General features: G+C 39.9%; 3 protein-coding genes across 7 annotated transcripts in view; 1 reads left to right on the forward strand and 2 right to left on the reverse strand.

The window, feature by feature from the left end:
- Window positions 1-2,238: 2,238 nt before the first annotated feature.
- Window positions 2,239-70,154, forward strand: hspa12a (heat shock protein family A (Hsp70) member 12A). Of its 5 annotated transcripts, none has more exons than XM_088086474.1 (13): window positions 2,239-2,644; window positions 39,954-40,030; window positions 41,424-41,551; window positions 43,527-43,713; window positions 44,769-44,873; window positions 46,749-46,865; window positions 48,497-48,668; window positions 48,884-48,898; window positions 52,744-52,830; window positions 57,067-57,171; window positions 57,269-57,527; window positions 62,563-62,666; window positions 64,066-70,154. In XM_088086474.1, the coding sequence occupies exons 1-13, from the start codon at window positions 2,602-2,604 to the stop codon at window positions 64,695-64,697; spliced, it is 2,031 nt and encodes a 676-aa protein (XP_087942600.1). In that variant the 5' UTR covers window positions 2,239-2,601; the 3' UTR covers window positions 64,698-70,154. The 5 variants fall into 5 exon arrangements, with proteins under 5 accessions (XP_087942600.1, XP_087942601.1, XP_042358025.1 ...); XM_088086475.1 differs by having other exon boundaries at window positions 41,427-41,551; XM_042502091.2 differs by lacking the exon at window positions 48,884-48,898.
- A 20,193-nt stretch (window positions 70,155-90,347) lies between these two features.
- LOC121954536 (inactive pancreatic lipase-related protein 1-like) lies at window positions 90,348-121,392 on the reverse strand. Its single transcript, XM_042502094.2, has 13 exons — window positions 121,348-121,392; window positions 121,224-121,272; window positions 118,680-118,831; window positions 115,992-116,111; window positions 107,239-107,373; window positions 106,267-106,375; window positions 102,780-102,899; window positions 102,190-102,306; window positions 98,497-98,615; window positions 95,567-95,696; window positions 93,688-93,802; window positions 92,177-92,344; window positions 90,348-90,472 (listed from the first exon to the last, which is right to left on the reverse strand). Exons 2-13 carry the CDS (start codon window positions 121,270-121,272, stop codon window positions 90,403-90,405), a joined length of 1,404 nt encoding a protein of 467 aa, XP_042358028.2. The 5' UTR covers window positions 121,348-121,392; the 3' UTR covers window positions 90,348-90,402.
- Window positions 121,393-135,745: 14,353 nt separating this feature from the next.
- The window catches only part of pitx3 (paired-like homeodomain 3), a 31,310-nt gene continuing 22,876 nt past the window's right edge, over window positions 135,746-144,179 (reverse strand). The window contains exon 4 of the mRNA XM_042502353.2: window positions 135,746-139,056. Coding sequence (XP_042358287.1) covers window positions 138,487-139,056 — 570 coding nt within the window. The 3' untranslated portion in view covers window positions 135,746-138,486. The remainder of the gene's footprint in view (window positions 139,057-144,179) is intronic.

Genomic DNA, 144,179 nt, shown 5'->3' on the forward strand with positions numbered 1-144,179 from the left:
TAATTAACAAAAGTGGTAAGTACGACTTAAATATTCTTTTCCCGGTACAAGTATAACATATAGGTACATAAAAGGTAAGTAAAAACTAATTCAAAATGTTTTAACACAGAATTTTCCCCTACAGTATCATCAAGGTAAGTATGACAATACAATTTTCACTTTACAGTTAAACAAAGGTAAGTATGGTAATCTATCATCTAATGTGAACAAATAAGCACTACAGGTCTATAATTAGCTACTATGCATCAAGTAAACAGAGGTATTAGCTGTAATACATTCAACAGACATGTCACAATTAGCCAAAAATGCTCTTCTATACTTAAAAAATCATTAAATAATCACTTGACAACACACCTAAAACACTCCAGTAGTGCAAAACTTACAGATGGTGCCATTTAAAGGAAGGTACACAAAGGGATGGCAGTGAATTGAGCAGGCCTCATGACAGCAACATGTTCGACCTAGAACTAACAAGAGAAAACACACTTCCTGTCTAGCTTCTTCTTCTGTGGATCTTACAGGAAGTATAAAATCTACAGTCTGCACTACTTAAATGCACCACAAGGGGGGCTTAACTTTCCTGCAGTTACAACACAATGAGTAAGATTCAAAATTGCACTGCAGATGTCTTCAGGCCTGGACTCTTATCAAATCTGTGAAATTTTGTAAAGATCTGAACATCTGGAGCGAAGTTACAACAGTTTTTGATGTCATGTCGAAACATCCAAATTGTCCACCCGACTTCAGTAATGCCTTTCAACGAAAACTCTCAATATTCATTTTCAAGCATCATCAACGTCTTTTTTGAGACCATTTTGAGATCAATCAAGTCTACCTGCTTGGAGCTGGACATCTTACTGTAAAACGTTGCCTTTGTTGTGCCAATAGGTGGCGCTCTCATTATCACTTAAAATTGTTATATAAATGTGTTCAGGATGGGACTCCTGTCAAACACGTGAAGTCTGGGTCATATTGGACCATTTACAGCAGAGTTACATACCACTTCCTGTTTACTTCCTGGTTCATGGCAGAACATGCAAATCAGATGCCTCATACAGATCACAGGGTGTGATGAAAACTCATGATTTGAATAACTTTTGCTGTCAAAGGTCTTATGAAGGTAGCCATAATACTTGAAGTCAATCTGATGAAAGCTCTAGGACAAGTTCTCAAGATTACAACCCCTGAAAATGGCCAAAAATACACCAAAATTACAACTTCAAATCAAAATGGCTGACTTCCTGTTGGTTTTACGGTATGGCCCCAAGAGACTTTATTGTAGGTACTGGGGTGTTGCACAGGCCTCCAAAGTTTCAGAGCTTTAGGTAAAATGTACTGCAGGGGCTGTTTCGTTGAAAATCAGTAGGGGGCGCAACTGATCCCAACTGATTTCCTCCCACCCATGCACGAGACCATTAAAATATCATTTTTTTCACCAGACCTGATAAGTCTGCAAAGTTTCATGACTTTTTGAATATGTTAAAGCCCTCAAAAAGGCAAATCATTTGAGAGAAAAATAATAATAATAATTAAAGCTGCAAGGAGCGATGAACGGGTGCTCGCACTTCCACGCATGTCGAGGCTACTGGTGGGACTCTGAGTGACGCAATCATTCATCAGTGAAAGTCAGAAAAAAGTATGCAGAGAGGTTGGACCACAGTGAGTATTAATAATAATAATTATAATAATAATTCCTTCAGTTTCAAGAGGGTCCTTGCAACGTTTGGTGCTCGGGCCTTAATAATTTCAAGGATTCCAAGAGCGTCCTCACACCATTCGGTGCTGGGGCCCTAATAATAATAAGATATGTACAGTATGTACAGAGAACAAACAAACAAAACGCCTAGAAGATTGTGACAGCAGAGCTGAAGGAGTCTGTTGGAGAACGAGCTCTGTGAATAGTGTCATGAAGGGGATGGGATGGATTGTTGGTGACAGACAGCAGTTTGTTCAGTTTTCAGGTAATATTCTTTTAAGTTTTTACTAATTTCTAGCTATTTTTTGGGGCCATATGTTACGTTGCTCATTGCCTTCTTCCCATGTTTTTGAAAAAACTCAAACCAGCTTGCTTAGGTTTCAAAGGTTTAAATCTTGACATCCAACTTGTGCCTATTTATCCATGAAGTTTGTCCTTCAGATCTCAGTGCTGGCCTGACTCAGTGCTGTGTGTGTGTGTGTGTGTGTGTGTGTATGTGGGGGTGGGGGGGTGCAGCATCCCTGTCGGCGGTGCTGAGTAAAGCTGCAGACTGCAGAGCGGCCAGCAGCAGCAACAGCAGAGGGACTCTTGGCCAGGACAGCCGTGAATTTGGAGGGAGGGGCGGACAGAGCAGCAGCAGTCTGGGCTCCAACATCCTCTCAGCGAAGGTTCACCACCCCCCCGCCTAAAAAAATCTTTTCCATGTGCTCTCTGACGCCCTTCTCCCAACACAGGAAGCGGCAGGGCGAAGTGAACTGAAGGAGACATCGAATTAGCGGCGCGGAGGCTGTTTGTGTTGAAGTTTTTGTCGTTTTTCGGCCCGGTGGGTTTCCCAGTCCGGCAGGAAGATTGCTTGGTGTAGCTGCATCGGCGAGAAGGCTCGGGAGGAGGTGAAACTGCGGGATATGATGACTGAGAAAGAGACGGCGGCTGAGAAGATAATATCAGGTTAGTTTTTAGCATTGGCCATCTCTGGCGTGTGTTTCGGTGTGTGTCTGTGGGCCCCCCGGGGGGGGTATTTTGTAATTAAGGTGTTATTCACAAAGACTAGGACAGCGGAACCGCTGTGCAGGCAGGGTGAGCTCTCCAAGGACAGCCGCAGTGGAGCTGCCAGGACCTCGCCTACCGGCCTGCACCGAGCAGGGCTCCCCACAAAAACATGGCGATACCTCAACTTTATGACTCTTACTCGTGTTTTCTCTCTTTCTGGGGGTTTCGTGATCATCACCGGAGCACAGACGCGCCTCAGTTTGCTCCTCCATAACGGTGCAGAGTTTGGTCACATGACCCGTCCCACCGGAGTTGTGACTCAATGCAGCAAAAGTCTGCACCATGTCCTCAGGTATCGCAGTGTGCATCCTCTGCCCAGACTACTGCCTGCTGCCGCTGCTGTCTGCCCGGGGCAGGGCACCGAGCTGCGGCCACAGGCAGTGAGATTCACGCTTAAAGAAGCCCAGTATGTTTAGTCGGCTCAATGGGTAGATGGGAGATTAAAGTTATCACATTCTCCTGCCTACATGCCGTACCGTGATGACATCAGGCGAACTCCAGTGGAATATCTCTCGTTTTTGGTTGCTCGCTTGATCGAAAGCAGGCGCACATAACAAATCCTAATCATGATGCAAGATTCTTTGCCAATACTCCTGCTGGACCACTCGGCATTTACCTGATACACCAGGCAGCGTTTATGCTTTTTAAATCATGTTTCAAATATGCGGTTTCTCCATGATTTGACATAAGTATCCACCGTGGAGGGCGACAGTGAGCACTTTGCGCCATTCCTATCAAGTATTCAATATTAAAGACTGCCAGATGATTCACTTTTATATAACGATACTTTAAGTAGCTTTTACTAATGAGTATGGCATCATAACAGTTAGTAATCTGTACAGGCCTTAAAGAATTAGGCAAAACATGTTCGGAGTTTGTTCCTCCTCAGAGATACCAGGACTAACATTTCAGGGGGCTTGGGAAGGCTCAGTGTTATGTAATGTAACTGAGTGCCATGGAGACTGCACCCCAGGAGCATTTCTAGGATTTGAGATTGAGATTGGGGGCTTGGCCTGGACCTCTGTAGGAAAGAAAAATCTTGCAAAAAAAAAAAAAAAGAAATAATTGCAAGGCATTTGTTGATTTGTTGTCCTTAATACTTTTTGGTGACTTTTTAGTAAATATATAAAAAACTGTTGGCAATTTTGTTTTTCTTTAACACTTTTTTGTGAGTTTTTTTTTCTTTTTTCTTCTTTGAAAATGTTTGCTTTGTTTTTCCTTCAAAAAGTTCAAGAATTTCCTTTTCCCCTTAAAAACAGCATTTATTTCTTTAATCTTTGGGTGTTTTTTTTTGTTTTTTTTTTTAACACTTTCAGACTTTTTCTTTCCATAATTTTTTGTGTGATTCTTTACTCTAAAAATGTTTGCCTTTCTAATTTTTTTTTTAATTTTTGGTAAAGGAAACATGCTAAAATTACAAAAGTTATCATAGCCAGAAACCTTAAAAACATAAATCATGAGTTATAAAATGGTACTGGAGAGATTGCAGATGCCAGTGCTGTGTTGTGTTGTCAGCCAAAGGACAAACTGTTATTGTCACTTAATTGTGAGGGCAGAGCTTCATAAATGGTGCAACATGAGAGATTATCACACTGCACAGGTACCATGTAGGTGTGTGTGATAAATGAAGTTGCATGTGCCACCCATATAGTCTGAAGATATCTGTATGTTGCTCAGTAACTTTTTAGTCTAAACTATAAATGAAGCCTTTTCAGAACATGATGGTTTTTCTCCTGCTTCTTCAGGGCTCTTTGTGTCTTACCCACCTTTTTTTTATGATGCAACACTATATTTGTTTAAGCACAGAAGGAGAGCCAAGGTTGAGAATGAAAATAGTTGACACTCTCTTTTATAGAGAGTCACTGTGCTGACCCCCCATAGTGGCTCATCTTCCCTGCAGGGAAATCAAACTGCATGAAGTTGCAGCAGGGTGTTGCACAATCAGATAAATGACAACACTCACAGTCAGATGTTGTATGCAGCAACACTTGGAGGATAAAAGAGGCACTGAGTTCATGGTTTTCTCACATTGATATGCTGACTTAACTCTAAGTGGGGCCATGTGAGACATTTGGTAAAGCAAGTATGTTCTTAGATAGCTAACATTCAAAGGGTGTTTTTTATTGTATTTGTTATCTCACTGTCCACACGTCGATTAAACAGGATGCCTGCGGCATCCAGATCTTGGTTGCTAGCAGTTCTATGCATTGTGACTGGTCAAGCAGATGTGTCACCACATTAAAATAAAGCATGACTACAACAAAAACATCCGAACAACCCCCATTTCACTCCCCTATCTGTGTAGATCAGGGGAGTGATCTTAAGTTGTCACATATTGCTGATTCAGTGGACTTCTGCATCTAAATATTTTGCTATTCTTCTGTTGACATTCTGTAAGCAAGTGCACATGGTGCGGTTAGGCTGTACGTGGTTATGTTTAGACAACACAAGCACATGGCAACCAACACCTTGACATCAACAAACGCACATGCTGGCATGGATGGTTAGGGTAAGGGAATGGGGCACATGGTAAGGTGTAGAAAAAAAACATCACATTCAAATGGGAAGTGAACACTGGACTCCCACATGGGAGAGAGAGTGTAGGGCTTATTAGATCCATCCGCCGCCCCTCCAGCTAGCCCTATAGGGACCTGTACATGCAGTGTTTCAACCCTACATTGTCCAGGGCAGGGGTAGGCAACGTGAGGCTCTAGAGCCACATGCGGCTCTTTTGCCCCTCTCCAGTGGCTCCTGTGTCTCTGATTAGAAATTATATGGAAATGAATTGCGATTATTTTTTAAAATTTTTCATTCAATTTTTGCAAAAATTGCAAAAATATGTAGCCTGTAAACAAAATATGAAAATGTATTTCATTAACTAAAATATGCATCATATTTCTGTGACCTTGGTGTCTTTTCTGCTAAATTTTTCCAAATTTCAAAAATGGTGGGCGGTCCTGGATCAAAAAGGCCTGACTAGCTATGGATTCCCAATCCAAGATAGGAGAAGTCTCAGAGGAAAATGGAGAAGTTATTATCTTTAACTTTGCAGTGTTGGTGGTAAAAATTAAAACAAAAAATGTAACAAAAAATAATAAATAGTGGTAAAACATATTATGGAATTCTTATGTAGACCCATTAATGATATGGATAGGCTAGTTTGACTATAGACTATATGTGTTGTGTTACCTGCGGCTCCAGACAGATTTTTTTTTTTGTTTTCGGCCAGAAATGGCTCTTTTGATAGTAGGTTGCCGACCCCTGGTCTAGGGCATATCATGCTGCCATGGGAGGTGATGCCCAGCTGGCTGTCAGTATATGATAACACAGCAAATGGTTCAGTCTGGCTGCATTCTTAGCTGATGTTGTCTAGTGGCATATCATGTGCACACAAAAGGTAGCATTTGGTTTCTGGATCTTACGCCAACAAGGCTGCAAAGGTGGTGGTATTTAACGACTTTTGAGTGAGAATGGGCTTAAATATCTTGATGTGCTTTCTTATTCGAGTTATGTTCCAAGAGGAGGCTCAAAGAGCGATAATTTTGAACAGTGAGAGTAGGTGAAGATAGATCTTCTACCTTTACATACAGTCTGTGGTTGCTGGACTCCACTCCCCTCTCTCTGTGCAGGAGAGGTGGGTGTAAGGGACTTAAACTGTCCTATTTCTCTCCCTTCACTGGGCTCTTCTATTCAGAGCAAGTAAAAGACTGCTCTTGTTGTTGTTGGAAACTAAAACTGAACACTTTCTGCAGTGCTCTCTTGATAGAAATGATGTTGATAACTTCAGCAAAATAAAATATTTAGTACTGTAGATTTCAATGTCATGTAGAATTGAGACATTTTGTGTGTAAGGACAGTTGCTTCGTGCTTGTTGCCATAGTAATATAACTTTGACATATACTTGGGTAGTATCAGGGTATTAAGAAATCCAAACCCTCATGAATACAGGTGCTCCTCTTTCTATTAAATGCATTGCTTGTAGCGCACAGCACACACCACCGGAGCTCTGTCTCTGGTCTCTACTGGTGGAACAGGCAGCTAAGCTTAAAGACACAGTGACACCTGCTGGTGGAGAGGGAAGTTACAGGACTGTAAACAGCCGGCAGCCAGCAGGCAGAGAGAGACCATGGGGAATAACAGCACGTTTGGAGCTGGTGATTGTTGGAACAGTGGACATCCTAATACACGATTACTAGCAAGAGTAACCAAGACGGTTTGGGTGAATTTTATTTTGTTTCTGAAAAATTTGAAAAAAGTGTGTTTTATGTTGAGTTAATGTGGCAATAAAGCCTCGTCAGTCTTCCATGACTGAGAGAAAATTGAATTCAAAAGGTGTACAGTTGTATTTCTGTGTTTAATAAGTAAATTGGGGTGTGAGAATTTTCTTGAACATTTTTTTGATTTCTATTGTGTATTTATTATGTGAAAAGCTAAAAGTAAGAAGTTCACTCACAGTTGGGATTCAGGTGGAGGGATGTTAGCGCCACACATTTAAACCATCATATACTGTACAGCCTGGTGAAACTTCATTATCCATTCACATTATTAATAGAAGCTGACAGAAAGAGAAAATATGTATAGATATATAAAATTGTAGAAGCCAATGTTATGATTCTTCCTGAGAGAGAGGTCAGAGTCAGATGTGACTTTGCTGTATCAGGTCTTTGTCTTTCTACAAAATTCAGTAAGGGTGGTGTCATATTGCATCATCTGCTTTTAGACAACTGTCCAGAATGTCCAGTGACTAAGCAAACATTTTGCTTTAGATAACAGCCATCCCAGCCTGGGAAAGCTCCTCATTTCATTAGTTTCCAAAGGTTTCTTATTTCATTTCTGGTCTCAGTTCAATGCAGGGTGTGGCTCTGAGCTAAGAGAGCATTTTCCCTTTAGTCACCAGTCCTGATTATTGATAGGTCTTTGGTGCCCCTGGGGACTGCGGTACCGAGCAGTACAGGGAGTAAACGCAGTACAATGACATCAAGTGGAACATCAATTAGCTGATTACTTCAACCATAAAGAATCTTTCTCAACATGAGAAATAATTAACAGCTAATTTAGCGTTTTATTGCATGTGGTGGTTCAATGTTTCAGGCCAGTCAAAAATTATTACACACACACACACACACACTATAGCAGCTGCACATTGTTAATACTGTTAATACTCTTATTCCAAATGAAGGCAGAAGGCAGACGTCAGCATCAGGCCTGACAGGAACAGCTCACTTCTAGAGGTGATGTCATTGTTGTTTGATTCTGCGTGAAAAAGCAAAGGCGGCTTTACAAAGGGATTTCATAGCAGCCCCAAAGTGCCATCTTTAAGTAAAAATTGCTTCAGCCTGTAGTCTGTTTTACAGAGACTGCGCTATAGATCCCTCTTTAAACCACCTTTGTTTTTTTTGCGAATTGGGATTTAATATTACCAGTTGTCCCACGTTTCAGCAGCTGCTCCATGTCCCAACAGAAAGCAAGTGTCTAACTATCACGCAGCCTTGCTATATTGGGTTTAAATGAATGGAATCGTCCCAAATGCTTAATGAATGAATATTACACACACTGAGAAGCACTGTATTTCATGTCTCCATCTGCTGGTGGGCCATCATGATAAGAGTATGCAGAGTATGATGTTAATTCCACTACAGAGGAGACTTAATGATCAATAAAATTTGGTGGGGGGAAAAGTGCATATATTGGTATCAGCTATCGCTCAAATGAGTTGAGATGAGTCACTATATCAGATATCAGCAAAAAAGCCAGTATCGTGTATCCCTAGTCATGGCACTACTTTTATCACTGAAACTGACTTTCTCAGTTGAAACAATCTTGATTGCTGTCTGCTGCAACTGAAAGAGTTGACGTTCTCAGTGAGTTGGGTAGAAAACCAAAAGGTACTTCATTTCCATGACTGTTGAGTAAATGAGGCTCCTGCATGTTTACATGTGAGTGTGAATTGTTTGGGGGAGGCAGCAGGTGTCAGACGGGTTTGTTTGGTGCTGGGTGTTGAGGGGGTTGGGTGATTTAACACCCTGGCTGTTAATGTCTCAGACATCAGCTCATACCACTTTCACTCACTAACCCTGTGTGGCACTGGGAGCTCAACAGTGCATCTTTTTCACTGTGTCAAGAGGCCAACAAAGAAAAAGCCATCTCTGTACACATGGAGGATTTATCTACAATCTATAACCAAGTCATTTTTATTGAGTCATGAAAGAAAAGTAATGTTTTATAGTAAAAAGTAAGGATTTCCTGATGATTTGTCTAATTGTATAAAAGGTTACTGGTTGGAATGTCCAACAAGCAACTGTCCACAACCACTGACTACCTACAGACTGTATTCACTGAATTCATATGTTAACATGACACCCAAAAATGCATGTTGTCACAAGATCTTAACATCTTTTCATTCCAAAGTAAGGCATCTTAACAGGTCAAGTCTGGCACCTTAAGATGTTATTAATAGGGTGATTAGAAGTACAATAAAGGAAAAAAAAGGTAGCCACTGTATCTTAGGAAAAGTGTTGTTGTGAAGATATTAGAGTTGAAAATAAATGCATTACACACTTTTAATATCACTGAAAATAACCGATTCTGTTTGTTAAGACACAATAAACATAGTGCAAAGACTTAAAGGTCTTGCGTTGTAAAACGTGAAAAATGATACGAACTGGGATGCCCTGCAAGACACCGCACTGTCAACAACATGGTCCTGCAAATATTTCACAATAAAGAGGGAATTCAGTCAACAAAAACGTTGTCATCAGGCTTTTATTTTGAAACAGAGACAGGAAAGGTTGAGTAAAACAGATGAATATGTAACTACATTGAAAATGTAGTGAAAAGAGGTATAAAGTTGGTATGACCCTTAAAACTCCATGTTCACTGTCCATTTTTGCTGAAGACCGTGTGCATCATGCAGTAAAAATTAGCGAGACTTTGTTTTTGTAGATGTGCCGCAGATGAGCGCCTGAGCAGCGCTGCTCACGCAGAGAGTGTGGCTGCTCTAATCTGTTAACACGGGCACCGAAATAAAACACAGGTTCCACGACGTACTCACACTGCTCCTGCAGACAGTGTGGCAAGGGTGGGGACTTTGGATACAGCCACAGATTTGTTTTTTGATGCTGTCCGCCATTTCTTTTTTCTCTGACTTCTTCTTCCACATCTTCCTCTTCTGTTCACCATTACCTTCATTCATTTGTTAAGCGCCCTCAAGCGGAACCATGACATATTGATTTAAAATGATAAAGGGTTAATTTTCAGTCAACCTTTATTTATAAGACGAGGAATCATTGAGGGCAAGTCCTCATTTTTGATGATGTCGAGAGCACAAAAACAAACAACACACAAAGAGTACAGAAAACACAAAAAACAACAGGCCAAACACAATTAAAAATGGTTACTTTTGTAAGCAGAGTAATTGGTAATCAGGGTTTTAAACTGGCCTTTAGTGACCAACGTGTTATGTTTGAATGTATGTTGCAAGATGTTCCAGGTAGATGCTTCAGAAAAACTAAAAGCAGTTTTTCCAAATTCAGCATTTGTCTGGGGCACATTGAGCATTAAGCAGCTGAACATGTAGAATAGTGACTTTGTGACCAGTTATCTATCATGTTACCGATTAAGACTTTATAAATGAAAAGAACCAATGCATATCTCCTCTGACTGATAAAGGTGCCCAGCCCACCTTATCATATAAAATACAAAGATGGGTGGAGTAACTGTTGCGAGTAATGATGTTGAGGCATATCACCACAATCCAGAGCTGATCCAGACTATCTGTTACTACAAAACAAAGGAAAATTTGATTTGTTTCTATTTAGATATCCAGTTTTTTTTTCTTTTAATTTACTTGCAAGCATATGTCAATACGAAATTTAAATTTAAGTTTTTAATCTAACCAGATGCCCAGGTATTTGTACTCTGAAATCCTTTCAATATTGTGTCCTGTTAAAATTGTGATATGTAAACCCTCACCTGCAAAATTTCTTTCTAATGTGGGGGATGTTCAGAGCACCTGTATGTTTTAGTGACAATATGGACATTTGCCGCTAGGGTATCAATAATGTGTTGCATGAGGAGGTCTTGTGATGTATCGCAGTAATATGTCCCATCCCTTCTGTCCAGGTCTGCATCCATTTTTAAGTATATTCAGGTCTTCATAGAGTTGATCGCTTCACCTAAATTACTGCCAAGCCACATATTGCTCACACACAGTGCATTGTGTCAGGAAAATGTGTAATGAGCTATGAAAAGCTTTTGGTAACTTCCTGGGAATAAGCGTAATCTTACATTTACATAAAAAACATACTGATGCTAAAGACCATATGACTGACCTCATCATTGCCTCCATGTGACCTAAACAAACTTTAACAGGATGATAATGTGTCATGGCTCAGAGTGTGAAGGGGAAATGGGAACAGGAGGTTGTTTTTGGTATTGTGTCATGCCTCAGACATGTGGAGGTGGAGGTGGTGATCTGTGGAGCAGTGGGAGTTACAGGGTGGGGGAGGTGCTACTTGCAGGCCATCAGATAGGAGCTGTTAGAGAGGGAGGGAAGGAAGGAGGGAGGAAACGGCACTTATTTGGAAAACCAAAACAATGTAAAAAAGTCTGAACTGTGACACATTTCTACAATTGTGTTTCTGTGGACACATTTAAACATTTTGTTTTACTACAGACTATTTCAGTCTGGATCTTAAATGCTCACCATGAGTACAAAGCAATATGCCACATCTGCAGTGGGAAGGTAAATGGTTTCATATGTTACTGTGGAATTCCAAGTATGTAAATTCATATATATGTGTGTGTGTGTGTGTGTGTGTGTGTGTTTAAACTGCATGTCTTCTCAAGATGTGTCATTTCTTCTGCACTGATTTGGACAGTCTTTAGTTCCTAAAGTCCCATTTAGCATCAGTAAAGTTAGGAACAAAGCAGAGTGCACATACTGGAATTTTGCTTCTATAAAGGTTTAATGAGACTGGGAAAGGCAACATTCTGGCCCTGCTGGGAACCCTGTCTCCTACAAATAATGTACTATATATACAACTCATTGTAAACTGCAAATGCATCTGTAAGGAGCCACATAGGAGTGACTCTGCACTCTATATGCCCACCATCCACCTTAAACTATGATTCTGCTAAACCAGTGCACTACATAAATGTAGTGTTTGATTAGCGCAAAGAAACATTGTCTCTTCACTCCAAGCAGTGATATGTTCACTTCACAACATTTTCATGAAAACAGTTTAGTAACGGGGATTTTGCTTGGTACATATCTTTTGTCCCTGACGCATTCTTATCTAAGAGGATGCAGCAAACAGTATCACTAACAGTATCACAGCATTACCAGTGTATTTAGAAATCCTGTTTCTCTGTGTGTGTGCCGTACACAAATACTACCTTATATACTATACCCCAGGACGCATCCTATCATTACTGCTACAATTTGAACACGTGAGATCACTGTCTCATGTCTCAGAAACCACTGAGAGTGAAACTTGGATGATATCATACTGTCAGTGATATGTCCCTGTTTTTGTTCTTGGGCTGCACACAGATCTGACATCTTCCCACTGTCATCCCGCCTGTCTGAAGCTCTGTGGCAGCAGTGTTGGCGGGCTGGCAGGGACGTCCCACGGACTTAGGGATATTTTTAGGTTCTTAAAATGCATTAGGGTTCACCAATGTGTAGGATACTACCACAGAAATTTCTGCGTTACAATGTAATATGTGCCGTGACTGCAGCCCTATCAGTATGATAACTCTGTAGAACCTGTAGTTGGAATCTGCTGATGAACTGATCACAGCACAGCAAAGAGCAGCAGCCTCTCGATGAGTTATCAGCGAATATGAAGCAAATGAATTTTGGTTAACTGCAAGTCAGTTTGGACAGATTATGTATCTTTAAAATGTGAAGCTGCACTACTAGGCTTGGAATACTTCCTCACTGCTGAATAATTGATAGGCTGGTTAAATATGCACACACCCTGAGAAAAGCATGGCTGCAGAATCAGGTCTGAAATGTGAAGGACTGTGATACAATGAGAGACACTAGACACATAAATACCAGACATAGTGGCCTCAGAAATCACTACTACTATTATGTGTTGATGTGGATGTCAGCACAATAGTCATGTATTTTTCTCTCGTCTGGTTTGAGAGAACTCTCTTCAGTAATCAGGGAGTGTGTGAGCAGAGCTTTTGCTATTATCAGCATCTCCATTTCAGACAGGCAGGAAGGAAAGCCATTGTTCAGCACCAGAGAGTTTTAAAGCATTTCCTTAGTGTGACCAAAACACTCTGCCCTCTTCACGATCTCACTCTGTCTTTCTGTCACATGTCTCTGTTCATTGTTTGATAGAAATGTCTCAGCTCAGATGAATGATGCACTATCTGGGTGAAGCAAATTTGAAGGTAGTTGGTATGAGGAAATGAATGGTCTGGTAGGAACTAGTGGTCTACTATTGGTCTGTCTGAACCAACAAACAATAGATGTAGAAGCCGTTACGTCTGGTTTGTAGACTGATATTTATAAGCCTCGCGTTTGACATTTGGATTGTTGCCATCTCGTTTTTTTGGAGCCAGAGGGTGGAGCTATAGAGGAGCGAGGGCTGGATCTTACTCACAGACTGTAGCCCTAGCAAGACAGCCTGTCACTGAAGTAACTCTTCCCTTGAATATGCAAAACTATAAGCCTTAACAAAATTTAATCAGGTGAGTTATATAAAACTTTACCCCTGGGCAGTTGTCTTGAATGTTGAAACTAGCTATAATTAGCATTCACTAAACAATAGTTTTTGAGAGCCCTACCTGATTCAAGCCTGCTGGAATTTTTTTTAAAGATTTTCTTTTGGGCATTTTAGCCTTTTAGTGGAAAGGACAGATCAGCGTGAAAGGGGGATAGAGAGTGGTGATGACATGCAGCAAAGGGCCTCAAGTGGGAGTTGAAATAATGCTGACCTGCCAGGTTCAGGCCCAATCGGGTTTGGGCAGAGAATCAAAAGTCCCAAACAGTGTCCAAATTTCACTGGCTAAGGTAGCTGGTACATGAAAAAAAATCCACTGGCCATGCTAAAATATGTTACTGTAAACCCCTCTCCACAGCGATGCAGTGCTGAGCTTTGGGGTGACAGTCTGAACTGAACAAGGCCTACTGGACACGGGGGACATCTAAGAAGGGATACTCAAGCTTTTATGGAGGAGGTCTCAATAAAATACTAAGAAAAGTAATATTCTTACAGCTATTTCCCATATTAAGAGAAATAGACCTTTTGAATTTAACTCTCACTTAGTCAAGGTAGACTGACGAGGCTTAATTGCGATAACTCATTATAAAACGCACTTCACTCAAATTCGACAGAAACAAAATCAAACTCTCCCAAACCGTCTTGGTTACTCCTGGTAGTCATCTACTTAATAAAACCACTGTATCAACCATCAAAAGATCCATCAGTAGAGACCAGAGACTGAGCTCTCTTGGTGTGTACTGTGCATTACATACAATGAGTTTATTAGAAAGAGGAGGGCCTTTTTAAATAGCCTGGTATACTGTCACATAGTGATACTGCCCAAGCCTTGTTAACACTACATGTGTTGCAGAGTTGTGACCTCTTCATAACAGGCGTCTGGCCGTAGAAATCATTCAAGGATAGTAATAATTAAAACTGCCCATGCAAGCTCTAAGTAGCTGGTTAGCTATCTGAAACAGTTTCATTAGTATGGCACAGTAGCATCAGTATAGATGTAAAGTATCCCCAGGTGTTTCAGAGGATTTCTCCACCATGACAACAATAAGGAATGATTACTGTGAAAATGATTAAATATAAGGCACTGAGTATCTGCAAGCTCTTAGCAGCTTCATGCTAGAAACATGTTGCCATTCATCCTGGAAAGCCCATATTGTTGCAAATTATAGCGTGTTTGTGCAGATCTGTGTGTAGTTTAGATGTGACACAGTGTGTGTGGATTTGCATGTGTGTGTGAGTGTGTGTAGTGGCTGCAGCTGTTGTCAGGCTGTTTCTCTGCACTGTGTGTCTGGGCTGATGGCCAAGTGGATGCAGTCAGCCGGGGAGAGGGGGGCTGCTGGGGTAGTCTGTCTCTCTCTCTGCGTGGCGTGAATGAATGGGACCTCACATGGGAAGAAGAAAGCACATTCTCTCTCAAAACTCATTTCGCTGTCGCTCTAATGAATGTGGCTCTTTGATAGTCTATTTTTTTGTGTTTGTTCCTCTCAGTTTGCTGCAGTGAATTTAATGAGGCTTCTCTTCTGCTATTGTAGGTAACAGTCAGGGCTTTGCTTTGTATCTGTCAGTGTTTCATTACAATCTTAGACACCACTGCCTTCTCAAACAGGCTCCCTTTGTCCATTAAGATCTCCCACTATTCTCTGTGCCTTCACTAACAGCTTTATGAACATTTCAAAATATGTCAAGTAGATGGATCATAGCAGAACTGCACTTGGTAGCTGTCAGGCCTCAAGGCAAATTAAGGGCAACCTGTAGAATGTCTTTTTGAATAGAGTTTGTGCAACTATTTGACAGCTTATCCACAAAAATGAGTTATACATTCAGACAAAATGCTTAATTAAAAAATCCTAACTGACACACACTTCATGTTGAAGTTAGATTGCTAGCAGCCAAGACTTCCAAGCTTGTATAAAAGGCTGCTGTCATTTGTTCACATCACATTGGTGGATGGCACAGATGGGAAAGATTCCCATGTTTATGACATGTCTTTGGATAACTCTAAATGGTTGTATCATTTCAGAGTTGGTTATGTAGGAGTTAAAAGTTCTGTGAATCACAATGCAGAACTACACTAGGGCAGCCCCTTAAATGTCCATATTTGAAATAATCAATTGTATTTTTTTTTTGTCAGTTGAATGAATCCAGTTTTCATCTTAACTGCATTGCATTGTACACAGTGAATCACAGTATAACAGCATGGTGAGTTGTCACAAACCACTAAATGAACTGTGATGGAAAGAGAGAAGGGTGATGGAAGCAGAGGGCAGTGCAAAGCAGAGCAGCATAACTCTGTTATTTACACTCTGTTGTGTACTGCTCCAGTCTTAGAAATTTAATTTAACAAAATGTAATGACATTTAATTTAATACATTTAATGAAATTAAGGTTAATAATTACAGTGAAACTAAATGAAATTTTGTGGTAAAGGATATGAATCCTCGACACCAGCCTCTCCAGCTGCTACAAACAAACTAGGGCCGCACGAGATCTGATTTTTTGCTGATATCTGATATGCCACATCCCAAGATATAACAATTAATTTTGACGATAGCCAATACTAATATTGATATGTCCACTTTCTTTCCACCCAATTTTAGTGATCATTAAGTCTCTTCTGTTGTAGAATTAACATCATATTATACATATTCTTATGATGGCCTACCAGCAGATGGTGACATCAAATACAGTGTTTTTCACTGTATTTAAAATTTAATCACTGTGAAAATAAGAAAAATACTCAAATATAGGGTTGATGTTTTGTACAGGTTCACTTTATTGATTAAGAAATATATTTATAGACTTCCAGTATGGCGCAGAGGCAAGTGGCAGCATAAACCTCACGCTCCCAAGCGGTCGTATGTCCCCCTCTCCAAGCAGCTGTTTTTAGACACAACTTCTGTTTAATGTAGCATGATGGGGGAATAAACGTGAAAGTAGAAGAAAACTGCAGCGAAACAAGAAGACCAGCCACTGTTTGCTGAGTGAAGGTGGGGAGACTGGCAACGGCGTTAGCAGCCAAGCTGAGCATGAGGACATGGAGGCGATACAAGCTAACATCATTGCATCATTGAAATACAGTCAGTCCACTCCGAGGTGAAAAATTTCTGACCGAAACCATTGGGCAATGAAGAGTGAACTGACCGACTTTATAAGTGAAGTTAATCAGAAGTTAAATGTTGTGGTTAATGACTTAAAAGAGGTAACAGATCGAGTTGAGCAGGCAGAGCAGAGAATAGCTGAAGTAGAAGAGTGGAGCTCTGATGCTAAAGAATTACTCAACCACCTTAGAACTTCATGAAGAATTTAAAGCTAAACTCATGGACCAGGAGGGGCGTTCACGCAGAAACAATTTAAAGATCCACAGAATACCCAAAGAAGCCGAGGGAGGAAACATGCAGGATTTTATTGAAAACTTTCTTAAAAACGAGCTGCAGCTGCTAGACACTCCCTTCCACATTCAATGCTGCCACAGGTCCCTCGGAGTCAAACCCCCACCCAGCGCAAACCCAAGGTTGATCCTCGTCAACTTTATGGAGTATAACACCAAGGAGCTTGCTCTTCATACTGCTTGGAAAAGGTGTGATGTTCGCTACGATGGCAAGTATTATAACAGTATTTTAACGTGTTATAACGAGTACTTTTTGAGCAGGATTACCTGACCGAAATAATGTTGAAGAGAAAGGCTTACTCCTCCATCAAAAAAGCTTTAAAAGAAAAGGCAGCTATCTATAATAGTGCATCAGAGGCAGCAGATGACCTGAAGAAATGAGGACTACTCTCTGATATCACCAGCGATGGACCCCTTGGGAAGAATGTGCCCGCGGGGACACTGAGACAGCCCCTATAGCAAACGGCGCTGACATAGGGACACACGAATACCAAACATTAAAGAAAGACTGAAGGGGTTCCGACGCAACATGAACATCACATGAAATCCTGCCGTGTTAGAAATGACTATTAATCCTTAAAAGACCAGTAAGAATACAGCGAAATGCCAGCAACAACCTTAATTAAACACATGCCAGTAATTATGTTAAACGTAGTTTTCTATATCTTTTAAGAATGACCACTTTGGGAACTGTTGTTTGAGTTTTCTTTTTATGTGCACTGCTCTGAGTTTATTCTTTCAGAGATGTCAGTTTGCACTTGAGTTTAAAGGCTTACCCCCTAAAACAGAAGTTAAAATCATGCTTCACAATAGGAAGTCATCAATGTTAAATGTGTGTGCTTGTTCATTAAGTTTAATGTCGTTTTACCGACAGATGTTCTTTTGTTTAGGTCATTATTGGATGTACAGATACACTGGTAACCTTTCTAATCTTACTGTAACTCAATAGTATGCAACTTGAAGGATATGAAATAGTTACCCTCAATGTTAACGGGTTACATAATCCTATTAAAAGAGGTAAAGCAATAACTTATATGAAAAGAGAAAAGCAAGATATCATTTTTTTTCGCAAGAAACACATCTTTCAAACACTGGACATAAAAAACTGATAAAATCTGGGTTTAAAATCACGTTCTACTCATCTTTTGAAAAAGGAAATTCAAGAGAGGTTGCAATTTTGATATCAAATAGAGTAAACATCCAGCTCTCCTCTCAAATTAATGACATGGAGGGGTGGTATCTACTACTGAAAGGTTTTATTGTCAACAAAGAAGTGACACTCCTGAATATTTACAGACCACTAGGGTATAAAGAATTAATAAATAAGATTTTTAACTTATATCAGTGGAAGCATCAGGTGTGTTCATATGTGGAGGAGACTAATGTTTGTTTGAATCCCTCTTTAGATTCCTTGAACAGAACAAAAAGGATACAGTCAGAAGCACTTTATGTTAAGAAAATGTTAAAAGAAATAGGCAGGATTGATATATGGAGAGATTTACATCATCATGATAAGTGCTTTACTTTTTTTTTTCTCCGCGCAATGTGTATTCAAGAATTGGTCATGTTTTTATGTTCATTATAGATACACACAGGGCTATAAGATGTGAAATAGTTGTAAATGATATTTCTGACCATGCAGAGGTGTATTTGTCACTAAACCTAAATAATAAACCAAAAGCGACAATATGGAGACTCAACACCATCCTTTTAGCCTGGTCAGCTCGGAAGAAAAAGGAAAAAGAGAAACAAATTAGAGATTTAACCGATATGTTAAAATGTCTGGAGAGAAAACATATGAAGAATAATGACACTACAATCCTAACCAAGATCCAAAAAATTAAACAAACTCTGAACAACATCAATGAAAAACAGTTAGAGAAGAAAGCTAAATATGTTAAACAGAGTTTCTATGATAACAGTCCAAAATCTAAGAATTTACTGTCATGGAGAATTCGAAAACAACAGGCTGAAAGTCAAGTCAAGTCAATTTTATTTATAGAGCCCATTATCACAAAACATGGTTTGCCTCAGAGGGCTTTACAGTGTACGACATCCCTCTGCCCTTAGACCCTCACATCACCCAAGGAAAAACTCCCGAAAAAGAACCCCTGTAATGGGGGAAAAATAGGAAGAAACCTCAGGAAGAGCAGCAGAGGATGATGAGGGATCCCTCTTCCAGGACGGACAGACGTGCAAAAGATGTCGTAAATAACAAATGAAATACAATCATGGCAAAAAGGAAAGAGAAAGAGAGAGGGAAGGAGAGGAGGAGAGAGGGGGAGAGAGGGGGAGAGAGGCACGGCAATAATAGAAACAGATGAATGTCATATTACAATAATGGTAGGTGTGAAATTATTAATTGCACTCTACTATGATATTGAGGGTGATGATAACAGTCTCATGCATATGTTGATAGGGAGGTGTCCAAAGGCAAGATCACAGCATCAGCGCAACCAGGAACAGACCACGATCAGGGTCTGGTCTGATAGCAGAAGTTAAGACAAACACAGACACAAATAAATTATGTATTGAATTAGAAGACATAGAAAACTTGTTTGAAAAGTTCTACACAAAATTATTTAGTAAACCCCACGCAGCTGATCCAAAACTTTTAACTTTTTAATAAGTTTGGATCCACCGTCCATTGGGACAGAGCAAAATAAAACGTTAACGTTAAAAGAGATAACAGAAGATAAAATAAATAAAGCAATATCAGGGTTGAAAGCAAACAAAATGCCAGGTACCGATGGCTACCCATTGGAATGGTATAAAACCTTTAGAGTGAGCATTATACCAACACTTAAAAATTGTTTTAAGTATATACTTCGGGTGGAGAGACCCCATTGTCCTGGAGACAAGCAATAATTTATGTAAATCCCAAACCAGGTAAAGATAAGACAGAATGTGATTCTTATAGACCAATATATATATATTAAACCAACATAATACCCAAACACTCACATATAATTATATACCACCAGAAAATGTTTCTAAAATGAGTACATTTAAATGGAAAGGTACTGTTATCAAATACTTAGGATAAATCTACCCGGAGATCTATCAAAGTTATATGATCAAAATTTTTCTCCTAAAACAGCAGAAATGAAAATAGATTGAAACCGCTGGTCATTACTCCCAATGAATATGTATAATTGAATTGATGTTATTTAGATGAATATACTTCTGCTCTTCCTCTTTCAGACCTTACCTGTTGAAATACCCCGGAAACAATTTACTCAGTGGGATAGAATGATTTAAAATTTTATTTGGGAAAAGAAAAGATAGAGGATTAGGTTTCAGACACTACAGCTGCCAAAGGTTAGAGGTGGAAGGGCTCTGTCATGTTTGGAAGATTATTACAGAGCAGTGCAACTGCGCCTGTTGGTTTGTTGATGTGATCCTAACTTTGATGCAAAGTAGGATATTGAGCAAAATTTAATTAACATACCTTTTCAATTTATATTGGGAGACAAAACTCTTCAAAATACATACAAAGACAGGCTTTAAAAATGGAGTGTCGTCCATCTCAACATCAGGCGCAAGAAATGTAAGGATCTGAAATTTTAAAGATCTACAAGAATATTACGCTTGGTATCTTATGACTTTGATTTCACACCAGCAAACTAGACTGCAGATTTAAACTATGGACAAGCAGAGAGATCACCGCATATGGTATCATTTCATCTAAAAATGGTTGAAATACTTTTGAACAACTTACAAGAACATATAATTTGGATAAAGAAGATTTCTTCAGATATCTACAGCTAAGAACCTATTTTGATAAAAGTATTAAAAACACTGAAGAGGGAGAAGATATTCTGACTAACATTATTGTAGATATACTTAAAGCAAAATTTTATAAAAAAATGATTTTGAAAATTTACTCTTCCTTGCAGTCTGAGAGGGGACTTTCTACTCTTTATGACAAATGTAGATGAGAGTAAGATGCCAACATAGAATTAACTCAAGAGTAATAGTTAAATGTAAGACACAGTCCACCACTTCCAGCTCTGATCTATGGAGGGAATTCGCCTAGAAAAACATTTTAAGGTTACTACTAGAATTAAAGAACTGCAGAGTAACAAACCAGAGTTTGGTCAGTGGAGACTGTGTGGTCAAATGTCAGCTGGAGATTTTCATATCTTTTGGGAATGTCTGAATATCTGTTCTTATTGGGTGAATGTTATGACTGCTATCAGATCAATAATTAGCTCAGAACTTGATTTTACCTTCAGTGTTGTCTATTTAGGAAGTGTACCAACTGGGCTTAATAAACAGGATAGATATTTATTGCATATATTATTAGCTGGGAGTAAGAAAGCAATAACACACAAATGGCTGAATAAGGAACCCCCAACAATCATAGAATGGAAGGAAATAGTTCAGGAAATCTATGATATGAAACAAATGACGTTTTCTCTTAGACATGCTACCAAAAATGGGAAAAATATTGGAAAAATATTGGAAAAACATTGGTCCAATGTTAATTGTAAAAAAATCCAAAACTAAATAAGAATAAAGAAATATATATATATATATATATATATATATATATATATATATATATATATATATTGGTTCAGCACATAGGCCGATTCCGATATCTCATTTGACTAGGACGCACACTTTGACTGTGGAGATCTGATCACAGATGATGAATAAAGGCATTAAAGCATGAGTCTCACAGGAAACAGTCTAACTGGAAACCTAGTTAATGGCTGAACTGTGTATGACCAGTGGGCTAAACTGTGGCTGAATTGTTACACAGATACCCTGTGGTAATTGAAACCTACACTATATTACTACCACTTTACATTTGCTGCAAATTTTACCTCTGCTCAGATCACCAACAGCTGTCTGCTCTTGGGGCATGCACCATCACTCTGTGGAACATACACTCACATTACACTACTCATGTGACAACAGCTTCTAACTGTGTCAACACCCAACAAACATAGGATTGAAACACTACATGTTAAAACACAGAGTAGTAAAAGTAAATGATATAGAACAAAATAGTTGCATCAAAAATGCAAATATACAGCCCTAATTTCCAAAAAGTTGGGGTGCTGTATAAAATGTAAGCAAAAACAGAATGCAAAGATTTGCAAGTCTCTTTCGACCTATATTGAGTTGAACAGATAAGATAGTTATTGCGCAAACTAATAAACTTTTTTTTTTGTAAATAAAGACTCATTGTGAATGTGATGCTTGCAAAAAGATCCCAAAAAGTTGGGTCAGGAGCATGTTTATCACTGCGTGACATTACCTTTTCTCAGTATGCATTTGGGAACTGAGGACACTAATTATTTGAGTTTTGAAAGTGGAAATGTTTTCTATTCTTGCTTAATATACGTCTTCAGTTGTTCAACAGTCCAGGGTCTCTGTTGTCATATTGTACTTCATAATGCTCCATACATGTTCATGCTGTTGAAACGTGGAAAATGTCTCATTGTCTTGCTAGAAAATCCAGGGACGTGCCCGAAAAAGCAATTGTCCGGATGGCAGCATACGTTGCTCCTAAACCTGTATGAACCTTTCAGCAGTAATGGTTCCCACCGAGAACCATTACTGCTGGATGGTTCTGGATGATCCTTCTCTTTACCCTGGAGGACACGGTGTCCAAAAACAATTTGTGGACTCGTTAGACCAGAGCACACTTTTTCACTTTGTGTCAGTCAGTCAGATGAGCTTGGATCCAGAGAAGTCTGCGTTGTTTCTGGATGTTGTTGATATCTGGCTTTCACTTTGCATGTTAGAGTCTGAACGTGCATTCGTAGATGCAGAACTGAGCTGTGTTGACTGACAATGGTTTTCCAAAATTTTCCTGGGTCCATGTAGTAATATCCTTTATACAATCGAGTTAGAATTTAATGCAGTGCTGCCTTAGGTCAAAGGTCACAGGCATTCAGCGCTGGTTTTCTGTCTTGCCCTTTATATGCTGAGAATTCTCCAGATTCTCTGATCTTTTGATGATATTATGGATTGTATATGGTGATATCCTAACTTCATTTGGGGTGGTTCTGTGACATTGTAAATGTAATAATATTACCCAAAACTGTGTTGGAAATGTGTTACATGACTACATCACTGTGAAATATGAATAAATTATTGTAATGCCTTATTTGATAAAACATTACCCCAAATGGTGTAACTCACTCACTCAGTGACAGGCTTTTGTGAAGATAGGGTCGGTCTCAGCTGTGGTTCAGCCAAAAAACATCATGTAGCTGTTGTAGCAGTTGAATGTGTTGAAGCTGTAAAGTAAATGGGTGGAGGATTTATACATGTCTCATGAACTTTCTGCCAGTGGCCCAGCACGAGGCTTTTTTGTGAAGCGGTTAAAGGACATGCACTAAATGTATTGCCAAGCTGTAATAGCAGTGCTATTTTCAAATAAAAGTGGATGTACAAAACAAGATATGGACATTGTTTAGCTGAAATATAAACATACAGTAACTATGGTCAGATTGAATGCTGAGAGGTGTATAACTGGCCCTCTGAAATCAGATCTTATTGTGCAATTTTTACCAGACTGCTTTGTGATCTAATGGCGTGACAGCGGCTGTCTGGGTCATGGTTACTGAGGAGTGGTCGGTGACGTATTCTCTTCCTTGAGTGCAGGCTAAAAGCATGTATTGGATTAGCTGCTGTTTTCATCAGGCAGACCCTTGGTGAAAGTGACCTTAGTAGATCAGAGGACACCACAATGCCATCAGAAAATTGAAGACTGACAGTATTGATGTGAGCCTTTTAAACTCCAAGGAAGCTGGTTTCAGTTGTAATTAGACAAATCGATTTTTTAAAGTCAAGCAGAAGCGCCAGATCATTTCACTAGCATGCCTTCATGGCTCTGGCCTCTGAGTAACCATTGTTTGGGGAATAGATGGAAAACGAGGCCAACAGGAAGTCACTGCTCCTGCTGAGAGCAGAGAGTCTTCACATCCTTTTCAGCTGTACAGTCAGTGCTACAATATCAACCTGAGTTCAGCAGACTGTCAGAGGAATACGAAATTACCTCTTTCATTTTACTCATATCTCTCCACTAGACCCTGGGTGCCCTCATCTATGCTGTTATAAATTAGTAAGGTCATACAGTGCTTTTTGCCATTGACTTTAAGTGTCAGACGTTGAGGACAAGACCACTTTAATAAATTTTTACCTTGACTTAATTGTGGGCGGTTGTGGTTCAGAAGGTAGAGGGTGGTTCAATCCAGTCTATTCTCATTCTGAAGTTGTCAAATGCTGCTGCTTTTGCAGTGATTTCAGTGTAAGATCCAAACACCACCTTTTGTGGCTGTATGATGTGCCGTCAGGTGGCATCAGCAGAGAAAGCTGCTGGACAGGTCATGGTGTTATGATATGCCCCCAGACAGCACCTGCTGTGGCAGCATGATACATGGACATGTACCTTTAGTTGATAACAAGGCCAGATCTAACCTGACCCATCCACGTTATACGCTGCTGGATTGTGTAAGGATGAAGAGCTGCATGTAACAACATAATGTGAGGAGCACGAAGGTACCTATAGGGTGGTGGAGCAGATGCCCACTCTCACCCTGGAGAAGCAGGTTACAGTGATGGGAATTGAGGCAGTGGGAATGTGGGGTTGCTAGTGTAGCGGTTCTTATACTCCTCTTGCGTTGTGTAATCAATGGCAAGGCAGACTTTTTCACCGTGGCAGCAGTTTATTCTCACCTGGCATGGAAATTCAACACACAGTCAGTCCAGCTCGCCCCATACATACACATACACGGCCCGGAGGCAGCGAGGTCCGACTGTTGTTACCCCCCGGGGTGCACAACCCCAAACCACAGGGGTGCTGCCTCCACTTACAATTGGAAACCCCAGCTCCCGTGCTCCGCAGTGTGTTCCATATGGCAAGTGGGATCAATTATCGCTTAACTCCGTTACACTAGCAGCTAATTCCTTGTCTCATTTGTTGTAAGCAAATAGTCCTTTCCCATCAAAATAGCATGTGCATGGGGGTTTTTCAAACACAGGTAAGGGGGGAGAGATGCACAGCAATAATGGTAACAATAGCATATCATATAACAATAGTTATAGACATAAAATTACTAAATGCACTCTATGATAGCATGTGATGTTATGTGCAAATATCGTAGGTGTTGATAAGAGTCCCATGTGTATATTAATAGTGGAGCCATGATGCATAATAATGGCAGTAGAAGGTGGCGCCGAGCAGGATCACGACATCTGCGCAACCAGGCCCCATGACACAGGCGCAGCTTCAGACAGGACCACAGCAAGACCACCATCAAGGTGAGCCGGAGGTACAGCATCAATGCAGCCACAGTACGAGCACGACCAAAGGCAGGGTCACAACTGAGCACAGCCATCATGACGATCCAGCCAAGATCAGGGAAAACTCTGAAACAAAGGAGCACGAATGCTCTGGAGAGTCAATCGAGTTAGTGTAATGCAGTAAAATGACAAGAGCATTTGCAGATAGAGGGAGCAAGAGAAGGGAAAAGGAGTTCAGTGTATCATAAAAAGTCTCCTGGCAAACTAAACCTATGTCAGCCTTACTAGGGGCTGATCCAGGTAACCTGAGCCAGCCCTAATTATAGGCTTTATCAAAGAGGAAGGTCTTAAGTCTACCCTTAAAAGTGGAGACAGTGTCTGCCTCCCTGACTGAAACTGGAAGATGGTTCCATAAAAGAGGAGTGTGGTTACTGAAGGCTCTGGCTCCCATCCTACATCTGGAGACTTTGGGAACCACAAGTAACCCTGCGTTTTTCAGAACGCAGTGCTCTATCAGAGGGTTGATAGGGAACTATGAGCTGTGACAGATCCATCCAGATCCATTCAGACCTTTGTAGGTAAGGAGGAGGATTTTAAATTCAGTTCTGGATTTTACAGTGAGCCAGTGCAAAGAAGCTAAAACAGACTTCAGAGACTTGTTGGGACAACCGGATAATAGGGAGTTACTGTAATCAAGCCTAGCAGTAACAAATGCATGCACAAATTTTTCGGCACCTGTTCGAGACAGGATGTGTTTAATTTCTGTTTGTTTTATATGGGAGGCCAAAGATAGCCCTTGATCGAATATAACTCTGAGGTTCCTTATAGTTGTGCTAGAGGCCAAGACAATGCCATCTAAAGAAAGAAATTATATCCTTAGAGTTTCTGAGGTGTTTGTGGTCAAGAACAATAACCTCAGTTTTGTCTGAATTTAACATCAGGAAATTGCAGCTCATCCAGGTTTTTATGTTCTGAAGGCATACTTGTAGTCTAGACAGCTGATCAGTTTTATCTGGCTTCATAGATACATACAGTTGCGTATCGTCAGCATAACAATGGAAATTTACAGAGTGATTTCTAATGATGTTGCCTAGGGGAAGCATATATAAAGTGAAAAGGATTGGTCCAAGCACAGAACCTTGTGGTACTCTGAAGCACCTTAGTATGCATGGAAGATTGATCATTAATATGAACAAACTGGGAACGATCTGATAAGTATGATTTAAACCAGCTTAGTGCCGTTCCTTTAAGGCCAATTAAGTGTTTCAGTCTGTGGAATACGTAATTGATTGATGGTCAGTGGTGCCAAATGCGGCACTGAGATCTAATAGGATTAATACAGAAACCAGTCCTTTATCAGAAGCAATCAATAAGTCATTAGTCATTTTTACTATGGCCGTCTTTGTACTATGATGAACTCTGAATCATAGTCTCGAATAAACTACTATCTTAGAGAAAGTCACAAAACTGATAAGCGACTACTTTCTCAAGGATTTTAGAAATAAAGGGGAGATTAGATATTGGTCTATAGGTCTATCGAGAGTGGGCTTCTTTAGAAACGGTTAAATGACAGCTGCTTTAAAGGAGTGTGGTACATAGCCTGTTAATAGAGACACATTAATTATATCTAACAAAGAGCTGTCAATTAAGGGTAAAACTTCCTTAAGTAGCCTAGCTGGGATGGGGTCTAACAGGCATGTTGGTGGCTTGGATGCGGAAATCAATGAAGAAAACTGGTGAAGGTAAATGGGCGAAAAACAATCTAAATAAATTTCAGGCGATATTGCCATATCCAAATTACCTGCGTCTGAGGTCAGGTCAGTTAAGGGCAAGAGGTGATTGAATTTATCTCAGTCTATATCTATATATCTATAGTTAGAATTTTATCATTAAAGAAACTCATAAAGTCATCCTTACTTGGGGCCAAAGAAATACATGGCTCTATACCAAACAGAAAGTAGTTTTTAAATCTATTGTACATGATCCAAAATGCAAGTGACAGCCCCGCCCTGAGCACATCTATATGACAATTTTCATTGATACTGAGACCGCCACCTATTGACACAGGAAAGACAAAGTTTTACACTAAGAGATCCAGCTCCTAGCAGGTTGACTTGAGTGATCTCAAAATTGTGTCAAAAAATCATTAAGATGTTGGTGATAATGTAAAACGAATATTGTCCGTTTTTGTTGAATGGTGTTCCCGTGACGCTACGGTGAATTTCGATGTTGTGACATGATATCACAAACTGTCATAACTTGACAGATGGTCAGATCTTAACAAAATTTCATACATTTGTTGAGAATCCAGGCCTGAAGACACATGCAGTGCAATTCTGAATCATAGTCATAGTGCCTTCTAGTGGTAACAGAAAGTTACTTTTTTACATATCAATGTTTCCCCTGTAGCAGGTTAACCTGAGCAACATATATTTTATCATAATACTACAAAGACTTTCATGATACAAAGAAAAACAACTTTTGAGTTTTCATCATATGCTGTTGCCATGGTAACAGATTATTCGTCAGAAATCAGAAAGCACTTTGAGGGGCAAGGCATGCACAAAATGCATCAAATATGTCTAGATCCATCAGAAATCTTAAATTGTGATATCTTATTGGATTTTTTTGGAATTCATGTGCAAAAATGGCTCTTGAGAAAATTTCAACAAAGCAGCCCCCGTAGACCATTTAACCTAGAGCTACGAAACATGTTCAAAAGCCGAAGACCTACAAAAAAGCCTATGGAGCCATGCCCTTAACCCAACAGGAAGTGTGCCATTTTAATTTGAATTTTTCATTTTTTTTGTAATTTTAGTGTCTGTTTCGTTAAACACTTAAACACATCGACTTCAAATCTGGACACCAGTATTTCCTAAATTTGGTGATGTTAAATTGCGAGCCGTTTTTGATTTCATCAAATGCTGTTGCCATTCTGCCGCGTTCTTCACCATAAAAATAGGAAGTTGTGTTAATCGGGCTTAGGATACTTAAAAAATTATGAAACGTGGCATACACATCAATAGTCCTATGATGTGTTATTTTTGCTGTGATGTGCCAAAATGTGCTCTGTAGCGCCACCTACTAATTTTCAATGAAGCGGCCCCCGAGAGTCGTTTAACCTAGAGCTACGAAACTTAAGAAACTTGTGTAAAAGCCCAAGACCTACAAAAGAGCTTCTTGGAGCCATGCCCTAAACCCAAGAGAAAGTCCACCATTTTTAATTTGTATTAAATTATTGGGCAATTTTTTTGCCATTTCTGTTAGAGCCCAACTGATTCTTCAAGATACCTATATTATCACCTGTTTCAGCCTTTTACAGACATAATAGAGCAAAATTAGCCTCTGCACATATTTTTTCCCAAATGCACTGATAGGAAAACTCTGTTCACAGACTAGATAAAGCAGTAAATGACAGTGGGGGTTAGAGTTGGGGGGTAGTTTTAAAATGGTTGCATTCTATAGTTTTTCCAGCAGAATGCGCTCTTACTCCATTGTTGACACTACTCTGAGCACTGTAAATCTCATGCACTGCAGAGCAGCACAATAGAGCATGTACAGCCAATTATTATTATTATTATCATTATTATTATTATTATTATTATTATTATTATTATTATTATTATTAGAGCAAATGAATTTAATTTAATATTTTAGTGGTTTCCTGGTTGGGTGTGAAAAAATGACTCAGTAGCGCCACCTATAAAATTTCAACAGAGCAGCCCCTAGACTGTTTCACCTAGAGTTATGAAAATTGGTAGAGTTATGTAGCATCACAAGACACACAAAAAAGTCAGTTGGAGCCATCCTCTAAACCCAACAGGAAATAAGCCATTTTAAATTAAAAAACAATTTGTCAGCAATTTTCTGATGTTTTCCAGATCCAACTAGTCCCACAGTTTTTATTGGATTGACTTCAAAATTTATAAATCATATCTTTAGGAGGGGGCAAGGTTAGTTGCGACCTGTTTTTGATTTTGTATAACAATGTGGAAGTTATGGGGCCCAGAAGTTTATGTCTCACCACCAAACAGGAAGTAGTTTCTTATCTCAGTTGTACATGATCCAATCTGCATCAAACTTCACATGTTTGATGAGAGTCCCGCTCTGAACACATCTATATGACAGCTGTATGCGATTGTGAGACCTATTGGCGCAGGAAAGACAAAGTTTTACACTAAGAGGTCCTGCTCCTAGCAGGTTGACTTGATTGATTTTAAAATGGTGTCAAAAAATCATTAACATGCTAGTGATGATGGAAAATGAATATTTAGCAGTTTTGTTGAATGGCATTTCCGTTCCGCGAATTTTGATGTTGCAACATGACAACAAAAACTGTCATAACTTGACCCCAGATGGTCAGATCTTAACAAAATTTCACACATTTGATGAGAGTCCAGGCCTGAAGACACCTGCAGTGGAATTTTAAATCACAGTCATAGCGCCACCTAGTGGTCACAGGAAGTTGCTTTTTTTACACTTTGATGTTTCCCCTAGACCAGGTTAACCCCAGCGACCTCATATTTTATCATAATACTGCAAAGACTTTCATGATATACTGGAAAAATACTTTTGTGATTTCGTCACATGCTGTTGCCATGGTAACACACTATTTGCCATAAAATAGAAAGCACTTTATGAGGGGCAAGGCATGCACAAAAACGCACCGAATTTTTTTAGATCCATCAGAAATCAGAATCTGAGTCAGCCCGGCCACAGTGTTGAAAAGAAACCTGGGATTGTTTTTATTTTCCTCAATTAATGATGAGTAATAGTTTGCACTGGCATGGCGAAGGGCTCTCTATACATTTTAAGACTGTCCTGCCAGATTAAACAGGGCTCTTCCAGGTTGGTTGAATGCCAATTTCTTTCAAATTTTCGTGATATAAGGGTTTAACCATGGAGCTAATTTTCTCTGTTTCATTATTTCTTCTTAAAAGGTGCAACAGAGTCGAGAGTTGATCGCAGTGAGCCAGTAGCACTATCAACAAGACAATCAATGTGAGAGTGACTTAAATTAGTAAAAGCATTCTCAGTCACATTGAGACATGGTAATGAGTTCAGTGCAGAAGGAATCAATTCCTATGTAGCTACCGCACCATCGGACAGACATCTAGTATGGTAACTCTTGCTGAGAGATGTGTAATCAAGTAGCAACAAATCGAAAGTTATTAATTAATGGTCTGACAGAGCGGGATTCTCAGGGAAGACTATTAAGTCTTCAATTACGATGCTGTATGCAAGGACAAGATCTAGGGTGTTGTTGAAGCATTGGGTGGGTTTACGTACACACTGACTGAAGTCAGCTGAATCCAAAACTGTGGAAAAATGCAACACTGAGACTATTATTATTAATATCCACGTGAATGTTAAAAATTACCAACGATAATAACTTGTCTGATTTAAGCACAAAACTTGACCTAAACTTTGAGAATTCGGATAAAAATTCGGAGTATGGGCCAGGGCTGCAGTAAACTATAACAAATAGAATGGGCTGGAGAGTTTTCCAGAATGGGTGAGAAAGACTAAGAAACTTCCTCCTCGGCTAGTGGCTCGAGCAATGTGAGTATTTACGTATATGACCAGGGGGAGTGGACCCATTCAGGCTAACATAATCATTAGGACACAGCCATGTCTCAGTGAGACAGAATAAATCGATGTGATTATCTGACATTAAATCACTGACTAAACTAGCTTTAGATGGAGGATCTGATGTTCAATAGTCTGCATTTAATTCCAGTAGTGTTATTTTTCAGTAGATTTTCTGGTGCAACTCCCCTCTTGTTTATTTTTGATTTATACAATTTAAGTGGTCGGGGGACAGACACCATTTTTATTACACAATGGGTGTGTGACTGTGCTAGAGAAGGTCCCAGAGAAGCGTGTCAGACTGCAACTCTGCCCCCGGTCCCAACTCTGGATTGTCATGGCTTTGAGCCTCTAATAAACTCAACCAGATTCCTAGAGAGGAAAGCGGCTCCATTCAAAGTGGGATGGATGCCATCCCTCTTTATAATACCAGCTTTTCCCCAGAAAGAATGCCAATTATCTACGAAGCCCACATCAATTTACTGTACACCACCTTGACAGCCAGCGGATGAATGATGACCTGCGGCTAACCATGTCATCATTGCTCAGATTGGGGAGGGGTCCAGAGAATTAGTGTCTGACGTCGTTTTTGCAAACACACACACCGACTCTATGTTCATATTTGTGTAGCTATCTCCGATTGGCGTAGTCGGGTGTCATTACTGCTGACGTGAATAACAATCTTACCAAATCTACGCTTAGCCTTAGCCAGCAGCTTTAAATTTGACTCGAAGTCGCCTGCTCTGGCCACAGGGATGCATTTGACTGTGGGGTCAGTAACTTCACGTTTCAAAAAACAGAGCTACCAAATACCAAAGTTGTGTCCTCAGCGGATGTGTTGCTGAGCGGGGAAGAACTTATTTGAAACATGAAGGGGGGGGGGTGCCTGGTGAACAGTGGGCTTTGGTTGTTACTATGCTTTGCTCTGACAGTCACCCAGCCTATTGACTGCACAGGGGTTGCCGGAGGACGGCTAGCACAGGCTTCGCTATGTTGGTCCGCACTGGCTACAGGGGGCTTGCTAACTACCGCAGCTACAGTGGGTGTTTCACGGTGCGGAGGCGTGCTTCCAGAACGCTAAGCCTCGCCTCCAATGCAGCAAATAAACTACACTTACACAAGTAACATATTGCTAAAGGAGGCAGAGGGGTAATGAAACATCTGACACACCAAGCAGAAGAGAGCAGAGGAGGGAGAAGAGAAGGGAGAAGCCATTGCTAACCAGAGCTAAAGTAGCTAATGAGCTAACAGTGAGTGAATGTCTATGTGATTAAAAAGGAAAAACCCCTGCGAGGAGAAGACAGCGAGTGAGTGTTTGTGTAAAACTTGAGTGAGTTTACCACAGGCAGGTAATAAGCAGCCGGAGTAAGGAGCAAGTTAGAGGATTAGCTGGGAATGATTGGTAACACGTTTACAGCAGTACGTCAGCACATCAGTTGGCCCAGAAACCTGTGTCTACTGCAGAGTCATTTGACCCGGGTGTGAATGCCGAATATACGCATTCTGATTGCATTAACAGGTTAACAGGGTTTTTGTGCAGTGTTAAAGATGCTAAAGAGAGTGGCAAGCAGAGGCTGAGGGAATGTGCTGCATGCAGCTTTACAATTGTTTTGTGTTGGAGTTTGTGATACTCCAAATTCTAAATATTGACAGAAAGATTTTCATTTTTATTGTAAATGAATATCGCTTCCAAAAATTGTTTATCGGTCTCATAAACTACTAATAATCATTATCAGCCCTGAAAAACCAAGTTGTTCGACCCCGAGAAAGCTGTATTGACAGAGATCTATGAAAACTTTACAGTGGTTCCGTCTTTTGCTGTATCTCTCACTAATTCAGTTTCTCTTTCAAACCATGCAGACTCATTTAGATCAGTGTTTTAGTGCTGCTTAGGTGGAGATGGACGTTAATTGGTAGTGTGTCATTGCAATTAAGGAGCTATATGGAGCGTGTTCACCTGGGTATTGTGTATCCATCAATACTGACTGGAGCTGGAAGCGATAAAAACCTGCATCTGCTGCAGACTCATCTGACCTAGGTGTAAATATAGATTTTACACTTTATCATTGCATTAAAAAGCCAGATGTTAGTGGGTGTTCGTGGGTTTCTTGTGCAGTGGAAACAAGAAATTAGTAACAAATGGGTCATGGTTAGGTTAACAAGCTAAGTTTCTCAACCAAAAAAAGCAAGGACTGTCCCTGTACAAATTACAGTAATACAAAGCAGGGTCCACGTATATTTGTTTTTGTGGATTGTTCAAGAATTCAAGGCCTTGACTGTACACACTTTTGATTGGTTTGACTTTATCTCTTATTATGTTTTTATTGAATTAACAGTCATATTGAAGGATTGAAGTTGTAGATAAACAGTTGCCTCTCTACGCACAGCTGCCTGTTTCAAAACTTGCTAATGAAATTCCTTATTGTATGTAGGTAAACAAACTGAGCTACTTCAATAAGAAAGAACGCCTCAGCAACACAGCACTTGAGATAGTATTTACTACAAGAGCAATCACTTTACTTCTCTAATCCTAATTTGATTTGTATAGCAATTGTTGGGAATAAAAACTCAAGGTTCTAAAGGTGGTTTTGGGAGTGGGCTGCTGGGACCGTGGAGAGATGGGCTGGATGGTGCCTGATGGAGTCTAGCCACAGGTGGTCCGTAATTCTGCACCATAATTGCCTGGCAAAGTGTATTATGGGTCTTCAGACCACTCATCCACTCCGTAGGGGTGGACAAGAGAAAAGGCTGAGCGAGGTGGAAAATAGGATGGGTAACATGATGTCCTGCCGTGAGACAATTCTGCCAGACACTTACAGTACGTCAATGGAGTATTATTATTGTGTGCGTTCAAAGAACACTTTCTGCGAAGGCCATTAAGGCAGACTAATGAAAATGATGGTAGCATTTGGAGAGATAATCTCCAATTCAATTGAAATGTCATTGTGTTTTAAAGACAGGTGCAACAGACGTTTGCTGTTTGAATCGTGGCAATATTGTAAAGGTGTGCAGCTCTGCACCAGGAAAGGGGTCATCTTTTCATTCTCGGGCATTTGCAGCCTGAGACTTTCCACACTTGTGCTGCTGACCGACAACTATGTGTGATTTTTTATTTTTTTTTATTTTAAAAATTAAAATGTCAAATATTCACTGGGTTCGTCCCTTGATTAAGATGATTCACTGCTTTCCTTATAATATCTGCTAGTAAATGGAATATTTTGGATGTTTGGATCGTAGAGTAGGATACAAATGTAATCACCCAAGTATCTACTATGGAACAATATTTTATAAGTATCCTCATTCAACAGTCATATGATATTTTACAGAAATGCACATGCAGCGGTATTATCATTTTGTATTGTCAAACAAATTTGCACTCCACCAATGAAGTTACATACATAACAAAACTTAGGCTATGTTTAGGCAAGTGAAGTTACTTCGGTTAGTTTTAAGGAAAAGAAACATGGTAAGGAGGTACCTTAAAATGACTCAAAATTCAACACCTGTCTCCTGGCAGTGTTAATTTTGACAGCTATTTTTAGATTTAGGTCGCATTCACACCTGAGCTGTTTGGTCCGCTTTGAACAGAGCAGAGTTCGTTTCTAAGGATAGTCTGGTTTATTTGGGGTGGTGTGAAAGCTCAATCAAACTTGGTGCGGACAAAACAAGCGAACTCTTTTCCGTTAAACATAGGTCTCTGTCTGCTTCCAAGTGAACCCTGGTGCGGATCATTTGTGGTGTGAATGAAAATTAAGCTACCACAGGACTTTATGATAGGAGAAATGTGATTTTAGTAGGATTTCTACAGCTGAACCAATAATAAATCCACCTGCTGATCATGAAATATTTTTGTCATCAGTGTCACTGCAGGGCTCACTCCATCAGCCCTGTTGTGACCGCTTTCCTCTCTAGGAATCTGGTCGAGTTTCGTCATATGATGATGTGATTTGTCTTCTATAATGTGTGAGCATAACAACGATGCAATTATGATTTCGCACCCAAAGTGGCCCTGATAATGTGATCGATGTGCAGTCTAAAGCCTCATTCCCACTGCACAAAGAACCCACTAACACCTGCTAACATCAGGCTTTTTAATGTAATGGGAATGTGCACAATCTGCATTCACACTTGGTAAAATGACTCTGCAGTAGACACGCGTTTTTATTGCCTCCGGCTCCGATCAGCATTGATGAGCACTCAACACCCAAGTGAACGTGGTCATTTCAAGGGGAACTTAAAAAGTAAGAAATAAATAATGTGAAGAAACCACTGAATACTTTTCAAAGACTTCTGCTTCTGCTGCTGTCTACTGTTTACCTGTTCTCCTGCCTGTTTGTGACGTCACACCAACTCCCCAACAAGACAACCTGCACACGCACACACACACACACACGCCAGCTGACAGAAAGTCCAACTAGCTCTCAAGCGATAAATGTGGCAGTGGGAATACAGACATTCAGCAGGCTTAACCATGTTTAAAAAACCTACGTGCACCCACTAATTGTGGTGGGAATGAGGTATAATAAAGCCGCCTAATAATGCTTGCAGTCAGTTTCATAATTTCTTCAAGAGCTCGCGAAACCAAAGAACATAAATATAAACTCTCTATAAGCATTAAAGTGCTGCATGAACTTCTGTCAATCACAAAAACTGTCTTATCAACAGTCACCTGTCAGTAGAACCCCATGTTTGCTCCTCTCGGTTTATTTGACAAAGTGAAGCCTAAACCAAACCAACTTGAATTGCAACAATGTTTCAGTTTCACCCCCACCAATTGAACCGAGTCCCCAAACTATTATCTATAAAAATGACTTTAGTCTTAGTCTTGAGACAAAAACACAGTTTTAGTCACATTTTAGTAATTTTCATCCTTCATAGCTTTCATCTAGTTGTACTCAACCAAAACTCAAACTTAAATTCACATTCTAGTCAACTTTTAGTCATGACTTTTTATTAAGATGTTTTTTTTCTATTTTTATGAATCCAGTTAGGCTAACACAGGTCCCAGAAATAAGAATTACGGTGACAAGTTGTATACAGCTACAGATATTTTCGACACATTCAGAAACTTGCATGGCACACTTTGTTTTACTTGTTTAAGGGATTATTTATGAGCACTCAAACATTTGAAACTAACTTGAGACATCCGGGATTCACTATAAACTCTGACTCATCTCACTGTTCAGAAGCAGAAAAATGACTTTATTTTAAGTCTAGAAGTATAAACCAAGGCCCTCTAATTGAGTCAGTGATTTAAAACTAACTAAACTTTGAAGAGATCCCTGCTGCTGAAACAAAACTAATTGGAAACAAAGTTAAAAAAAAAAAAAAAAAAGCTGAGTCAGTTCATAAATCTAATCCAACCAAAACAAACCTCATTAAGGTACAAACTGTCAGAGCAGCACTGAATCCTTTTCTAAATGAGAAGGCTGCTAGGTCATTATTTTATCAACAGCAAAGACTGTATGAACATGGGAAAAAACCTAGTAAGTATTTGGCACGCCTACTTAACCAGAAACAAAACTCCAACACCATAGCAGGTGTTAGGGACGCTGAAGGGAAGATACATTTTGTCCCTATATAAATCGGGAAAAAAAAGCACCAAAGAGGAACTTGACAAATTCTTTTCAAAAATTAAATTACCAACATTGACAGTAGATCAGAAGAATACATAAGGGAAACCAGTTCAGGAGAGAGAAATATTAGAGGCAATTGCCTTAATGCACAGTGGGAAAGCTCCGGGCCCAGACGGGTTTCCAGTGGAATGGTTTAAGGCGTTTAAGAATAGGCTCCCCTCTTACCTAGCTAGGACCTTTGATTACAGCTTTAACACTGCCCATAGCTTGCCGGACACAATGTCACTAGCCAACATATGCTTGATTAAAAAAAAAACCAAAAAAACAAGGATACTGAAGACTCTGCGTCTTACAGGCCTGTATCACTCATAAATGAAGATGCAAAAATCTTAGCTGAGGTTTTAACTTTGAGACGTGAACCGCTGATCACAATACTGGTAAAACCTGATCAAACAGGCTTCATTAAGGGAAGAACTCCTTTAACAATATTAGGAGGCTTTTAAACGTAATACAGCAAGCTAGTGATAAAGATATACAGGGCTTGGTAGTATCTCTCAATTAATTAAAAGCCTTTGATAGGGTTGAATGTCCCTTCCTTTTTTACACTATGGAGAGATTTAATGTAGGTGGCGACTTTATTGTTTGGGTGAAATTATTGTGTCGGTCCCTTAAACCAGCCGTCATCACTAACTACTACTACTGCTCAGATTCTTTTCCACTGAAACGTGGAACCCGCCAGGGATGTCCGCTGAGCCCCCTTTTGTTCGCACTGGATATTGAGCCCCTAGCAGAGCTCATCAGAACCAAGGTAGCAATCAGGGGCTTTGACGTTGGAGACACTTTGCATATTTCTCTTTACGCAGACGACATCCTGCTATACTTAGCTGAGATAGATACTTCCATTCCATGTCTACTGGAGTGTTCACAAGAATTTGGAAGTTTCAAGTTTTAAGGTGAACTTATCCAAAACAGAAGCCATGGCCATTGGGGCTATGGCAGGCTTTTCTCTGCCTTGTGGCTTTCCCTTCAACTGCTCACCTAAGAAAATAATATACCTAGGAATAAGAATTGGTCCCTTTCTTAAAAAAATTGTTAGGCTCAATCTCAAGCCAATTGTGACACGCATTAAGGAAGACCTTTATAGGTGGGGAACCATACCTGTCTCCTGGCTAGGGAGGATAAGTGTGCTCAAAATGAATATATTACCTAGGCTGTTGTACCCCCTACAAATGCTGCCAAACTCAATTCCCAACAGTTTTTTTCATGAATCAAGACAAAATGTTTACACAGTTTATTTGGCAGGGTAAAAGGGTTAGAATGAAAATAAGTAAACTGCAGAGAAGTAAAGACCAAGGGGGGCTAGGAGTCCCAAATATGCGGCTTTATTATTGGGCTACCCAAATTCGATACCTATATGAATGGGTGAACCCAGATGTTACAAATACATGGATTGATTCCATATCAATCCATTTATTTGTAACATCTGGGTTCACCCAATAACTGAGGCCTACTGACACTAAAGGAATGTCCCTTTGTAAACTACAAGAAGGTGAAACTGGAGGTTCAAAATAACTTAATTGTTTGGAATACTTTGAATACATGGAGTAAGAATAAGACATGTTTTAAACTGAAAGATCATTTCCTCTCCATTTGGAAAAATCCAGATTTCCCTCCCTCATGCCATGATGCGGTGTTTAGGCTCTGGCAGGAGAGAGGTCTGGATCAGCTTGTTAAACTCTATGAAGGAAGAACAATAGAGTCATTTGAGGGGTTGAGAAATAAATATAATTTACAATAGTCTCAATTTAGGCATTACATACCAAAAAATATACAGAGTCCGAATTTGTCTCATGTTTACAGAACATTTGATTTAAATATGAATTCATCAGATTCCACCCAAAGGCAATGGCAAATTGATATAGAATGTCAGACTGTAGAAAAGACATGGGTGTCAATTATAGAAAACACACTTAGTATCCTGAGCTGTAAAAGTGATAGAGAGACCCACTTTAATATACTACACAGACTTGGTACTTTTTAGGATACTTTCCTTGGAAAGGCTAACCTCTACCCTTCGGGGCAATTTTGAGGGTTTCATTAAAATATGGGAGCAAGACCCCGCTGGACTGGACTTTGCTTGACCTACATGGGAACTCACCACAGCATATTCCAACAATATGAATGTAACCATACCAATTTGGTGGATTTGTGTTTTTTTGTTGGGTTTCTTTTTTTGGTTTTTAATCTACTTTTAATCTACTTGTTTTGTTTTTGTTGTGTTTTGTTTGTCTTATGTGCATGAGATATAACTCCTGCTGTCTTTTGTTTGTGTTCTGTTAAGGTCGTCTAAAGTTCACACATGGGAATGTGAACATGTGCAATTGCTAGCAGAACATCAACATCAATAAATAAAATTATAAAAAAAACGAAAAACTAAATTTTCAGCTATCAGAGAAAAGTTCAGGCTGCTCACATACAGCACTGCTCCTCTCACAGATAACAGAGGCTCCTACATGCCTGTTAAACACCATCAGACCATAAACTTTCTCTACACACAGTCTGAATCAGAGTGTAGTCCTACAGGGAGCAACAGATCAATAATAATAATAATAATAATGATAAGTTAATTTATATAAAAAATGTTATAAAAAAAATACAGCACAGAAGAACATTTAGAATTTGTGGTTGAGACAAAACAGTACAATGCAAGACTCAAAACTTGCATTTTTAAAAAATGTATTTTTATTTGAATTGATGCAGATTGAGCCACTGGTCTTCACATTAGCGGCTCAATCTGCATCAATTATATAATATCATCTTGAAAGCGCTGAGGATGTTAAACTCTTGATCAGCCAACTCATAGGTGATGGTGTAGGGCACGATGACATCTGCCCACAGGGTCATGACAGCATTCCTGTCCTCCTCAGTTAACATTTCATGTGTATTTATATATGTTATACATATGTAACATAATCTTATAGAATAGTTTGATATTGATATTAATATATAGAATATCCTTCAAAAACGCACACACAACATTGCTTATATCATACGAATTAGCATCCCGCTAATGATGTTACATCCTTAATGTACAGTTATTTCTATGGTTAGGGTTAGGAAGAGAAACACAGTTAGGATGTACCATAAATGACTATAAATTCACTCACAGTTCACAGGGTTCTGAACATGTGTCTCCAGGGGAAAGTCTGAATATTTGTGACCCATCCACCACCCCAACCTGCCTCCCGACAAGACCACTCAGGACTGCTTGTGTCATTACTCCCGTCAGCACATTGGTCATGTGACTGCAGCCTGACAAAATATGTGGATTATGTATACATTTAGTATTGCTTTTCACAGAAAAACATATCAACAGTTTGTGAAAACAGCCTGACATATAATAAATATACTATCAGAAACTACTTTTATTATTTTTCATATCTCTGCAGTTATTGTTATACCCGGAGGAACTGCTGTCACACCAATGTGCATTCCGTTCAAAAACAACAAATAATTTTGTGAACAAATAATTGACTAGTCATTGACATAATACACCCTGGACTTTGTCAAACATCATTTCCAGAAAAAGACATTGTCATGCAGAATGAATGAATGCATGAATATGTTTCTGTCTTCCTCTACAGATGCAATGGCTAATCCCTCTCCTGCAAAGAGTATGGGAGACCCTGGAATCACCCCGCTGTCTCCCTCACACACTCAGGTGTGTATAATCTCTGCACATGTGCTCATTTCTCTGAGTATTGTAACTCTGTACCCATTATGCTAACTAATGGACTGTATATTGACTGTACTTGTATAGTGCTTTTCTAGTCTTATTGACTGCTCAAAGCACTTTCACACTAAATTGAAACATTCGCCTGTTCACACACACATTCACACACTGATGGCTGAGGCTAACGTACAAGTTACCACCTGCTACTCAAAAATTCACACCCACTCACACTCCGATGACACGGCATCAGGAACAATTTGGAGTTCAGTATCTTGCCCAAGGATACTTTGACATGTTGTCCAGAGGAGCTGGGGATCAAACCACTGACCTTCCGATTAGAGGACAACCCGCTCTACATCTGAGCCACATACTAGAGTCCGTTATGGATGTAACAGTACACAGACATCACCGTTCGGATAGTACTTTGGTGCAACAGGATAAAAACAATTTAAAAGGGTGTGTTTCTTTTTATTTATTTTGTACAGACAGAGAGACAGTGCAAGCATCAAAGACAGACAAAATCTTCCTGCAGGGGACTGATGTAGCTCTTTGGCAACTTTGGCAAACTGTTTTCATTATTAAATAAATACTCTGGATTACACTGTATATGAATAAGCAGTTTTCCAAAAGGCTGTATAACAGAAAAATGTGGGGTTTTTTTTCTGCTTTGAAATAGAAATCTTTTTTTATTTTTCCCGTCCATGATCTGCACATCAGTGTGGTGCTACTGAATGCACATTAGCAACGGATGCACAATATATGTTGGGACAATAAATTAGCAGAATAGCAAAACAGCAGAAGCACTTGCTTACCTTCTATGCTAGCCCAAAGAAAGTGTATGGCCTGTCTGCTCTTTCCGCTAGCTATTCATTGTTTCCTGTCTTCACTATGTTTCCTGCATAACAATGTTAGAGGAGCACAGCGGGAGGATCAGACTGGGTCACTGCAGCACCACACAGTGACAGGACACAACAAAATGCAGGAGGAACATCCTCTATGACCCAGCCATGCCTCCGCCCCTCTGCAGATCTCTAGATAGGCATGCAGGAAGAAGTTGTACATATTTCAGTGATGTTGTGTGTGTTTATGATACTACTTGCTTTTTTGAAATGATTGATGTTATGATACGATAGGATAGGATAGGATACGGTACGGTACAATACACTTTATTGTTGCCATAGGGGAAATTTATCTTGGATTCAGTGCTGCAAAGATAATGTCTCCAACGATACAACAAAAACCATAGTCACACCATGACATTACATTGGATCCATGTTATCCTCCACTGATGGCTTGTGAATTGTTGCTGTTGATGACTGTTGGACTGTGAATGGATCTCTTACAGCCTAACCCTGTCAAACTGTGTGCTCTCTCTGTACAGCAGAACGACACAGACCAGGTACCGTCAGGGCCGTCCTTCGTAGTTGTGGTTGCTATTGACTTTGGCACCACATCCAGCGGTTATGCTTATGCCTTCACGAAGGAGCCAGAGTGTATTCACACCATGAGGTAGGACAGCACTACAATGTAGGCACTCACAGTTGAGAGGTGTGGGGGTGGGCTGAAGCCACATCAACACGTGTACGTGGCATACCCTCTCTTAAGACAGTTAAAAAAGGCAGTGCAATCAAAATGGCTATGTTTTAATGAATTGGTCAAATCAAAAGACAACAGATTTGTTTTTAAATGGATGAAAATGTGCTTTCACCATCACTGCACAGTGAGGGGTCTGACATGAATATTTTCTTTTCTGCCAAAATTAGAACATCTTTGTTTTTGGGCTTTTTTGTTTAATTTGAGAGGTCTGACATGAACATTTTATTTTCTGCCAAAATTAGAACAGCTTTGTTTTGTTTTGGGTTTTTTTGTGTGTAATTTGAGAGATAACTGTACACTTTCATTTCTCTGTGGGTGGGTCTTGGTTTGGAAAATCTGGTGTCATGCATCTGGGGCTCAATCAAGATGGAGCAACATTTAAATAAAAAACTCAATAAGTTGACATGATGTTAGAAAAAGGTCAAATCATTGTGTTAATTTCTCAAAATGAGACCAAAACACACAGATTATTTGACTGGAAGCTATTATGTCATGTAAACACCTGGATAGTAACTGGACCTGGCGTTCTGCATGTGCTCCTAGTTGCAACACAGGCCTCTCTCCGAGGGGGAAAGTTTTCTACAAAGCAGACAAGCCATTTTCTTTTAAATGTCAGCACTGAGGAGGGACTTGTGTTTGTAATTTTGGCTCAGGTGAGGGACATACAATGAGAGAAGGTGGTATTTTGTATTTATTTTATATTAAAAAGTCACACCCCAGCCAGCCACCTCCTCTGATAAATAAAGTATAAACATATTTATCCACTAAAAAATCATCACTTAAAGTGTACACTATATTTGAACACCTGCTCCTCTTTAGCTTCCACAGCAGCTCATGAAGGCAGCAGAAGAGCAACAGCTTCGCTCTTCAGTGGAGTAAAATGACTGTATTTCTTAGTGGAGTCAGGTGTTTTTAATAGAAAACTTCAAGTCCTGTCTTACAGCAAGGTAAAGCAGGGAAAATATTGTAAATTTAGTGTAGGCTACACTTAAACTGACACAGATTTTTTTTAAATGGCTTAAAACTAACCAATGAAGGCAGATTTTGCTCAGCGCTGTTCGATTATATGTTCATGATGCGGCGGTTTTCTACCCCAAAGTTACTATAAATATACAGTTAAGCCTAATCGAGCTATAACTGTAGCTCCACTAAACTGTGCATGGAAACGCATTGTCTGATGTTAGCTAGTGTCTTTGGTCTCTGTCAAATAAACCTCATCAAACCAAAACTTCACAGTCTTTATGAAGCAGAACTGAATACCATAAACTGTGGTTTAACTTTAATTGTAGCTTTTTTTAGTCATTCATGCTCAATATCAGTATGTTTTTCTTTAGCAGTGACTTCTAGTGAACAGAAATGCCACGGGACAAAACAGGAGCAACAGCAAATAACAATAATTGTTATTTCAGATGTAAGAAATACTCCATCAACCCTTTTTTTCTTATTCTGTTCCGTTTATTTTTTTCAGATCCCTAAATTAGGTCCTCTTCACATCAGGCACTCTTAGTGTCCTCCATAATCCCATCATACATTTCTCCCAAGGAACAGAGATACCGCTAATAATAGCTGACCTCCATTTGTACAGAAATACTGTGGCAGCTTAATTAGCTTGCACGAGAAGTTAATGTGACTTTTCTGACACAATATACTGGCTGATTTAAGCCTGAAATGACTGTTTACAGGTAAATTGTGAATGTTAAAAAAATGATATAGATTGACTCTTCATTATGCATATAGCTCATAATAGACGCCTAAGTGCATGTTCAACTGATGAAAAGTGTGAAAAGTCAACTGTTTCACCTACAAAATGATCCCGATGGGATGCCATAGGTCTATATTGGATGAAATAGTTCTATGGAACATGTACTGATAACTGATGTCCTCCCAGGCGTTGGGAAGGTGGAGACCCTGGTGTGTCCAATCAGAAGACTCCAACCACCATCCTGCTGACTCCAGACAGGAAGTTCCACAGTTTTGGCTACGCGGCACGTGACTTCTACCATGACCTGGACCCCAGCGAGTCCAAACACTGGCTCTATTTAGAAAAATTCAAAATGAAGCTCCACACCACTGCAGTACGTATACAAACAGAGTGTACACACACAGTGAGTGCACGCACAGCAGTTCTCCAGGTTACAGCAACACAAGGACACTCCATCTTCATCACTCAACCTCTCACCTTGCCTGATGTCATGTATTGTGATTGGGCTTGTGCAGCATGTAATATTTCATACCTTCATACCTTCCAGGAATTTCACTGGGGTGTACGGTGTATACTTCGTTAACTCATCGTAAGAAACACTTCATTCAAACTCGACAGAAAGTAAATCAAACTCTTCCAAACCATCTTGGTTACTCTTGTAAGTAATCTAGTTAGTATGTCCACTGTTCCAACAATTACCAGCTCTGGTTTGGTCCTATTAAATCCTTAATTCACCAAGTTAGATGTAAAAAACATGCTGTTATTCCCCACAGTCTCTCTGCCTGCTGGCTGTTTACAGTCCTGTAACTTTTCCCTCCACCACTAGGTGTTGCTGTGTCCTTCAGCTCAGCTGCCTGCTCTACCAGTAGAGACTGCAGAATGAGTTCTGGTGGTTCATGCTGTGCACTGCATACAATAAGTTTAATAGAAACAGGGGTCCCTGTATTTATGAGGGCAGTGAAAACATACCGTCAGGATTTCTAAACACCCTGGTATACCGTAATACTGTGATACCACCCAAGCTTAATTGTGGTGCAGTTTGTTGAGGCTGAGCTGATACTGCAGCACACTGCTGACTGTCTGCTTTCATATGGGAGGCATGTCTGCCAGAGGCTGTTGGCTCAGGTCCTTTACTGCCCATAATTCTCTGCAGGACATGATGTGGAGGATGGTGTTACCATCAGCAGTATCCCTCTCTGTCTGCTGTGGTGTTTTAATACATACAGTAGATTCTTACCTCATATTATCCCCTGGGGAAAATTTGCAAGTCACAGCAGCAATGCAGAAATGAACCAGGTACAAAGACCTGCAGACCTCATATCCCCTGTATTCATGAAAAATGAGTCTATGTGTCCTACTCTTCTTCTGCAGTGTTTTGATTTTATATCCTTCATTCAACTCTAACTTTGACATCTTATCTTTGATCAGAATCTGTCCATCGACACAGACCTCCACGCAGCCAATGGGAAACGAGTGAAAGCTCTGGACATCTTTGCATATGCATTGGCCTTCTTTAAGGAGCAGGCACTGAAGGTAACATCCCCTTTGTCACGGATCTTCTGTTGTATCACACACACAGCGCATGTTTCATTTTGTACATTTTGTATCTACACTGGGTAGAAGTTTGGCTTAATTCCAGCATGAACCCTGAAGCCAAAGTTCAGTTTGTTCCCATGACTTATTTTAAATATACGAGTATTCAGAATTACCTTCTCTGAGTAGTGTAGGTGGAACTTTGGAACATCATTAACAGCTCAGAAAGGATGAAGAGCAACGTAAACGCATCAGGAATAAAACTTTTTTAAAAACTTTAATGTTTATTGTGTTGTAGTTTGTATATAAACCACAAGTTTCATTCATACCAACCCTTTGAAAACCTGGATCGACATCAGTTTCTTCGTTTCTACATTTGGATGCCTTTCACAAAAGTTTAGTCCTTTGACATAAGTTTATTTCATTTGAAAACATGGCGAAAAAGACAATGAGTAACTTTGCAACAAATGTCCTGCAAATTACAAGAAATTAGGACAAGGCAACAAGAAAATGAACCAAGATTTAGTAAAAAAGTGAAAATAAATAAGAGAGAAAGACTGAAAGAGAAAAGTTGATAAATAATGATAAAAATTAACTAATTATAATTATTTGTTTAAAGTTACTTACATTTACATTGCATCACCTTTGTCAAGCCATTTCCCTTTTTAAACGTTTTTTTTCCTTTTTTGTTTGCTAATTTCTAGGTAATTTTCTTGTAACTTTTTACCAATTCATTGCCTCTTTTGGTTAGTTTCTTGTAAAGTTGCTCATTTCCCCCCCACTATATTTTTGAAAGAGATTATATGAATTTGTATAGGTTTCAAAGCATTAACTAATGACTTTCGTTCCACGTTGAGAGAAAGAAAAACGAAACGTACTGTCTTACTGTCTAAAACGTAAACAAGCATAAAAAAGTAAAAGCCCAACAGTCATGGTCACAGATTGTACAGTTTTCAAAGAAAGGTATATATATATGTTTATACATCCAAAAGCCAAAAGTTTTTTCCCCTTTGTCGCACAACATCTGTCTCCTCCGCTTGCTATCAAAAAATTTTTCTCAGTCTAAGCTGAGAGGTCATTTTTTTCATAGTATAAATCTCTCTTAAAATTTCTAACCAGTTTTCTGCAGTAGGGGTTTAGTCTTGTACCAGTTCCTTCTTTTGATCAAGAACATCTTGGTCAAATATCTATCATAGTCCATAACACATTCTTTCATCCATAATCGCTTGACCAGGGGTACACCCTGGACAGGTCGCCAGACTGACACATATAGACAGACAACCAGTCACACTTGGCGTTAGAGTCACCAATTAACTTGACATGCATGTCTTTGGACTGTGGGAGGAAGCTGGAGACCCCGGAGAGAACCCTTGAAGACACAGAACGGCACCTCAAGGTCCGAACTTTGCCCCAACCTGGATTGGAACTGGGGACCCTCTTGCTGCGTGGCGTCAGTGCAACCACTACACCACCGAGCTGCCCGTCCATAACACAGTCATTTATATTTACAAAGTACACACCTCTGCATTCCATAGGTATTGCTTATACAGAATGTCTTTAATTGTAGCATTCACACCTTCCCAGAACTGGTGTAACTGATTGTTATGAACCAGTTTGTTCACTTTTTATTTGAAGTGTTATGAAGTAGCGGTTAAGTCTGTCAATTCAGTCTACCTACATGTCTTTTAACTTGCATCACAGTTCCTTAGATTCTAGTAAAGAACTGAAATAACCTTGAATCTTGTCCTGCTGTATGTCTGCATCATTACATCAATCAGTCCATTTACGGGTTTTGAATTCTGTATTTCCTTCACAAAAGAATCCTGCAACGGTAGAAATCTGACAGTTGGTTGTGTTTGACTTATCCTGGTGCAGGAGCTGAGTGATCAGACAGGTGGTGAGTTCGACAACAATGATGTGAGATGGGTGATCACTGTCCCTGCCATCTGGAAAATGCCTGCTAAGCAGTTCATGAGAGAGGCTGCTTATAAGGTAGGCTGAGAGGCTCCACTGACATTTGTTTCCAGTCTTGCATCTCTAGTCAGAACACAATCGGTTTGCAAATCTTGAAGGAATCTGTAACCACATACTGACACTGCTCTTTATGACACATTCATGGCTCATGAGTTATGTCATAGCTTTTAAACTAAACAACTATACCACTATACAGTCTTCCTACTGACTTTTACATGAATGAACATGTTAATAAGATGTCATCAGTACTGCATGTGAGTTACCACATTAAATTCTGTAGTTACAATATAATATAATAATCAAAGATATGAGACTTATTCCAGGTAATATTATATGTGACAGTAGGGTCAGACACTCATGCTGTATTGAGTTTATATGCATGGATGTATTATAGGGAAGTCTGGATACAGCCATGGGGACGGGGCCTTGTTCATTTCTATGAGAGCTGCTCATGGTGCATGAAGCACTCAAATCTCTTTTGTGTAAAATACCCGGATCTATTGGCCCATATAGCATTTGTATAGATAAACGGCAGCTAAACATGGCCAAATGTGCCTGAGCGGGTAACTTCTGCTGGCAGAGCAACCAACTTCCAGATTACCACCTTGCTAGCTTGAATGGCATTCCAGAAAAAGGAAACTTTGCAGCTTTTTAGACTTTCTAAATGTTGTCGAACAGATTGGTTTACATCTAGATAGTGGTAGGAGTTGTTTTGCTGGGCTTTTGACACTCACAAAAAATTATTTGCTGATTTACAGATGTCTCTTTCTCGATGTAGACAATGGGGAAAAGTCTTTCTGTGCCACTGACAGTGTCACTGAGGGCTGGGCCATATGGCTAAAAATGTTAACACAATAAAACGTTTGATATATTTTGCTCCTGAGTAAAAGCTGAAGAAACCAGATGATTTATTGGGATTCAGATATCTTGAGGTCAGAGGTCAAGGAACTCCTATTAAATGGCCATGTCATTTTTCCATCGCCAAAATTTAGGGTAACTTTGGAGCCCCCTTCCTGAGAGGCTAGCGTGGTACCATTGGATTCCTCTTGTTTCATAGCATACCATAAGGCATCACTGTAGCTTAAAAAATCAGCCTGGTACAGCCTCTTAAATAACAGGAATGTCAGCAGGTGATTAACACATTTTAAAAAACACATTATGTATGGAACTAAATCTCATCGCGATTCATACACTGACAGCCCTAGTATTCATGCTTTACAGGAGTGGAAACAGTGTGTATCAGCTGTTAGAAGGCTGTGTCTGCAGGACTTCAGTAGCTTACCCAGTAGAATCAGCACAACAGACACATGTCCTACTGTCTTCTTCAAAGTCCATCAGTCTTAATACCACACAACTCTGAAAGTAATGTCCCAAAAAACAGGAACATATTTCACAAGTAAACAGATGACCTGTTGTGTAGTTGTTTGGAGTTTAGACATTGGCAGGCAAAAAAGCAGCAGCTGTTACCACACAACCAGCAGAGAGAAGTCCAAAACAAACTGCAATGCTTCAGGCAGACTTCTACAATATTGTGGACATTTTAAACATGTCACCATTTCTTCTAATGTGTGGGAAAGAAATTCAAAACAACATAAGTCTGTGTGGAAGTTAAAGTTGTGTCTTCCTGTCTGTATTCTGTCCTTGTGCAGTCTGGTCTGGTGTCCCGTGAAAACCCAGATCAGCTGATCATCGCCTTAGAACCCGAGGCAGCATCAATCTATTGCCGGAAGCTCCGCCTCCACCAGATGGTGGACCTGGGCACCCAGACCATCCAGAATGGCTGCAGCCCCACTGACAACATGGGCAGCGCAATGACCCAAGGTATGTGCCATCAGCACTGACATCAGGAGGGGCTGGATGTCCTGATACCATGATGCTTTCACACAGTATTCATCACTGCTGACTCTAAGCTTCAGCCATCATTAATCATGCACACCTCTGCACTGCTGAGTCAATCTTTCTGAATATGTGGCAGCTTTAGTACTGGCATTGTAACCCACTGTGTCCTCTCTTGTTGAATGTTGTTTCCTCCATAGTTTCTCCAGGTCATGGTAAACATGTTTCCTTTTTCAATTCACACAAGAAATGCATGACTTTTTATTTCTTTCCATCCATCATGCCCACACTTGCTTTTGCTTCTTTTCCAAGAATCCATCCAATACAGGAAAACTTATTTCCGTTTATAATGGGAGGTCTGTGAACAAATTTTTCACATCTCTGGCTTTATAGGCCCCAAATGTCTCACAGGTTAATTGTTAAGTTTTAAAGCTGGGAGGAAATGTGGGTTCTGCAACAAAATTGAAGTGTGCATCAGTTGTCAGCTGTCACACTGTCAAATGCAGTACCTACCAATTTATCTAAAAATACACTGCTACTTAGCTGAGTATAGAGAACCCCAGGAATGAGCCCTTGAACCCAGAAATCCCTTAGCTTTCAGTACCTCTGGTTTCCTTGTCTCAAAATGTTTTTTTTAATGGGTTTTTGTTAAGAAGCCTTAATAAAGGTCACACAAGCTGAAGAGACATTTTGTCCTGCGACATGAGATGTGTCAGTAAATACACCACTTTGAACTCTGAAGCTTTTATGTGCTTTGAAAAAGGTGGTTGCAAACAAGTGACTAATGGAGACAACAAAACATCATCATGTTGAGCTGCACTGAACTTGGATTCACAGCCTTGTAGTGGTGGCGACGCAACTGTGGGGGAGTTTTTTTTATAGCCTAACATTTGCTCTTTACTTCTGCCAATTGTATTTAGCCTTCAAAAATCATATGGACAAATCCCATGGAACTAAAAACCAGTGGAAAAATCCCATAGGCTTTTTGATGAGGGAACCATTGTGATCATCCCTAGGACACTATATCATTTGTAGGTAACAAATAACACAGAAACTGGAAATGTATGACCTTAACATGGTCCAGCATATCACCTGATTATTAGTAAACTATTTTACATTGAGGGAATTAATTTCTTTCCAGTCATAACATATTACCATTAGTCCATTAGACCACTAGTTTTGGTCAGTATGGGCCATTGACAATATAGGTTATATTTAATGTACAGTGCAGTTTTGCCAATGTGAAGCAGCAACAGCAAACACCTGCCTCCCCTCCCCTTTTTCACAAGTCCTTCACTTTAACTTAAATTTTGTTCATCACCACTATCAAACATGAGAATTTATAACATTGCTTTGAATCTAACCTCTTATCTTCCCTGTAAAGACAGTCACATTATATCATACACTTGCATGCAAATACAGTGCAAAAACCTGCATGCACTCTACCCAGGTTCAGTATGTTTGTTTTTTATATCCAAAGTAGACAGCCATTTAAAAAGTCCAGTAGTTAATTGTTCCTTTTTTCTTTCATTAGATATAAATGTGTTGGAAAGTATTTCAGAGATAGGCACTTCTATTTGAATCTTAGGGACATATATGAACTCACAAAGTCAATAAGAGAAACATTTACATTTAATCATTTTAATGTGTTAATGCAGGCATGTCAAAAGTGTGGCCCGGGGGCCAATCATGGCCCACAAACCTTTTTTCAACGGCACGCAGCTTGTCTCTCAAAATACACTAAACATAGTATTAGGTAATCAGACAAGATCACTTTTCATTTGTTTCCATTTAGAAACATGTAGACATGCACAGTGTAGACATGGACACAGCGAAGAAGCAAAAAGTCAACAGGGAGGGCCACTGCTTTCAGGAGTTGTTAAAAGCTGAATACCTTTTCACTGAAAGATAAAAATGTTGTGTTTAAGTCATTTGTTTGTGATTTTTTGAAAATAAGTTGAAAGAGGGTAGAAATAGGCACATCACATAGGTGCACGGCTATCAAAAAACAGCTCATGGATTAAGTGTACAGATTTTACCTTTTTTCTTCATTTTTTAAATAACCCATATGATGGAAGACATAGCTAGCCCCATAGGTTTTGTCTAAAGATCTAAACTGGTCCCCCAGTCAAAAAGTCTTGACACCTCTGTTTGAATGACTTTGGTAAGATGTATTGATCTTGTGTGGAAAACATGTCTGTTCAATAACTGTTTCATGATTGCATTTCACTGTTGGAAAGATGGTCTTTTCATAAACCACTCTGTCTCTGCAGTAGAAGGATGAGCTACATAATCAGAGAAAACAGAGGGACAGATTGTGACATTTGCTTTTGCTCAAGAGGAAGAAACCTACAACTACCTGAATGCACTGCACCACACTGGACCAATAAACTCTAACTAACTAACTAACTAACTACCTTTGGATCACATATAGAGAGGACAGTATCAGTTTAATAGAGATTTTTATGTCATTGGTTTTGTAGCAGGTTCACACACTTTGATTGCATGTTAACACTGTGAGCAACATGACTGGTGTGACAGATAGTCCCAGAGGCTTCCACTGCTCCTCCACATTGGAACATACTCCACACTAACAGCATGTGTTCAACAGGCAAATTATTTATTCCACATTCGCTTAAGCTGTTCCTGATAATAAACATGACAGATTGAAGAATTTATTATACCTCTTCGTATCTCTTCTTTATGAAACAGACTTGCTTACTAAGGATGAGCGAAAAGTCTGCCTTTCTTGGTGAGGTACAGGAATAAGATGTGGTTTGGTTCAAATAAAAAGATTTTTCGTCAAGAAGAGCTCTGTGGCAGAAAGCGAAATTCTTCCAAGTGCAGTTTAACCCTTTGAAACCTGAGCAAACTTGATTTCTCTTCAAAATACACCCCAAAATTAACAATAAACTATATAAACAGATACAAATACAATAAATTTACCTATTTAGAATTCCCTTTTAAAGGAAAGGAGAAAAAAAAGACCTGGAAAGGTGCTTAAAAAGTTATAATAATTTTGTAGCATAATTTTAAATGTGTAATTATCATAATTATATATATTTTTTTCATTCTTTCTTTTTCTCTAGAATTTTTTCCCTACCTTATTTAAAATCATTTTTAAAATCTTTTATATAAATATTTTCTCACAATTTGTGGAACATCTCTCACTAATTTGCACATTGCCTTTTTTACTCTTTTTTTTGTTGTTGAAAGAAACCAATGTGCTCAGGCTTCAAAGGTTTAATACTTGTCAAAGGCATCTAAAAGCTGCACAAGGGAAGTGATGTTGATCCAGGCTGTAACACTTTTAATGTGCATTTAAATTTGTTGATGATAAGTTGCTTTGTTTAATATTTAGTAGTAAACCATTTACAGAGCACACTATGAAAACTGGAGGCAAAGTGAAAACATTTGATTAAAAAAAGTTTATCTCCTACATGCCAGATTAACTTTTAGGTTTAATGAGGCTGTTCTGAGAGTGAGAAAGCTGCGCAAAATGACGCACTTATTGCACAACACAAAAGGCATTGAAAGTTCAGCAAAATGCAGCATTAACAAAAGGCTTTACCTTCTCTATTACCTAATGACAAAAATTGCCCACCCACAATGTCTAGGTTCTCACACGACAGCCTGCTCAGTGAGCCAAGAGAAGAAGAGATTGATTTTTTGGGTTTTTTTGTTTTGTTTTACGTAACGTTAAAGATACAACACTACTATAAAACAGGGCTTCTGTAAGAGCCTCAGGATTAAGCGTCAGATCATTTTTGATCATAAAACTGTGAACACAGCAATCCAAATGAGGATTTTCATTCATCACAATTATGGCTATTGACACATTTTACTCAGATTAAACTTGTGATCATAATACGAACATTACCAGATACGCATTTTCTACGCGTTTTTCAGCTGAACCCTGTTGCTTACAGTGTGGATACATGTGCATCTCAGCTTGCAGCTTGCCTCACACCCCCCTGTATATGAGCCCCACAGCTTCACACAGCAGAGCTTCACGGCTTCATCACACTCACCAAAACATTTTCTCTCTGTTAACAACCAGCAAAGGAGCATGTGCGGCGCAACCGGCAGAGCCGCACCTTTTTGGTGGAAAATGTCATAGGGGAGCTTTGGTCGGAGCTGGAAGAAGGTAGAGTTTGCTCTTCTTTTACTCATCTGATATGATTTCCTTTTCCTCTTGGGTAAATGCTTTTGTTTTTTTGTATGCTGCCAATCTGTTAGTTGTTATATTAGTTATCAGCTTTAGACAGTAGAGTTTGGTAGAAATAGAGCATGCAGGATTTTGGGAGCTGTAACAATCTGGATATCTGTGGAAAACGAAGGTTATGATTTTGAATAACTTATTTTATCCTTTTTGTTATCACATTTTTCATACTTTCTTTCATTATTTGATAACCATTTTGGTTGTACAAAATGTAATATATAGTGCATGTCTCATGTTAAACCCCCACTTCTTTAGTTTAGACCTAAATCCTGGAAGATAAATTACGGTTTTATTTTCATAGCACTAGCCACTGGTTTCGTATGTTGTGATAACATAGTACTCAAGTAACTGCTGAGATCTGGGAACATGGCAACATTGCAAAAAACAGGTCAGCAGGTAAATATTCACACAGATTATAAACATGCTTGATGCTTTGTCAAATTTATTTACCAAATTATCACGCAAATTTTCTGTAAATCCATCCCAGTTTACAGGCTGGTGTCCTGCTTTACTTTGTTCTTACTACATGTTTTATACTTGCAAACACAGTTGTTTCGGTCATAGGACACACATAACATTACATCTCATGTGCCCTCATTTTCAGTCTCACCTCTAACTGTTAACCAACAGTTTGTTTACAATGATCCTGACCGTCAGACTGCTTTGTTGCCCTCTGTGACATCACTACAGTGATGTTCCCAGATCTCAGTAGTTTACTTGTACAACATTCAGTGTTAATTTAACTCACAGAAATAACGGCCAGACTGAAGATGCATTCAGTTGAGTCACTTGAGTTAGCCCGTTAACATGTATCAATCAAATATACAGACTGTATATAAAGATGGACAACATGACAGCTCCCCCAAGTGAAGCTTCTCCGTCTGGATCGCCCCCTGGTGTCTGACTGCAGGCTAGGTCATTAAGCCCACCCCTCCATGTTATTGGATGGGACATAGGCCAAACTAAAAACTCAAAGTACACGTCAAATAAACCTTTACCAAAGATGGTTTATGTCTCTGAAGGTAGTCCTCGTCACCCTGATGTTTGTTCAAGCGATCATTTCTCTGAGATCAGTTTGGTTTTAATGACTTATTCAGTTCTACAAAAGGGGGATTTTCCGCCACAACTGACAGCTGTGACAGCCAATGTGTGTGCTCATGTTCAATGGGGCTGTTTGCGATTGTTTGAATGAGTGGAACGCCCCAACTGCGGAGATTACTACTGTGCAGACTCCTGCTCCGAATGAGGTCACCTGCACAAGTATCCAAGATATTTTAGATTCACTTAAGCATAGTGGGGGTAAGTGAGGGCGCATTATCCACCTTAATATACAGTCTCCGGAAGGCAGCAATAACATGGTTTATAAACGACTGTAAAATTTAAATTGAAATGTAACCCTGATGAACACATGAATTCATCTTTTTAAGAAGGCAAACTTAAGATCCAGATGAAAGTAAACATCATGCAGCATTCATATACAGTATTTTCAGATTTAAAGATTGTGCTGAGAAGCATCACAGAAATACAGACAGTACAGCAGCTGTAGCTCAGTGAATTGCTTTAACACCTGCTTGTCAACATCAGTCTGTTGAATGATGAGGTCCTAAATCTTCACACTATCATTGGATTTAAAAACCATAGTTACTGGCTCGGCTTAGTTTACTCAGCCTCTCTATGCCAAAGCCTGTTGAGTCAGCTCTCGATCAAACTCGTTCAGTGCAAAGACTGTATATAGAGATGGACAACAGGTCCCCACTTACTCCCACTGAGCAAAACTGAAGCTCAAATATTCTGGACACACATAGCTTTCAATCATGACCACTATTCCCCTTTTTTAAACACTAAATTACTAATTAAAACCCAAATTTGTCAGAAAAATGATCACATGAACAAACATCAGGATGATGAGAATGACCTAAACTGACAGACACCATCTGTAAGGAAAAATGTATTTGACTTGTACTCTCAGGGCCCATTTACAAAGCAACAGCTCTTGCATGAAACATTGAACTTTTGTTGTGGTTTGGGCTTTTGTTCATATGACAACAACAACTTTTGAAACCAGGTTCCAGAGTGTCATCTTTTGAAAATGCCACCCCTTCTGTCACCATGTAAATGGGTATTGTAAGAATCCTGTTAGAACGGTGATGTCATGGCCGCACTTCACACAGACACATGGTGTTATTAACAAAAGCTTCAAATGTCACCATAGATGTGTTTCACTGTGTGTGTAAATCATCTGATGTCCCAAGTGTCAGCTGCCCACAATCTTGTCTTCGCCAAAGTCAGTCCTGAGTCCGACGCTTCACCTCATCCTGTTTTTCTTTCATCGCCTTTCCACTGAGCTGCTGACAACACACACACACACACACAGCAGCTGTGTTCTCTCCGGCCGGCTTACAGAAGCTGAAGAACATAGAAGAGGGTAGAAGGAAGATTTATTGGTCATTTTTTAAACAAAGTTTAAAAAAAAATTTAGATAGAAAAGAAATTATAATTATCCTTCATCCTGCTACATCTTTGTAGTTGAAGGTTGAGTTGATTAAAACCTTCAGCTACCAAGATTTCATCCGGTTGCTAGGTGATGTTGCTGCTGATGGCATCATTCAATTCCTGCAGTGCATTTTTTTTAACTTACATCAGAGTCTTGTGTCCAAATGGTCCCCACAAGGTCAGTCCAACCAGTGCAACAGCTTGATCCAGGATGTCAGGTGTTAACCATGTCTCTGTGAAGATGTGTGCAGAGCAGTCCCAGATCTCCCGTTGCTGAGTGAACCCAAACCACATCTCATCCACCTCACTCTCCTGCGATCAGACACTAGACAGAAGAAGGCCTATTAGAGTTGTGCTACAGCAGAAGGAGCCTTGGAGTTGAAAAACCGTTGCTCAATGAGCCTTAATTGCATCTCGTCCACTTTTTTCTCCCGTGAGCGGACTTTAGACAGAAGAAGGCTTGGTAGAGGAACAGCTCTTGGTCCAAGTCAGGTCAGCCTCACTCTGATACCGGCTCTCCTCTCATTTTGGACAAGCCCCCAGAAAATGCACAAATTTTGCATAGCAGCCAAAAGTGGAATTACGCAGTCAAGGTGGAGTTACACAGTCTTGGTCAGTCATGTGATGCACACTGGCCCAGAAAGACTTTCCCCATTGACTTAAATTGGGAAAGAGACATTTGTAAATCAGTAAACAATTTTTTGCAAGCGTCAAATCCCCTGCAAAAAGACTAATTTCTCTATCTAGATTCAAGTCAACCAGTTCAAGCAGCAAGATTAAATATCTCAGAAAGCCACTCAAGATAGCGAAGTGCCAAACTGAAAGTCATTTGCTCCGCTGGCAGAAGTTACCCGCTCAGGCACGCTCAGCCATGCTCGGCTGCTGTAAGTCTGTAGTGCGCAAGCTGTAGATCTGAGTTTTTTGTACCTGGAAAAAGAGCTTTTTTGCTCAATGTGCCAATGAGCAGCTCATAGGAATAAACAAGGCCCCAGCTCCCCGGCTGTATTCAGACTTTCTTAATACATTCATGGTTTTGGGACTATTACCAACCTCATTCTGGCTCAGAGGAGAGACCACGTTGTCCTCCTTTTCCGCGATTGTACGTTATACACCGAACAGCGAGGCAGAAAATATATTATTCCCACCTTGAACAGGCAGTGGGAAAGCTGCCTCTGATTGACCGTTCAGCTTAGCACATGAGAAGAGAAACAGAAGTGAGATAAGTTAAGGAGCTTAATGCCAAAGGGGGGTGAGCTCAAAACAAACTTTTTATATAAGGTCAGAGTGTTTTTTGTGTTGTAGGTGAATATCATTAGTTTCATCAACATTAGATTGTGTTCTTAATGTGCTAACTGGCTAATGATGACTATAGACGACCACCTCCTGCTGGTGGGGGGGTATCTCCTCTCATGCAAGTGCAGAACATACTTGCTGGTTGGCCATCGGTTTGGTGTGTTCATGTGAAACTTTTTGGCAGAATGACACTGACATGAGGCGATGCAGCAGGGTTTTCGTCGGCGCCAGCTCAGTACTGTTGGTTTGGTGTGTCTGGGCCTTGAGACCAATGAGTCCTGTCAGGAAGGATGCTGTTTAATAATGAGTGTTTTTGATGCTTGGAGCCTGAGCTTACTGCACACTGTGTTCCATCTGTGTGTGGTCTCTGTGCAGGTGACCGTTACGTGGTGGTGGATTGCGGTGGAGGAACAGTGGACCTGACTGTCCATCAGATCCGTCTTCCAGAGGGACATCTAAAGGAGCTCTATAAGGCCTCAGGTAACAACATCTATAACATTGTGTCCTCCTGCTGGATGCAGCTGAGGTTTAATCTTGTTTTTATCTGACTGACAGTCTGAATCCTGTCTCCTTCCAGGTGGTCCCTACGGCTCTATCGGGATTGACTATGAATTTGAGAAGCTGCTGTGTAAGATCTTTGGCCAGGATTTCATTGACCAGTTTAAGGTGAAGAGGCCAGCCGCCTGGGTGGACCTGATGATTGCGTTCGAGTCTCGAAAGAGGGCCGCAGCCCCTGACAGAACCAACCCCCTCAATATCAACCTGCCCTTCTCCTTCATTGATTACTACAAGAAGTTCAGGGGCCACAGTGTGGAGCACGCCCTGCGCAAAAGCAAGTGAGTCCATCCAGAAACCAGGGGCCAGTCCCTGACAGACTGGAGTCAGTGTCTGAATCAACAGGAAGAAAGAGGTAGAAGATTGGAGATGATCTTTCAAAGTTGCATTTTACTTTTAATACAGTGGTTTTGTCTGGATCATAACATCATCACATATTACATTATAATATGAAACATTTCAGGTTATAGCATGGTAACTTCACTTATTGTTTTGGTGAGACCTCATGTTGAAATGAGGAAACGGGATGAGGACAAGGATAATTTGAGGAATATAGAATAGAATAGTTTTTTTTGTCAGATAGGGGAGGGCGACATATGGAATATCCTTGATGTATCGCAGCTTGTTCCATTAGCGATGTATAAATGACTTGGTTAACATCCAGCTTTTGGCTGTAAGCTTCAAGTCCACAACAAATACAGTGACACTTTCTCCCTTAGACAAGTCAGGTACTTCAAAATTAATGCAATATGGGTCTCACTCAATTTATTTAATTATAACAATGCTTTGAAATGCTACTTTCTTGTAACCATATTTTCTCAAATGTTATCATAACAGTAGTGTATTCAACTTTATTATATGGCAGTAGCTACTTTATCTAACTTTATTGCACCTGCAGTTCATTCTTTTTTTTTTTACTTAAGTAGTTAACATTAGTTTAAAGGATATTTAAAACTATCGCAATATATATTGTGTATCACACTATAGCCTTAAAAATATCATTATAATCATTTAAAGCTATACCCAGCCTTACTACTAGGGTAGACATTTGTCTTTGGCCCACCAAACACAGAATACACCACAAAAACAAGCAGACAAGCAGTTAGTAAAACAAACACATAAACACATCATTGGAACACTTAACACATGAAATCAGTTCGAATCACAGTCTGTCTGTGCTTTGAAACTTATCAGTCACTCATTTACACAATTTGATGTGTCCATGAAATGTGAGAAGCTTCTAAAGCCAATGAGAGAGATCAATAGATCTGACTGAATATCTCTCTCTCTCTCTCTCTCTCTCTCTCTCTCTCTCTCTCTCTCTCTCTCTCTCTCTCTCGTTTACTTTAAACAAGGAATATTCTGTGTGGACAATGACAGAAATTAAATTGATATCCCTCAGAATAGAATTATTAAATTAAAATGATGGTCTGATCATAATAAATGATAAGCCGCTGGAACTTGCTTTCGGATATTTTATCTATTGATCCCTATTCTATTTAAATCCAATTGTGTAAATGAATGTTATTCCTCAATTTATCTTCCTTCACTCTCCAAATATCTTGTTAAAAGGTGAGAAACATGTTAAAACATGAAAAATTTCATGTTATATATATATATGTATATTATTATATATTTAATATAGTAATTTACACTTTGCACATTTTATGTATTAAGTATTTGTTGATGGTTTCCAAATAATTTATAAGAAGTCTTTTGTGAAACATTTAGAGTTTTTTTGAACCTCCTGACTCAATTGAAGGACTCAGCATTAGAACACACTGTTGGGCAAAGATATAAATGGTGATATAACTGTTCACTCTCAGCCATTACAGCACTGTAACGACTGACCTCTGGGACCAGCATGGAGTCTGGATTTTAATGGCTCTGTCTCATGTCTGTGTGGATTTTTATAATACCACATTGAGGGACATTAAAAGATATTAATACAGCTGAAACTGGAGCCCTCAGGGCCCCCCAGGCTCTTCTGACGCCTAACTGGAAGTACTCAGTCTGTCTCATTGTGCTGGAAAGTCTTGGGCGGGGCCCACATGAACACACATGGGATTATGCAGATGGATGCAATGGACTCTTGTAGGCTTCAACATTTGACAGACAGACCGCATTATGCAAAGAGAGATGAGCTTGTAGGCCTTGAGAGAAACAACTCACCAATATGTGCTTCATTAAAAAGCTGCAGATCCTAAGGTGGCAGTGTCCAAGCTTTAACAGCAGTCTGGCTGTGTGAGGCTATTCCACACACATGTCCAAGAGCTATGATCATTGCAGTGAATGTATATATAGCATGAGCAGTACAAAGGAGAGGAGGCGGCTTCATTAACCCCTGTAAATAAGAAAGAAATGGTCACGTGTTGTCATAGCCTGATTCGTATGATATCCTAGAAAACTGTATATGTGCATATGATATCATACAAATGACTTTATGTCCTTATCATACAGTACAGACTGTATATAAAGATAGACAGCATAACAGCTACCCTAAGCTGAAGCTTTTCAGTCTGATTGCCCCCTGGTGTCTAAATGCATGATAGGTCATTAAGGCCACCCCTCCATGATCATGACTGGACATGCCAAATTCCAAATACATTTCCCAAAGATGGTTTCTGTCACTGAAGGTAATTCTCATCACCCTGATGTTTGTTCAAGTGTTTGTTTTTATGATGATTTTCAGTTAGTTATTTGATTCAACAAAAAGAGGATGTTCCACCTTGATTGACAGCTGTGACAGCCAATCCATTTCCCGCATTCAATAAGGCTGCTTGTGATTGGTCAGACGGGTGTTTTGGCAGAAACACTCCATCACGGAGATAGCTACTATGCAGACTGCGGCTCCGAATGACGTCCCCAGTGCAAGATGGCAGTAGGCGTATCTGGGATATTTTAGCTTTACGCTTACGCTTATTTTTTAAGCGTAGTGGGTGGATGTGGAGGCATGATGTCCATCTTTATAAACAGCCTGTGGTGCAGTAACATAATGAGCATGCAGTTACAGAGGTACGGTTTAGGCAATAAAAGTTACTGTGGTTAATTTCAGGAAAGAAACAAAATGATGAAAATTTCACTCAAAGTTCACACATTTCTAAACACGTGACTCCAAGAGACAGTCTCGGGGAAAATTGTGGTGCCTTGCTTAATTACTTCCATCAGCACACTGGTTAGTGTCTAGTGAGATATGAAATGTTTTCCAGAAACTTAAGCAAGTTCAATAGCATATGATAAAGGATTTATATTTTGAAAAACTGCAATGGAAACACTTTTTTGGTTTTTCTAGGTTACATGATGCTGTGTGCTTGTCAGTAGGAACTGGCTCCCTCATGATGCAGCAGGAGCTACAAGAGCTGTTATTACGTCACGTAACTCTTCAAAAGTTGAGCGGATCATCCGGAAGTTTTGAATCCACAATTCCTCTGTGAAATCATAATATCACCTTCCAAAAATCCCTCATACATGGCCACTCCCACGTATAAGGGGTTTGCTTTTCTATTATCACTCCATAACACGCCAACGTGGCCTTGGATTGGAAATAATGACGGCTAGTGTAGTGGCTGCAACAGAAATAAAGCTGCTAATGTTTGAACATCCATCACCATGCTTCTTTTAATGTTATCACCAGAGAAGAAGTCGCAGAACATCACTCAGTGGACACATAGTCATCTCACAATAGAGTTTTATCAACATTTTAAAAATATCACTTAAGTTTTGTGCAAATCTGTAATGGATGTTTGCCTGTTGTCACAGGGCACCCAGTAGTTCACCTGGTAAAGGGGCCACCCAATGTATGACAGCTGTGTACTTGTACAGTGGTCGCAGGTTCAATTCCACCCCATGGAACTTTGCTGCATGTCATCCCCTCTATCTCTCCCTTTCACTTGATCACTGCCCTATCAAATAAAGGCAAAAAAGACCAAAAAATAATTATAAAAAAAACAAACTTTGTCATTAGGGGCATGTAAGCATGCTGATGTTGGCATTTAGCTCAAAGTACTTCTGTACCTAAATGCACCTAAATACAGTTTGACAGAGCTGCCAGAAGCTGTGGCTCACAGCTCTTTGTCTTGCTTTTTGATGAATGTGGAAAAAAGCTGATCAATTCAGGTGAATGAACAAAGGTCACAATGAAAAGCAGTTCCACCACATGTTAAGTGTATGTTTTGCTCTCATTTTCTGATCCCCCAGCTGGTACAGCTTTCAATTTTCATTCCATTTCTAATTACATTAATACGTAAAACGTGATACAATGGTTCAAGAGACCTTTTCATCACATCTACATCTACATCTACATCTACATGTACATCATTTGTATCTTATTTGTAACAAACTGTGTCTGGAGTAGAACAGTAAAGCAGATGGTGCTTGAGCCATAATTCAGTTAAGCAATATTACATGCGAGGGTGTGCATTCAAAACATGTTAACTAACTATTCTGCTACAATCCATATTTGATAGCATTTAGCCTTTCAAAAACCTTTTCACTGCGGTCACAATCACTTAGCCTATATTTCCCATCATGCCTAGACCTTGACTGAGTAGTTTTTATTGTTTTACTGTTTTATGTACATAAATGCAAATGTCACCTTTTTTCAGTGTTTATAATATATGTGTTTAGACGCGGTGGTTTATGCTTTCTTTTTCATCTTTGTGTTAGTTTATGGTTTACATCATTACATTTGTTTAGCTGTGGGGTTTTTTTTGTTGTTGCTTTTTTTTTTCAGGAAATGTCCACTCTATGATGTAGTGAAATTTGTGGTAAATGATACTGTTCTAAAATGCTCCTTGTCCCCTGCCTGAAATGGTAGATAATCATATGATTTCTTCAATAGCAGTGATTAAGAAATTGAGTAATTCTTGTAATAATGGAGAAGGTGTGCTGTCATGCAAATTTGAGGACATTCTAAATGACTGGTCAGTAGTTCTGACCAATCAGATGGCTTGGTCAGAACTACTTGTTGTATAATAGTGTTGTTTAGTGATTCTCCGTGGAATAGAACCTCGATCATATGAACATTTAGCTTTTACTTTGCAACATTATGTTAAAATTTCATAGCAGATTAGACTTGAAAACTGTGTATCAATAGATTTGTCTGATGTCATAAAAACATAGAAACACAGTTAATTACACTGAACATCAGATTTTTATTTGATCTTTGATCTAATTTGGTAAACCCTTGCTAAACTGTGATGTTATGTCAATATTGTAATTTTCATCAATATTGTAATTTTGATCATATTACTCAGCTCTAACTGCAGACGAATGTCTTCATACTCATTTATTTCGTCATGTGCTCTCCTTTCCTAGTGTGGATTTTGTGAAGTGGTCGTCTCAGGGGATGCTGAGGATGAGTCCAGATGCTATGAATTCCCTCTTCAAGCCCACCATTGACCACATCATCCAACATCTCAGTAAGCCTCTCAACACCTCAACACACCTATACAGAAACACACAGTGTCTCTGACCTCTGTGGTCAGATAAGTCTTGTAGCAATGGTGTTTTTCATCTAATTTTAAGATAAATGAAGCAGTCATTCTTCATTCATGTCTTCACTCTGAAGTTGTGTAAGTAACTAATGGAAAACTATGTAGGAATGTGAAAGACATGCAAACAGGATTTACATGCACATGCCACTAATGCTGAATAGGTTTATGACTGGTTAGTAAAATGCAAAATGCTGAGGAGAAAAAGCGGGAAAAAGGCTTTGCACTCCCCTCCCAGTCAATTGAAGTAAATGGGGACCAGGATTCAAATGTAAAAAAAAACCATAATAAAACCCATAGACTGTAAATAAAGATGGACAACATGCCCTCAGTTACACTCCCTATGCTGAAGTGAGCTTAAAATATTGAGATTTGGGCATCGCCATCTTGTGAGGGTGATGTCATTGAGAGCCCACATCTGCACAAACGATATCCACGGTGGGGGAGCACACAGATTGGCTGTCACAGCTGTCAGTCATGGTGGAAAAGCCTTTTGTATAATTTAATAACTTTTTAAAACTGAACTTATAAAAATGAACACTTGAACAATCATCAGGGTGACAAGAACTACCTTCATTGACAGAAACTGTTTTTGGAGAATTTTATTTGGCATATACTGTGAGTTTTAAGGTTCATTCACTAACATGGAGGGGAGGGCCTCAGGACCTATACTGCAGTCAGACACCAGGGGGTGATCGAGATTGAATAGCCTCACTTTGAGGAGCTGTTATGTCATCCATCTTTATATACAGTCAATGATAAAACCACAAAATGTCTCCATAATGCTCGTCCAAAGTAATCCAAGTGTCCTGAACCCCCAACATGCTAAGTTTTTTTGAAAACCATCACTGGCGTCATGTTTTTGCCTTGTTGAGGCCTGTAGCTCCTAAATTGGGAGCCACACGCATGTATGCTTGCTCACGCGAGACCAATGGGAGCTTACAGTATCTGCACACCATTGTTTACATATTACCTGGAAGTCAGAGAGACTTCTGTGGGGGTTTTCCATCAGTGGCCTGATTTGCTTTTTTTTTTTTTTTTCTTATTTATGACTATTTCTCTTGAAATCTGTACTGATTTCCTGGTGATTTTTGGGCCATTTTCTGTTAAGTTGCTCAATGCCTTCTTTTTCAAAGAAATCAAGACAACTTACTCAGGTTTTAAAGGGTTAAACCAAGACAGTATCCTACACAACTGTTACACATAAAGCTATCATCACTGCACATCAGTCAACAACAGAAACATAAATGCATCTTGATTACAGACTCATAGTTTGGGTGCTCCTGTCTGTATCAGTCAGTTGTTTTCTCCTGTCTGTGTCCTCCAGCTGAGCTGTTTGAGAAGCCCGAGGTCAGCGACATTAAGTTCCTGTTCTTAGTTGGAGGTTTTGCTGAGTCTCCCCTGCTGCAGCAAGCTGTCCAGGACATGCTCCAGGGCCGCAGCCGCATCATCATACCGCATGACGTCGGACTCACCATTCTGAAAGGTGCAGTGCTGTTCGGCCTGGACCCCAGCATCATTAAAGTCCGCCGCTCCCCCCTCACATACGGGGTGGGCGTCCTCAATCGCTTCGTGGAGGGCAAGCACCCGCCGGAGAAGCTGCTGGTGAAGGACGGCACCCGCTGGTGCACTGATGTCTTTGACACCTTCATTGCGGCCGACCAGTCCGTGGCTCTGGGCGAGATGGTGAAGCGAAGCTACACGCCAGCCAAGCCCTCGCAGCAGGTCATCGTCATCCACGTGTACTGCTCTGAGAAGGAGAAAGTGGGATTCATCAGCGAGTCTGGCGTCAGGAAGTGCGGGACACTTCGCTTGGATGTGAGTGGAACGGAAAGCACGGCACCACGCCGTGAGATCCAGACGCTCATGCAGTTTGGTGACACAGAGATCCGGGCCATGGCGGTGGATGTGTCCACTGGACGCACCGTTAAAGCTAGCATTGACTTCCTGAGCCATTAAGAAGGGAACGAGAGAGTTAAAAATTGTTGGAGCCATAAAAATGGAAACATACACCTTAAACACGCACACACAGACACACACACACACATACACAAACACTACAAGCTGTGGATATTTACTGAAAAGTGGTAATGCTAATGAATCTCTAGGCTCAGTCACTCTCAGTTTCAGTTTTGGCAGTGGACAGTTTGTATCAAAGTTTAAAGCTTCACCTTAAACCTGGGCTGATCAGCATCAGTGTGTTTTCGGTTGGTCACCTCAATCTGACCCTGCAGTGTGTTTGCTGAGGAGGTCCATTGTGGTCACATACTCATAACAACCCATACACCCCACGCTGAGGCCGAGGCCGAGGCTGTGTGAGTCAGGTTGAAGAGCTCCTGACAGGAAAGGTAAAGGCTTCCTTACTTCCTCTTCACCATCACAGGACAGCTTTGCAAATCTCTCTGTGTGCTCATACATCCATATCACCAACACCAACATGCTGGATCCACATTCAGAATGCATCTTTACATACTTTAATTTCTTTCTGTCAGATTACAGCATATCACTGTGTATCTGTGCACTACAAATCATTTTGTGTATAGGAAGGTCATTATAACAAGTTATTGAGCTTGGATGTGCTCCAAAAATTACATCAGCTCCACTTCAGTCCAGCTCTGGAGGTCATACAGGTGGTCTTTGCAAGGTTCAACCCTTAAAACATGGTGAAAACTGTTAATATGTGCCATTGCTGACGGCCATTTTCCAGACCAAACTATTTTCTTTTACATTGATTTTCCTCATTCAAGAAATCAGGGAAAATTATTTATTATAAAAAAAAAAAAATTAGGAATGCACGATATTGGATTTTTTTTGCCTATATGCATACATGTTATACTTGACTGATGACTGATATTGATATCAATATATCTGCTTTTTTTCCCAACCTAATTTCAGTGATCATCAAGTCTCTTCTGTTAATTAACATCATATTTAGCATACTCTTAGCATGATGGCCCACCAACAGATGGAGACATGAAATACAATGCTTTTCACTGTATGTAATATTCATTCATTGTGCAAAATAAGAAAAAGCATGTTGGCTAATACCGATATTATCAGCATGTTGGTAAATAAAACAGTAAATTAATAATAGCAATCCACTGCAGTCATTTCATGGTGGTGCTGCTGTCAGCTGTTATGCTAAAGGGTTAATACATAGTCAGCTTCCATTTTTAGCTCAATAAAGAACTTCGAACGAAGTAGTCTAACTGGCTACGTGTGTCTGTTTAAAGCACACCAGCTGTGGATGAAGATAAGATTTGAAAACGTGACGTTTCTGAGAAAATTAACTCATGGCTGTTCAACAGATTAATAGCTTGCACTGCTTCCCTTGTTGGTATTACAGACAATAAGAGAGCCTGCCTTTAATATATGGCTTTTTAGTCTCCATTCAGGGCCAGGTTTAGTTGGACAACTTTACTGGGCCTACTTAAGAATGGATACATGTTACCAAATGACAGCCCATTCTGCAGTACTCTGAAGTACTAAAACATAATCATTGACCCTACCTAGGAAATCAGTGTAAGAAGTAATGGCAGGATTTGGAGTATCACTGTCAATAACAGATTTAACAGATTTTTAATCAATAGGTGAAATCTTGCAAACCCACCTATATGTTCTTCTAAGAACATCCACAGTTAAATCTGAATCCAAGAATGTGAACCGTGCTGCAAGCTCCATCTGAAAAGCAAGAAGAGCCATCAAATGTGCTTAAATGTTGCCTTTATTTGTTTATGCTTCTGACTATTAGCCTTGGACAAAATGCCACTTTGCCCACTTTTATATTTTTATGCAGATGTGACTCTGCACAGAGATGCAGCCCAGTTGAGACAAACAATGAAGTATGTTTATTTCTGTAAATACAGTATTTAAATATTGTACAGATTTTTAGCATTGTTTTTGCAGCTTTAGAACCAAGAGTGTGTGTGTGTGTGTGTGTGTGTGTGTGTGTGTGTGTGTGTGTGTGTGTGTGTGCGTGCATGCGTGCGTGTGTGCATGCGTGCTTGTGTGTGTGCGCGCGTGCGTGTGTGCGTGCAAGTGCTTTCACATGGACATCTCAACATTTTGTTCTCACCAGCCATAGCATGAAAGGCAGCGGCAGTGTTGATTGCTGCGTTCATACAAAGTGAGCGATAGATGTGTCCTCTGTCGGTCTCCGTTTCATTGTCACAAAAGAAACTTGAATACCTCCGTCCTTAAAAGGCTTTTCAACTTTGAAATGGTAGCAGCACTTAAATGTGTCCAGTCCTTTCCATCCCACCTGCAGTACTGTCAGGTCCTACCTGCTGTAGTTACTTCATAATGATTTATGACATATTCACTCAATAAATAGGAAGACAATATGTTTCCATCTTACTGCGAAGAAATCAAACCATTGAATTTAGAAGTTGTAGTGTCTCTGTTAAAGACTGAGGCATAGTCAGCAATAATCAAGTGAAAAGCCACATTTCCAGAAGATTATGAAAATTTAAGTTTAAAATTTTAATTAAGAGTGCCTAGTATGAATAAAATGTGATGTCAAGATTCATTCGCCCAATCAGAGCATACACTGCATTCCCTCGCTCTCCTAACAATATACTTGTCTTCAGTATGCGTAATCACTAAGCACTGATTGTAAATTCATCAAACACTGTCGTCATATTGAAATGTTCAACATGATATCCTAACATCCTCGTGACATTGCCTCACAGGCGGAACTAAAGGGGCATTGCTGTGCATTATCTCTTATGTTTATCGACCTCTTCTGGTAGCCAGTAAAAACTTCTTTGTCCTCTGTCAAGCTTGGTGATGTAGTGACCACATCATACGGCAACCCTGCTGGCACTGACAGCAGTGCTAAAAAAACGGAAGGTGCGATAATAAATATGATGCCTTCCTCCATTTTTGTCAACACTGTCAAAACAGTTTGTTCATGTTATCGGTGCAATTTCATGTGTGAAGGTCGCAGTATGCTTCAGAGTAACTACAGTAGGCCAGTGCCTCCTGGCACTGTCCAATAAGTCTTGGTTGGTTTTTGTAGTCTCAGTACAGTACAGTCATTTATACTTTTAGGAGACAGTCTTGGCTGATATTCTGTCCCTGAAGTCCGTCCCGGTGGGACCTAAGTAGTTCCAGCACTACTAATTGCTGCATACGGTAGGCATTAGGGTTAGGTGGTCTGTAATATTTCATACTTTCAGACCTTCAGTATATACGGTATATGATGATATGTGTGCGGCGCCAACCTACCCGACAGCAAATGCTGTTTACTTTGAGCTTTGAAACAAATAAATACAGAATAGAAACCCACAAAATGTTAAGAAAAGTCTTATTCTCACACCTATTTCCCTTAAAGCATTGCAACCATTAAACAGAGCAATACAACTGCACACCTTTTGAATTCAGCTTTCTCTCGGTCAGTGAAGACTTACGAGACTTAATGGCCTCGTTTTCTCATCACAAAACACACTTTCAATTCGATGTAAACAAAATAAAACAAATTCAAACCATCTTGGTTCCTCTTGCTAGTAATCTAGTTAGTAAGACCACTGTTCCAAAGATCTGTCTACAGTCCTGTAACTTCTCCTTCCACCACAGGCTGTCGCTGTGTCTTTCAGCTCAGCTGTTCCACCAGTAGAAACCAGAGACTGAGCTCCTGTGATGCGTGCTGTGCACTACATGCAATGAGTTAAATAGAAAGAGCAGCGCCTGTATTCAGGGCGGCACCAAAAAACATACCCTTAGGGCTTTTTAAACTCCCTGGTATACCGTAATACTGTGATACCGCCCCAGCCTATGTGGGCATGATTGTCTGTTTAGGAAAGTTAAAAAGATTGCATTTGGACAATACCAAAAGCATAACGAGACCTTCAACACCACATGTTCTTTGCCACCATGAATGAATTCATCAATAACATCGATTTTATTGAAATGAAAGGATTTTGGTTTGAAAATGTGTTGTTAGACATGCTGATGTGAAACAGCCCTTACACCTGCTACAGCATGTTATTTAGCAAAGCTGAATTTATTTGGTACTGCTTACTTCCTTCAGTGGCTGTTCCACTTGGATTTGTCCACTTCAAGGCGTATACCTGACCATGGCTATCACCATATCCTAACCTAAAGCAAGGAGGCAGATGTGGTTCACAAGACTTGTGCAAGTCGTTGCTAGCTGATTGACAGGAAACATTCGTGAAGTGGCAACATAACACCTGACAAATACTGGAAGATTAATAAAGCTGTTGTGGATGGTTCTCATGTTTGGCTAAAGAACACAGGCCAAGTAATGATTGGGTCATTGGCATTGACCAACATCCCCACAGGTCTATAAGAACTTTTCTGCTCAAATGTTTTCAGGATCTTGATATGTTCATAATAAGATCTAATAGCCAGTTTTTAAAGCCATTTTCTTTGATTCTTTATTTGGACTGTGAATCAAGGCTTGTCTCGCTTTTCAAAGTACACAGTCGCACATGATTCTGTTCTTGGCACCTTTTCTGCAATGCATGTTTTGCATGCGCCACATAGGAATGACTGAACAACAAGCAACAAACAATAAGTTGAGTGCTATGACTAATACACAGAACCAAGGTTCACCACAGGTGATGATGATGATGATGATGTTTTCTGGAATAACGCGTGTGCTCCTCAGCCTATCACAGTGCTGCGGACTGGCTGGTCTGTGTTCAGTACCTTGCTGCTTCCTGAGCTGATGTAGTTGATGCTGATGCTCCTAACTGACGGCAGCTCATAACTCTCACAGCAGAGCAGCATTTCACATACTTAACTGATTACTAACCTATTAACCTTCTCATCCTTCTACATGTCTCTGTACTCACAAAGGATGGATATCAAGTGGAAGGATTAACAACACCATGTTTCTATTGTTTCTTTGGTTAGAGAATTACAATGTATTATGTGAAACCTTGAGTATTATGTGGTGCACAGGATACTGTTATGTAGCAGCTTTTTACTTAAAGCTATGATAAAATTGTGTGAAGACATGTTTTGCTGACATTAGCCTTCTATTCTCAGCTTGTCAGGCAGCATTTAACATTTGGCTGAAATGTCATATTTTCAGTCATTCAGTCCGAAGTGGATGTGATTTGAGGTAGCAGTGTAGCCAGCTTGCATCATGTACAAGTATCTGCTTAACACTATATTAAATATACAATAATTCAGAAAATATTACTGCTAGAATGATTAAGCTTATATTTAGGAACATTTCAGCCACTCTGAAACGCAACACAATGTATACTTCTTTGTTCTTTTAGTTATTCACTGATGATGCAAAGGAGTTCTTTTTTTATTTTATTTTGAGTTACTTAAATGTATTGTTCTTCTGCAATTTTCACAAAGTAATGGATGTATTTTTGATCAATGCCAGGTATTCACTCTCAGACTGTCACCAATAAAATGTATGTGTATTTCAAACAACATTCCTTCGTGTAGAATTTTCTGCTCATTTCATATGGCTTGGATTGCAATGCAAAGGCCTGAAGCAAAGTATTGATAAAGTTATGCAACAAGAACCGTTTAATGATCCTTTCATGCACGGACCCAGTCAGGACTTCATCATGACTCTAAATCCCCAGAAAAATTTACTTGAAAAAATGAAGTTTTAATAGGCTGCATGTAAATTGTTTTTAATTAAATCATATTCTAACCCAACTAAGTACTCAGTTATTGTATTATAGACATTTTATGATTTGATGGTTAAAAAAACAAAGCAATTTTTTAAAGAAACTTGGTTTTGAGACCATTATTATGAAATCATTTCATTCTTGTTTCTCACTCTCTCCAAGTACCTAAAACCTCCAAAAATACAGATGACATGACCTCTGTGTCAGTGGTGGAAGTTGCAGCACTGCTGACATGAATCATTACTACATTACAAAATAAAAAGATGGTGGTCCATTTTTGTTGAGATAGTTGGTCATTAAGAAACAATAATAATAATAATAATAATAATAATAATAATAACAATAATTAAAATTAGTGCATCAGTTCTAGCTATCCAGTCATGGATTGGATTGGATAACTAAAGGGAAAGGTGAACAGCTTCCATGTGACATCATAGATTTCACAACATCAGCTCTCTTAGAGGAAAACTGTTATAGACCCAAGTCTGTGTGAGGCAACACTGCCACCAAGTGGATTCAGTGAGGATTCACAGAGGAGCACAAAAATGTCAAGGACTTTTGTAATTTATGAAAATCTAAAAGTGGGCTTCATATGACAAAGTGAGTCTACCCCGTCTATTACTACAACCAAAGTCTCACAAAAAGTGATCCATAATGCATTATGTTTTCATTACAACTCATGTCATTGCTCTTACTTTTGAGCTTGATGTGGGAGCTTGCTAGCTAGAAACATTTTATTTTTGACATGAAGCCGGTCATATAGTAAACAAAGCCTATGATTTTTCTGCTTGTAATGAATTTCCAGACTCCATTGTGAATGAAAAACATTTAAAAAGATCTTTCCTTGTCCTTTCAGTGGACATACAGAAACTCTCACCTTTTTAGACAACAGATAAACAGAGCAACATTATAAATACAAGTGGCTGCATTGCTGAATTTATCTGTGCAACATCTTATCAGAACTAACCACTAGGCTTGGACGGTGTCTTATTTTTAATATCTTTATAACATCCTAATATTCCCAGAGCTAATATCCTCATTAAACAGAGAAATATAACTATGCACCTTTTGAATTCAGAAGACTGACGAGGCTTATTTGTCTTGTGAACTCATCATAAAACACATTTCATTCAAACTTGAAAGAAACAAAATCAAATGCACCCAACCCATCTTGGTTACCCTTGCTAGTAATCTAGTTTGTAAGTCCACTGTTCCAACAATCACCAGCTCTTGTTTGCTCCAAATAAATCCTTAATTAACCAAGTTATATGTAAAAAACATGCCATTATACCCTAGGGTCTCTCTGTGCCTGTTGGCCGCTGGCTGTTTACAGTCCTGCAACTTCTCCCACCACTGCTAGATGTGGTGGTGTCTTTCAGGTCAGTTGTCTGTTCCACCAGTTGGGACTGAGCTCTGATGGTGCATGCTGTACACAACATACAATGAGTTTAACAGAAAAAAGTAGTGCCTGTATTTTTGACAGTATTGAAACACATACAGTACCTTTGGGATTTTTATATACCCTGGTATACTATAATACCAATCTAGTGTTAGTAATGACCAGCAGTGTGTTAACATTATCTACAGGATTTTAGTCATCTGTTACTATCTTAGCAAAGCTCAAAACATTCTGTGTGTTCTATTAACAATCAAGTTAAGCTGTTGATTATTCCAAACTAGATATTTTATTGTGTAGGTTTACAGCTCCTCTGGTCCTCTGTTTTTCCTGTCTGGTTGTTGAATTACAAATAATTTGCAGCACACAGCCTGTTCTCTATTGCTGCAGTTTGTCTTGATGGTGCCAGACATGGCTGAGAGTAGATTTGTGACTTAACTGCAAAACCCCTAAGGAAAAAAACAGCTCCCTTTGTTAATTCTACTGTGCTTCATAAATTACAAAAAAATCTGATACAGGAACACTTTTCCATTAAACCCATTTTTTTTCTTTTAGTTCTCCTAAAACACCCCCACCAGTGATTCACCCAGTGGAATATGAAACTAAACACAGCCACTTATTCAGTAACCAGAATACATTTACACAGTGAGTGTATTATTCTTACAGAAGTGGCAGTAGAGAGCCACTCAACCTTTTACAGGGCAAGGTTGTTTTTAGCTTGGATGTGGTGCGTGTGTGTGTGCGCGCGCGTGTGTGTGTGTGTGTGTGTGTGTGTGTGTGTGTGTGCGTGTGTGTGTTAGGGGAAGGGGACTGTGGAGACAGGGTGAGAGGGTTGAATAGGTGTGGCCGTTTTCCCTCAAATAGCTATGAAGTAGAGTAGTTGCTACGGCAATCTGGAGGGACCCAAACTCTCCAAGTGGCCCTTTAGTTGCCAGCTCGGCTGCCCTCCCACATGCACACCCTCTCCCAGTTAATGGCAGGGTTCAGAGCTACATGACTAACCAATGAAATCATGGGACGATAACAGGGGGCTTGACACACTTTGTGCTTGTTAAAGCTTCACTTGGTTGAAAACAGACAGAATGTAAGTTCACCAGAATTTGTTTGTTTGAATTGAATATTTGTGTAACCTTCTCAAGTGTTCAGGTGTAAAGGTACGCCTGAACACTTAACACGCACACACACTCACACCCTCAGCCACCCAACCACCAACACACACACACACACAAACACACGCATTGAGGTTAGTGTTGTCTGAATGAGGCAGACTGAGGGTAGAAGTACTCTCCAAACAAACTTTGGTGTGTTCTCACACTGTTGAATGTGGCACACACACACACACACACACACACACACACACACACACACACACACACACACACACACACACACACACACACACACTGCAACTCCACATGTATTTAATAGTGGTAATGCCTGTCACCAAGGCTTGTGTGTCACAGTGAAAACAGACATGACATCCGGGTTCCTCAGATGTTTGGAGGGAGAACAGGCCAGAACATAAGCCTATAGACTGTTCCTAACTTGACAACATGTCTTTCCCGTTTATTAAAGCAGCAGCTGACAGGAAGTAAACAAGGACCAAAGCTGTTGCCCCAGCAATGAAACTGTCAATATTATATTATACAGCAACCAAACATGTCTGTAAAAAGTGAACATACACAACCTTTGACCTGAACTACCTGAAAACAAAGCTGAAGCACAAAACTAAGCTGACCGAGCTCTGCTGCACATGTGAGCAGGAGGAGAGGACCACCAGGGGAATGAAAGAGAGTCTGCTCTCAACACGGTGATTGGCAGAGGTTAAGAAAGCAGCTCAGACGGGCCATGAGCTTACCTAGTAAAACGAGAGCACCACAGAGGCTATGTCAGTGATACTGCCGTGGGCCAAATCTGACCCCAATAGGGTGCTGGGTGGCCCCCCAACCATTTTTTAAATTCTCAATAAAAATAAAGTTATTATCAGTATGAATTGTTTTTGTATCACATACAGGCAGAATGTGGACACCATGGTCCTCTGCCTCCAACACAGCTCCCTGGGACTTAAAATCAGTATAACCCAAATGCTGTGTTGTGGGGGGCACTGAGCCTGTGACACCACACTCCGTCTCTGGACCGCTCAGGCTGGAGAGGCAGGAGGTGGAAAAAGTACCTGGGCACTGAGATTAACCAGCAACTTTCTTTCACACAAACTACAGAAACTACTTTTGTAGACAAGGTCTATAAAAAGGCCCAACAGCACTAGTGGTACGACTTACTCACAAAGAAAAGCCACGTAAAAAATCACGTTGTAAAAATCAATGTTTATCAAGTATGCAACCAAACTTTCTAAATTTTACAAACGTGCAGTAAAAAGAAAGGCATGTTAGTCAGGACCCCTCACACCTCCCTCATCTCTCCCTCCAACTTTTCCCATATGGCAGCAGCTTCTGAGCACCTCAGGCCAAAAGAGAACTTGTAAAAACAGAATACATTCTGAACAAGGCCATGTGGGCTGATTACTTCTTAATGCAGCTTTGCACACCTCCATTTATTGATGGAATTGTTTTTGTTTTCATGTAATCCAATGGGTGTATGTTTTTATATATTGTTCATTAGCCCCGACTTCAACAACTTCTGTCACTGCTTGATAGACCAACTCATTCTCATTCCGAAGTCATCAAATACAGCTGCTTATGCAGTGATTTCAGCATAAGATCCCAATGCCAAAAGGTTTGTGGTGTTATGATACACTGACGGACAGCCAGACGGCACCTGCTACGGAAGCATGAAACATGAACACATTTGCTTTCCATGTGGTTGTGATATTTTTTTCTAGACCTAAGCGTGTGCCTTTTTTGCATAAACGTAACCATCTGTGCCTTTGTTGCCTAATTGTAAGCATGTGCTTTTGTTGTCTAAACATAACCACATGCTTTTGTAGCATAATCCCACCATGTGCTTTTGTTGACATTCTGGTGTGGGTAGCAGCATTCAACAATGTCAACAGCAGACGCAGAAGCAGAATGATACTTTAAGCATAATATGTAGACCCAGAAGTCCTCTAACAATATATGTGATGACAAATTTCTGGATAGACAATACATTTTTCTTAATCTTGCATTCTGAATCGTGTGCATTGAGGTAATAAAATGAACAGTTTCGTATTATAGCAAGTTGTTTTTCACTTTTTAACAAGATATTACTTATCTAATTATAACCTGAAACATTTCATGCACTCAATTTGCAATTTTATCTTGAAAGTGAGAGAGTGATGTTATTTTCTAACCCTGTGTTTGTGCCTAAGGTTGTAATCTCCTTACAGCTGCCCACACCTGGAGCAGCTACCCTTTCACCTCCTTCCTGTTCCCAAGGAGAGTGACAGGCAGAAAAATTGACTATGTCTGGTGCATTCTATATGCATCACTTTTGACTGGACTGAGGGATTTAGGAAGAATCTTTACCTATTTGTATATTGGGCCTCTTCTCATAGCATTTGTCATACTGGGTTGTGGAGTCCATCATTTTGGAGGAGCCTCATTCCAACAGTAGCATGGCTATATCGTGGGCCCTTTTAGGGGCATATCTGTGAATTATACCTGTGCCACTGTGAACTGGCCATCCCTACATACATGTATGTGACACATCCCATTGGTTCTTGCCATTAATTTCACCTGCTTCAACAATGCCTTTGTTGGCACACCCTTTATTTAAAGATTATTTTGTTGCCTTTCTTTTCACTATATAGGGCAGCTTCAGCGTAAAAGGAGGAGAGAAGGGATGACATGCAGCAAAGGGCTGCAGATTTGAGTCACACCTGCAGCCGCTGTGGTGAGGACACAACCTCTGTACATGGGGTGCCCGCTCTACCAAGTGAGCTACCAGGTGCCTGGATGCACACAATCTTAAGTGTGGCTTCATAGTCTGGACTAGAAGCAGGCGATTTAAGGGAGGGCCACATCTTCCATAGTGAGACACCAAGCCAGTTTTGATAACATTTAGTTATCAGGGTAACCTCAGTTCTTTGAGAACCAAGTGTATCATCTCACATCACTGTCCTGCTTGCATGTGTTGGGGTTGGGGAAAGAAATATGCTTTAGAATGCTGTTTGTGGGTTTACATATATGTGATTATAAAGGGGAAGGGACCAGTCTGTGCAATTAAAATCAATGGTCTGTCCCCTAACAGATGATTGGTTGTGGGAAGCATCAGAGGGTGCTTCCAATAGCCAGATACTTCACTCGGATCACCAATGTTATCTGGGTAACCAAATGTTTCTTTTTCTCTGAAGCATGTTTCAGCCCTGAAGAATTTCAAGAATGTTAATATCTATGCACAGAAAATGCCAATACTCAATTACTTTATCCCACTCAAGATGCACACTTAGGTTGTTAGGTAATGCAAATATTGACTCAAATTATGATCATGAATACTATCAAATGTATTGACTTTTGAATCAATCACAGAGTCACATCCACACTTACCTGTTACAGTAAGGGATACAACACAAAAGTCAAAAGCAATGCTGAAAAGAAAATCATGGTATTAATAATCAATGTATGCAAAAACTGAATTGGATACGGAACCTGATGCCAGCTAGGCCCAGTATCCATAGGACTCCTGTTCATATTGAATGATTCTACAGCAATTTCAGTATTTACTCTCTAACTAGCCGCTGTTGGATGTTCCTTCAAATTTCCCTCTTTCGTATATATTTGGGCGGACATGACTCCTGGGCCTCCGTGGACATCACGTGTGTGGTCAGGGGCTCTAAATCGGGTGAAATGCAGGAGAGATGGCACACCGGGAGGACACCAGGAGAGGGCAGGGAAAAATGGGCATGTCCGGGGAAAATCAGGAGGGGTTAACACTAACGTTTAGGCCTGGCGGGGAGTCTCTAGTCTCGATATCATTGTAGGGAACAACTGCAAATTTGCAGCGGGTCGCTGTCCTGTCATACGGGACACAGCGGGAAAATATTTCCACTAATGTCGGCTGCTTTTTACCGGCTGTTTGTGGGCTGACGCAGTCTTGTGCATCTCAGAGTGAGACACATTTTCCCCCTCAGCTGCTGCCACTGTTTAAGATGTTGAAACAAGGTGGTCGTGCTGCTGCCTTTAGTTGCAACAGCCTTTAAATAAACTTTGCAGGACTGTGGTTTGCTCCTGATCTGACGCCACAAAACCTAAACCAGTTCTAAATAAATGACCAGACTGTTTTTTTTTTTGGGTTGGGGGGGGGGGTGTATGGCAGAGGTGAAAATCGAGATTTTCATTTTTAAAAAATCGACCTGAACCACAAATTAATCGAATTAGTCAATAACTTCGATTTATCACCCAGCCATACTTAAAGGTAAAAATTTAAAAATGGGAAAGACATTGCGTAGCTGGTGGTATCAGCCTTAGCCACCGTGCTGACCAAACAAAAAGACAAAACAAGACAAGGCTTCAATAGCTGGATTACTTAAACTCTCACAAAGTCTAACACTCAAAGAATTTATGGAATAAAACAGAGTACCATGTGTGAATACACTGCAAAACATCTCTTGAGTTATCTCAAGAGATGATACTCAACAGTTGAGTATCAGTATGAAACTGCAGAGGGAAGTTGGCTTCTGCTTTTAAAAGACTGTACTGAACTCTCAGCTATCAGCCTCTATTCAGCCTCCCTCCTGTTCAAAAAATAAATCCCTTTGTATACTCTCATATTACTGCTGCATCAATTTATTATGAAGGTCAAAAATTATTGTGGTATTCAAAAACAGTTCTACTATGGACGTCAAATAGATTTAAGCTCTCTTTGTGCAACAGCTTCAGGAAGACACTGAACAATTGAAATCCTCAAAACCCTTTGGCAGTTCACTGTTCCTTTCTGCTCCTTTCAGCATTGTCTTTTAGAAAATAATGGAACATTTGTGTTACGTCCAAGTTGTTGGACATTCTTTTCTTGCTTTTGCCTCAACTTTGCAACAGCATGCATGTCAAATTCTTTACTTCTCTGTTCATGCAGAGCTGCTGTTGACAACAGTACAATGTAACTAACGGCCAGGGGTTAAGTTTGTTGTGCAAGCTTTCCCCAGGGGAGCTATTTTTCTCTGCCACCTACATCTATACCTCACTAATTCATGACCTGTCTATAAATGCTTTGTTAGTAACAATGCCACCCCCGAAGCTACTGGCTTAAAGATCAGAAAAAGAAGCGCTGTCATTTGCAAATTTCCTTTGACAAACACACATAATTACAGGAATTAGCCTGCTATTTTGTCATTAGCCTTCACTTTCAATGAGCCAATAATGAAAAGAGAAACAAGAGACAGAGACAAAGACAGATGTCTTTAGAGGATTTCAAGACACTTTCTCCCCCTACCTCTTAGCCCACATGTTCAATTTGCTGTTTTATTAATATTATTAATGTAGTCAAGCTTGAAGATTTGAAGCTGAGAGTTTTCTCTGCTGATTGGTATTGTGTGAGCACTGATGGCTCAGCTCAGGGGAAGTCAGAGCGATTTCAAATGCACTTTGTTAGTTCCATGATGAAAATGGCAGCTTGCCTTTTTAAAGCCTTGTATTTGCGAGCATGATTATGGGATGTGTGTTCAAATAAATGAAGCCGAAACAATGACACACAATCAGGACTTCATAAGCCAGCAAAAGGCCATGGACAGATTAATAAGCGCTTTGCTTTGAGAGCGTGCACGCGTGCACACACACACACACACACACACACACACACACACACACATATACAGGCAGAGGCCTTTTAGAATTACAGATATATGTGACACATTGGACAAGATTTTGTCCAGTACCATTCTGTATCCAAATGAGCAGGAAAAAGCAGTGATCTCAACATATAATTTACTGTTGATTTGTGTTTGCACAAATGGAGCTTAATGTCTTTCACCATTAATAAGGGTAATATTTACCCCCTCCTTGGCACTGAGAAACAGTTAGCTTTGTGAAAAAAGAAAGACGGGGGACGCTAACAGTTGGACATTTGAAAAATCCATTGTCCTGCTGCTCTTGTTGAGCCTATTAAAGTGACAGTGATAACTGCAGTAATGGGGGACTATAAATAGCAATAAAGTTGTCAGGGATGGTTTTATGTGAATTCATGTGAAAGACTAATAAATGATGGAGACTGTAAGCTTACACTGAAAAACATGCACTCCCATCCCTGATTTTGTGGTGCTTGAGTGGGTGTGGGTGAGGGGCCCATTCTGGAAAATGTTGTCCCCCTGTCCATGATTCTGGTCCCAGCTCACAGATGTTTTGAAAATAAAAAAATAAAATTGGCATAGATTTTGGGGTGGATGCAAAGGTCACAGGGGATTTTTGGGTCCCCTAAGCACCCCCCACCCCCATCACTATAGACCAACATATCTGCCTAAATCCAACATATTTTTCCATACCAACGTGTACCCAGGCCAACATGACTGTTTTGCTTGGTTTGAAAGAGTGAAGCAGAGTAAAGGTAGGCAATATTGAGAAGGTATGCTGTTAGAATAGCCTCTATAGTGTAGCGGTTTAAATAGAAGATGTATTAATTAAAAATTATTAATTATTAAATCAATACCAAAATACGTAGCTATAACTCATAATGCAAATTACGACTCAGAAACATGAATTGGTATAAAGATGAAGTGGAGTAATGGGACTTAACTTCGGCTATCAGGAACAATAAGTTTACATTAAAAATTAGAGTTTAAAACCTCGGAGCACCACTCATTAAAATAGAAAGGTTGATAGACCATGTTGCCTTATAAATTAATCTAGTCTCATAATTTGAAGTTTGCTACAGAGTTCTTTTTCTGGGTGTACAGGGACCTGACATCATACACACACACATCACAAGATCAAGTGTCTTTATAAATGAAAGGTTTATTAAACTATTCACTAAACAGCAAAACTACTCCTAAAACTACAAATTAATGAGTTTGAAAATAAGTATGGATAAGTGATGAAACAGTTATCAGCAAAGACACCAAGTGAATAAAATGACTAAATGAACAACAAACTAATAAATGGAGCAACAGTAAAAATCAGGGGATGAAAACCAGTACGGAACTGAATTAGGTGTGATATCTGGACTTAATCAGGTGCACTGAAATAGTGCAAGATGATCAAGCAGATGAAAAGTTAAGCTTAAAGAAAAGTCAATGTCACGCATCGATCAACAGCAGAGAGACAACCTATCGCATAAAACATAGAAGGAAAAGATAAAGAAGAGGCCTGACCATAATTGTATTAATGGGAGATCCTAACCTAGGTCTAACACTTCCTATGTGTCCCTAGCATTTAAGAGCATCAACCCCATAAAGGCACAGGAAAGATTGTTACACCTTCCTCAGAAGTCTCGATGCCAGCGAAACGGTTCGCTCTGGAAAGTCGCAGTGTGGCCTTTGTGAGACACTGGACAGGCAGCTCAGTTACACTTGTGCAGTTCCAGTGGCTGGCCTCGGTTGGTTTGAACGTTGCAAACTTGGCTTGAGTTTGATTCCTGCATGTCTCTCTGTCCATAAACAGCTGGATCATCTTCTGACACCTCATGTGGCTGAGATGAGATCACGATGACAGCTTATCAGGCTTCGTCTCATTCAAAGTCTCTCTTTGTCTCACAGTCTCTCTCGTGCAAAGTCCTCTGGTTCTAAATCATCATTTAGAACATGTGTAGCACAGGCTGTTTCCAAAGTTCTCTCTTTCAAGGTAGATGAACGGCAGCTCACAGTATTTTAGGGCTGCAGCATAAGCAGGTATCCCCCCTCTCCTCAAAGGAGGAGGAGGGGGGAGAGGCAAAAGCCCCAAAGAGCCAAAAGAGCCAAAGACCCCAAAAGACCCTGGTCCTTCAACTAAACTTGGGTTATATCTCCTGTGAAAAAAAGGGGTGTGGTGCTTGACCGTCAAAGTGGGAAAAATACACTCCTCCCTTCTATCACTTCTACCGTTTTAACTGTCTAGATCTAATTTCTTCCTAAAGTGTTGATAATGTTCACTACAGGCGTTCAAATCTTCGATATTTGAAACCATGACGCTCTCCTCTGCTGATCGATACCAAACACCAAATAATTATTTGGCAGATCATTAACTAAGTAAAACAGTATTAACCACATATACCAAACATAACGAATATGTGTGAAAATGAGTAAGTATAATACCACGGCGTCAAAACACTCTGATATAATTAAAGGTTGTTAAAGATCCTATTTGAGTAAAGGTATACAAGTACTGGCATCAAACTATAACAATGAAAGTACTTAATATGACCGAAGGTCTATTAAAAAAACCTATAATTAGAAAATCACAAATTGCTTGATTACGAAACAATATAGCATCTGTACACAACAGTGTAAAGGAAGGATAATTAAGATACAGATAGAGGAGATGCATATCAAAATGCAAGTCTGTACTAAGAGTCTTTCCATTCAGTGTGTAGCACGCTGCTGGCAGGGGGTTAAGTGTCACACCCCTCCACACACACACAGGCACAGCTTTTGTTTGTGAATTTGGCCTCAAAATCGGCAGGTAAGCAAAGTTCCATTTCTGTAGGTATGAGACCTCCACACAGCATTTTAAAGTATGTTTTACTTTGAATACAAAAATCAGTTAATGTGATCCTTTCTTACAGTCTGTAGATATGCGGGTATGTCACGTGTTGGTTGTGCAACAAAGACATAAATTGTCGGTTTCTATGATGTAGAGATCTCCTGATGTCTCCTTGAGTCTTTGCAGGAGCTCAGTTGACAGGTCCTTGCCCCAAATGAGTCGTAAGTTAACTCAAACTGTCGGTCGGGCAATTAAATCTGTCGTAATTTAGTTCTGCTTACAAGAGTCATAAGTTCAACAAGGCAGTTAGGTCCATTAGCTGACCCTAAGGTTCATCTAAGGAATCTCCAAAAGAAGTTTCAGTTTTGGGTAGGCGTTTGAATATCTTCTCATCAAGAGTTGTCCTCATCATCCACTACAATAGCAACATAGTGCTCGTCATTGATGTTGTTGCACTGGACAGACGACGACAAAGCTATCCAAGGTCGGCTAGGTTTGTATTTGTCCAGGGACGGTTTTTGCTATGGGCAATGTGGGCGACCGCCCAGGGCGCAATCTATTTGGGGGCGCACGAGCGCCCTCAAAAAAAAAAAAATTAAAAAAGATAAATAAATAATAATAATAATAATAAAAATCGCCAGTTTTCTAGACTAATAACGCGCATTTCCACATCACGTTAGTGGAGTAGGTGCTGGGGCGCCCCTACTATCATGTCGACTTGCTGCTGAGAGTCATGTATACAGGTTGTGTGTGTCAGAAGAAAAGGTGGGAGACGGAGGGGGATCAACTTGCAGCTGCAGAGGTTGAGAACAGGTTGAGTCTCACTCTCAGAAGAAAAGCAAGGAGGGGGGCGAGGGATAGACTGACCTGTTATGATCCCAGGCCACACAACACAAACTTCTGCTCCCAAATACATTGTATTTCATTAATAAAATTAACATAGATATTATTAAATTTATTGGTTTTTGTGAAAATGTTAAAAAAAAAAAAAAAAAAAAAGCCGGCACGAATCTGTGCCTGCATCAACGTGAATTTGTTTACATCACGTCAATCTTGACTCTCGAGGTTTGACGGACGGAGAAGTTGATAATGTTAAGTCGAGTCAAGGGGACATGGACAAAAGACCGAAGAAACCATCAGGTGCACAGTTTAGAAAGAGAAGGAAAGAAGAAGAGGAGAAACGGGCAAAAGATAAAGGTATGCAGGTCTCTATGAGTGACGTTAATTGTGCATGTAATGAAACAGTAGCCTATATGCTATTTATTATCCTCTTGCTAATATGCTGCTACTTAGTCATAGAAGACGACTGTATTTGGTTTTTAGCTTTGAAATTTGAGGCACGAAGTCATGCAATTAATTTCACCAATAGGCTAGTTTGTGTTTGCAACACAAGTGTGACTACACCTGGGCCTATTAGTCTGGGAATTTGGTAAACAATAGTACGTCGTGACTGAGGAATTTTTCATGCGATAGGTGGGTCTATGCTAACTTAAATGTTAAAATGCTGAAGCAGAGAGGAGCTTTTCCAAGCTGAAGCTCATAAAAACATACTGGAGGTCCACTATGTCACAGGAGCGTCTCTCTGGACTTGCCATCATCAGCATCAATCATATAATTGCACAACAGATTTCATATGATGATGTAATTGATGATTTTGCATCAAAGAAGGCCAGAAAAGTCAGGTTTTAGATTGCACTATACACCTGCGTTCATGTTTCATGTGGTGAAGCACTAGCTGATAGTAATCCAGTCACCCAGAACATATTTTAATGCCAAGTGTAAACAGGGTGAAAGACCCAGGTTGAAAAATCTGCTACAGTCTGAGCACTGAATTCAAATTATGTTAATTATTATTACTATTTTTTATTTATTTATTTGCATTTGTGTGGTAAAGGATTTGTGCAATTTACATTGGTGTTGATATACTCCATTTCATTAATTTATCTTATTTTTTTGTGATGAAGGATTTGTGCAATTTATATTGGTGTTGATATACTCCATTTCATTCATTTATCTTATTTTTTGTGTGATGAAGGATTTGTGCAATTTACATTGGTATTTACTATATTTCTTTTATTTATCTTATTTTTTGTGTAATGAAGGATTTGTGCAATTTACATTGGTGTTTACTATATTTCTTTTATTTATCTTATTTTTTGTGTGATGAAGGATTTGAGCAATTTACATTGGTGTTGATATACTCCGTTTCATTCATTTATCTTATTTTTTTGTGTGATGAAGGATGTGTGCAATTCAGATTGGTGTGTACATACTATATTTCTTTCATTTATCTTTTTTTGTGATGTAGGATTTGTGCAAATGACATTTGTTTTACATACTCTTTCATTTATTTACGTTATTGTGTTATCTATATTCTTGTAAACTTTTGTATTCAATAATAGTATTAATAAAGTAACATAAATGATATATTCTGTTGTTTGTATTGGATGGGGGGGGGGCAGGGTGATTCGCCCAGGGCGCAAAACTAGCCAGGACCGCCACTGTATTTGTCAGACATGCGGAAAATGAACATTGCATCTTTGATGGATCCTTTCTTGACATATCTCCATAAACTGACAAAATTGGAGCCTGAAAAATCTGGAATCAGGATACCGATCTGTGAAATACACATTAAATATCCTACAGTGTAATCTACTTTTTGGGCTGGGGAAAAGGGAGCTTACAACAAAAACAATGATAAATGGGTGCAATGCAAGATTCTACCAGTAGATGCCAATGTAGAGCGAACAGGTTTTGAAACATTTCAAAACATTTCAAAGCAATGGTTTCATTGAAGTAATGAAACGTTTCAAAATTTCGAATTTGCCATCTCTACTGTTGAGTGCATTGACACCTGCCATGTCAAACAAAAGGCTTTGCCACGCCAGGCTGCAGCCACCATGAAAGATGAGTGGAAATGGAAGGAGAGGCTGAGGCGTGGCCACACACCTGTATATATGAGCACGCACAGCTCAGCTCAGTAATCAGGGTGCCGATAAGGCTGGCACAGTGGCATACAGTGGCAGGGAGGGAGACGACCTCCTGCTACACCTAACAACAGGAAAAGTCATGAAATAATGTATAAGATGACAGTCATGACAGAACAGAAATGAAGGGCTTTAAAAGGGGACAGCAGAGGATAGGTATTTACACTACATTTGAGCTTTTTTGATAACAATTAATCAACAGTATTATTGTATAAATTAACTATAAGCAAAATCTGGCTTAAGACTTCAGTTTTTTCTTGTCTTTCAAAGTGTTATATTTTAACTGCACACAAAAGGGTGCTATAATGTAATTACTGTGGGGATTTATTGAATGAATTATGGGCACCTAATCAAAAAACATTAACTCAGCTCCTGCTTTGTTTAATATTTTTGCATTTTCTACAGTATTTTTCACACTCTGTGTTGTTTTCAAACACAGCTGGAAGATAATGCTGCCTCAACTGGGTTGTTGCAGATTTTGCTGGCATGTGTTTGTGTGTCAGTTGGGGTGGAAGAGATATAAACATTATGGTAATGTTAGTTTTAATAGTTTAATAATTCAGTTTGATAGCCTATAAAAACAATACACACAAATGACAGTAAGTGTAGGCTAAATCTGTCACTTTGTGATCAGGATCTAAAAGTAGACTCAAGACAAACTACAAAATAGGTAGCTGACTCTGTGAACATAACCTGCTCGCTGGCAGGTTTTCTGTAAGAAACAGAATTTCTACCTGTCTCCTCCCGTCTAAAGCAAACTGTCAGACAGGGATTGTCCATATTTTTGCAATCCGATTGATATCGAAGCAGAATTATTACGCAGTGTCTTACGTCGGGAGAGGATTTTCAGATCTCAATTGGATGTGCTGTCATTCTCTGATGAATATTTGTTATAATGGCACAGTTTTTTATTACACTCAATCATTCATCTTAATAATCTTAATAACATTCTTCTCTGTTGACTGAGTAAAACTCAAATGTTTAGAATTAATTTAATTGAATTTTCATGTACACATAACCAGGATTTTAGAGTACAAATCAATGATCCCAGCATGGATAAATTAAATAAAAAATAAAATATAAAATAAATTTATTAAAAACAATAAAGTAAAACAAATCTCTAATAAGAAAAATCTATAAGGCATCCAAAAAGCTAAAATACTACCATACAATAACAGGAAGTAAACAAAATCAATAATCAAATATCAGTGGGTTAAAGTACTATCCCCACATTTGTAGGCACCATAATCTAATACACAATCATCATAGTAATTCTCAGTCCCGTGAAGAAAGTTAATATTGTGTTCACTGTGTGCGCTTTATATCAATATTAAATGATAATTTACTCAGCAGGATATTATGGTATTAGGGTATTAGGATATAGAGAGGACATATACATGTATGTGTTAAAACAGCGTTCTGTTGGTGGTTTAAATGACTACATGTTGAAATAGCCACTGAATGAATATTTACTTTGTTTAACGCCAAATATGACGTAATAAAACGTGAGGTCGGCCCACAATCATGGCTGAGTGATATGTATGTCTTACCTTTCTGGCTGATGTTTTTTTTCATATATTTCATTTTTACCTGCTTCAAAGTGCATTTTTCCCTGTGGGACTGCACCTAAATAAAAATCAAAATTTAGGCTATTCAGTCCACCACTTTTTCACCTGTATGCCACAATTTTAATAAAGCGGTTAATGTTAAGTCAATGGACACGTGCCTTGACACAAATGACACGGGCAGCGATTTTCTCCCATGCCGCTTTTCTCTCCTTAGTTGCTGCAACTGTGTTACTTTTCTTTCTAAATATGGGCTCTGTTCTCCTTAGGCAGCACGAGGACCTCCAGGTCCAATGGGGTAGAGTAGCTTGGTTTCTGTTTCTCAGCGGTTGCCCTGGTGAATCGAGGTATCGGGCTCCATTCATGATGGCTTTTTATTGAAGTCGAGCACACGCTTAATTCAGGGTGAACGTACTCAGAGTTGATTGAACTTATTCAGATCAGCTGTTCTGGAACTGAATACTCAGAGTTTCCCATCTCAGAGTAAATCAACTCAGAGTTCAGGGTTAGACTCAGATTTTTTTGAACCTCCTTTCCAGAATACTCCCCAGGTCTCTGCTCTGTATGTATGCACGGGGGCATGTAATCATGTTATTTATCACATTCGCTAACAAACCTGTCGCGCTTTGAATCCATTAATGAAGTCGACGTGTCTGTCGGCGAGATGTTTTGATCTTTTAGAGAAGTGCTTTGCGGTGTCCGTGTCCACCCTGACTGTCATCGGTGTAAGCGAATATCATTTTGCTCTGCGTGTCTGCTTTGTCAGCAAGCTGTGACAATGCAGGAACTTCAGCAGCCACGACTCTCACCCTCACTCTTGCATTCCACCAAGACAGCAAACACATGTTTGGCACACCCACAATGGTGGGAGTACAGTAGCACAGCACAGGTCAGAACAGCACACACATACACACACACACACATACACACACCCTCCAACTGCAGGGAGTGAAAGCAGAGTCTGACCAGCGCGCACTCACACACTGTAGCAAGCGGAGAAATGCAGCTTTTTTAAAAATGCTGTCATTCATAAAGCATCTCTATTAATAAAAGGTGGTATTGTATCGATTAGAACAGCTGGGTACTGCGATACTGTTCTAGTATCGGTATACCGTGCAACACTACACATAAAAGCATTTACCTGTTTTGTTACGACTTTCTGATCTATTTGATAAAGAGGTTCAACAACTTTAGTTTAGATTTACAGTGTTCCTTTAACATGTACGATGATCTAACAGCTGCTGAAGTGTCTTCAAAAACTTGTTAGACAATATCACCTCTCTCCGTTCAGGACATTCAAATATACTGAACCCATTTTCTTCAAGATGCTAAGTAATCAAAGATCCTTTAACTCTCATCCCATCTCCCAACAACATTTTGGTCACAGACTGACATCTCCACCCCTAAATGTTGGAAAAATGGTCCAGACATGTACCTTTTCTCAGTTTGGTACTGATATGTACCCTTTCATCCTAGAAAAGGTACATGATCATATCTTATGGACAAACTATGACCCTTTGACAGTACATCAACAGCAGTTGTATCATAAAGAACATGAATGTACTGTAATGTAATATGGGTATTGGAACACACAGACAGCTTATGGTGAAAACCAAAAAGAAATGAAGCCCTAATTGCTTGAAGCACTCACTATGTAGCAGCTCCATCTCTCTGACATCATCACAATTTAGGGCTGAAACAATTACTCGAGAAAATCGAATAATTTGATTAATGAAAATCGAGGTTTCGTTTAATCCAGGGGGACTACACAGCGTACTGTGTTTTAACACGGATGATCATTTCTGTTCTATTCCTACTCCAGCATCTTAATCAAAAGCCCCCAATCTATGGGGTCGGTCAGAGTGAACCCAACATAAGGTAAAGTTAATGTCAACAATAGCATTCAGCATGTGTTTCCACATCTGTGTTTCATGGAGTGCATTCGCACAGGATAAGCAAGCTGAGGATGCTGAGGGGGTTTCACCTGATAGAGCTCAGGGACAGAAAAAGAGCAGAAATGTTTGGAAAACCAAAGACAACCAGTTTGCGGGAGACTTGCCTCCTTCTTTAGTAGAATGGAAACCGACTGTTGAGGGAACGGAACCAATAGATTTCTTTATGCATTACCTGAAGAACTGATAAATGAAATTGTTAATATTAATCTGTATGCACTCTAAAAAGGAGAAGAAAATCTGGCCTTGACAAAAGAAGAAAAAATTAAGACATTTCTAGGACTGAACATCCAAAGACCATTTTTTGTGAATCAGCACATGGGAGTAGTAGATCTTATGGATCAACTTGTCACCATGCATACCCACAGACACAAAAACAAACCGTGGTACATCCGAGTGTTCTTTCACTTCTTGGATGTGACCACTGTAAATGCCTGACCCCTCTACAGAATGTCTGGATTTGAAAAAGAAGGATGTTCTGCATGGACTTTTTTTTTGTACATTTTATTTGCATTTTTTGTGTGTGTGTGTTATGTTTGAAAATGTTCATTGGCAAAAAACAACAGTTCAACAGGGGATGATAGGGTGGGACTAAGGAGAAAAAACTTAATGAGGGTTGCAGGGAGGGTGGTAACAAAAGTCTGGTAAAAGAAATGAAAGCATTTTTTTTGTAGTTTATGCATAGATACAAATTAAACACATAAAAATATGTTTTATTTTGTCATAATTTACCCGTGACATGATTGCATGATGTCCACTTTAGTGGACACTTCTGTAACTTGCCCAAACTTATGAGTATTATTATTATTATTATTTTTACCATCACTCTTCATGTCCTCAGAAGTGAAAAATAATATACAAAAAAAGTATTGCTCTGGTTTTTAATAATTCATGCGTGAAAGGGTTATACCCATATTTACTGACAATATAATACGAAATTTGTAACACAGTAAATGTATAATCATAAATTCATGGTTGATAATGAGGTTGTTGTTTTTTCTCTCAAAATGAGACAACAAGAAGTAATTACTGATATAACAAACAAAATGTGTCTATTTAAAACCATGTACAATAACAAAAAAACTTTTATGTATCCCCCTGCCGCGTCAGCTGAACACAAAAACAAAAAAGGAATATTAACTAAAAAAATATTTTAAAAAAAAAAACCCTAAAAAACAAAAAAGCTTGGGTTCACACCCCTGTTTCAATCTATACTGGATGGATTTAAACTCACCACTTTACTCTCTTGCTTTTACAAATAAAAAAAAAGCAACAGATTTTTAGACAAGGAAAATTTTATCTGGTGATATCACACTGATGTGATATGAGTGTGATTTTTTTGTTTGTTTGCTTGCTTCTGTCAGTGTCCATTATTTATTTATTTATTTTTTATTTTATCATAAGACTTTTATTGATTAATGTATTAACATTATTGATATTATGATTATTCATGTATTCACCAGCCTTCTTGCTCACCAAAATATCCTCCATTAGCTAATGTTATTGAATTAGTTACCCAGTAATGTAATTTGCAAACGCTTCTTTCGTGTAATATTTATAAAATCTTCATGACCAGGCTTATTCCCTAACATTAGCTAACTGTTAAGAGGCTAACTTTACACTGACAGGTTTCATTTGGAAATAAAGGCTTGGCAGCATTTATGTTAATTTGCTTAACCTTAAGCCCAACATCAGTTTGTCACAGATTTTAAGTGAACCTCACCATATCAATATTATATGATATTTAATTTACAATTGAGTGTATGGAAGTTGAGAGTGATTCTGGTTTGTTAGCATGGTTACATTAGCCTACCTTGTAGCGGACCTTCTAAAAACTGAGTGTCTCTTTTACAAAATCATCTCTGTTTGATGTACTGTTGGGCATGAGATCTCCTTTAAGTTTATTAATGAGGTTATGATAAATACTGAATTCACAAACAACTTTTAGGTTATGGCTTGTGAGTTTAACCAACAAGTGAGGAGAGGCTCTAAACGTCAGATGATGGGAATGCGTATCAAGCACACTGAACACCCCCAGGCAAAACCCCACTTTTTTTTGAGTTTCCTCCTTTTGTTCCAGCCCTAATGCTACTTTAAAGAGCTCTAATAAAGGCAAATGACCCTTTATTTTGAAAGGGCAAAGTAGGTGGTGTTTGGTGGTTGACTTACATGCACTGCAGCTCAGCTACGTGTTGAGGCTGTTGGAGGGAAGGCAGGACTAACACCATACTTTTTATTCTTCATATTCAGTAAATTGCCTGCATTGAGGCCACAACTTGTGGCTTTAAATATTTCCTTCTCTTGTTATTCCTGATCTCTCAGGTCAATACAAACATGCTGTAGGAAAGTTAGTTCAGTTTGGGTTTCACGTCAGTTCTTCTCCACCTCCTTTTCTATCTCCCCTCTAATCTGTTTCTATCAGTGAGCTGATCTTCTTCAGTCCTCTGCGCTCATTGTACTCTCTTCATTGTCAGATTTTCATAACACTCTATTAGACTACATTCTGCAAAACAGAGCAAAGAATCAGATGAAATAGCTGAAGAGGTGTGAATGCAGACTGTTTATTGACAGACTCTGAATAACATGGTGATGGTGACGAGTTAAACTGGGCATGGAAACACAGACTGGATGGCGTTCTCCTTCACATTCTCTGTTCCACAGAAGAAGAAGCTATGAAGGAAGAACATGAGAGAAAAAGGCACATTATAGATGAATATTTTGTCCTCAGTATCCATTTAAATTTACTGCATACAAAGATGTCTACATGGCAGTGTTTTGTTACTCCCTTATTACTGAGCAACACATCCTAGTTTGCATATTGGAATTCAAATTGTTTTCATACAATTACATTCAGTTTTTGATCCATCATGAGCAAAATCACTGTATATTCTTTTCCTACTGATAGATGTATTGTCATGATATGAAGGTGAATACCATAATAACAAATCCTCAAGATGTTCTCCACTTTACCATCTCACCCCACCATGCAGCTGCCCTCAGCATCACCCAGCACAGTACACAGACCACAGTCTGTTGCTGCCCTCTAGTGGCTGAAGCTGGTTTTGGTTCTACACCCCTGACTGGATTACATTGTATTCAGAGGGGTTCCTTTTTTTGTCATTCTTATCAGGATATTATGAACACCTCTAAATATAATGCAGTACAGCATATAACACCACTACTATGAGCACAATGCTGAAGCATACTGTAGAGCTGAATGAACACTGCTCTGACAGTGTTAAAAACTGAACATTATGGGCATTTCAAAAGTATGGCAGGACTGTTATTTTGTATTGGGCTGGATTAGATTGTACAAGCAGGTTTACCTAATACAGCAGCCACAGAGACAATATTTGTTCTTGTGTAACATATCAAAGAAATTAACACATGAAATATAAAAATATACCCCTATTTACTGCGATTACAATGATCTATGGTCATTTTTGTACTTTGTCACCGTCATTACATCTGCATGTCTGGTGGTAAAGGGAAGAGTTATCATTTCAATAAATTTCCACATATTGTGTTTTAAAGGTCAGAGAAAAAGGAAAAAATATATATTTTCATAATATTGTTTTTAATATTGAAATCACTGCATTATCATTATATATAGATAGAGCAATAGTGGCTGTAGGATCCCAAGCAGGAAAAGGTCAATAAAACAATAGGGTTAATTGCAAACATCATCCCATCCCCATCCTTTGACTCTTCCTTTTACCACTAGGAGGTGAATTACTAACATCAGTTTAATGTTTGGAGACAGCTGATATTCATACACAACAGGTCAAAGAAACATGCAAAATAAACAGCAGGTGAAAGACAGAAGCTATTGTGAAGAGCTGCAATCAAATAGTTTCATGACAGTAATTATTATTGCCACATACATGTACTCTTATACTCATATCTATTTATATTGAAACATATCTAACATACATCCTATTATAAAGTACTTTTATTAATATTCATATTCAAATTCATGTTATGATTGTTGTCACTGCCATAAATCTCGCCATCTCTCTCTCTCTCTCTCTCTCTCTCTTCCTCTTTGTGTCATTTCGTCATATGAATTACTGTACATTTATTATGTTAACATCTATTGCACGTCTGTCCTTCCTGAAAGAGGGATCCCTCCTTTGCTGCTCTTCCTGAAGTTTCGACCATTTTTTCCTAATAAAGGGTTTTTGGGGGGAGTTTTCCTTATCTACTGAGTGTCCAAGGACAAAGACATGTTGTATGCTGTAAATCCCTGAGGCAAATTGTGATATTTGACAATGAAATCATAAATAAAGTTTAAAATTTAATTGAATTGATTTTAGCTCTTTGTCAGCTCACATTAAAGTGTGAGGAGTGCCACCTGTTTACATAAAAACTTACATCTTTTTGTCTTTTCCACTCTGCAGCTCCACCTTGGATGCACCATACGTGGGTTTCATTGGGTTAATGATGTGGTTGTTCCACCGGAACTTCACTTCTTTCACATGACCAACGTCCACCTCAGCGTCGATCAGTGCCTCATAGATCGTCCCAGGCTTCAGTGAACCCCTAGAAAGACGTCACAATAGATCAGATAGAGGGCACTTGAGAAAACCATCTTCCTCCTCAGATGGCTCTGACAGTGAAATCTGAGCAGCATGACTCCCACAGAGTGGGTGGTGATGTGTTGTTCACTCATTACATAAAACTCATTCAACATGTTGCAGTACTACAATACGTTATGTATTTAAAGTACTTTAAAGGCTTCAGACCTTCATTGTGGTTACTATGTCATCAGTTTAGTATGTGAGCATACTGTAGAGTACCAGTCAAACCAGTTTTTTTCCTTTGTGATCAGCCACTCCAGCAGACTAGATTTCGGTGTCATATAAAACATGTTTTTATTGGTTACAGCTAGTTTATGTGTTTCTCTTACTGTGAAATGTGATCTAAGCCAACAGAAGGCCACAAGTGAAAAGGCCACTCATGGAACTGGACATAGAGTTTTGCACATATGGGAAGTTCAAAATATACTTGAGAGTACTTTACTATTATCCAGGTTTATGTAAACTCATAAGAGAAGCCATCGCATCAGAGCTTTATTTTAATCAGCTGCTGCTTCCCACATAATACATGGCCAGTGCCATCTCTGGGTTGTCAGTCCTCAATTCTTAAAGCTTCCAGTTGATAGCTAGAGTCTCTAATGTCTCTTTCTCAAACACTGCAGAAAATTGTTTTGTTTGATACTTTTGTCTCTTGAGTCGTGCATTTGGGTTCTTGTCCAAGTTCGGTCTTGTCAGATTCCCATTTTATTCATGATCATCATCATTTTAGAGTTTATAGACTGTAGGCTACATTGTAGCAACACCCATTTTCCATCATGCCTATTGATGCCTACTGAGCAAATTGTGGTTTGTAGTTAAGCTTTTCGTTTTATGTTCCAAAATGCAAAGGTCAGTTTTTGTTAGTATTCATGAAAGTGTCTGTTCAGAACATTGTGGTTAATGTCGCTTATTATCATCTTTGTTTGTTCTGTAGCTGAGAAGAGCACGGCTCTCATCTGCCACAAAATGTTCTATTGTTGACCATTGACTGTTCGAGGCTGCTTATGTACTCCGTGTGCACGCTGAGCTAAAATGTATTCCAGCCTGGCTCGAGTTAATGCTGATAAGACGAGGCTAAGCTGTGTTGGTGGAAAGGCTTGGGTTTTAAATGGAAGTTGATGTTAAATCAAATTAGGCTTTTTTCAATTACGCTCAAATTTCCTTTGGAATAACCCTCTGGTCAACAAAGACAAACACAAAATACTAGACAAAGGAGGCAGGTTTACCTCAGCAATTCCTCAATCAGTGATGTCACATGGATTATAAGCTCTTGGTGTTTTCCACAGAATTGTGTTGTAATGTTCTTACGAATGAATCTGGTGCTCCTTGGTGCTGGCACTGGCTCCAGCTAGTGCCACATACATGTAGCCCAGGTTAGACCCGCTGGCACTATCCAGGGTCAGTTTCACTCTGTAGCTGTAACCTAGACACAGAAAGAAACAGTAAGCAGTCACATTATTTCACGATAGTGTCATTCACATCTTGATGCATCACTCTCCATTGGGAGGGATTATCAAAGAACGCTGGAGTAAAAACCTTGAAAACCTAGAGCATAGTACTGGCAAAAACTAACAATAATGGTAGCCTACAACTTTGGAAGGATAATGTAACATGGATTACTTTCACCTAATGCTGTGGCACATCCTGTGAGTGTGCCCTGCAGTCTTGGTGATTAAAAATGAATAATGCCCGTACTTAAAAACTGTAAAGTTCGATATACTGAGAGGTCCAGGCAGAGACAAAATTAAACTCAAACTTTCAAACACTACCCTGAAATGAAAACTTTTAAGGGTGCTAGAAAAACGTTTTTGTTTTGGACTAACACACCCAGATAATGGGATTGGGAGTCGAGCTAGTCTGTCATATAAACACCTCAGTTGGACTTTAACTGGACTTTTTGATCTTCATGTGCTCCTCGTCACTGCACCAGCCTCCCTCGGTATTTTGGTAGGGACTGTTCGTTCGAGGGGAGAAGAGGTTCTGCAAAATTGGTGAGGCATTTCTAAAAATCTGAGCACTGAGGAGGGACTTGTGTTTTTGATTTTGGACTAGGTGAGCAGTGTAAAACTTTAGTATTTTATATTTATTTTAAATAAAAAAGGTACACCTCAGCCACCCCCTCATCATATAAATAAAGTACAGTCCCACAACACCGGCACAGAAGCTAATGTACTGCTGTGGATGCAGCAAAACATATTTTAACCTCCTGAAAAAAAACTCAAAAATATTTTTGATGTGATGGTGGTGTCACACTAATATTTGATGCTTTTTGTGGGTCTGTGAACACAGCGCAGCAGACAGTTCTTTTTATCTTCTTGGCAGCTGAATATCACTCGTGGGGTGGATAAATGATCTGTTGATACATTCACAGCTGATCAGATCAATTGATGAGAGAAGATATTTGCTGATTTTTGTCAGAGAAAGAGAGTTTTAGGCCCAGCAGAATATGGTTTACTTTCACTTTTAATGCACCTGATGGTCTGCTGCTCTGTTTTCTCCTCTTCTGCGCTACAAATAGCCCAACAGTGTATTTTAATACCGCTCCTAATTAACAGTCCAGTTCCATTCATTGAGACTATAGCGGGACAAATTAGACTATTGTGGCCTACCATAGTCTTGGTTATCAATGGGTAACACTGATTAAAAAATCATTGTCACAAATAATGTTTTTAGTTGATTTTTTTTTCCTTCAATATTCTCCCTTTTTCCACAGTTTCCGCGGCCCCCTGACGCCCCCTGACAGCCGAGGGGTCGCAGCTCCCCACTTTGAAAGACAGTGGTTTAGACTACACTTAAACTGATTTTTTTTAGGTTACTTAAAACTAATCAATGAAGGCAGAGTTTACAGTCACAACTGTTCTTTGTAAATAAATAGCTGTGATTGTACTTCCGCCTATATCATAGACCGTATAAAAATATAGTTTTATAGCAACTACCTGAAAGGGGCCATTTCTCCACCTGCTGTGGTGGAGTCTTACATACTTTCATCAATAAATAAACTCTCTTGCAGTACTGTATTCTGAGACAAGGACAGTAATCCAGTTAAATAGTCTACTCAAACTATGAACATAGCTCCACTTGACTGTGCATGGAAACGCACTAAGTGGTTCTTCACAGTGAAATCTGAACAGCGAGCTCTTAGAGCCTGTATTTAAGTCACACTTCCAAGGAAGGGCGGGATACTTACGGCCAAAGGGCTTTGAACTGCCCGTGTTGAGGAAGTACTTCGTCTTTGAAATACCATCAGTCATAGTGAACCTGTCAGCATAGTAGCCCATCAGAGGACATTTGCTGTCTGCATATGGGAAACACTTTCCCTGTGGAGTCAAGGACATGGTGAGGTGTGAAGAATGAACTCATTCTGTGATGGAGTGTAAGAGTCTTTTCCTGTCAATAAATAGTCGTGGAAAAGTGACAACCCTAAAAGATGTTTCCCCTATACTCCTTAAAAATGTTGCAGATTTCCACCTTATAAATAAGAAGGTGGAGAATGGCAGTGGTTTTACAATAAGGGACTGTGTGGGAACAGCCTGACTTTGTGGCTGTCAGCTATGGCTGCAGGAATAACACCAGAGCGCGTTTACGAGGTGAACGACAAGGAGGTGCTGTCATCTCTCAACAGGGACATAGTCATATGAGGTCATGCTCGGCGCTTCCCCGGCCTCCTTTGATCAGGACATGTGTCCAAAGCAGGGATAAACTGTCATTAACACCAACAGCTGCAGATACAAGCCCTCCCCATGGAGGACATGAGGGAAGCCCATTTACATCGGCCCTCAGCTGTAACAAAAATCCAATCTTCCCGAATCAACTTCTAAAACCAAAGAAATGGTTCACAGCCATATCAGTGTCATACAGCGACAGGTGGCAGGCCCATACACTTGCTGGGATGGTGGGGATATGGGCCCCTTTTGCCTCTGAGTCACTGTTTAAATCGAGGACATCAGATGCCTCCCAGACCCCTCGTCTGTCACACTATTTTTACATACAAATCCAGATAACTTGTCATACAACTTTTGATGCATCTGTAAAACAGACAAATGTCTTATTCTACATTAACTCTCTGAGTCCACTGATCCAAATTCATGTCAGGAGTTTTGTATGTGACAACAGCATTTGCAACAGTTAATAAATGATCATTTCAGTGCAATCATTGGATTTACAAGGTGAGGTGTATGTTCAGCCCGTCATCAAATACCACCGCTTTGTCAATGATTTTCACAATAGACACAGACACCAAAACCCACCTGTCACAGCAGAATGATACCCTGCCCTTCACGATGTTATGATACGCAACCGGTCAGCCAGGCAGCACCTGGCATGGCACGTTCTTATCCCAGGTTGTAACATGCCGTTTTGCAGTAGACTTCTGCGTCTATGTATTTCGCTCTAGATATTCTTCTGTTGTTCTGTTGATGTTTCCAGGATGCCCCTACCCTATCTACAAAAGCACATGGTGGGATGATGCTTCACGTGGTCATGTTTTGGCAACAAAGGCACATTTCAACAAATGCTGGGAGTTCAACAAAAGCACATGCTGGCACAGATGGTTTTGTTTGGGACAAAGAGGCACATGGTATGTGTGAAAAAAACCCATCACATTCAGATGAAGGCGGACACAGGACTCCCTCATGAAGGTCCAGACCCCCCCCCCCCGCTGTATAGGGACCTTCATGCTCCTTATATTACGTCATTACCACCAGCGTTTCAACATAACACTGTCCGGCAGCGTATCATAACACTATGAATGGTTCTGTCCAGCTGTGTTGGGTTTATTATACAGCTGCGAAAGATGGCTTTTAGCATCAGGATCTTATGCCAAAACTGTTGCTTTTGTAGTGGTATGTCACAACTGGAGAAAGAGAATGGGCTTGATATGCTGACTGGCATCATCAGATCATAATCTGGTGTACTCTGTAAATTAGGCCACTGGATTGCATCAGGTTGTATCGTTGCTGCTAATGACATGATACAAAGGGGATCGAAGGTCCATATAGGGCAGGAGGGAGTGGTAGTGGATGGGTCCAACAAACCCTGGACTTTCAACCATAAGCGTGGTGTTCCAAGAATGATGTTTTTTTCTAATCTTAACCACGTGCTTTTGTTAGTGTGCGGCGCTGGTTGTGGCATCCCAGAATGTCAACAGCAGACACAAGAGGATGCCAGGCATGTGATACGTAGACATAGAAGTCCACTGATAAAGTGGCAAATGTGGCAACTTGGGATAAGAATGTGTTGGCATGTCATTGCAGATCTTTCATAGACTTCAACTTTTTAGGAACTTTGACATGGTTTTGACAAACAGCAAACCATCTCCACATTGCTGATCTTTGAACAGCAGAGTCCAAAGGGAAGCTTTCCAATCAGCTGTGTTGCACTATCCAATTTATATCACCAGATTATGTGGGAGTACGATGAGTTGCCATCATTAATGAGACACGAGGTGAAGCAACAAATACATCTGTTATTTAAACTAACCCACCTCTCCAAGTAGCCTTGCATGTAGTCACCATGTCTACAGCCCAATTTATTTCACAATGACTCTGGAACCCTTTCTGCTCTGACCAGGCACTAAGACTAACTCTGAATAGTTAAAAAATGATGCCCTCCTGCCTCTGCTAACCACATTGCCTTGCTTTTAAAGTAACATGTCATGAGGTGAAGAATGTAAGCTAATTTAACTCAAATGATGTACAAGTTAGAGGTATTTGTGCTCTCCTTCTGTGTATATCTCTACACTATATTTTAGGAAATATTGTACTTTTTGCTTCACCACATTTATCTTACAGGAGTCAGCCTACCAGCTACTTTGCAGATAAAGAGTTGTCATAGGCCAAGACAGAAAGTCCCAACTTAGTCCCAACTCAACCAGTTACAGTATCACAAAGCTACTTGTGTCAATTTAATAACAATTAAATAATACAAGATCGTAAGTAAACAGTAATTTCACAATCTAATGGGGGAAATCTGCATAATTACTTTTAAGAAGTGTATTTTGCCGATTATACTTTCCAGCTTAATTTCAATGGAGTATTTGTACATTTTGGTAATGACAATTTAATGTAAACACAGGATAGGAGTGGAACTTAAACTCTTTAAGTTGAACAAAAGACTTACAGCAGCAAAGCTGTCCTTGTCAGAGCAGGCATATCCGACAAAGCCGTTAGGTTTAACCATGCTCTCACTGTAGTACTCGTAGGCTCGGACATGGTTGCAGGCATCAAACCTCTTGGTACCTGGAAAAGATTTGAAAAGAAAAAGAGGTGATGACAGGGAAGAGGAGCAGAGAGAGGCATAAAAGAGGACAAGGTAAGAAGTGAAGAGTTGTGAATGTAGATTTGAGTCTTAAATTTCAAGAGGCTAAGTATGAACACATGATCCTCTGACCAGGGTCATAATGCATCACTGAGAACGAGGAAGACTTGGGTATTTGGACGATTGAGAAGCTGTCAGCTGAAAGAGAACATTACTTTAACCCTTTAAAACCTTACCACTGGTCTTCTTGAGGTGGGTTCTGACGATTTTCACAAGCTATTTAACCCTTTAAAACTGAGCAAATTGGTTTGATTTCTTTCAAATAAATGAGAATAAAAAGGCAATGACTAACGTGGCAAGAAATATCCCACATACTGCAAGAAATGACATTAAAAGGTGACAAGAAAATGACCTGGAAGTTAGTTTTAAAAAGCATTTTTAGAAAATTTAAAAAATAAGGAAAAATGTCCAAAAAAATATATTTAGAGTGATTACAATTATATATTTTAACATTATGTAATATATATGTATATGTATATGTATATATATATATATATATATGTATATATGTGTGTGTGTGTGTGTGTGTGTGTGTGTGTATATATATATCATATATATCATTTTTAGCACTTTTGTTAAATCATTTTCTTTTCTTTGCTTTTTGCTCATTTATAACAGATATATATATATATGAAATGTCAGCACAGAAAAGTTTTGGCAGAAGTTGCAGTTTTGAAAGTCACCACCAGTAATACAATCGAACATCATTAGAATCAGAGTTAGTGTGTGTGACAGAGAGACAGGGTCAGGGAGATACAGACAGAGAAAGACGTCACTGCGCCTGTTGTTTTCTCTTCCAGTACGGGCAAACTCCAAGACCTCCAGCTATGTGGCCCTGGCTCCCTCTCTCTCTCTCTCTCTCTCTCTCTCTCTCTCTCTCTCTCTCTCTCTCTCTCATCTATAGGATCAAAAGTGGCAGATTCAGCTGTGCCCACACCTCCCCCCCTCTCCTCCTCCTCTCCCTCATCCAGACCCAGACCCAGGCATGGCACCAATGCTGCTACTTGAGCCTTACTACTCAGCGGCACATTTCAAAAGAAGGCCGCTGCCATCCATATAAGAAAAAAATTGCTCAGATAGGTCCAACAAGAATAACTCTGCCTGGGATTTCTTTACAGTCTTTCCATTGGGACAACTCCAATATTCCACAGGGGGCTCTGCATTGTAAGTTACACAGCTGATAAAATATAATGTATGAGTGACTGTGTTGTGTATAGGGAATGTGCCTGTGACAAAGTTGGTAGACTTGAGAGCACTGTGAAGTGAAGTGTGGAGCATAAAACAGTCTATCAGAAGTCCCAATGCAACAGCCTAATACAACAGTATTAAATCCTCCCCTCATCAAGGCTCCAATTTTCAGTTTTTGTTGAAAGTGTGAAATGAGACCTGTTAATTTACTCATGGAGGGTGTGGAGCTGGATTGTAATTGTAATTTGAATTGTAGGTTATTATATTTCATTTATTTATTTTCATTTATTTCATTTCACACACACACACACACACACACACACACACACACACACACCACAACAACAATAACAGCAATTTCTGTAAACTGGTGCCTTAAAAATGTCAGTGTACTGAACGTAAACCACTCAGAACCTAATTATGTTTCTAACAAAAACATATTGTAATGGTGGATTTCTACTCTAAATACACTCATGAGTCATTAGCAATTTTTTTTCTATTATTGTTTTTTCTTTTATTTCAATTGATGAAGAATCATATCACAGAAACCACCCATTTGTAAAAATGATAACAAATGGTCTCAGCAGACTTTTTTTCAACAAAAAAATGTGAGATTACTTTGTCATGTCATATATCAACTCATATTACTGACTTAAGTCATGATTTAAAGGTCATTTCATGTATATTTTGTATCATTTTTGTCTAAATGTTTCACATGATTTTTTTTACACGTATGTGTTATATAACATGTCATGTTTACTTTAAAAACAGTATAAACCAAAATAATATACTTCAAGAAAAGATAAAAAGCTTAAGATTTAACAACAGTTCAGTGCGTGGACATATGTTATAGTCAGATCTGATTTTCATTTGATTCTCAGTTTGATCTGAAGAGTCTATTCTTTATTTGACCCTATTTTGTAAAACTGATAGTACAGTTGTAACGCATTAGGTTGCACTTGATGGCCTGGACTGAAATCAGTATTACAGTTTTTTACAGTTGTCTACACATCTAAATTAAAAACAATTATACAATTATTGAAAATCGCCACACAAGGAGCAAAACCTCAGCTGTGATTTGCACAGCTATAAGCACATTCTCAGCCTCATACTGTTTTGCAAAACACTACACACGGTGATTTGAAAAACACCAAACAGACTTCTCACACTGAAAGATTGTGTGTGTTAATTGCTAAACACGCCATACTCAATTAGCAATCACCTGCACTCAGAATGCACACATGAGGACACATGGATCCGCTCAAACAGAAATCAGAACTTGAACTCCATAAATAGGAGTCAGGTTTGCTCTTTGATGCGCACAATGGAGGAAAATTTTGGAGAAAGAGTTCGAGGAAGAGGTGTTCGAGTAAGAGGAGAAAGATCCGTCACTCAAGATGATACTTCCCCTGATGTTTGGCCAGAGAAAACATTTTGCTTGTGATGTTGATGAGGTGCTGTGCCAGATGCACATCAGAGACAGGATGGACAGTAAATGTATTTTGTTTGTTTTAGTTGTTCATGTCTTCTTCAGTTGAGTATTGAAAATAAACTGGTTTTGTTTTCCAGTTGCATTTGTGTTCATTTTTACAGCATGCTATAAATGAAACTGACATATAGCAGTAGTGTTTTTATACTTAGCAGATATCATTAAAAAAGTAGAAGTCTTCAACGTGTTTTAGATTAAACACAGCAGTGTGCAGTTGGTGGTGGAAGTATCTAATTACTGGGTTTTGTGTGTAAAGTTTTGATGCAAAAGTATAATTTTTAGAAGAGTTTATATAGTTTTGAATGTAGTGTTTACTTTTGCAAGAGATGTAAGATATTTTGTATTTTGTGTGTCTGATTGTTGTTTTTTTGTGTGGAGTTTTGACAAAAAGCGCCCTAGTCACAGGAATTGTATTTTTGCAAAAGTGAAAAATGTTAATCTTCTTTGTGATTTTTACAGAACAGGGGGGTCGCTGGAGAGCTCTGACTTTCAGACTAAGTGATCAATTTAATCAGAAACTCACTGTCAGGGAACTGAAAAGCTGCTCTTAGTTACAGTTTTTTAGTTCAGACAGACCACATGGACATGGGAAATGGTAAAATCAATGTCTGGTAGTAGGCTATGCAGGTCCTGTTAAACCAACATTAACACCTAGACACAACAATGGAACCAAAGCCAAATAGACAACACGTCTATATCTGACTGCTATATCTGGGTGGCAGAAAAATGTGGCTAAATGTAACTACTAAAATCATAACAGTGATAATTGTGTGTCCATTTTGTCAAATCAAATGTGTTGATGTGCTGATTTCTCTCACCCTGCCAGATGGCATCCAGGTCAGTGGGCCTGCCTTTGTTGGCAGAGCAGCCAGGCATTAGTTCTCCTCCATTGGGGTAGAAATCAATGTGTCCCACAGGCTGTGACATCCCCAGACCTGAGAGGATGATGAAGATTTTTTCAGATTTTACTTAAATTTGATGAAAATGTTAATGCCTCAGTTACATTATTTTCAGCTTCATTATACAACTTTTAAAATAGCATTAGGGTGGTAATTTGAGGGATTTTTGTTTTGAAGTCCCTAGGTATTTTTTATGCATTGTCACAGTATTTATCTATTACAACTTGACTAGACTAGACTGGAATTTTAGAAAGTAGAAGAAGTATAGACACTGACCAAAAAATGCCCTCTTTGATCTCATTCAGTGTAATCAACAGTCAATGCATTTGAATGCTTAAGTGGAGCTACGGTTACAGCTCGATCAGGCCATTTAACTGGACTGCTGTGTTAGTCCAACTTCAAGAAGTTTGACTTACTATCATTACAGATGGACTAGTCCAGTTTAAGACGGACTAAAACGATAATTCCACTTTTCCTGACATCATGTTAATGTACTGAATGATATGTACCAAGTTTGGAGTTGAAAGGAAGACCATCAGTGTGTATAACATCCACAAAGGTGGCGTCGCTGGTGTCCAGGCGTACAGAGACATCAGTGTCCTGGAAGTAAGGTTCAGCTGGGTCTAGTCCTGAGCAGAGAAAGAAAGATATTGAATAACAGAGGGATTCATGGAAGGGCCTGGATTCTATCTTACAACATTTCTGCAGATGATTTTGTAAGACATTACTGTCAAACAATCAAACACGTACAAGGACAAACAGAATTGTAGAAACTCAACTGTCACAGCACCCTAAATAATATAATGGACTGCAACAAAGAAGAACAGCCTTTGGATAAAATGGTTGCCAAGATGAAATGTTGTGTCAAACAGGAATTCCTTTTGCCCCTCTAAGTTTCAGTGTGTAAGATTTAGGGGGATTTAGTGGCATCAAGCAGTGCGGATTGCACATTCTACCAGCTGAGATTTCTCTCGGTTAGAATTAGAATTATCCTTTCCAGTGGTAATTTAAACCACTAAAAACACTGAATAAAGCAGTTTCACGTTACAAGTCAGTTATTTTTCTTGCACTGCCAGTGGCAGGTGGGCTTTTAACTGTAGTGGCTGATGTGAAAACGCAAATGGTCTTATCTAGAGCCTTGTTTGTCCGTTCTGGGCTACTGTAGAACAATGGTAGTGAGCAAAGTGATTTCCAAAAATAATACTGAATAAAACTGAATTGGAGTTAAATGAATCTTCTGAGCACATGTAGCTGATCAGAGGAACAACAAGTGAAATGGGAGCTTAGAGTTCCCTCTCTGAGTGAAGTTATGTTTGCGAAATTGGAGTTTACGTGTGACCTATGTCATATAATAGTGTCGGGTTTGTAAAAAAGGATGTTAAGTTGCATGCAAGACCCTGGGTCTATGAGAGGAATTAGCTTAATAACATCAATGTAGTTTTTGCAAAGCCAGTTACCCAATAACCTGAAAAGAGATGAAATCAATAAAATATACTAAGTAATGTTACACGTACATTGACAAAAGTTATACAATTTTGCTTAGTTGGCACTGTTACGGTGTTACGGTTAAACAGGTTGTTGAGGTTAAACAGGTCCAGTTCTTCTGTTACTAGTCCATGAATGGAGGGTAAAAAAGAGATGCTGTAGTGCACTTCTTTTGTTACTCTGCAGTTATTCATTGTGGATGAACCTGGTGTGAAAGATTTGTGGTTCCAGGGCAGTCTTTGCTGTGCTGCATTCCAAAGGTACAGCCAAAAAGAGGATGGTTTTTCTTTGTCCTTGCAGAGTAAGGAGTTTAGCTCTAACTCAACTTTGTTGCTGTTGCTGTTTGTGGAGTTATCTTTCAAATGTAGAGTCTGCTGCAAGCATTAACTTGCCTAGTCTTTTTTACAGTTGAGAAGAGTGTTGAAAGAGGAGAAAGAGAGCGAACAAAATGGGAGCTGTGTTTTTAATATGCAGGGCTTTAACGGATAGGTTTGAAAAATAGGGTATTATGGGAATCTGAGTTCCCTCAAGCTGACTTTTGTCTGCAGAACAAAAGGGCTTCACTTTCCATTTTATGTGGAATGATCTTATTTGAAATGTGACCCGCCACCAGAAAGCCAGCAACAAGTCGGCCCGGCACAAGTCGTGTAAACAAAGAAAAATCTTTTTTTTTTCTTTTTTTTTGGATTAGTGATTTTCATTTTTTTGCAGAATATGCAGGTTGAAATCACGAAGAAGCCATTCCATGCTTCACATAACAGTATTGGGGGCCTTAAAAACATAAACTTTGTATCTGAATTTGGGTTGTTTTAGGGGAAAAGCCGGTTCCTTTTTGGGGGTGTGGTTATACCGCAGTAAATTAGCATATTGGCTTTCTTTGGCTATTCACATACTTTTGTTCCTTTTTTCAGCCCATCAGCTGCATGTTAAAGAGGAACCACATGGCTACTTAAGCAGACACTCCTGCATTTAAAGTAGGCTAGTAACTGTCACTGTTACTTCTGGAAGCTGTGTGTGTTTTCATCATTGACTGAAGATGGAGCAGAAAAAACACATTGCAGAAGAACTAAATTGGGGCTGTTACAGCGCAAATCTTTGGCAGTACTTCTTCAAGAAGCCAGATGCTTCTGGTCATGCCAACTCCAATCTCACTTCTGATTCTGAACCCGAACTAGAAACTAGAAATGAAACTGAAGAAACGACGAGAGTGAAATGCTTGAATAATGTGTGAATAACACACCCATGGGTGAATAACACCTTTGGATGCAAGAATAACACATCCATGGGTACATGAATAAATTATTGACTGTCCTGTGGGTTAACAGATGTCACTGATAGCTAGACCGGTAGGGGGTTGGATTTATGTAAATATAATGCAAATGAGCAGCCACTGTTACCTGGCTCCCCAGGTAGGTGAGAATCTTTCAGAAACTTTGAGGCTGGATTTCTCCCAAAACTAGTGTGAGGAATGCCTACATTCAAATGGCCACATATTCTTCAGATATTTTCAGATTTCCATGTGTTTGACAATATTGGAAAGCTTAGAAACTACACTTTCACAATCTGTAAATAACTCAAAATGCCCCTGGGCGACTTGTTCCTGTTTTTTTCCAGGGCTGGACACAAATGTCAGCATACACAATTGAGCAAGTCATCTGTGGAGTCCAGTGATTTCAACACTGGTAATTAATGTCATTAACTTCAACTTACCTTCCGGGAATGTGAGCTCCGCCAGCGGAGCTGAGCCAGACTATAATAAATATGTCATGTATTTACATTAATATCTTCACAAGATTTTATGGTACATTTTTTTAACAGAAACCTTATAATTTACACTCTTTTATCTGTCCACTGAAAAAAACTATGAGATATTTAAAAACACGTGATTAAGAAAAAACATAAACATATTTAGACTGATCAGTCACAGCAGAGATGGTGCGTTGAATTCTGTCATTATTTACTTTACAATGACATGATGATTGTTCTTACTTTTTCCATTTCAACTGGTGTATTTTTCAGGGAAGCATGGCGACAACACCCACGGTAAACACATTAGAATGTCCTATATGTTGAAGCATCAATCACCTGTTAAAAGGTGAAGGTTCCTGGCACCTCCAACTGGTAGGAGGCCCTAGGGCAGACCCAGAACACACTGGAGGGATTATATATCTCATCTGGCCTGGTAATGCCTTTAGATACCCATGCTGGAAAGTGTTCCTGGGGAGAAGGATGTGTGGAGTACATTGCTCAGCCTGCTCCCTGCATGACCCAGCCCCAGATAAGTGGATGAGGTTTAAGGTATCTTTGTTATCCACAGGGGGGCAATTTGGTTCACAGCCAGTGGTAATAGATAAACATCACACAAAATAAATACCAACACAAATTACAGTTTAGGTGGGTTGTCATATAAACTAGAGTCTAAAAGAATGTACAGTAACAGACTCTTGTTTCTACACAGTGAGTGACTTCAGCAAACACTGACATGAAGTGGGAGTGCTGCAGCAGGTTTACCTGTGATACGTGCAAGGCCAACGGTCCTGTTACCAACATCTCCTGCAACATGAGCTCCAAGGCTGTGTCCGATAACATGGAACTTATCAGCCTGATGCTTGTAAGTGCTCTGCATCAAGGAAAATGTATGTTAACTTTAGAGATACTGTGTCTACCAAACTGTCATACATACAACATATACAGCATGTTCTTCAACCAGTCTGTATGAGAGAATATCCTCTCAGCTTTGTCCTCGCCTCTCAAAACTGTTGTGTCATTTTTTTATTTTTTTTTTTAGGCTTCTGTCATTACACTGATTCTCAGCTGTTTAGAGTCATGAAAGTGTCACTCATGATGAAGCATACATTCTGTGTATGAACTATGTATACACCCTGCACTCCTTCTACTCTGAGTCACCTTTTTTAAAAAGTGCCCCCAACTTTATGGGAGGACATTACTAAACTGTTGGAATATTTACTCTACAGATCCTAACCAGCAGCTGGGGAAGTATGTTTAGGGTGTGTTCAGAAACCCTCACTTTGAGTGCCGAAGCACACTCTGGCACAGGCTGGACTGTTCTTAAATTTGGAGTGCAGTTTGAATGTAGGCAGTGTGCACTGTGGGCGATGGGGAGATGGGGCCACAGAGCATCAAATGGAGGGAATGTGTGCTTAACATCATTTGTTATTTCATGTAGACATAGAACAGTAGCTCCCTCATTTTACAGTATAGCTTCAGATTATATTTACAAACACATCCTTATATGCTGTCTCACTTGGAGCAAGATGGAACAGAGCTCAAGACAAAGAGTGGAAACAGGGGGACACAACTAAACTAGCTTTATAAAAAGTTAATTAAAAAAGCTATCCCTTTATTAGGAACCAGACAGAAACAATGGGTATTTACACTTATGTCACTTTCTTTGAAAAGGAATATTCATGGTATTAGCATGCCTATAGTATGCCAGTGATAGTAATGGGGTGCTGTATTTACCATGAGGAAACTGATCATGGACGCCACCTGGGCAGCAACCACCCTGCCATTATTGGCAGCCTGGGCATACAGAGTCTTCACACCCTTCTTCCACTCTACAGCAATGCAGTTCACATTCTCCCGCTTCAGCACAACCTAAAAAACAACCACAAGTTGGTCAACACAGAGGTTATGACCTTTAGGGTTAAACGGTCAATTCATCCAATATCCTAAAGCTTATCATCATTTTATACTTACTCCTTATATGAAAATGAGAATGATTTATTCATGTATCCATTTTCCAAATAAAGGCTACAAGGGCTTTCACAATCAGAGCATTTAGAATGAAATCTCAAACAGGAAAACCCAAGAAAGATAAAAAAAAAAAAAAACATCAACAAAAGAGCAAAAGCAGGTGACTAAAGCAAGGAACTAATGGTAGATAAACTGTAATTATACAGTACTTTTCTAGTCTTCTGACTACTCAAAGTGCTTTTACACGTATAAGGTGCAACCTGCTAATGAAAAACCAATCACACACCATTAGGAGCAATTTGGTGGGTTGTCCTCCAATTAGTGGACAACCCACTCTACCTCTGAGCCACAGCCACCCAATCACTCTTGAGAAGTATTATCAGTTGTCACTTGAATGGAAAGATCTAATAGTGACTGGAGAACTATTGCAAATGGGCAAAGACAGGCAATACTTGGTTCCCTTCATCCAGTAAACAACGTTTAGCCTAGCTAGTAAATTTAACTGTATGTGCACTATCATTCAGAAATGTACTCAGGGTGTTCATCATACAGTAGTTGTGAAGACGCAGGTAATTTCTCAAGACTTTTAAATGACAAAATACTATATATCAGATCTTAGAAATATTTTTTAATGGTGAAAAAAATAATTGCACTATATGAATGGAAAGGTCCATAGACAAATGAAATGTGACAGGAAATGAATGACTAATTATATGGATTGGTATCCCACAGACTGCTGTAGGGTCTTATGAGCACCTTTGACTGTTACTGTTTTATTCACAATTTGCAGTGATTACTACTCTGTATGAAAACCACTAACTTATATTAACCTCAGTGTGATGATATAGAACAGTTAAATTGCCCAGACCTTTCAAAAAACCCTCAAGGCCTTGGACACAGGTACAGGCAGGTGGACAAAGGGGCATAAGGCGGGTTTCCATTAACCCTCAAATTGCGCAAATTAAAATTGTGCATACAAAACACGCCTAATGGAAACATGTCAACTTTAAAAAAAAAAGTGTTTATTGCAAAAAAGTTTGTATGCTCATATGAGGTGGTGTTTCAGGCGATTTGAAAAAGCTATATCTCGCAAAACTGCAATGGAAACTTTTTTTTCCGCTTTTATAGCTGATATGATGTGCAACACCGGGTGGCAGAGAAGAAAGTAAAAGTAGAGAGAAGAGATAGTACAACAAAGTCACATGACATTCTCAAAAACATGACTAGGTATGTGTGGATGGAGGAAGAGACTGGGATCTTCTTAACTCTTACAAGTTTTGCACAAATCTGCAATGGAAACCCACCTAGTGTCTGATAACTAATAAGACAGGGAACAGTATTTGTAGTCCTATCATATGAAACATAATAAGCAAATGCAAGCAAAAAGCAATTTAGCACAACAAGTGGATTGGTGTGCAAGTTGGCTACTTTGACCAGCAAATTATTACACTGGAGCAGGTAGACCCACCTGCCGGTTCCAGGTATGCCAGGAAGCTACAACAGCATTGGAGAAAGAGTTGTGTAGAAAAAAAGGGGACGCTGTGTCGGCATTGCTTCACTGTTGTAGGAAATGTGAATGAACAGATATTCAGCGGCATCACACAAGAGTGCAGATCACCAGTATAAGGGGAAAATTACTGAAGTCTGTCCCCTTATCCCTGCCACTTTCAAGCAGCCTTTAGATGCAAGAGCAAAACAGGATATGTTGCAGATGTTGCAGGTATATTAAGTGTAAATACACTGAACATGATAACACACAGCAATGCATCACCCTGATGTGCTGATCACTGACACCCTTTATGACATGGCCCATAGTAACATGGTGGTGTGGTGTGGATGAATGAAAAATAAAACAAGAAACTATTTATTTAGGGTAGTAATGCATTGTGTGAAATTGTAATATTACCCCAAAACCTGTTGGTAACTTGTATATTATGTTGTAACCACTAAAACATAATAAATTACTGTGAGGCGCTAATTTTGACCCCCAGCAATGACCAAACAGGCAGTATGGACACCTGCCTCTGAGCCCCATACCCTCACTGTGTGGCAACCAGTTTGTGGTAAGTTGATTTGAAAAATGCAAAATTGATTCTCAGCAATTATTACTAAAGCTCAATTTACGTTGTAAAAAAGGAAGGCAGCAGGAGCGCTTCTGGTGTCCCTCAAACCACCAGTGCTCATGGAAAGGAATATTTCAATAAAAGGTAGGAACTTATGACCAAGAAACTATGTTGTAAAAGATCCAGGTCCAGGCACTCAAGATGGTTTGTAAAGCATAGAAGGCCTTTAATTCATAGGGCTACAAACATTAAAAATACACCATCGTGTATCGAGACAAAGAGAGTGATTATAGCTGCAGTCACCACAGTATATGTTTATGAGTTGACTTTGTAATCAGGAAGTGGAGGGGATGGTGGATGGTGACAGTGGTTTGAGACCAACTAACGACAAAACTAGAGGTTTTTTAAGCCAGTCATCGCACAATTTCCAGATGTGATTATTGCACCAAGTATTTTAAGTCAAAACATAATCTTTTCCTAACCATGGGTTTTGTGCCTTAACCTAACTACACATTAACCAAATGCTGAAATGTAAAGTTTGAACATATCCACTGTCTATTGTGTGTCATGGTTCCGGCATCCTCCCCCTCCCTGCCAGAAACTTTCCACTGCTCTACCTACCTACTCTACCTCCTAGCCACGCCCACTGCTGCAGCCTGCTCTCCCCACAGCTGCAGCTCATCACCAATCAACCCGGTATTTAAGACACTCCTGTTCACACACACATTGCCAGATCGTCCTCTGCAGTATGCATGTCTTTCCAGCACTCGCCAAACAGATTCTCCGTTGCCGACTCTGCCTGTCCCCGACCTGCTCTCCTCGCCTGACTCCTCGTGAACCTACCTGCCTTCTGTCCCTGACCACGTGCTCAGTTTCGGCATTCCGGAAATCTGACGGATTCCCTGGTAAAGACCTTTCTGCTCTGCTTCGACGATTCTCCTGCCTGACCCCTGCTGGTGCTGTTGTTTCCGTGGACGGACTTCCCGGTAACCGAACCCCTGCCTGCCCTCGACCACTCCTCCGCTCGATCCCCGAGAACGCTCACACACTTGTTGTCGGCTCACGGAGCTACGGGGTTTCCTCGACACCAGCCACAGTGGGTACGAGCTTCGTGTCTTCGCTTCGTGTGATTCCCAGAGACATTGCTTGGGCTCACAGCCCGAAGAACGAACTCTCAGTCTGTGTCCTGTTTTCCATTCGTGTTGGTTTAAATAAAAGTTATTACCAACTGCCAGTGAAGCGTACTGTACTGCATCTGGGTCCTCCATACACCCATTACAGTACGATCTGGCCAGAAATGGACCCAGCAGACTCCAGTGCTCTTCAGTCCCGCCTAGCCCAGGTTGAGGGAATGCTTCAACAGCATGAGGCTCAACTCACCTCGAACACGGCGGAGGCTCGCCAGTCTGCTTCAGCGTTGGAACGGGCGCTAACTCAGCTAGCCACGCAGGTACAACAGATGGCAACCACGCTGACTCAGCACGCCGCTCCAGCTCCGGTTCCTGCCCAGCCCGCTCAAGCTCCTACGTCATCATCCATCGCCGCTCCCGAACCCCGGGTGGGGGCTCCTGAACACTACGCTGGAGATCCTGAGGGTTGCAATCCGTTCCTAACTAACTGTTCAATCCTGTTTGCATTGCAACCCCACACCTTCGCCTCAGAAGCAGCTAGAGTTGCCTTCGCCATTAACCACCTCACGGGTCGAGCTCGCCTATGGGGGATGGCAGAGTGGGAGAGGGGCACGCCAGCCTGCTTGTCGTTCCATGCCTTTGCTGAGGAATTACGCAAGGTTTTTGGTCCGATTCCTGTGGGTCCAGACGCCACTGGGGGGCTCCTGAATCAACGGCAGGGTAATCGATCCGTCGCGGACTTCGCCATTGAGTTCCGAACGACGGCTCGCCTGAGTGATTGGAACCCAGCTGCCCAGTGTGACGCTTACCTGAACGGTCTCGCCCCATACATTAAAGATGAAGTGGTTTTGTTTAATCTTCCGCATTCATTAGATGGCTTGATCGAACTCACCACTCATTTGGACAGACAAATCCTGGCGAGGAGAAGAGAACGGCTCCGGGAGGGGGAGACTCGTCGGACTCTCTCCGTTCAGCCTGGTCCTTCCTCCGGTCCTCCCTCGAACCCCGTACAGGGGACTGAGCCCATGCAGGTGGGTCGCACCCGGCTGACAGCTGAGGAGCGGGAGAGACGGCGTCGGGGCAACTTATGTCTGTACTGTGGTCAAGCCGGACACTTCGTCTCCAGTTGCTCGGTAAAAGGGTGGGCTCAGCAGTAAGAGGGGGCATTCTGCTGAGCCGATCCCGGAACTCTGCCTCCAATCCTCGTCCCCTGTTCCATGTCCAGCTCCAGCTCAAGGAGGGGCTCCACACCCTCGCCACATTCATTGACTCTGGGGCAGATGTTAACCTGATTGATGAGGAGCTCGTTCGTCAGCTAGGGGTGCAACAGGTCCCCCTTCCTCGTCCTGTGCCAGCCAGCGCCTTGGATGGTCATCTGTTGGGGACCGTCACTCATCAAACCACTCCCATCGCCATGCAATTAGCGGGGAGACATCACGAGACAATTCAATTTCACGTTTTTAGGTCCCCGAACCTGCCCCTAATCCTGGGGTATCCCTGGCTTCGCCGACATAACCCTCACACAGACTGGTCCACTGATTCGATCCTGAACTGGAGTCCGTCATGTCATCAGATCTGCCTCAAATGACCGAGCGAACCCGCTCCATCCCTCGGTTCCGGCTCTCCTCGGGATGTCTCCATGGTGCTGCCAGAATACCACGACTTCAAGGAGGTATTCAACAAGTCACGGGCAACTTCTCTTCCCCCTCACCGAGCCTATGACTGTGCCATCGACCTCCTTCCGGGTTCTACTCCACCCAAGGAGCGTCTCTACTCCCTCTCCGGGCCAGAGAGGGAGGCCATGGAGACCTACATCAAAGACTCTCTAGCTTCTGGCATCATCCGGCCTTCCTCGTCTCCGGCCGGGGCAGGGTTCTTCTTCGTGGGGAAGAAGGATGGCTCTCTCCGGCCCTGCATTGATTACAGGGGCCTGAATGACATTACGGTAAAGAACCATTATCCTCTCCCTCTCATCGCCTCTGCCTTTGAACTGTTGCAAGGTGCCACCATCTTTACCAAGCTGGACCTCCGCAATGCATATCACCTGGTCCGGATCCGAGAGGGAGACGAGTGGAAGACGGCGTTCAACACATCCAATGGGCATTACGAATACCTTGTAATGCCATTTGGACTCACCAATGCTCCAGCCGTCTTCCAGGCATTCATCAACGATGTACTGAGGGACTTTCTGAATAAGTTTGTTTTTGTTTACCTGGATGATATTTTGATTTTCTCCCAGTCCCGAGAAGACCATGTCCATCATGTCCAGACAGTCCTGCAACGCCTGCTACAGAATTCATTGTTCGTCAAGGCGGAGAAATGTGAATTCCACGCTGCCTCTGTCTCCTTCCTGGGTTACATCATTGGGCACAACCGGATGGAGATGGATCCCGCCAAAGTCTCTGCCGTCTCCGCCTGGCCAGTTCCTGACTCACGTAAACAACTCCAGCGCTTCCTGGGCTTCGCGAACTTCTATCGCAGATTCATCCGGGGCTACAGCACTGTGGCAGCTCCTCTCTCTGCACTCACCTCACCCAAGATCCCGTTTCGCTGGTCCCCGGCCGCAAACGAAGCTTTCCTGCATCTGAAAAAACGCTTCAGCTCGGCACCTATCCTCCTCATCCCTGACCCCGAGAAGCAGTTGGTGGTGGAGGTCGACGCCTCAGACGTTGGTGTGGGGGCCGTCCTTTCTCAACGCTCGGCCGACGACGGGAAGTTGCATCCCTGTGCCTTCTTCTCAAGACATCTATCCCCGGCCGAGCGGAACTATGACATTGGGAATCGGGAGTTGCTGGTGGTGAAGCTGGCGTTGGAGGAGTGGCGTCACTGGCTGGAGGGTACCCAGGTTCCGTTCTTGGTTTGGACTGACCACAAGAACCTTGAATACATCAAGTCAGCCAAAAGACTGAATTCCCGCCAGGCCCGGTGGGCCCTGCTCTTTGCCCGGTTCCTCTTCATGCTCTCCTACAGACCTGGTTCCCGGAACATTAAACCGGATGCGCTGTCCCGGCAGTTCCTGGTGGGGGAGGATGAGGAGGTTTCCCGTTCTGACAGCATTCTCCCAACTTCCCGTCTCCTGGCCGCCCTTACCTGGGAATTGGAGGAGCGGATCAAGACAGCGCTGGAGGAACAGCCGGGTCCCAGTTCCTGTCCACAGAACCGGCTGTTTGTGCCACAAGAATTCAGGTCTGAGGTTCTGCAGTGGGCCCACGCATCCCGTCTGACCTGTCACCCAGGGGTCGCTCGGACCAGGGAGGTCCTGCAGCGACGCTTTTGGTGGGCAACTCTGGACCAAGACACCAAAGACTTTGTTAATGCCTGCCCGGTCTGCAACCAGAGTAAAATGCCTCACCAAGCTCCTGCGGGCCTCCTGAAACCCCTCCCGGTCCCTCATCGCCCCTGGTCACACCTCTCCTTGGACTTTGTCACCGGTCTGCCACTGTCAGACGGCAACACTGCCATCCTGACGGTGGTGGACCGGTTCAGCAAGATGGCCCACTTCATTGCTCTGCCCAAGCTCCCCTCCGCCAAGGAGACTGCAGAACTGATGCTGCTCCACGTCTTCCGTCTGCACGGCCTGCCTACTGACGTGGTGTCGGATCGAGGGCCTCAGTTTACGTCTGCATTCTGGAAGGAGTTCTGCCGCCTACTGGGGGCGTCCACCAGCCTGTCATCAGGATACCACCCCCAGTCCAACGGCCAGACAGAGCGGATGAACCAGCATATGGAGACCACTCTTCACCGCATGGCATCCAGCCAACCCACTTCCTGGTCCTCCCAGCTCCTTTGGGCGGAATACGCCCACAACTCGTTGGTCAGTTCTGCCACCGGACTCACACCTTTCCAGTGTGCGTACGGCTTCCAGCCTCCCCTGTTCCCGGCCCAAGAAATAGAGACTGCTTACCCGTCAGTGGAGAACTTCATCCGCCGCTGCCCCCGAACCTGGTCTCAAGCCCGGTCTGCACTCCTGAAAACCGCCGCCCGTTACACCTCCTCAGCCAACCGCCGCCGCTCCCAGGCACCTCCATACCAGGTGGGACAGAAAGTGTGGCTCTCCACCAAGGATCTTCCCCTGAGGGTGGAGTCCCGGAAGCTGGCTCCAAAGTTTGTTGGTCCCTTCCCGGTCGAGAAGGTGGTGAATGAGGTCGCGGTCCGTCTCAAGCTGCCCCGCTCCATGCGCATCCACCGACCTTCCACGTCTCCAAGCTCAAGCCTGTCAGGGAGAGCCCTCTGCAGCCCGCCACCCGGCCTCCTCCTCCTCCTCGTCTCATCGAGGGCGCCCCAGCTTACACCGTTCGGCGCCTCCTTCGCTCTCGTCGCCGGGGACGAGGTCTGCAATACCTGGTGGACTGGGAGGGATACGGCCCGGAGGAGCGGTCCTGGGTCCCGGCTCGGCAGATCCTCGACGACCAGCTGATTAGGGACTTCCACCGTCACCATCCTGATCAGCCCTCCCGTGCCGCTCCTGAAGGTGGGTCTTCTGTCTCTGCTCCTCCTCCTTCTCCAGTTCCCGGTCCGTCTGGTTTGGGGTCCTGCACGGGGGGTCCCATCTCGCCGATGAGGGTTGACCCGTCTTCGGATGACGCCGACGACGTTGTTTCGATGGGGTCCGAGGAGTTCTAGGAGTTCTGACTCCTCGTGAACCTACCTGCCTTCTGTCCCCGACCACGTGCTCAGTTTCGGCATTCCGGATATCTGACGGATTCCCTGGTAAAGACCTTTCTGCTCTGCTTTGACGATTCTCCTGCCTGATCCCTGCTGGTGCTGTTGTTTCTGTGGACGGACTTCCCGGTAACTGAACCCCTGCCTGCCCTCGACCACTCCTCCGCTCGATCCCCGACAACGCTCACACACGTGTTGTCGGCTCACGGAGCTACGGGGTTTCCTCGACACCAGCCACAGTGGGTACGAGCTTCGTGTCTTCGCTTCGTGTGATTCCCAGAGACATTGCTTGGGCTCACAGCCCGAAGAACGAACTCTCAGTCTGTGTCCTGTTTTCCATTAGTGTTGGTTTAAATAAAAGTTATTACCAACTGCCAGTACTGTACTGCATCTGGGTCCTCCATACACCCATTACATTATGCTACAAATGTCACATTATCCTGGTTGGCAGAAACATACAATGTATTTGTTTTGGTAATTGGGTTGCTTGTTTCAATTTTTTATTTTGGCTCTGAAGGCCAGAGCCCAACTCAGAGTTACAACTTTCAGTAACACACAGCTCATTTTTTTATGAAGCCTCAAACTGTCATAAGATGACTTCTTCACGTTGAGTGTTTTTTCAGAGAACATTGATAAAGACATTTTTCAACTTATGCCTTCTTACCCGACACATCTCCTGTGGCCAGTCCTCATCTCCTTTCTTCAGATAGCCAGGAATAATGAATCGAGTCTTTCTCCTCCCACTGTAGTTTGATGCCTGGATGGTTTTGTCCATCTTGATATCCTGACAGTTTTAAAAGAAGAACCATGATGAATACAGAGAGTTCAAATGATAGTTTTACATTTTTTTTCTGTCTTAAAACAGTAATCACATGCCCATATGTACATTAAAATGGATGGTAAATGGACTGTACTTGTATTGTGTCTTTCTAGATTTCTGTCCATTCAAAGCACACTGCATGTTACAATCATCCATTCACACACACATTCACACACTGATGGCCAAAGCTACTGTACAAGCTGCCATCTGCAATAACCAGTCATATACATTTCCACACCAATGAAACAGCCATCAGGAGCATTTTGGGGTTCAGTATTTTTCCCTGTTGATCTTCTGATTAGAGAATGACCTGCTCTACCTCTGAGCCACAGCTGCACATTTGTTATATTTAAAGCATTATCTGTTGTTGAAATTGTTCCTTATGTCCACAATGGTAACAAACTGAAAATGCAGAGCTTTGATTTGAACAAAAAAAAATCTATAGTTGATCTGAAGCCCGAGCAGGCTTAAGTCGTCCTAAATTGGGATGTTTTTAGAAGTCCCTCTTTTTGTCACTGTCCCCCTGCTACAGCTCATCAAGGACACACTGCACCAAGAAGACATTTACATCTGAAAGGATTATACCTGTGAATGAAACCTACTTGACTGTTCTAACTCAGACTGCTCTCATATTGACTTTTTGATAGGAATGCATTTTTGTACAGAATGTGGACTAATTTTGTTTCCCATCACTTGTGTTGACATCACTTTAGTAGGGAAGTCTTTGCAGCCAATATGGACAAATTTCAGCAACCAATAACACTTTAACCCATGAATGTCCTTATACTATATTTAGTATATTAAGTAAAAGCCCTATAGATATTTTTCTGTTAGAGATAGAAACATGAATTTTTCTGTTTGAAGTGTCAAGACAAGTGGCTACACATGTCAAAATCAAAATTTTCAATCTGAAATTTATCATGCCTTAATTAATGAAAAATCATAAAAATAAATACAGCTCTAATTTTATATGCTTTGTTTTATACATACACAGGACCAAATAGCAAATCATTGAAATTCAAGTTGTTCTGAGTCCAATTGTACCAAAAATGTGATACAAGTCCTTATAGGTTTTAAGATACAGACATTTCTGTAAAAAACTGTTTTTAGTAGTTAGTCACATAGGGTTAGTTGTTTTATCACTTTTCCTATAAACCCTGGTGGAAATAAAGGTTCGCTTGTTCAAAAAAAAATTGTGCACTTAATAACCAGATAGACTGAAGTAAGAATAAATTAAAAAATAGATTTTCCAATGTGTTGTTAGGGAGAAATCATGAGAAATATGGTTCTATGACCATGGATTTCCATGGATTCCTCTGGGGTTTACTACCCCATAAGAATACAGTACATGGGAACTACTGACCTTTGTTTGAAAACACATCCAAAACAATAGGTTAGGAGTATCAGATCTTAAAAAAATCTCATACACACATTGTCCAGACTGTTATAATACAGATTTAAAAAGAAAAATGAAAATGAATTAATGATAGTTCAGTCTGACATTGTGCACAGTATAGAGGCATCTTATATTGTATTTGTATGGGGTTTTAAATGGGAATAAAATATTTGTTTAATCTTCCACCCTTACTTAACGCCATTCACTCACTCTCTCTTTCTCTCTCTCTCTCTCTCACACACACACACACACACACACACACAGACACATAAAAAGAATGAAACCCAAAGTCAGACACTTGTTGACAAACATCTTTGATATTTGAAATGCAGCTGCATTAACTGTTAACACTGTTAACAACTGTGAACATGTTAATCAGCTCAAAAACTGAATCTTTTTGGAAAATTTGTCATATCTAATGTATCTTACAGAACCTTTCTGCATGTGCCTCTCGTCAAGACTGACCGAGGCCAACAGAACTGGAACAAACCTGATTTGTTTGATGCACCTGCTGCTGCATTTCAAAGACCAAAGATGTTTGTCAACAAGGGTCCAACTTTGTGTTTCATTCTTAGTGTGTGTGTGTGTGTGTGTGTGTGTGTGTGTGTGTGTGTGTTTGTGAGTGAGTGATATGAAGTATAGGTGCAAGATTGAGAGTCTACACAGATATTTTATTCCCATTTATAACCCCCTAGAAATACATTATAAAATGCCTCTATACCGTGCACAATGTCACATTGGAGCAAGAAAAATTAATCTGATACTCCTAACCTATTCTTTTGGGTGTGTTTTCATGGAAAATCAAAAAACGAGAAACCCCTTGTGACTAAATACTAAAAAAAGTATGTTACAAAAAACGGGCACTGTAGCCTCATACTTTGACCGTTTTGAAAGATCCCAACTGATATGTTCTAAGGTCAGCTAGTACTTCAAATGATGTGAAGGAAATTTTGAACTTCCACTGTGGACATTAATGGGTTAATGTACATATGGGCATGTGATTCATATTTTAAGATAGACCCGAACAAATGTAAACCTTTAAATTGCTGTTCTGGTATCCTTTCAGTGGATACACACATTTTCACATCTGGAATAAAGCACAACGAGCAAAATGTAAAACTAAGCCCTTTCCTTGCCTGGTAGTAACGGTTCTTCTGGGTGAAGAGGAGGAAGCGGGTGCCCATCTCGTCAGGGTGCCAGGGCAGGGTGGTGGCTGGTCTCTGATTAGTGCCCCCCCAGGGAGGAAGGTTATTGTAGCAGCCCAGCTCATCAAAACAGATCTCAGCCGCTGTGAATATAAAAAAATACACCAATGAGATTAACCCTCAGTCTTACATATAGAGCACATATATGTGTGTGTGTGTGTGTGTGTGTGTGTGTGTAATTTTACTTAGTTAGTTAGTTAGTTGCTTAGTTAATTTTTTTCTTGATACAATTTTCATTTTGGCCCTTTTCAAAAGAAATTGTAGATACACTTTTAAGGGAAACTTCACCAAGATATTTTACTCACTATCAATTATTCATGCTGTGCCTTAAATTTGTGAAGAAAGCTTTGCATTTCACACATGCCACCACAGAAAACAGCAAACATATTGACTTACTGATGGGTTCGGGACCACAGCGGTTTACTAATTTCAACAATGAAAACTATAACAAAAAGGTTTGTCAACAACCTTTTTGGTATCAAAGATGTCAGAGAAGTTGATGAGCTAAAAATCTACTTTTAAATAATAAAAACAAAAGTATGTTTTGTTGTTGTTGATGAGACGAGATGGGACCAGAGAAGGAGTCAAGAGAAGAACAATGCTCATTTTTTTTATGATCTGTATCAGAAAAATGTTGTGAACGAAGAAGCCCAGAATGGTCGCACTTACAATTTTTGCAAAGTTTTCTCGATGGGCGGTATGAGATCGGACCATCGGCAGTTTGCTAAATGCAAGTAAATAAAATAGATGCTGGGATATTTCACTAGCCTGATAAACACATACATCCAAACAGCATCAGTGGTTAGAATGAGCCATGAGGTTTAACTCAAAAGTGAATGAGCAGCTGTGTGTGTCTGATGTTTTTGATGGATTTGTGAAATTTGTTAGTTGCAGCGGTGGCAGCCACCGGCCTCCCTTCACATCTTTTGATCTCTGTATGACTCAACCCTGATCCAGACTGTCTAAGGTTTCTGACAGGCAGGTAGGAGCCTCAGTTATCTATGAGAGAGCTGTGCTGTATGCAAACAGTTCAAGCTGAGGTAAAATAATTTTTCTTCCTCTAAACAGTGTAATTGATAAGTTAGTGTTTACAGCGAACCGGGGGACAAATCTTAGCTGTCTCTTTGTCTCAAAAGAGTTCTTTATGGTTTTTGAGCTTTTCAAAGGATTATCCAGAAGTGTTCCCCTCAAGTCATCATACACATGTCAAAAACTCTGCTGGAGAAATGCAAGTTTGTAAATGTATCATAATTATAATCATAACAACATATTTTTTACCACTAAAGGTTACAAAGTGCTTCACAAAGTACTTGAAAATATATGATTAAAAAAAGGATAGTAAAAAAAGTGTGAAAAGCCGAGAAAAATAGTTCTCAGAGAGGCAGAAGTGAACAGCTTTCTTTGGAGGCATGCACGATAGATAAAGTTTTCTTCACGAATTCCAGATAACACGGCATAACTCATGGTTTTACAAATGGTCATTTTGTGGGTTAAATGTTCCTTTATACTTTGAAAAGAGTGGAACCTGAAATCAAACCATGTATTAATCTTTTCAATCTGTAACATGTTCAAGCTTTCTAGACTGGAATTTGACTATGTACAGACCTTTTGGTGATGAATTAATTCTGAACTTAAACTAGAGGCTACAAATGGCTTATCTCAGAGAGAGGGGTCAATATGGTTTGTACTGCCAAGAGTGAAGCCAGCTCCCCAAAAATATCTATTCTGTCCATATCTGAAGCTTTCTACAAGAAATGTACTAAAAATGCAAAAGACAGTTTTAGAGTATTTGCCATAAAGGGCATGGACTCTTTTTAGGTCAGCAAATTGTTTTGATTTCTTTCAAAAACATAGACAACAAATTTTCAAGCAAAGTTACCTAAACATGAGCAAAATACGATCAAACTAACAACCAAAAAAAAAAAAATGCATTAGAAAATAAAATAAAATAAACTTAAGACAGCGATAAAAAAAACATATATTACTTTTCTTTATTAATTTTTCTATTTATATATATATATATATGTATATATATATATATATATATATATATATAGAGAGAGAGAGAGAGAGAGAGAGAGAGAGAGAGAGATAGATAGATAGATAGATACAGATATAGATATAGATATAGATATAGATATATACATATAATCCCCCTTAACCATTTTTTGGACAGTTTGTGTGACTTTTCCTGCCAAGTTACTCATTATTTTTATCCCCATGTTTATGAAATAAATTAAACTACATTTTCTCGGGTTTCAGAGGTTTAAATGCTAATGAAGAAAACTGATGTTGATTCAGGTGTTAAAGAGTTAAAGCTACTTAAAGAAAAACAAAGAGGAAACCTGTTCTACGTTTTAAATGCAGAAAATCACGAGCAGCTTGAAATCAAACAACAACCACAACGTATCACGTTAACTCTACTGCTTACTTAATATGCCTTTTCAGTCAAAGTGAGAATTCAAGTCAACCCACCATATGATGTGCCAATGAGGAGGCAGAGCAGACTCCATATCTGTGACATCTGCGGACAAAGTCCCATGGGAAATGTTAGTTTTAGAGAAACACAGAAATAAACAGGATCATGTTTTAAACTTACCTTGAGACCAGACACGAAGGCAGTGAACCAACTGTGCTCTGGTTTAAATACACCAGCCTGAAGGCTTTTTACACAAGTAGGGGTGGGAAACGCACAGGTGAAAGACAGACCTGGATGCAAGAGGTCAAGAACAGGTAACCTCATAGTCCAATGTGTACTTCATACAAACTTGATGCAGAAGAGAATTTGAACAGATGTGTTTGAATATGTGTTGATCTTGAGAAACGCATTGCCCCATTTAGATATCTTTAGTCAACAGGATTTCATAATCACAGGTCCACTCTGTATGAGCAGCTGCTGGAATAATGTGTTTAACACAGCACACTGTGAGCCTCAGATTAACCTGTACCTGATATCACCAGCATTCACTTCTACTCACCTACTACTCAAAGAAGAGCCATGAGAACTGAAAACAAAACCATTTACAGGGAACCAACAGACCCACTCTTTATCAATTTCTAAGCACTTAAATTCAAAGATCTGGCTGGTTTCAAAACAGTTTCAAATCATGAACAGAGCTGCAAATCATCTACCACTTGATAATATCCAAAAGTTGTTTCAAATGAAAGAAAGTTGACATAATTTGAGAACAAATGTTTAAGAAACAGTGAGGGCTAATGTAAAATATCATTGTATTACAGTCAAATCAAACATGTTTTTGTAAACAATACATTGAAGGGTTATGAGATGGTAGAACAGAGGGAAACAGGTAGGCTGCTTTTGTTAGTTTGACTTTGTTTGGTGTGTGTGCGTGTGTGTGTGTGTGTGTGTGTGTTCTAGTTTGATCATATATATATATATATATATATATATGTATGTATATATATGTATGTGTATATATATATATATATATATTTATACATAAGCCATGTTCTTTTATTGCGTATTAATGCCAGATATAGGTACTTCAGTGTTTCACTAAATGGTTGTATTGAATCAAGAGTCAAGAATTTGTTTCTCTGCTGTTTTTTGGACATTCTGTATATGTCCAATAGATGGCATTATAGAGCAAGTAAAAGTAGCGCTGTCTCCCCTTTTCTCACTGGACCCTGCTGCTCAGTTTAATAGCCCAGCTTCCTGCTCCCTCTGTCATGTTTAAAGTGTAGACTTCATTAGTCTTTATTCATGATGACAACCCATGCAGAATGTTATCTCGTATTGCGCTTTTTTACAGCATCACCACTTAAGAATAGTGACTTATTCATCATGTAGCAGAATCCTTCAGTTTGTCAGCATCACACTACTTTCACTAAAAGTGCCTAATATACTGTATGTTCAACACGTTACTGCAGAGTGTTACGTTTAGTATTTTTTCAAATGCTCAAAATATTTTTTGAAAGGATTTCTTTGAGCAAGCACAGAATGAATGCTGATGTTGTGGACTGTGCTGTTATCTAATATGGAGACCAGCGTTCACACAACTGTGTCCCAACTGCAAACTAGTTTTAAATGTGGTGAGAGTATGACAAAAGGATACAAAACATATGTAAGAAAACACTACAGTTTTGAGTGAGTTATTGGTTGACACAAGTACATGTTAATATTGCATGTTTATGGATTTTTCAAGTACAAAACCTTGACTGTTCATGTTCCATGTTGACATTTTAGAATTTTCTGTGTATTGTTGGAACTTTTGTTTCCATTCTCGGGCAACAGATAGTGTAAATTTAGAAATACAAGGCATATGTATGTTATTCCAACAATATCTACATTTTCTATATGAAGGGTTTCATTTAAAGCTAAGTAGTCTTTTCCTTTGTTTCTATGTCCTTGGAGAGCCAAGATGTCTCCTTCTAGTAAGGACAGTCCATGTCCATGTGTTTATTCCATGTACAGAATGGTCTATATTTAGGTGACAAAGTAACAACTTTGTAATCTGCATGCTAATTCAGCACACACCAGCCCATAAAGAGCATGGGATACAGCTGAAAGCCTTGGAATAAGCTAGGAAATATACCTTGAGTCAACATAATTTTGTCAAAGTCAGTGTATTATAGTTATAGCTTTAATTTGTGTAGTAATAGTAGTAGTAGTAGTAATAGTAAATCTGTTTTCAGATTGCCGGTACATTCAGATCATTTTTTAAATACTTTCCCAATAAATGTTTCAACTTTTAGTCTGTGTGTCTATTTTAGGGAGTCTTTTGAAGGACAAAAGCCCATCATGATATTTGTAGTGAAGGTAATGTGCTATCATTTATTTTTAAAGTAACTTGTGCATCATGTCATCAGAGCTGCAGCTCAGAAACCAAGAGCAGAATCACAGTAGTCAGATTGTGTAAACAGGCCGGCGGGGGTCGATCTTTGCCAGATGATGCATGAGAGTGTTGAGGTTTTCTCTGTGAAGTGTGTTGGGATTTGGACCCGGGTTAATCCCATGTGAAAACAGCCCTGCGTGCACTCTGCTCTCCTGGGCTCCTGGATAAATATCGGCCAATTAGAGGTGTCTGGGAGAGGTTTCAGACAAGAGCTGCAGCTACAGCTGGTGGCATGCTCACTCTGTGTGTGTGTGTGTGTGTGTGTGTGCGCGCGCGCAAGCACGTGTGCCTGCGTGTGTGCCTGCGTGTTTCAGCTCTGTCCTTTTTCATACCATTTTGATTTCAGATCACCTAAATTAGAATATGCTATGGTGTATGCAAACAGATTTAATTTGTGGGATTAATAACATTCAATGAAGATGACAAAGAGAGAGACAAACTGTTGTTAACTAATTTAGATTTAACAAGATGCAATGAAAAATTAAAGGATAGAGCTGGCAATATTCTATATTCCAATACTTAGCATCAAATCCTACCTACAAAACAGTATCTTGTTACAAGCTAGCGGGGAACATTCCCACAGCATTGGCAAACATTACCTACAAGTTGTAATAATGTAATAAAACATTTTAATCCAATTTTCATTTTAAGGATGTTTACTATTTCAAATAATGTTCCTGTAAGGTTAAATGCTGACTAAGATCTAATGTTTGAAATGCAACATGCAGTGTTCTTTTATGAAACATTCCCAGAATGTTACATGAGAACAAAGACAGAACATGTTCAAAGCAACATTCAGAACATATTATTGAGGACTCTCTCGCTCTCTCTCTTTCTCTTTCCTTTATGTCATTACTGTAATTTAATTGTTTTTTACAACATCTATTGCATGTCTATCGGATTGATAGAGGGAAGAGGGATCCCTCCTCAGTTGCTCTTCCTGAGGTTTCTACCATTTTTTTCCCCCTGTTATAGGGTTTTTTGGGGGGTTTTCCTTAGTCGATGTGAGAGTCTAAGGACAGAGGGATGTTGTATGCTATAAAACCCTCTGAGGCAAACTGTGATTTGTGATAATGGGCATTATAAATAAAATTGACTTGACTTAGACAGAGATAGAGACAACTTTATTTATTCCAGAGGGGAAAATCTGTTTACAGTCGACCATTGCATAAAACAGTGAAGACAGTATAAACACACACAGTCAACAGCAGCAGTCAAACATAGCCATGTCGGTGCGACAGATTAACAGATGGACAAACTGAACATCGCAGCAACAACACAAAGATCACTACATGGGCCAAAATACCCAGCCATAAAACGACTCTACACATACAGTGACAAGAATAAAATAAATAAATAAATAAATAAATACATAAACCGTGCTGCTCACCAGATTCCCCACACTGACCCTTATGACCATCAGTTACTGCTGTCAGCAGCATTTAAAAATCTGATGGCGGAGGGAATAAAAAAATTTCAAATATCTGTTAATTTTCCTTAGAGGGGCAAGATTGTGCCATCCAGAGGGCATCAAAGAGAATTCACAAGAGAGAACATGGTCAGACTAACTAATAATTCCCTTATCCTTCTGGACAAGTCGTCTCTTCCAGAGGGAGCTCAAGACAGTCAGCTGGACACTGATAATATTGGAGCAGACTTGACTTGACTTGATACTACAGAGCTTTTTTTAAATGAAAATGTAATGTGATGTGTAAAAAAAGTACATAAGTAAATAAAAAAACAACAACATTGTTAACAATTTTTGATGTTTAGAGAGAATGTGAACCTCACTCTAAAAGCATTCTGGGAAATAAAAGAAACCATTCTTAGAACGTTTTTAAAACCAAAAATTGCTTACTGGGTAGTGTGTTTATTTAAGGCCGGTGTATCATTTTTATCCATTTTTGTCCAGAAATGATTAAATACCTTGCATTAGTATGATACCAACAAAACCAATGGATGCCTCTGTTTGAAGCTAATGCAGAGTCAGCGTGAGACAGTGTTTGATGTGTGTGGCTGTGAACCTGAAGGACTCATGTAGACTCCACTGAAACAGGACCTACTGTCCTCCAAAAGGTTCTTAAGCTCAGTGCTGTCAGAGGGAATTGGAGAAATGTATGATCCATATGCCAGGAGGCTGAAAACACACAACCAAACACACACACACACACACACACACACACACACACACACACACACACACACACACACACACACACACACACACACACACACAGACAAACAACAATCAACAACCACACTCTCTATTGTTTTGATTGTGTACTTCTTCTTTTCTCCATCTCTCTCCTATTCACCTTCACTCCTGCCATGTCCTAAAAAAAAATTTTCTGTCCTCCTCCTCCTCCTCCTCCTCCTCTCGGTGCCCTGAGGGCCCAGTTCAGCCTGTTGTCCTGCTCTTCCTCCAACTGTAATACATTAGGAGGATTAACATTCCTACAGTAAGCCGTCGCAGCGCAGACCCAACCTACTGAGCTTTTCTGTCCTCTTCCCCAGCCCCTCCAGCTTGTACTGTCTTGCATGTAATTTCCCGTTTGCCTTAGAACTCCCCATCATCCTTACAATGGACTCCAACATGCAAGCCACGTACACACATTGTAGTTCTATTAGTGAGTCTGTCCTGCAGGTACACAGGCAGACACACTAACTGCTTTCTATTTTTACATGTGGGAAACCAAAAAGTCCATGAATTGCCTGATACTGTAGTTTTAGGAAAACATTACTCAAACAGGAGAGGACAAAGAAAGTATTAGTTGAGGACTATTTTTGGCACCTGATTCCATTCAGGTAACTTGTGCCAAGGGAGGAACATATTTTCATTTGCCAGTGGAAACATAAAAAGATTGGAGAAGCTCAGCTCGTTTGATTAAGTAGACATTTCTTGACTTGGTTTTTAAAAAATAATAGTAATAAAATAAAATAAAAAAATACTGCAAATAAGAGTAAGAATTGGTGGGAGGTAGATTTTTACTATGGATACATAAACTAATAAACTGCATGCTATAAAAAGCCAACTGCAGTAAAAACCTCCCATCAACCAAAGTCAGGAGTAACATTTGAGCAAGGGTGTAGCATAACTATCTGGCCCATGTGCGTAAGAATCTCAGCGGGCCTCTTCACCTTTTAAAACATCTGCCCTGAAAATAACTGTACTGTCTCTTGTATATTACTGTTTATGACATGTGCTGCCGACCTCTTGGCCAGGTCACCCTTGTGAAAGAGATCATGATCCCAATGGGTTTTTATCTGGTTAAATGAAGGTTATATAAACTGACAATCAAACCAATGCATCCATAGTATTATTTAGTTGGACTGTTCCTGTCACTTCAATGCTCCTGCACTAGAGGGAGAACAGAAATTTAAGATGGATAGTTAAAAATCATGGGAAAAATCCTGAAATGTCCAGCTTCTGGTGCCTCATATAGTGGTATAAGAAATGCAAACTTAACTGAACCTACTGTAGCCAACATCATCAATTCCATGATTACCATAAATTTATAATCAGGTGTGCTTAACCAATCCACAAAATATATTTTCTTACATACCCCCACTACTACCTATCCAAACTGGTAGTTGCCTCCATCCTAATATAATTTGGATGGAGTTTGTGGTGCTCGTAATATCAGGAAAAATTAAACATTTTGTGAAATTGGGGAAAATCTGGGATACTCAATTAACTTCACTACAAAGCTAAAGCCTAGCTTAGCATAAAGAGTGTAGGCAGGCAGGAACAATTAGTCTGGCTCTGTCCATAGTTCAAAACCGGCCAACAACCATCAAATTTAAGATTGCCATGAACTTGTGTTGTATCACTATTGTTTAAGCGGACAAAAGACACATATAAAGATGGCAATTTGTGGTTTAGGGGAAGTTAACTATTACTGCTGCTGATAAAAAGCAGGCTTTGTTCTGGATCAAACCAAACAAGGTGTGCTCCTGATGCTGTGAACAGGTGTGTCACCTCTGGCTGTTGGCTGCAGGGAACGCTTCATTGTGTCGCTGCTCACACCTGCTGGGAGTTGAAGGTCATGGTGTGAATGACGGTTACTACTGGACTAATGTAGAGAAACACTGTTAACTCTGTGAAATCTGTCATTAAGTTTTTATTGTTAGAGATCAGTTTACTGCAGTTCTTTCTTTGAGAACCGGAACCCTTAACAAAGTTCAAGTGTGAATAACTGTCAGGAGCCAAAGTAGTCTGATCAACAGATTGTGTGTGACTCTGCAACAAGAGACCACTGTTTGTTTCCTGTTTTCCTGTTTCCTACCATTACTCAGTACGTTTACATAATGTTAGAAAAAGTCAAATTGTTGTGTTAGTCCGACTAAAACTGGACCTTTAAAATACATGTAAACATGTTAGTTGGACTGAAATCGTACTGAGTCCAATTTCTCAAAGTCGGACTAACAAAACTTGATAATATGGTTGAGGGTCAATTTACTCTTTCACGTATAAGCCTCAATTCGACCTGAACTGGCCTAGGCATTCTGCACATGTGCCATACTCCTCTTGGTGGGCTTTAAGCTGGAAGTCAAACAGCATAAATTTGTAGAAGAAAGCCAGGAAAAACGAAAGAAAAAGAAGATAAGAAAACAATACAAGAGCAAGGACCACACATGACGAAATGTACCACAACGAAGTTATCCATATTTTCACCGTTGGACATGCAACCTGTTTTCTGCTTGCTAACTTGTTTGGTATGTGATGTAATAGGTCAACCAGAAGAAAGTCCAATAGCAAAGCTGAAAGGGGGCATATATTCACCTACCGTGGAGGAGTCAGAAATACTTCTCCTCCAGTGCTTGTATACTGGGGCAAAGACAGTAGTCCAGTTAAATGGCCTTATCAAACTGTAACCGTAGGTCCACTTTACTGCGCATGGAAACATACTAAGTGTCTCTGTGAACTGACCATGGATATTTGCAAGGCAATAATAAAATAAAACAACAGCGGGAAGTACAGTTACTCAAGTAATGTTGGGTACTTGAATAGTATTGAGTATATCCATATGTATAATTCCATATGCATATATCTTTTGATACTTTTACTCCACTACATTTAAGAGTCAGAGGGGAATATTGTACTTTTTACTGCATTAAATATACCCAACAGCTATGGTAACAAGATACTGAAGTACAGATTTAACATCAAAACTTATCATAAACATGTGAATTCATGTGTTTCCCAACATTTTTGGTAATGACCCCTCACCAAAGCAGTGTGTATTTGGGGTCCTTGTCATGTTTAGACCTAAAAGGGTCAAATCCAATATTATCCACCAAAAAAACAAAGATTGGATTGAAATGGGGTGTCTGTGGCTCAGAGGTAGAGCAGATTGTCCAGTCACTGGAGGGTTGGTGGTTTGATCCCCAGCTCCTCCAGTCAGCAGTTCAAAGCTACTGACTTTTTACATAGATGTATTGGTATTTTACTTTTACTTAATCAAAGTATCCAAATTGTTCTTCCACCACTGAGCAAACATAAACCTTGTCCTGTAAATTTGGCCAAGCTGGCCTGGAGATCACAGGAAAACAAAAATGTGACAGTTTGTCATGAGTGAGAGACGGAGCACAGCTTTGTGAAATATTTCAGCTTTTGGGGTGTTCTGCATGTGTTGTGCCCTTAAATAAGGGGGATAATAGTAAGAGAGAAATGAGGAAAACCACACGATGCAGCTCTTGCGCTCACTCTTCTGGATTGAATTGTTGTTTCATATTATTAAAACAAAACTCATTTATCTTCAGGCAATCACATTCAACACACTCAATATCAGGACGGCATATTCTTGCAAACACATCCCTTTAACACTTTTTAACATTCTTTAAATTATTCAAAATGTCTTTTTAACTAAATTATTATATAGCCAATGTACCATGAAATGTTTTTAACTTATTCTTAATTATTTAAATCACCTTTAACTTATTATGTGTCTTAAGTGACTTATGAAATGTGTTTTTAACCCACTAACTTATCAAATGTTATATCAAATCTTATAAACTCTATTACATTACAGCAGAGCAAGTAAACACATAACAGTAAGTAGCTTAAACGGTGAAGTTGTTGAAGTCCACAGTCTAATACGGCCGCGCCGCCATGTGGTCTCCAGGAGCTAGCTTACATTTGACGAAAATTAGCAGGAAACTCTGTTAACAGTAACTCTATAAAACATAACTTTTCTTACAGACAGCATCACAATAACACATATAAAAGCGTTGATAACGTATGTTCTCGAGTTTACAGTGCTTTGTGTACGGTAATTACCTTACATAAGGGGGACAATAGTAAGAGAGAAATGAGGAAAACCACACGATGCAGGTCTTGCGCTCACTCTTCTGTATTGAATGAGGAAGTAGAGCGCGATTCCCTCTACCGGAGCTCCGAGGCATTACCAACAGATCACAGAGCAATCAAACCACTCTCTTATCTGTGTTCGTCTATGTGTTTTGTTAGCTGTATATCTTAAAGATAACTAATATTACAGGTGACTTACGGTGACTAAGAGGTGACTAATGAACAGGAGGTATTAACTGTAATAAAGAAGGATAAAATGAACCTCGTTTAAATCCAAAATTTCACCTAGAGATGAATTATTCTGAGATGAATTACTCTGTTCTGTCACACAACAACCTGTCACACATGTTCCCTGGCAAACCTTACTGTTTTGACCTTCAAGGAGTTTTCTTCTTGACCATGGCTGCATGAAAACACCAGCATCAATGAGGCAAAAAGATGTATTTCTTTTAATCTTATCTTCACATCTATGGAACCTAAATCAGTGCTCGCAATTAACTCTTGAGATGCATCCCACTTTAATAGGGTCGTGCAAATAACTCATAAAAAGTATCACCAAAAGTCACTTTGTTTAGTTAATAACTTTGAAAAGCTTGTATCAGCCAGTTCTAATTTTTATTAATCCTCTACCAGGAACAAACTCTGCCACTCTGTATTTTCAACAGTAATTACCATGAAGATGTTTTCTGCTTCAGTCCTAATTATATTTATCACATTCCTCACTTTCATTTAGTCGACCTCCTCTGAGACAATGAACTACCATATCAGTGAGCAATAATGAAATGCAAATACACTGTACTTCCTCAAATTATAACCAGGTACCTTCTGCAACTATCTGATTTATGGACACAGATCAGCTGAGCTGACCCCTGTGGATAGGAAACATACATCAGCATGTACATGTTAGATTTAACAAGCAAAATTCCCTTTTGTAGCTTAATTTCAGTTAAAGAATATTTGACCATCACGTTGACATGAAATACTAATTGATGTTGCAGTAAGACATGAAAAAAATGCTTGTTACAGGATTTTTGGTGATGTTAATCCTAAAACAATTTGTGTCAGGACTGTTGCCTCTTGTAATTCCGCTACGGTACTATAGAGAATGGTAAATGGACCTATCTATCTATCTATCTATCTATCTATCTATCTATCTATCTATCTATCTATCTATCTATCTATCTATCTATCTATCTATCTATCTATCTGTCTGTCTAACTGTCTATCGATCTATCTATAAGAAAGCTGTGTGAAAATTGCATAATGTGTAACATAATGCAATTAATTATTATCATTCTCGTGTTTGTTTTGCATGTATCACATTTAGATAATGTAATTATTTTATTTCAGCTGTATTTGATGAAAAACCATAGTTATATTAACTCAAATTATATTGGTTAATTTCTCAAATAAAATTACATGACATCCCATTTTAATAATCCAAAGGTCACATGTACTTATTATTCTGTATCAAGCAATATTTAACATATCTGGGAGATGTTTGCATTCTTTTTTGTAAAGAAAAACAAGAAAAGAAGGAAAGGAGTAGGCAAGCAATAATTCCTGAAATATTGGTTTCAAATAAAAGCAGTTTGTACACACCTTTGTCTCATAGAGCCATGTATGCTTCTCAAAATATTTCCACTTCTATTTCCTCCTTGTGTTATTGTCTCCTATCTATTCTCTGAGGTAATCGTTAGAACTTCCTATGCCTCTGTATTTTTTCCAGACTACAGCCTGTGCTCTCTCTTCGCTCACTGTAGTTTTGCTCTGTGAGTGAACATCAGGGACCAACACACATCTCCCCTCCGGTGGAATATTGATTCTTTGTGGTGTGGCGGTGAGGAGCACATACTGTGACCGCTTCACCTCACTCCACAGAATAGGTTTGTGTCTGGTCCTCCAGGAGAAGCTGCTGTTGGATCAGCAAGTTGATTTGTAAAGGTCTCGCTGCCTGTTTTTCAGTTTGAAAATGGTCTCTCTCTGTCTCTCTCTCTCTCTCTCTCTCTCTCTCTCTCTCTCTCTCTCTCCCTCTCGGAGTGTTTATTTGATACAATAGCACACAAGAACTCCACATTACATGTCATGTAAAGAAAACATGTAAACTGTTTCTTGGTTCATATATCAGTTTGCCAATATAGGTTGAAGTCATATAATTCGGGACACTTTTAGGTAGATTACCAGGAAAATCACCTAAAACTCTGCAAAGTACCTCAAGTGATTCTTTAATAAAAATGGTAAGCTTTCTGCTATATTTCTATGAAGAAAATATGTTGTTAAGTAAAATAATTTAGAAACTTTGGCCCTTCAAGCATGTCGGAACGACACCCAATGACATGTTCAGGCAAAATGGGACAGTCATGTATGTGTGTTTGTTTTTAAATGGTTAAATCCATTTATCAGTTCAGTCATTTTTTTAAATCATTAATGTGACTGTGGTTATTCATTTAAAAACGATTATCCAACTTCTATGCCATTCCTTCCCTGCTCCTCTCCCACATGTTTTTTTGGTGCCATATTATCTACAATCGATGTGTGTGTGTGTGTGTGTGTGCGTGTAAGTGTGTGTTTATGTGAGTGTCTTGCAGTGTAATGGGTCTCTGTGTACTGCATTCTATTTGTTTTAGCATTTGTTATGCATTTGTCTATTTTGGGTATGAAATGAATCATACAGACAACGATGTTCTTGAATGCCCTTAACTGAAAATTGAAAAAGACATTTTATCTGTCACTCAACAAGCATAGAAAAGGAGCACATGGGCACCCTGAAGGTGATGTTTAATTTCTACACCTTATTATGTGCCTCCTTCCCTTAATCGTAACCATCCTTGCCAGCATGTGCTTGATTGTGTTTGTAGACGTCTTGGTGCTGGTTGCTGTGTGCTTTTGTTGCCTAAACATAACAACATGGAGCATTATCTAACTGCAAAGCAGCAAGATGATGACCTGAGATGAGACACAAGCTTCATTCCCACTGCACAAAAAAACCACCAACACCCGCTAACATCAGGCTTATTAATGCAATGAGAATGCGTACAATGGGCATTCACATCCAGGTCAAATGACTGCAGTAAACACAGGTTTTTATCGCCTCTGGCTCCGGTCGGCATTGATGGAAATACAACACTCGAGTGAGCACATTGATTTCAGCTCCTTAACGTGAGAAATGCAATGCATGCCATCGCTAATTACCATCCATCTCCTCATAAGCAGCTCAAACATTATTCATTAGTCTGCACTGACCTTGAAGGCGAGACTGAATAAGTAAGACATATATAAAGAGAAGAAACCACTAAAAAGGACCTGTGTTCCTGCTGCTGTTTACTGTTTACCTGTTCGCCTGTCTGTGATGTCATATGGACACACAAACAAAACAATCCACACACACACACACACACACACACACACAAAAGCTGACAGAAAGGCAGACTCGTGTGCCGCAGTGATGTGTTCATTGGCAGTAGGAGTGCAGCCAATTGCCTTTATATAGCAGGTTTACTCGTGTTTTGAAAAACTGACGTGCACACACTAACGTTTGGTTGGAATTAAAAACATATTATTTATACAGACAGACATAATGTTTCTGTATACATTTAGAACACTGCAGGTTTCCCCGCAGATTACCTGTACTGTATTATAAGCATAAGATTTATATAACGTCTTTGGGATTCATCGCTCTGCTCTCAGAGTCAGTCTTTTCTGGGTTTATTTTTTGTTTGTATGTCAGCAGGACCAGCTGCTGATGACACTGAGATTTCCTAAAAATGTCGTTCTGAGGTTAAAATGTGGAACATCTCTTGAGGTAGATTTTAGTATGTGCAGACTCAGTATTTGTCCCACATTATTTTTTAATCCTCAGCCAGAGGCAAAACGGAGAAGTCAAAGAGACAGCATTCACACTTTTATGTTAGGGAATTCTCTATTTTATGGGCCAGGAATTTAATAATAATTTCTTTAAGAGTCTCCTGTGAACTGTGTTATTATGAAATAATATTAACAGAAAAGAGAGACAGTTATTAGCTTTTTATTTTAATCTAAAATGTTTTAAAATCTTTTGAATCAGTTTAATTTCCATATTTGTTCATGAAAATGCTTCATCATCTCATTCTATTATTTTTGCACATTGCCTGTTATTTTGACTTTAGATCCTCTCACTGAATTTAGCTGTGCAATTTACAATCACAGGTAAAAACTGTGAAATGTATCTGAAAGCTCTGGAAAATAGCCTCTGGGTGGATTTTAAGTAAGGGCCATTATGTTGTATTTCATGCAGATAATGTAATTGGAAGGTAAATTTCTACAGTTTTACGGTCACTTGATGGAAACTTCACCTCACAGGCTTTTTCGCAGTCAAAGTTTACACAATACAGTCTTATGGCTTACGATTAGGCTAGTAAGTGAACCCTGACTGCATATATTATGTCAAACTACTAATTGCTGGGTTGAAAACGAATATTAGCAGTCAATCTAGTGTTTGTTTTGAAATTTGATATGCCAAAACACATTGTACTCTTTAATCCCTTGATACCTGGATGAATATCAGTTTATTTGTGCTGCATTCAGATGCTTTTTATTTACTTATTTTCAGCAATTTTCTTGTAACTTTTTACTAGTTTCTTGCTCATTTTTTAGCCATGCCTTGTTCAAGCTCATTTTTTTTTAAAGAAACCAGAGCAATTTGCTTTCAAAAGGTTAAACTACATAGTGTTTTGTTTTCTCCTCTTTTTTCAACTTCCTGAACCCATGACATGTATACATTAAAAGTACATCTCTAGTTTACTACAAGAACTCAGCGAATTGGTTTGAATTCTTTCAGAAACAGGGGAAAACACAGTGAGCAACATGTCAAGAAATTTGGCAACTTGTTTCATGAAAGCTAGGGAAAAACGTCCAGAAAACTACATTTAAAATTATAGTATTGTAATTATATAATATTCTAATATCTTCTAACTATATATTAAAAATTATGTTACAGAATTATTATCAATTTAAGCACATTTTTTCAGGTAATTTCCGTGTTTGTTGTTTACTTAACTTTTTTGTGCTCATTTTCAGATCATTTTCTTTAAGTTGCTTATTACCTTCTTCCCATGGTTTTAAACGAAATCAAGTTAATTTGGTTAGCTTTCAAAGGGTTAATAACAACTGTTTAAAGATATTTTATGTGCAATAGTTCTAGAATAAGCAGCAATAGTAGAATCTGTGTGAAAATATTAGCAGCAGAATTTCAGTGTTGAGCAGTCTAAATATTGAGACATGTTTCCCTCATGAGGAGACATTTTGGAGATGGTAAAGTGATTTAAAATATGACTATGACTATGACTATGAATATGAAATTTTCCTAGAAATCACTTTAAGAAAAAAACAACAACATGGGGAAATGTCAGAGCAATAAACAGTTGCAGGGGCTGATGGGGATTGATGGGCTGCTAACCCCTTGTTTGTGGCTCCATTGGGACACCTCGCTCCTTGAGGCTCTTGTGTAATCCTGGCCCTGCTTCATCAGCGGCCTCTGTGAATTCCTGCTGTGATACTGGATAGCCTGCAGTTAGCGCTCGGACTGTAGGTCAAACATATCAGTGAGCGGCCATCAAGAACATCTATATCTCCCGCCTCTCTCCCTCCTGCCTACTACTTTCTTTCAGTCTTGCGTAAGTGTTGCCATGGAAGTGAGTTGGGGTTTCCATGGTGTTGTGCTCATTGTTGTGAGAACACTGTGTTTTGGTCTCTGTCATTTAGCTGAAGCCATGTACTCTAGATTACAGATATGAAAGGATATGTACTTTTCTTTTCAGTGTCAAAGTTCATTTGTAGTTCATCAAAACAGATCCTTTAATTGGTTCTTTAATGAGACAAAGCAGGCTACACCAGGGAAAAAAAGCTTGTTTTTTTTTGTTATGACAACTGCACTCTTACATACATTTTTACAGTCATGGACTCCCTTGGAATAACACCACACAAATCTATATACTTAATGGCTTTTTAGAGTTTGACTTGAAAAATCTTGCTGATATTCTGGTATGTGTGAGTAAATTGTTTGTTTGATGTTGAACCGTTTCAGGTTGTGTTCAGTTTCCAGGACTGCTCTCTTGCCCACCGAGCTGACTTTTGACCTATGACCTTCCAAGGAGAGAAGAATTCACAACACAGTTTAAAGTTCCTACGCTGTAAAATCTGACAAGTTTATTTTTCTTTAAAAAAGTCTAGCAAACCCATTGCCTTGAAAAATAGAGGTAAATATAACTATTACTCTTAATATACGTCTATGTTATGTCTAATTGCTAAATTTACTTAAAATGTTCTTATGTTTACAAAATTTTGTGAAATTGCTGCAATTTAAAAATGACAAGTTTAAGTAAAGGTGCAAGCAGGACTGAACAGGCCCTCACACCCCCACGTATGTCGGGGTACTGGTGGGACTCCAGCTAAAGAGGTTGTTCATTTCACTGAAAGTTGCATAATATATGCAAAGAGTTTGAACCTGGAGTAAGCTATTTCACATGATGTAGTACTTCCAGCGGCCAATGGTGGCAGTGGAGAAGAGACAAATTCCATGTCATCTTTGTGTACATCATTTGTTGTACAAACCATGTAAATATCATGTAAATCCAATGATAATTGACCCTCAAGGCTTACTTTCTGTTGCCAGTAGGTGGCGCTATTATGACTAGTGAATATTGTCATACAGATGTGTTCAGGGCGGGACCCTAATAAAATCTATGAGGTTTCAGGCAGATCGGACAACGTACACCAAAGTTACAACAATGTCCTGTTTTCTTGTAAAACATCAAAATTGTACACCACATAATGGAAAATCCGTATAAGTTTTGCACAGACCATTGATAACTTTCAATTGAGAAGGTCTTAAGATCATACAGACAGAATTTCAACTGGATCCCATTAATTGTGTAGGCCAAGTTGATAAAAGTATAAAAAAGCATTATTTCCTGTGGCCACTAGGTGGCACTATCATGATTATTGAATGTTGTTATACAGATGTGTTCAGGGCGGGACCCCCATCAAATCTATGAAGTTTCAGGCAGATCGGACAATGTACACCAAAGTTACAACAATTTCCTATTTCATGACGAGACATCAAAATTGTATGCCACATAAAGGGAAAATCGTAAAAGTTTTGCGCACACCTGTGATAACTTTCCATCACCAAGGGATTGAGAATGGACTCACCAATTCTGAAGTCAATCGGACTAATCCTGTAGGACAAGATGGCAAAAGTAGGAGGCCCAAAATCTCCAAAATTTAGCACAAAATTCAAAATGGCTGACTTCCTGTTGGGTTTGGGGGGTGGGTCCAAGAGGCTTTTTTGTGCGTCTTGGCATGATACCTAAGTGTACCGAATTTTGTAATTGTAGGTGAAAGAGGAAATTGGGGCTAGACGTTAGGGGGCGCTCTGGAGCCATTTTGCCATACCCATTTCCGAAACCACCAAAATATGAAATTTTCCGCCAGTCCGGACAAGCCTACCAAGAATCATGAGTTTTTGAGTATGTTTAGACCTCCAAAAATGCGATTCATTGGAGAGAAAAATAACAATAATTCCTTGCATTCCAAGAGGGTCCGCACACCATTTGGTGCTCGGGCCCTAATTAAATCAGTCTTTCTATCTTTCTCGGTAGCTGCGAACTTGTCAGTCATTTTTGTATTTTCTTAAACATGTTAAAGAAACAGAACTGGCAGATCTCCTAACTTCATCATTGGAAAATTCCTCTTTGTGATGATCAAGTTCAGTCAAATTAACTTGATTTACTGAAGTTGCTATAACTTACAAAAGAACAAGGTCATTTTATTCGTCATTTCTTAGCTGCAACAACTTCACAAAATTAAGTAAATAAAGCTAAATTTCAAGTAAACTTAACAATTAGACAGAAAATAAACAGAAACTAATTTATATAGTTATATTTACTTTCCTTTTTTAAGGCAATTGGTTTCCAAGATGATTTCAAGTATCAACTTGTCTGATTTTTCAGTGTAAAATATGCGCTCATAGTACATAAACCCAGGTTCTTTTTGATGAACATGCTTTTCTCATCTTTAAAGTATGTTTTCATATATTTTTTTGTCACATACAAAACAAAAAAAGTCCATTATATACATCCTCCATTTCTCCTGCATGTAACCACAGGTTCTTTTCCCTGCAACAGTAGCAGAGATCGCATTTGATGTTTTTGGGCCAAGATGTTGACCATCAGTCCAGTTGAAGCTTCCATGTTTTATTTACTCTGGTTTCTACATTTACACTAATCATGCAATTCAAAAGAAGGAAAAAATGATAATGGATATAATCTTTCGAAATCCTTTGAAGCAGTTGGTCAGTTCAGCGACAAAGTCTCACAAACTGGAAAGAATTGCTTTGAAGCGCGGTGGTCCATCTGAGCATGTCTATTTGTTGTGTCCGTTTTGAAGATTATTCTCATTGTGTACCATCGAAGCACGATCTGTCAGTCTGCAGCACATCTGGCAGTTTACGCATGGAACCGAGGTGATGTGAGGCAGGCTGATGGTGACTTGCAGCTGGTCAGTTGGGTCAGGGGTCGTCGTCAGAGCTTCTTCTTCATACTGGCCGGTCCACAGCGTATTGGCAGGGGCTCAGGTTGGACACGGGGTTCTGCACTGCCGGATAAGCAAAGTTGGTGTGCTGCTTGGCCTTGAGCCGCAGGCTGGCCAGGCTGGAGTTGCAGGTGTCTCTGTACATGTAGGGGCTGGCTGTGGTGGCGTAGGGGCACGTGGCTGCAGTCACTGCCACCGAGTTGAGCGCAGTGGGGCTGTTGAGGTTGTTGAGGTTGCCCAGGTTGTTGAGCCCCGTGGTGGGAACCCCGGCCACCGCTGAGGGTACCATGCTAGAGGCCATGTTCATGGAGGGGATGGAGCTGGGGGGAGAGAACATGGGCTGGGATGACAGGGGGCTTACATTCATGGAGTTAAAGAATGGGAAGCTCTTGGCGGAGAGCGGGCTACTCGCTAGGCTCTTGGTGGCCCAGTTGTTGTAGGAGTAGCCTGTGTACATGTCGTCGTAGGGCTGCATGAGTCCATTAAACTGGGCACCAAAGCCATTCTTGCATAACTCTGCCTGCTGGTTCCTCTCCCGCTTTCTCCACTTAGCGCGGCGGTTCTTGAACCATACCTGTGGAGGCCATAAAAGAGAAAAAGTAATTTCAGTCTACAGTGTATTTGTTGAACCTTCTTTGAACCTCTGTGCTTCCCTTAAAGCCTTAAAACAAGTTTTTCCTTATGAAATATGCATGACCAGATAAATAACAGTCACAAATACTATTTGGAAAAAAAGCAGTTCTGATAACACCAACAGTATAATTGAGACACCAAATGTATTGATTTTTTTTCAAAAGAAGAATAATGTTCCCACATTGTTGCCTGACAGGAGAGGATACACTAAATTTGTTTTCAGTGACCTTCATCATTATCACTATTGAACCACAGTGGAGCAGATGAATATTGACTTGTTGTGTTTTCCTGCTTCTTTCTTCAACCAAAGACGTTGAAACATTAGCCACATTTAGGCTTCCTGTTCAAGGCGGGAATATCATGCTGTTATGCCGCCTCGCTGTTCTGTATGGACTTGTATAGCGCTTTTCTAGTCTTCTGACTACTCAAAGTGCTTTTACACCACATGTCACATTCACCTATTCACACACACATTCACACACTGGTGGCCGAGGCTACCGCACAAGGTGCCACCTGCTACAAAGTAATCATTCCCTCACACTGCGATGGAACAGCAAAGGGAGCAATTTGGGAATTATGGTTCAGATACTTTGACATGTTGACTGAAGGAGCGCGGGATCGAACCGCTGACCTTCCAATTAGATGACATCCTACAGCTGCCCATTCTGTATATTACGTCCAGTCACAGAAAGGGGAGACAGAGTGGTCTCATCTCTGAGCAGGGAGTGGAGGTAGTAACAGCGCCGTAACAAGCTCTGTGTAAAACATACAGCTGGAAAAAGTGACTGTTTGCGGCATAGTGTGATGATTTGAAAATGTGTTCATATGTGCGACCCACCACAGGAGATCAGTGTAAAAGCTGCTTTTGATTTGTTGATCACGTTTGACAAGAGCTTTTCTAAAGTTCCAGCTTGTTATGGGTGAGGAAACTACAAAAGAAGGACAGGTCATGAGTCTGTGACAGCATTCCAGGAGCCCGACTGTGCTGTCACTTCTGCAGGGGTCAACAGGACAGGCAAATCGCACTATAACTTACCATATCTTTGTTCATCTTTGACTGATTTTTTTCCCCAGCAGATTAAATAACACACATAATGTGAATCTTCCTTGTGTTTTTATCTAAATATATCTAAGTTTGTTTTTGTTGTTTTTGGTCTCTAACCAAATCATGGTTCAGTCCAGCAGCCGCATCTTATATGACAGGTTTTAGTGTGATTTTTTTGTTCATGCATTGTCTCCAATGAAACTAACACCAAAGTCTGGTTCCTCGAATGCTGTCACTGCCCGCTTTTATACTGTCTGTTCAAGGCGCAAATGATGTGCTGTTATGCCACCTCGTAGTTCTGTATATAGCATACATGGGATGGGGTGAGTCTGACCTTTCTTAAACACAATTTAAGAACAGCGGCTGTAAATGTCTGCAAACTGGGTAAGCAATGACGTCCAGGAGCTCCTTCCCTCTGAACAGAGGAAGAGATCAGTCCGCATATAACAGAGAAGGTAAATGATTGTTATTGACACTTTAATGCCATTGTTTCTGTTTAGAAAGCGTCGCTGACGGTGTTGTGTTACACGTCACGCCTGACACACCTCTTTTGATTCCACAAAGCTGCGATGCAGTGCATAATCAGACACTGGAGCAGAATCATGCCGCCATCATTCGGTTCTGTGTAAAATTACAGGGGTGCTATAATGGGGGATTTAGTAACGGCTCTGTAGCGCCATCTTTGTGTAAAAGGGGCTACAGATGCAGGATTCATCTTTGTTTTTAATTTCCTTCATTAAAGGCAGTGTTGAGAAGTTAATTTTGAAATGTAATAGATAACACATTACTAGTTAACCTGTTAAAATGTAATAAGTAATTTAACTATTTAAACAACTTCATTAAAGTAATGTAACTTATTACATTCTATAACTTGTTAATTAATTTTCTAACAAACGTCAAAAACATCCCTGACCCACTTTTTCCTGAAATATACCAAAAGAAGTCATTCCTGCAGGCTGAAAAGATGCAAAGTGACTGAATCAATGTTTTATTCAACATACTGTTGAAGAATAGATTGTGATGTAAGCCCTTTGTAATCACCAATGTTTTGATGATCAACTGTGCTTTAATCAAAGATTGTTTCTCTGTTACTGTAGGGGATTATAATTATATTTATTGTGTGATTTAATGACATAACTCTGTTTTATGTAACTAGTTTCTCTCCATCCCTGGTTAGAGGCATGACTGTGAACGTGACAGTGAAACAGGAAGTTGCCCCTGTTTAAATCACAGCTTCCACTTTCTTTTTCCTCTGCTGATTTCTTGTGTTGGGATTCAGCTGGAGCTCAGAGGGATCTTTGGCTCTCTCAGCTGTCAGTGAGGTTGAACTCATACAGTGTTTTGTTCTCAATGTACAAAACAAACCTTCATAGCAAGTAACATCTATTTGTAGAGAAGACTGAAAGCATCAAGGAGCATTCAGAGAGCATTTATATATATTTAAAGAGAGAAAGAGAGAGAGAGATTAGATATATTGATAAAGATACAGATATTTTTTACCTAAAGTTACAAATGGTGTGATTTTTTTCAAAGGCTGATATACAAATATTTTGTAGACTTGATAACTTTGAAGTTGAACTCTTTTTCCCAAGAGAAAATAAGTAAAAGAAAAGAAAAGTAGACACTGGTGCATCCCATAGCTATAAATCTTACAGCTGAGTCATAACCTCCATCTAAATGTTGGAGAGTGGAACTGGACTCTCGCCCATAAATATTATTTATGGCAACATAAATAACACAAATACAATAAAACTAATCAAGCAGTGCATCTGTCACAGTAGAAGGGGTTCAGCTGTAATTGTGGGGACTTACTCAGTTCACACACACACACACACACACACACACACACACACACACACACACTATTAAAAAAAAGCTGCAGGGAAGATGAGTTCAAGATTAGACAAATGGAACCGAGGGTAAAATCAGTGAGTGGCCCTCAGCCAGTCTGCACTGCTTCAGCAGGAAAGTGATTTGTCAGGGATGAGAAATGTTGTCAGATCTTCACCTGTAATATGGACTAATGTTATTTTTTCACACAAGGAAAAATGGAGTGAGTAAGAAGTTATTGTCAAATGTCAGAAAGTGCCTGGAGACAATAAAGTCTCATCCAGTCAGAGTATGCTTTCCCCTCTCAAACACTCTCAGTAATATTGTGTGCATATGTATCCAGAATTTTTGAAAGACATAATGATCCCAAAAGTAAGTTGAAGTGTATCATCAAACAGTCATATTAGGCAAGGCTTATTAAAACTAATCATTGACTTATTTGAATAGTGAGCTCCCAATGAAAGAAATGTCAGGGAAGGGCAATCTTCACATTTGTCATTTTATGGTCCTATATTTGGAGGAGAGGAATGAGATTAAAGCTTTAGTGGAAAATGTAAATTGAGGGTTTTTAGAAATGAAATGTGAAACGAGTTCCTCTTCAAGTTGTGGACAAACTTTTGCTCTGAATTAGATGGACAGGCACAAAAATAAGTAAATACAGTGTGACATAAGTCTCCTGGTCATCTGTTAGCTTTTGTTTTACAGTCAAATCATTTGCTCTCAAATGTTTCATGTCTTCAGCAGACGCCTTTTCTGTGTTGATTCTCAGCCGTCGCTCAGCTCCCTTGGCATACACGCTGTGTATCATCCAATCCTCTGTTATTATAGTAACAGAATGCTGTTGACCATTAATATGAGTATAAAGTGCATGACTCTGAGTTTTCCATCCCACTCAGTGACAGCAGGGGAAACCCCAGGCCAGAGGACAGAAGCTACCCAATCTTTAGTGTGACTCGGAGGCAATGCTGTTTGAAGCTTTGTGCAAAGGGCTGAATGTCAAGGTTATTCAAAGGCTCCACTGCAGCCACATTTATACATCCAACTGTGAAATGGTCAAATGACTGAAACCAAATGCATTTCTATGTATTTGATGTATATTTGCTGTCAAGCAATCAAGACTTCAATTGATTGTTCATCTGAAGGATAATAACTGTCTGTGGCTCTGAAAATGACCCACTGTATTCTGAACGATAATGTTTGAACATTTAGAGTTACAAGTCCCTAAGAAAAAAGAAAAAGTAGCACAGAGCTGTGTGCACGGCTCTGTAGCAGATGTGTGTGTGTTTGGGGGGGGTGGAGACTAATTTGGAGCGATGTTTTAGCACTGCTTAGGAGGAGACAGACGGTAATTAGTAGTAGTGCATCATTGTGTCTCGCTGGTGGACACAGTTGTTGTGTGTCCATCACTGCTCATTGGAGTTAGAGGTGATAAATACCCCCTGTCTGCTGCAGAGTCATTTCATGCGAGTGTGAATGCCAATTGTACACTTTCCCATTGTATTAAAAAAGCCAGATGTTAGCGGATGTTAGGGAGTGTTAGTGGCTGTCTTGTGGGAGTGCAGGAAAGACAAGACAAGGAGACTGAGTCAAGTCGAGTGTGTTTACTCTCACTTCAAAACAGCCACCATACAGGCTCAGGACAAGCTTACAGCTCACCTGCTGGCAAAGCTAACCTGCACTAACAACAAGGCCCCAAAACTCCATTTCCAAGGATCCCCTTCTCCCATATCTGAACTGTGCTTCTTAATATGTTGTCCAGATGTAGGAATAAAAAATTTTTTTAAAAAGTTTACACTAAAAGAAATGCAAAAAAATTGCAACTGAATACATTGCTTAATATACCATACTAGGCTACTTCTACTCCTACAATAATGTTTCCAGATGATGACTTGTTAGTATAGCTTGAATAGATGGGAAATGATCATCTGTATTGCTTCATTTTTACCAACCTTTGAAGTTAAGTTCAGGTGATGCTGAAAACACAGGAAAATCACACAGAGGGACGTTACCTGCTTAACAATTGTAAGTGTATTAGCATGCAGAACTTAGCACTTTGCTAATAGCACTGTTGTGCCTCAGCTTAGCCAGAATTTATCATTATTTTTATTGAATATATTTAATACTTATTTAAATCCTTTGGAGTATTTTGTAATTTGCATTTTGCTGGACAAAAAAATAAGATGTAAATT

Source organism: Plectropomus leopardus, chromosome 13, assembly GCF_026936395.1.
Source record: "Plectropomus leopardus strain MGB_pleo_1.0 chromosome 13, ASM2693639v1, whole genome shotgun sequence".
Classification (NCBI taxonomy): domain Eukaryota; kingdom Metazoa; phylum Chordata; class Actinopteri; order Perciformes; family Serranidae; genus Plectropomus; species Plectropomus leopardus.

What these genes read in the sequence shown, in the direction of transcription:
- hspa12a (XM_088086474.1), top strand. Translation starts at nt 2,602, where the DNA reads ATGATGACTGAGAAAGAGACGGCGGCTGAGAAGATAATATCAG. An exon ending in GGCTGAGAAGATAATATCAG is followed by an intron (nt 2,645 to 39,953) that starts GTTAGTTTTTAG and finishes CTTCCTCTACAG; the next exon opens with ATGCAATGGCTAATCCCTCT. An exon ending in GAGTGTATTCACACCATGAG is followed by an intron (nt 41,552 to 43,526) that starts GTAGGACAGCAC and finishes ATGTCCTCCCAG; the next exon opens with GCGTTGGGAAGGTGGAGACC.
- LOC121954536 (XM_042502094.2), bottom strand. Translation starts at nt 121,272, where the DNA reads ATGTCACAGATATGGAGTCTGCTCTGCCTCCTCATTGGCACATCATAT. An exon ending in AGAAGAACCGTTACTACCAG is followed by an intron (nt 116,112 to 118,679) that starts GCAAGGAAAGGG and finishes TAAAACTGTCAG; the next exon opens with GATATCAAGATGGACAAAAC. An exon ending in TCCTTTCAACTCCAAACTTG is followed by an intron (nt 102,307 to 102,779) that starts GTACATATCATT and finishes TCATCCTCTCAG; the next exon opens with GTCTGGGGATGTCACAGCCT.